This window comes from Pelodiscus sinensis, chromosome 2, assembly GCF_052426305.1.
Source record: "Pelodiscus sinensis isolate ZL-2025 chromosome 2, ASM5242630v1, whole genome shotgun sequence".
In the NCBI taxonomy this organism is placed as follows: Eukaryota; Metazoa; Chordata; order Testudines; family Trionychidae; genus Pelodiscus; species Pelodiscus sinensis.
This window is the reverse complement of record NC_143053.1, coordinates 197642485-197782309: the sequence shown is the minus strand read 5'-3', so window position 1 is coordinate 197782309 and position 139825 is coordinate 197642485. Positions and strand designations below refer to the sequence as shown.

Here is a 139825-nt window from a genome sequence, read left to right as displayed (position 1 = left end):
AATAGAACTCTTTTCCTTTGAACTGGGGAGCAACGGCCTCTATAGCTCCCATGGACAGCAAATGCCGGGCCTCTTGTTTCAATAGGGTCTCATGAGATGGGTCTCTGAAGAGGGACGGAGTTGGAGGATTTGTGAGTGGTATGGTGGTGAAGGGGATGGTGAGCTCGGATACCACGAGTTGTAATACCCAACGGTCTGATGTAATAGCCACCCATTGATCTTGAAAAGGTCGAAGTCGATGGTGAAAAAGGTAAGTGACCTGTTGTTTTGCCTTTACTGGAAGGACTTGCTGCATGCCCTCGACAGAACCATCAAACTTGCTGTTTGGAATTTTGTTGTTTGACTGTACGGGATGGTTGGGGTCGTCTGCGCTGTTGGCGTTGGCGTTGTCTTGCACATGACTGGTCTAAAGGTCGCTGTTGATGTTGTTGTTGCGCCTAAAGGGAGGTGTATACATCCCCAAAGTGTGGAGCGTTGAGCGGGAATCCTTACCCAAATGAAAGACCTTGTCTGTCTTTTCGGCAAACAATTTGTTTTTATCAAATGCGAGGTCTTCCATTTTTGTCTGAAGCTCCTTGGGGACTGATGTGGAAGTAAGCCAGGATGAATGCCTCATCACTATTGCTGTCGCAGTGGTGCGGGCCACTGTGTCTTCCACATCCAACGAAATTCGTAAACTCGCTTGCATTGTTGTGAAGCCCTCTTGCACAAAGGACTTTAAGAGGGGGCGCTTGGTTTCTGGCAGGTACTGCAGGAGCTGTGCTATCTTCTCATAGTTATCAAAGTTGTGCTTAGATAACAAGGCAGCATAATTTGCTATGCGTAAGAGCAGCGTTGCAGAGGAATATACTTTTCTACTGAATATGTCTAACTTTTTGACATCTGGTGTTGTCTTATACTGAGGTGTTTTGGCGTGCTGTTGAGCTGCGTCTACCACCAGGGAGTTTGGCGGTGGGTGATTAAACAGGGACTCCAGGTTTTTGGAAGGGACAAAATATTTTTTGTCCGCTCTCCTACAGGTTGGTGGCACTGACTCTGGTGTCTGCCAAATGACTTCTGCAGCCTCCATGATGACTTCATCAATAGAGATGGCAACTTTCACGCTCTGTCTTGGGTGAAGATTCTTTAATAACCGATACTGTTTCATTTTCACTTCTGTTATTTGGACCTCCTAGGACTGGGCCACCTGCTTGAAGAGGTCTTGGAACTGTTTGAAGTTGTCCGGCGGAAACATATCCGCTGGGAAGACAGCTTTGTCAGGAGAAGAGGATGAACAGTCAGGAATTGTGTTCTCAGTCTGCTGGTCCTCCGCTTCCAACAGTTGACCTTCTTCTGGTTCAGAGTGCTGTGTCATGGCGCCCGGACTGCATATCGGAGAGGTTGGCTGACAACTACACTGTGGCTGTGGTGGCATATGTCTTGCTGGCGGTGGATCAGAGCATGAAGATTGCTGATGCATACTCTGGTGATGGTGATAGCGTGAAGAATATGGGGAGTCATGAAGGTGGTCGTAGTACCAATCCGATGGATGAGGTGACAAATACCTGGACGATCTGCAGCTAGTATGTCACCTATCATAGCTGGCATGCAGAGAATAAGGATAGTGTGGTGACAGCCTCTGTGGCGGGGAGTAGGATTGGTGCCTGTAATAACCATTATTGAGAGAGTGTGGTCTATATGGCGAATAACGTCTGCGGTAGTACTGATGCCTCGGGCTGTGTTGCCAGTAGGTATTCTGCAGAGGCAATCGAAACATTGGAAGAGAAGGGGAAGGTCCCGATGAAAACGTTGGAGATGGGGAACTGGGAGTCCCCTATCTCAGAGTTCTCGCATCTGTTTTCACCGGTGCCGTTGCTTGTGCTGGTGCTGGCTCCGGCTCCTTCTCCAGTGCTGGTGTTTCATTCAGTAGCAGCACTTCTGTCTCTGCCTGTGCCCGGGTTATTTGCACTGTGGGAGTAGGCTGCGGTGCCGACATCAGTGCTGGGTTGCTCACAGGTGCCAGGAGAGCTCCTTTCGGTGCCGACCCTGCCTGCGAGGGTGGCCATTGCTCCAGCACCGCCTGTGGGGTTAAATGGAGTGGTGCCGGCACCTTTGAAGCGCGGGCACCATTTGTCAGCACCGAAGTTGCTTTTGGTGCCAAAAAGGACCGTTTAGATGCTGAGATCTTCTTTGGTTTTGCCCCCAACCCTTGCGCTGAGGGTTGTGGGGCAGAGCCAGAGGATCCTGGCTTATCCCCTGCGGTCCTCTCAGGGAGCAGTGATCTTGCAGGGGATATTTTCTTTCTCTTGTGTGCAGTCGGGTCGAGGAAGGAGACTTTGTTTTTGAGTCCCCCCCTTTTTAGATAAGAGAAGAACAGTTAACTGAAAGAGTGGGATAACCAGGGCTCAACAAATAGTGTAATCTACTTGCCCCTGGCGAGTAGATTACACCCCGGAAGAACTGGTGCGGAGCGATCTGCGCATGTGCAGAACCGCGCGGCTGGCAAGCGGGGCTCGCTGCTACTCGGCAAGCCCTAGGGATAACTATTTACAACGAATTATTTACAGATCCCGAGGGGACTGAAAGAATGCTGAAAGGATCAGAGCTCCGTCTGTGGCTGAGGATGGTTGAGAGGAACTGAGTGGGGAACCGGGTGCGCGCGAAGATCAAAGGGCGCAAACGGCACAAGCTGCGGATAGTGCATGCGCGACCCAGCTGAACATAGCTATGCAATGTCTCCAAACTGCAGCGCTGGGACGAGCCTGACACCATGAGTGGAGCACCCATGGGGACTACTCGATCAAGAATATTACCTTTTTAGTGTTATATATCCAGTCTGGCTGATTTATGAGAGAGTTAACCTCAAACTGGCTCTTATTTGAGGGCTAATATGTGTCTATTTTGCACCTCAGACCACTGTAATTTCTTGAAACACTTCTCTGGGACTTTTTTTTAAAAACCTGTTAAGATGTTGGGAATTGTTCAGGGGCTTGGTACACATATGAGATGCATTGTAAGTAGTTTAATGGGCAGTGTGTGCAAGTGAGATAATCAGAGGAGTATGATAAATGCGATACTTCACACGTAATGTAAGTTGTGTTAGCGATAATGAGATCAATATGATAAAATGCTATGAAATGAGGAAATTTCACCCTAATTTTATTCTAGTCAAAGCCCCAGGTTGAACACTACTTGAATCTGAAACAGTAAATTTAAGGTCTAATATAACTGAGGTACAAGCAGGGGTACGAGCAGGAGTTTTATCCCATGAGAAAGAGGTGTTTTGCTGTGATGGTACAGTTCTTTTGACGGTCATCACCAGACTATAATGTGGTATTTTTATACATAGAAAAGCTTTTTAAAGTAACTTCCATAAGTGTGTAATCTTTTTTTTTTCCTCCTCTTCTGAGACTTGTACAGTTTTAGACTGATGGTAACTAAGGTAGTTACAGGCAGTCCCCGACATACGCGGGTCAGTCCCCGACATATGCGTGTCGGATCCGCACTTACGAACAGGGCTTTTCTCGCCCCGGAGCTCACGGGCGGCGGGTCGCCATCCGTGTCCTCCGGGGCGAGAAAAGCTTCTCCCGGTCTCCCTGGTCTGCTGGGAGGGTCCAGCAAAGCCACTGGACCCCCCCCCAGCAGACCAGAGACACCTGAGCAAAGCCGCCACCTGGGCGGCTTTGCTCCTTTGCCCGGGAGCAAAGCCGCCCAGGCAGCGGGACCCCCGCCGCCTGGGCGGCTTTGCTCCTGTCCCCCTGGTCTGCTGGGGGGGTCCAGCAAAGCCGATGGACCCTCCCAGCAGACCAGGGACACCCGAGCAAAGCCGCCGCCTGGGCAGCTTTGCTCGGGTCTCCCTGGTCTGCTGGGGGGGAGGGGGCCACAGCTAGTGCGTTTCCTCCCACCCCCCCCCCAGCAGACCAGGCTTTTGTTGCGGGACGCCTCGGGTAGAGCAGCTGGGGTGCTGCCGGGTTGGTCCTGTGGGAACCTACCGGGCAGCGCCCCAGCTGTTCTGTCCCAGGCTCCAGATTCAGCAGCTGTTGAAACTGATCAGGCTGATTCCAGGAAGCTGGGGGCAGAGCAACTCTGCCTCCGGCTTCCTGTAGTCAGCCCCTGGTCAGTTTCAGTGGCAGCAGCTGAATCTGGAGCCAGTTCCGACTTACATACAAATTCAACTTAAGAACAAACCTATAGTCCCTATCTTGTACGTAACCCGGGGACTGCCTGTATTGTAGAAGAGAGATCCATATAAAAAGGGGAAAAGGCATCTGTAAAATAACGTACATAGTGGTGTAGTATAAAGGTATACACACTCACAACACTTCCTGCATAGCTCACAAGTCATAATATGCTTCATGTTTCATGAATGATGGAGTTAATTTAAATTCAGGCTGAATTAAACATTTTTTGTAGTTTTAGCTGATAACTTATTTATCACCATCACATATTCAGCATTAAAAATGTGTTTCAGAATTCAATTTTTATATTTTTATCATTTTGATTTTCTTTAAAGCACCTTTTATTCATTTAAATTTTCCATGGCTGTTGAAAACTTGGAGGGGGGTCAGACAATCATTGTTTAATGACAGGAGACATTGAGATTCAAAAAGGAAAGCGTTAACTGTTAAAACACAAATTGTCAACAACACATCAGAATATGAAAAGTGTCCTTCAGTCAAACTGAGTTCTCAAACTACATTGGTCTTACTTTACCTATCTGTAAATTTCAGTTATGGATTAATTTCTTTCACTAGTTTGTGTTAGGGATGTTAAGGACTAGTCGACTAGTTGATTTCTCCCTTGCCCACCACCACTTGCTGCCTCTATCAGATAGAGGCAGCAAAGGGGGGGGGGGGGGAGAAGAGAAGGTTCTTCAAAGCGGCAGCACCACACAGCTGAGTCTGGGATCAGGTGTGCGGGCAGCACTGCCTCTCTGAAATGCTGAGGCAGTGTTCAAAGGAGTAGCGCCGCACAGTTGATCTCTGGCTGAGGTGGCGTTCAAAGGGGCAGTGCCACACAGCTGATCTTGTACATTTCAAAGGAGGAATACGGAAGTGCCTATGAAGTAGTCAACTAAATTCCATTGACTAGTCAATCAACTGTTACTTAACATCTTTAGTATGTGTATCTGTAATGATTTCAACCTTTACTAATAAATCTGGTCCCTCGAAGCCTAATTACACACAACCTCTAAAAGATTTCTGTATTTGAAATTTAAGCTATGTGGAGTGCTGAATAGCATAAACATATCTGACAGACTAATTTGTATAGTGTGAGTTTACTGGTTACATATTCTCAAATCTCAGAAATGCAGGTATACCTTGCATGATCAGTTATTTTCTTTGCTAGTGAGTATTTCAGTGTTCAACATCAGCGTGAATACTGCAGATACTATAATGCAGGGTAGTGTGAGCATGCTGATGTCAGATGTGATAAATAACTTATTTTTTTCTTTAAAACTTTATAGTTACTTGTGGAAACAATCCATCTACCATATGTAGTTTATGTTGGTAGGAATTACCACACTGCAAGACCTTTTACATAATGGTAAACCTCTTTTTCTGGTGTGATGGCTTGTTTTCATTTAAGAATGGAATGTCACTTGAGACCTCCAACTCCTCTTCAGACAGAAAGCATGATTCCCAGATCCACAGTTAATGTTATAAACCTTGTCTGCACAGTGAAAAAGAGGCTACCAGATGTTTAATAGATATCTGGATGTTTTCCTAAGGGGATCCCAGACTGCAAAATGTAGCCTGGTTGCAAATATCTTTTAAATCTTTCAAAAATTAAATATTTGAGTAAAGGATGTATAAGGATTACTTAACATGCAGCATTAGCTAAAACATACTATTATAATTGTTTGTTTTCTCTCAGACACATAACCAAAACCACTGAATTTCTGCAAAGTACTGACTGTAGTTGTATGGTGCATCCAGTTCACTTTTTTAAACATCTTTGTGCCTGGTGTTAGTTTTCATATTGATGATAGCAAGTCATGCCCTTGTATAAATTAGTCAGACAAATGCACAACAAGACGTGACATTCTTTTTTTTAAGCTGCATACTTCAACTACTATATAATGCATTACCACCCGAAATATGTCAGTAATGTGAGCGTACACATGAATCACATATAAATAACTATTACGAGATTAAATTTAACAATAGCAAAACAACACATAATTAAGTACAGAATTAGAGTATGGATATTGTTAATAGCATACATAGCCATAAAATAAAGAGAAGGATTATAAAATACAGGACTATGTAGCACTTTAAAGACTAACAAGATGGTTTATTAGATGATGAGTTTTCGTGGGCCAGACCCACTTCCTCAGATCAAATAGTGGAAGAAAATAGTCACAACCATATATACCAAAGGATACAATTAAAAAAAATGAACACATATGAAAAGGACAAATCACATTTCAGAACAGAAGGGGGATGCGGGGGGGAGGGAGGAAGGTAAATGCCTGTGAGTTAATGATATTAGAGGTGGGGAAGGGTAGATGTCTGTGAGTTAATGGTATTAGAGGTGATAATTGGGGAAGCTATCTCGTAATGGGTAAGGTAGTTGGGGTCTTTGTTCAGCCCCCCGCGGAGAGTGTCGAATTTTAGCATGAATGCCAGTTCAGAGGATTCCCTTTCTAATACCATTAACTCACAGACATCTACCCTTCCCCACCTCTAATATCATTAACTCACAGGCATTTACCTTCCTTCCCCCCCCCCTGCATCCCCCTTCTATTCTGAACACGGCTACATTTCTATCACTATTCGAGAAGGATTATGTATCTCATTTCACCTTTCAGAGTTCACTTCCACAGTGATCCTTGCAATTATGGATAATTTATTTAGACATCGACACCCAAAATAGTTTTGCAGTGTAGACATAGCCTAAATGAGTGGAGTACACTACTCCCATCAGGAAGAGAGAGAGGGGCATATGTTATGTAAAACAAATGCTTAATCATAAATGGCAAATTAATTGTAACTGCAGCTGCAATCGTGTTGTATGGTTATCTGTTTTATGCATTCAATCTTTGCAGTAGTGTTGGAGTAGTTTTTCCATAACCATGTAGCTGAATTGGATGCTCCTTACATATAGGGTTACTTGTGATCATGACAACTGATGTATTGTCCTTTTAGAATGACATCCATTTTTGATGTTCTGGTGTATTCTTAATTACTCCAACTCACCTTTATAATGTATGGATGGTTACAATGATTAGAGAACCCATAGAAGTAAGTTCTTGAAACAGGAGTCCTGGCCTGAGCCATATCTTTCTTTTGTGTCTAATTGCAAATAAATTATTAAATACAATCTGTAAAATGTAGAGATAAAAAAAGGTTTAGAATCCATTGAAAACACAATATATCTACTTTATCCTTTACCTCCATATTAGTGCTTTAATTACATTAGAAATAAGTGAAGGTTAAACTAGTATTTAAAATAATTTTTCCTCTTTATTTTGATCATTTTTGGCAGCTTTTATTTGAAGGGTGGCTATAGAATGCTGTGGTTGAATAAAATCTTTTACTTCTGAATTTCTGAGGAAGACCTATGGAATCATAAAATCTGCCCCATAACTAGTTTCCATGAGACTTAAGTCGTGAGACACTATTGGCTAGATCCTTATTTGATGTAAACCATCATTACTTCACTGAAGTAAGTAAAACTATACAGACTTGCATTAGCTGTGGAGCTAGTCCGATAGTCCTGATAAAACACTGCATCAGGAAACCCTTGCATGCTTTGTTAGGTATGTGTTGAAGTATTTTGCTGAAACAGGGTTTCTAAGCACTGCCCATTGATGTAATGTGTACTTTGCTGTTCATGAATAACAAGATCAACTGCTTATTTCAAACAAAACGATAGTACTATACTTAAATAAAAAAATCTGCAAGAGAAGGCACTTTGCTGCATTGCCATTTGCTGGATCTAGACAGATTCTTCTGAATGAAACATAATTTGTTTCTGAAAATTGTCACCATTTTTTCCTGTGTGCACTTTGTAATACAGAATATCTAAAATTAAAAACTGTAGTTTTAAAGGACCAGGACACATTATCAAACTTTCCATCTGTCTTAATCATCAATAGTCCATGTTTTAAGTAAACTGACTTACACACCTGTGTACATTTGTGGTGGTGGGTTTAATTATCCTTTGTCTCTTATTAGTGTGGACAATAAGCTTTTCAAGGTAGGGATTCTTTTAAAAAAAATGGAATGGAAGTGCAATGGAAATAGTTCTGTTCAGCCAATTCATTTATACAAGTTCTCTGATAAAAAATGTTTGCAGACTTCTTCAAAACATTTGGTAATTGAAGCCAAAGGGCCTAGAAAATTAAATGAAAGCAACATCATTATGCTTCTCGCATTCTTTATTTTTTTATAAATATTTGTACTTTGATTATACTCTACTACTTAGAACCACATGATGAAATGTATCGGATCAAAGCTTCTGGCCATACTGTAGGAGAGCTTTGTTTAAAAGGCTGATCTTGACATTAATGGTATTCCTGTATGTTTTACAGTATTACACCACAAATTACCTCAGGACATGTTTCAATAAGCTAAAAATCTTGAAACAAGTCTTCCCATCCATTTCCTCAAACTAAATGAAACAACATTGGTGCCTGCTTTTTAAGTTGGTTTTGTTTGTTTTTATTTTTTTAAACAGTAATACCTAGCATTATAGGTAGAGCTGGGAACAGAAAAACCTACCATATTAAGAACACTAAGGCTGCAAAAGCAAGCACTCAAAGTTACGAAACACTAATATTTAGGTTGCCTGTGAAACTTAGTTAAGCTTTAAAACTTTCTGTGTATCCATTAGGGATGTTAAAAATTGTGTATTTGTGTAAATGTGTAACTGCTGAAATTTTTAGCAGTTACATGTTTACATGCAGGGGGACAGGTGGGAGCTGGTGCTCGCAGGGAGCCAGCCTTTATGCTGGCTCCCTGCAAGCACAGGCTCCTGCCTGCCTCTCTCCCTCTTCCCCTCCCATCCCCGCCTCTGATAGAGGGGCAGCAGCATGGGAGACAGGAACTTCTATATTAGCTTCACATGTGTACTGGCACTCACCTACCCTCCCTCCCCACGTCCTATGCTGCTGCCTCTGTATCAGAGGCAGCACAGCACAAGGTGGGTGGGGGCAGGCAGCACTGTGGGAGTTGGTGCTCTTGGGGAGCCAGCTTATAAACTGGCTCTCCTGAGCACTGCTTGTGCCTGTCGCCCTCCTGCGCCTACAGGCTCCTGCCTTTGACCTCCCGCAACACAAGGGGAGGGTTAGGCAGCTTCCCATGTGCACTGGCTCCCGCCTCCCCCACTTTGCTGCTTATGGGGTGTGTGTGTGTGTGTATGTGTGTGTGAGAGAGAGAGAGATGAGAGAGAGATTTAAGATTAACCGATAAACCTGGGCTTATTAGTCAGTCATATAAACGGCTACATGCTAATATCCCTAGAATCTATTATTACTGTCTAATTACATAAGCATACACTTTTTCCTTAGTATTTCTGCCTCGTTCAGTGCATTGCATAGACCCTGCTCACCAAAGGGGGAACGTTAGGTATTCTTTTTATTATCCTAATTTATGTTACACACTAAATCTTTCTTAATTTGCTGCTCATTGTCTAAACCCTGCAAAGACTGTTATTTCCATGTGGGCATTTCTGTGGAATTCATCACTGTAGTATCGGAGTGCTTCATGAACATTAACTTATTTGAACACTCTAGGAAGAGATAAAGGTATTGTTCCCATATAATTAGATGGAGAACTTAGACATATAGATTAAGGACAAATCTGGCAGATGTCCAGCAATTTTGGATGCCCATCTTGGAGATGCCTACCACATGATAGCTAGGAATACAGCACTCTATTCAAACTATGGGTTGCAACCCAGAATTAGGTTGTGGAATGTCAGGCACTGCATCTCATTGCGGCAGGGTGATCAGTGGTGGGTGGGAAGACAGACATCTTGCCAGCCCTGGCACTGCAAACAGCACTGTGTCCCAGAAGCAGCAAGCCCAGCTCCTAGGCAGAGGGACAGAAGAGCTCATAGGGCCTAGAGACTGCCTATGCCCTGAGCCCTAGCTCTGCATTCCCTTTGGCTAGAACTTGCTGCTGGCTGCTTCTGGAGTGCAGCATGGTTTGTCATTGGATGTCAGCATGGAATTGCCTGAATCTTAGATAGTCTGGCTGCATTTAAGCTCTTCTGATATTGATAAAATGGATTAAACATGAGTGGTTGTATCCAATAATTTGTTGAACTACATTCAGTATTTTTATTAAATAAAGTTTTCTTTTATATTAGCTCTCCTAAATACTCTTAGCCCTGGTCTACACTAGAGAATTATTTCAAAATAACTCCCCTTATTTCAAAATAAGCGGAGTGTCCACAATACCAAGCCCGTTATTTTGAAATAAGGGGACGGTTATTCTAAGATAACTCCTGCTTTCCATGAGGAAAAACGCCTATTTCAAAATAGCCGTTTCAAAATAGTGGTAATGGGGATGCTCGACTGCTGCTATTTCAAAATAACTACTCACCAGAGTTATTCAAAGTTATTACTCCCCAGTGTTTCCTGAGGTTCAATGTAGAGGTAGTGCATCCACATTAAGGGAGCCTGTCTCGGACTAGTTTCTAGGCTTCCCTGTAACGTGGGCATGCTATTCGAAATAGTTATTTCAGGAGTTATTTCAAAGTACATTATTTTGAAATAATTTCCTGGTATAGACATGACTTTAGTGTCCCCCATCTCAGCTGTGCACTTTTCTTCAAAGCTGCCCCTTACATTTAGTGCAGCTTTTCCTTTCCAGTGTGCCAAGTACTCTCTTCCTCTTTAAAACATACTTAGTTTATGAAGCTTTAATCTGAACAGCAATCACTGTATAGCCTACATTAAATGTCATGATATTGTCAGAAGATGGTCCTTTTCTTTACCTGCTTGTATGCATATGTACGGTCTTAAATAATGCCATAAGTAAAATGTAGACACAATATACATAGAAAAGGGGAACGTTAGTGACTGTCTAACTCAAATATCAGTCCTTGAAGACAATTCCAAGTGATACTAAAGGAGATAAGTATCTGTAATGGAAGTTTTCTTGTTGTTGTTGTTGTTGCTATATAACATCTGTTCATAATTGTATCCTGCAGTCATGAAAAAAAAGATTTAGAAGCTTTGGAACTTGTCTATTTCAGTGGAAGGCACCTCCAGGCTGGAAGAAGCTATCAAGTCTGTAAATAGGTTAATTAATTAATTTTCTATTAAAAGTTTAGAAAGAGAAATTCTCACTCTATTCCATTTTCTTGGAAGCTGATGTTAGAAATTATGCAGTAAATTAGACTTGAGCTTCAATCTCTTGATCACCAAAAATGATGGAGGTATTAGGTTCTTAATTATAGAATTGTTTTTTTTTTTAAATCATACTTTAAGATTTTTACTCCATCCTTTGGTAAATGGTTTGTTAAAAAAAAATGAGCAAACATGAGCTGCATTTAAATTTAAGATGGAGATTGTGTATCTTGTAACTGAGATGCTTCTGACTATAGAAAAGATACTTGTCACCATAGAAGAGGATGAGTTTCTTTTAAATGAAATTCTGAACCTATATATACACATTTTGAATTAAAATTCAAGTGCAACATTGGGAGCTACATATATCCAGTGGTCTGGTTTGTGCAATGAAACAACCTCAGTTCTCTCAGGGAACATCATAACTTTACATATATTGTTACCAGTTTATCAGAGCTAGCCAAACAACAGACTTAGATAGGGTGAGGAGAATTGTTTTAAATAAGGAGAATTTACTCAATTGGAAAATTTACAACTACTGCTTGAGAGAGTTTTGAAATGGTAAAAAATTGTGAAGAGAAATTTATTGTGAAACTGTCTGATCTATCCAGCTATACTTTTTGTCAATGTTGCATTTAAAATGGCAAAACAAAAATACATAAAAAATGTAAGTATTTTACGTGAATTAAGAATTATAAAATCCCTCCAATTCCAAGCTTTTCAAGTCTAAAACCTGCTGGTCAAAGCATTCAACTTGACCTCAAATAGTGGGTGCAACAGCATATAAAAAGAAAACTGGACAGTCCCTACGTAAAAGAATCAATGGACACAAATCAGATATTAGGAATGGCAACATACAAAAACCTGTAGGGGAGCACTTCAATCTCCCTGGACACACAACTGCAGATGTAAAGGTAGCCATCCTGCAGCAAAAAAACTTCAGGACCAGACTTCAAAGAGAAACTGCTGAGCTACAGTTCATCTTCAAGTTTGACACAATCAACTCAGGATTAAACAAAGACTGTGAATGGCTCACTAACTACAAAAGCAGCTTCTCCTCCCTTGGAATTCACACCTCCAGATCAGCTACTAGAAGTGGGCCTCATCTTCCCTGATTGAATCCACCTCCTCATCTCCAGCCTGATTCTGGTCTGCATATTTATACCTGCCTCTGGAAATTTCCACTACATGCATCTGACGAAGTGGGTCTTTGCCCACGAAAGCTTATGCTCCAACGCTTCAGTTATAAGGTGCCACAGAACTCCTCGCCACTTTTGCAGATTTAGACTAACACAGCTACCCCTCTGATACTAAAAAAGAAAGCTAGTTCCTTAAGGTACATCTGTATAGCAGGGCTAAAGTCAAATTTAGCTACGCAACTTCAGCTATGTCAATTGCATATCTTACATTGAAATAGCTTATATTTGGCTTTTGGTGCTGGCTACACAGCAGGAAGTTGAAGGAAGAGTGCTCTTCCTTTGACGTCTCTTACTCCTTGTTAAATGAAGGCTACCATAAGTCAGAGTAAGAAGCCTGACATTATTTTCAAATAAAGGCTTGTAATGTAGACACGCACTATGTTATTTTGGAATAACACTGCTGCGTAGACTTACCCTTAGATAGCCAGTTCCCAACCAAGATAAAGTTTTATAAAATAATGTCTACAGATTTCATGATATCTTAACATAGAAAATAATCCAGTATGTCTCACATCAAGATAAGAAATGACTGATGCCCAAAGGGAGGGGCAAGAAACATTGCAGGTGTAAACAGAATTGTATTGCTTAAATAAAGTGTTGAAGACTTGTATGATTATTAAGTGTATTTAATTGATGTGTTGTAATAATAATAACGAGCCTGATATAGCCTTGTATCTATATTAGTTGACCATGGATAAATAAATAAATAAATATACACACACACACACACACACACACACACACACACACACACACACACACACAGACTTGTTTCATTTTAAATTTCAAACGGTAAGTGAATATTCATCAGCTCAGACTGTTAGCTCGATGAATATTCATAGGAACGGTTGCTGTTTCATAAATATGTAATTAATATGTCTCACAACCAATCATTTTAAACTTATGTAAAAGAGCATCTTATACAGACCAATCACTTTAAACTAGAACCCTCATGCTTATGCATGAGCCTAACCTATAAAGGCCTGAGAAACGCCCGTTTCAAGTGTTGCGTCGGGCTAGGTCTAGGTTAGGCTAGTGCATGCATGAGAGGGTATGTGTGTGTGGTCTAGCGTCTTGTCCCGGGTCGTATGAGTGAGGTTTAAGATCATCTATGAGTCAAGCCAAGCAGAAGGCACTCTTATTTTAATTAGGTTTAGATTAGATAGTTTAGATTTTAGATAGGTTAGATCTCGTCGTCAAGTCTGTCCTTCAGGCAGTGTCGGTCACAGCATGTCGGCCGTCGTCGTGTCTGTTCGGCGGGTGCATTGCGAGTTAGTTAGGGTATTATTTTAGGATAAGTGTAGGATAGGTTAGTTTAGAGTCTAGCGTCCATCGCCGTTCCAGCTGTGCTGAAGTGCAGGAAGGGGACGAGAACCGTACTGAAGGCAGATCCATCATCAAACCCAACCAGCGCTTCGAGGGACCTCCTGGCTGCTCCTCTCCCGAGGCTTTCCACTAGCCAATGGATCGAGGTTGCCAGCACCCCAACCATCGCCTCAGGGCCGTTAGACTCTGGTAAAGTTATTAAGTGTTTGAGGGGACTGCCCCCTTGCTTGTTTGAGATATGTTACAATACAGTCTAGTTATAAACTTTATCCAAATTGTTCAGTTTTTATTTACATGCCATATCTAAGGGTAAAGAACAAAAACCAGTGATAGATACGAAGTTTGGAGTCACACCTTAATTTTCTTAATTTAATTAGGCTAATTGGTAAGTAATTAATATACACAGTCACCCCATCGGGTAACACAGGAGGTAGTGGAATAATGTTCCTTCCACGTTCTAATGAAATCCTCCTCATACTCTCTAAACCTTGTGTTTTAAGTATGAAACACAAAGTTTATATTCCTACCAAAACAAATTTTACCATGAACTATAACTCTGGATATTCTTGTTCACACAGATGTCCAATCTCTTTGAGTTTTGCTAATTATTTTATTTGAAAATATATATACTGCATCATGGCATCTCTCCTTCAGTAAAGATCTGGCAAGGGTAAGATGCCTGCACCTAGAGATGGATAATACTTAATCTTTCTGGCTACTAAACATTTTTCATTGGATATTCACAGTTGTTGTGTTTTACTCTAAATATTTCTTTTAGGTAAAAATTGCTACTTTCTAGAAATGTAAATTGCTCCTAAATCAAAGAAAAAACAGAAAGCTCTTTCTGTATCACCACTTGCAGTTTACTGTAAAACTGCTGTTGTTCATTTCGCTTAGGTATTTCTACTGGCAATGCTGGACTTTTACCTATAACAGCACAACCTTATTATCCATTAAAAACAAAGTTAGCCACTACTTCACCAATCAGTCTGCTTTCTACTATGTGAAGATATTTTTCAATATTTTTATTGCTTTCACGCCTCCGAAGCTCTCATGTTCACACTATTTAATTTTTCTTGCTAGCACTTGAATGTTTTCACATGATTCTAGTGTGCTCTTCCAAATCTTGCTTTCAGCTGCTGCCTGCATTGACTGCTGCTTATGTTGTCATGCCAACTCCCAAGCCTAGAATCTCAACTTGAGTGGATGCTTTCTTTCAAGCATGTACTTCATTTACCAAGGCACGTGAACAGAATACATGAGTGTGGGCAAATAGCTAAACCACTGTGAGTTTGCCACTTGAATTTCCAAATATCCATTTCTGTTTCAGGAGTGCTCTTTGTCATTCTTGTCCTACTCCCTGGCATTCAAGTCCATGCCTCTGAAAATACATAGATTAATAGGGGAAACATATCTACATCTTAGTGGTTTACCACTTATTTTCCTAATTTAAGCAACATTTCTAAACAATATCAAGTGACCTATTTAGAACTAACAGGAAATCCATAAAAAATAATTCTCTGTCTCTCTCAAAGACAGATCTTATTGAATTTGATTTACATTTCATGCTGAGTCATTCAGGATATCTAGATATCAGTTTTCCAAATGAAAAAATCAAGAATAGTACAGGAAATTAAAGATGTGGACTTCTAACTTTGTTTTACTAGATCACATGTAAAAATTGTGCCTTGTTCCTTTTACTACATTTAACAAAATGGTATCTGTGATGAGATGAATCACAGAAGCCCCCTTAAGGTTGTTTCCTGGTGTGCTGATCACACTACTGACAACTGCTTTCCTGCTCTCTGGGGTTCTCCCCACCACCTTATCCTGCTGGGCCTGATCCTCTGGTCTCCCCCAGACAAGGTACAGAGTTGGGGTTACTGCCCCCCTTCAGAGCAACACAGACACTGAACAAGTTCAGCTCTGGAAGGAATCCGTTTTAAAGACTTAGCATTCAGGAAACCAACCTCCAAAAGGGACCAAACTCTGAAACAAATCCATCTTATCCAGTGTAAAAAGTTTGAAACAGTGAAAATTCATAAAGGTCTGCCCACTTTATCAATGAAAGAGAGGTATGCACAGTGGTTGCTCTCCCCACCCATGGTAACAATTATTTACACTGGGTTTGATTATAAAGAAAAGTGTTTTATTAAATATAAAAAGTTGGATTTAAGTGATTGCAAATGAAAACAAGTCAGATCAAAGTTACTAAATTAAAAAGAACAAAAACCATGTAGCTAGTTCTAATCTACTAAGAAATTTGTTGCATGCAAATTCTTACCCTAAACAGCTGTTCTTATCTCAGGTAAAAGCTTCAAGTCAGAGTTGATCTTTGCTCTGGCTTAGGTCTACAGCTTTTCAGATTCCTTCAAGTATCCTTTTAGGATGGGGCAGGCGAGTTTCAAAAGCCAGCTGAAGACAAAAGCTGATTGTTCCTCATTGCTTAAATAAACTTTTCTTTGTTCAGCATTCCCCATCCCCATGGGGAAAAAGCAAGTTCAAGATGTATTCCAGTACTAGGTGGCTTGTCTTTTTTATGACCAACTACAGTTTGGGCTTACCAGTTGTTGGTTTGAGTACTGAGCCATTTGGTATCTGAGCCATTTGGTATCTGAAGTATTACTCATGAATATATACACATTTATACTTCTTATTTCTAACTACACATACAAGAGTGATACATACACAAAAGTAGGATATTCAGAGTCAGACTGTAAAATTGATGTTTACATAACCAGTTTTTCATAAAGCATCTTCAAATTATGCACATCAATATCCATAAGCCAATTTTCATAAAGCATGGGGGATGCTGTGACAGTATGTACTGTAGATTCTATGAAACAGCATCCAAGATAAATTGTATTTTGAATAGCTTTAATATAACTGACAGTCACATTCACAGGTTAGTTCCAAAATGGAATATATACCACCATTTAATAGAAAATTGGTTTAAAACTGTAAGAGGAAGAAACATGGAAATTTTATTTCAGACTGTCTTAGCTCATTGGCAGTTTCTACAGGTGAGCCAGTAGGCAGTGCTATATATGACCCTACTGATCCACCCTTCCTTCAGTTCCTTCTTGCCAGCTACACCAACAGAGGGGAAGGAGGGTGGGTATTGGAATGGACATGAACAACATGCCCTGGGAGCACAGGTCCCCAAGGTGCATCCCCCAACCGAAGTCTGACATGTATGTGACTAGCGTCATCTCAGGCTGAGAGGCACAAAGGGAGACACCCACACACATGGCTAGTGGGTCCATCTGGAGGTTATGTTGAGGGTTGGTCAGAACCAGATCCATACTATCTGAGCCTGAGCAGTAAATAGACGAGAGCCACTCCTAGAGTGGCCTCAGCCTCAAGTTGGCATATGTCACCATGTATGTGCACACTTCCATGTGAATGAAGAGGCTCAGGAAGCTCCTGACCGTGGTCATGGAAAAGCGCTACAGAGACTGGATGAGACAGACTGGAATCTTGAGTCTGGAAGGAAGGCTCTTTCTGACAGAGTCAAGAATCGCCTTTATCAACTCTATCCTTCTGGTAGGGATGAGCATGTACTTCTCCAAGTTAAGAAGGATTCCCAATCTTTGGAAAGTGCTCCTGACGAGGAAGAGGTTAGCCTTCACCTGTTCTCTGGAGTGCCCTCTCAGCAGCCGATCATCAAAGTAGAGGTAGACCTCCACATTCCTTTTGTGGAGAGAAACAGCTACCACTGCCAGGTACTTCATGAACATATGGGGGAGGAGGGAAGCACTATGAATTGACAGTGGACCTGACTTACCATGAAGCAGAGGAAGTGCTGATGTGACTGATGGATGGATGGTGATATGAAAATAGGCATCCTTCATGTCAAGTGCTGCATACCAATTCTCCAGATCCAGAGAGGAGATAAAAGAATTCATGGAAAACATGCGCAACTTCAGCTTCAATAGAAACTTGTTGAGGCCGCAAAGATCTAAGATAAGCCTGAGACCCTCTTTCACTTTTGGGATTAGGAAATAAATGTCCTTTTCTCCTGAGGAACCAGCTGTATTGCCCCCATCACCAAGAGTGATTACACCTCCTGTTAGGGAGTCTGTGAAGAGTGAGGGGAAGAGGGACAGACAGGAGGCGGGAGTAGAATTGGAGCACCACAGGACTCATTGGTAGAAGCAGGATATGTAGTTGTCATATCAGGAGAGGAGGATCTGGGGTAACGATTGGTCCACAGTCCTCAAACAACCCCATCAAAATCCCAGCTTGGAGCCGGTCTGGAATTTGCGAGGCCACTGATTCTGTCTAGACAACCAGGACAGAGTCCTTTGTCTGTTATTCCTATCTTTATGCTGTTGGTGGCCAGAGTGGCCTGCATTGCATGGCTGAAGTATGTATTTCTAATGAGTGCATCATGGCTCTGGTGTCTTTGAGGCTGTGTAGCAGAGAATCAGTCTGCTCAGGAAACAAGCCCATGCATTTCCTGAGGAGGTACAATATGCATTGTATCTCCTGAGAATGGAAACAACATCCACCTATCCTTGACTATGCCCATTGATATCAATCAATCAGCAGCATGCAAGGAGGCTTGAAGGACCCATCCACGCCATGGTCTTGCCCTCCTCCATCAGTGCCACAGAGTCTTCCCAACAGCTGAAAGGAGAGCTTTAAACATCTGTGTGGCATCACCGGCATTAAAATTGTAAGGGCTGAGGACTTCCTGCTTGTTTGCTATTCTCAGCTGAAGCCCTCTAGCTGCATATACCTTTCTTCCAAAGATGTCAAGGTGTTTGGCCTCCTTGTCTTTAGGTGCTGGCAAGCCCTGGCATTCCCACTCATTGACCGCCAAGCCTATGCACGAGCAGGCAGGGCACGTAAGTATTTCCTTTCTACCCCTTTCACCATTGGTGGAATAGAGCCTGGGATCTAACAAATGAACAGGTTATTTTTCTCCATGGTCTTTATAAAGGAGAGGGCAACCATGGAAGGCTGCTCCAGGGCCAAGATGTCCACCAGGAGATGCTCTATTTCAGCCTCCTCTAATTGGATGCCCATGTTGCAAGCCACTTGGAGGAGGTTTTGGTAGGCCCTGTGGTCGATAGGAGGAGGCCCTGACACAAATGTCCCTGATACCACCTCATCAGCCCCAGACAGCAAAGGCAAGAATAATGGAGGTCACTGTTGGGCATGGACTTGTGGCAGGAAATGCAAGCACTAAGATTGTGGCACAGGTAGTATACTAACAGTGTGCTACCACACTAACTTCCTGTTAATTGATCTCTTTTTTTCACAGACCGTAACCATCTAAACAAAACTCTCTTGAAATGCAAGGTTGGAGGAGTAGAAAATGCACACAGAAGGAGATACACAAATCACAAAACAATCAGCAGAGATTCCGTGCATCCAACAAGTAGTAGTAAATGGATACAAAAGATAGACAAACATAACCAACCATATCCTTCATAAAAAGCTATTTGCACCTTGTTTGCATCTTATTTTCCTGATATTATTTTTCATGTAATTTACACACAATTTGCTTCAGGAAAAGTATTGGTCTGGAAGGAGAGTTCTTAGATGGGCCATAATCTTAATAAAATCGAGACTATGGCTCTGAGAGCCTGCTTTGTTAATGTTGTTCAATCGTATGAATTTTAATTAGAAAAGGAAAGCTTTTTTTACATTGGCCCTGGGGCTTCTGGCTCTTAAGAGCGGAGATAACCAAGAGCCAGGGAATTCAGACTGGAAATGAACATCTGCAAATGATGTTTTGCGAAAAGACATTATCCCAAGAAGCCACACTGATGGACTAAACTTCAATTTAGGCCATACGTGATGCAGCCTCAGGGCTTATTCAGAAATCCACTCCTTTTGTGTTTTCACAAAAAGCAAGGTATAGAGCTTGCTTGTTGTTGGTCTGAAGAATATCAGCAATTCTCAGAGTGGTTGTATGAAAACTTCTCCAATCTAATTTCAAATATTGGAATTTTGGGTTAGAAACTTGGCCAGGTCTTTTCCGGCTGCACGGTGTCCACATTTCTGTATGTTCATGACCAGTACATGACACCTGCATTTGGGGAACCTGGGTGTTAGCAATAGAAGCTCCCTTGAAATGTCAAGGGATACGGGTGCCTCGACCATGGTTCCAATCCCTGCTCTGTTCTGAGGCCTGCCCACTACTTAGGATGACCATATTTCTCCATGCCCAGTATGGGACACCAAGGCGGGTGTGTGTGTGTGTGTGTGTCTGCTTCAGCCCCACAGTTGGGGAAGGGAAGAACTGTTGGCAGTCAGGGTTTCAGCACCACCAGGGTTGTGGGGGGTGGGGGCAGACACCAGTACTCCAGGCTCCAGCGGCTGAAGCTCCGAGTGCCAGCATTTTCCCCACCCTCCCTGCAGCGATGAAGTTCAGCCCTGCAGCATGCAGCGTGGGGTAGGGAGGGGAGCTACCAGTGCTCGCTTAGCCGCTGGAGCCCTGAGTGCTGGCGGTTCCCTGCCCCCTCACGGGACTGAAACCTAGAGCACTGGTGGCTTTCCCCCAGGGAAATACAGGACAATGAGCCCAATTTAAAAAAAAAAAGTCAGGATGTCAGGAAGAGGGACTAAAGGGATGACCCAGTAAAAATGGGATGTATAGTCACCCTACCCGAGGTGCTTCCTCCAAGGGCCTTGCCATGCTCCACCCTCACTCTGCCCCAGAGCCTGCTCCTGCTTTGTCCCTTTCCCCACCTATGCCTCACTGCCACCTTCCCCCAGGCCACCCCCACCCATGTCTTTTCCTTTCTTCCTCTGAGGGCTTTACCTGCATGCCACTCTCACCTCTGCCTCCTCTCCAAGGCCCAACTTGTGTCTCTGCCCCAACTACCCCAGTCTCTGAGCCCTAGTCTATGCTAGGGAATTCTTTTGAAATAACCCTCTTTATTTCAAAATAAGTGGAGAGTCCACACTTCCACACTGGTTATTTAGAAATCTGTAATCCTGCTTTCCTCAGGGAACAATGCTTATTTCAAAATTTTGAAAATTTCCTAGCATAGACATGCCCTAATAGTGAAATAACCAGATTTTTAAAATTTTCTAATCAAGGGATTAAGTTGCTAACATTTTTCCAAATTCTAAGGGTGGGGGGAAGCTTAAGTGACTTCAGAAAGTTAGATCCATGTTATTTTCTCACACCACTTTACTAATGAAAATTTTTCAGTAAGACAGACCAAGAGCAAGGAGCCTTTATATTCATTTTATTACTCTCATCCTCAATTTCATAATTTTTCCGTATGGCAAAATTTTCACTATAGTACGTTCACAACATTTCTGAAGGATTTGGCAAAGTAACATTTACACTGCATTTAAAGTTTTCTTTTAGAATCCATTTGTCTTCCATCCTTCTCCAGAGATAAATCTGTCAATCATGTCCAGTGATCGTTCAGGCTGGTCATAAGGTAAAATATGTCCTCCACCTCGAACAATTACCTTTATGGTGCAAAGAAAGAATAGGTTAATAGTAAATCTGCGCAAAAGTCAATTTGCAAGCACAAAGTAATTAAAACTGGTTTCTCTTATACAGGCAGTCCCCGGGTTACATGGATCCGACTTACATCAGATCCCTACTTACAAACAGGGTGAGGCAACCCCGCACTAGCTGCTTCCCCCCAGCAGACCAGGGAGACACGAAGCTAGCGCTGCCCCCAGCAGACCAGGGAGACGCGGAGCGGCTTTTCTCAGCTGACACCTAAGCTTGAGAATAAAGGACTGAGGGAAGTGAGGGGTGGGAGAATAAAACTGAGCTCTGGAGAAATGTTTGGCCAGAGTTTCCCCTACAAAATGCACCAGTTCCGACTTACATACAAATTCAACTTAAGAACAAACCTACAGTCCCTATCTTGTACGTAACCCGGGGACTGCCTGTATAGAGATTTTACTGTGTGTGCAGAGTCAGAAGATTGAGCAGTAATCTTTCATTCCAGTCAGTAAAATAGAAACAAATATATCCAAAGTGATCTTAGATCAGTTATAACAGGATCAAATAAGTAACAAGGCTAACTTTCACAAAGTTTATTTACAGCCACCAATCCTGGCTCTCAGTGTTCTGTGCTATTTAGTTCTGAGTTGCCCCTAAATGTCTTCTAAAAGCCCAATAAGCAGTGGAACTGTTGGTAATGCTGCTAGACAATACTGATCTCCTGTAGTGTGGTAAATTCTCTGGTTCTGCATCAGTCAGGTCCCGAGGGTGCTGTATGAGAAAGGTTTGACCTCTTGCAGTAGCATTACCATCACATTGTCTGTGATTTAGATTGACTAGTCATATATTCATCTTATTGGAAAATGCTTAAAAGAACAGCACAAGTATATTGTATGATCTAATTTTAGAATCTGAACTTTGGGTCTTAAAATAATAGGTGTAATTTTAGAGTAACTGGTTTAACAAAACAGAAATTGTTAGATTATTACCCTTCTCTTACAAAATGCTAAATGTAAACAAATGTTTGACAATGTCTTCAAGTTATTCCAAAGAAGATATTTTACTGCCGCCCACAATCCCAGTCTGGAGTACTCCAACAAAGTAGTAATCAAGCTCCAGTCTTGGCCATTATCTGACAAAATGACTTCTGTTGAGACATATAGCTGGACCAAGGACATCTAAATGAGTTATTTGTATGAGAAAATACAGCCGCCGACTTTAAAATGTGTTTGGCAGCTGTTGTCTGGACTACATCTCAACAGACTATAACAGCTAAAGGTCATAGTCTCATATATGTCCTGCCACACCCCCACTGCAGCACTAGTCTGACTAGAGTTAAAATATTTATCAGTATGTCTATTAACCCCTTCCCTTTCAAGATGATCATTTCTAGGATCATAATCATATAAATTTCTACTACTGCTTCATAAACCCAGCATTTATAGTTTGAATAAGTATGCATATTCAATTATTATTAACAGTTACAGTCAGATTCCTTTTATTCCAAAGGACCCCGGTGCACTTTAAATGCCAGTTTATCCATTAGATTGGGATCCACAACTGTATAACAGCAACCTCTTAATTGCACTTTGCTACCCTATAGATCTGCTCAACAACCTCCTCATTTGACAAAAACAAACAAAAAAAACCACACCCCACAACAAAAACACCTCCATTTGACAAGCATACCATCCTCTCCATTTGACAAAAATCCCTTTAGTGTCACACACAGGCAGAAGGTAATAAACCAAATAAAATTTTGGCCCATAAAATCCCCTTGTTTCAAGGTCAGAGTCACATGCTCTTTATAGACCACAACCGATCTTAAGATCTGTTTCACATTTCAAAGATGATTGCATCTCCAGTAGCCCAGTATCTTCTGACATCCTGCAGAAGCACAGTTCAGTCTAATGAGAGTGCAGAATAATATTGAATTAATAGGTGGAACTTCTTACAGTACCAGGATATGCCTGAGATGTATTAAAGAACCATCCAGCCCAAATCTCACTTAATTTGAAAGAGTGTCATGGCTTAAAGCTTTTGAATTTCAATGATTTACCTATAATGGTTTCTAGAGCAGTCACTATGGGCACAGGCCGTCCTCGCTATAAGTCCAAGATACTTTCCAAAAAACTTGGACTTATAGTGCAACAACTTAAAGCAGGGAATTTTCTTCCTGTGGCTCACTTCCATTTAAACAAATTGGGGGGAGTATTTCACAGGACTTATAGCGGGGAATGGAAGGACTTATAACGCATGAGTTCCTACAAACATCAACAACTTTAGTGTGGAATGGATGTATACCGGGGCGACATAGTGGGGACACCCTGTACCAATTTTTAAAATGGCCTAGTGACTTAGGCATGTAAATTATTTTTGAAAAAAGAAATAAGGGGCTTTTGTAAATTAAACCATAATATACATTAAACACAATACCTAGTAAAGACACATATGGGGCCAACAGAGAGCCCCCCCTCTACTCCTTCTGGGCTGGAGCACCTTCCCCTCCCCTACCACCTGCCCCCTCTTCAAATTAATACTACGTTTAATTGGTTAACCAATTAAACAGGATTTTACATCCCTAATCTCCATGCTAAACAATTTCTTGATCCTACCCAAGTACGGACTGCCCACTATGGGAAATTAGACATATTTTATAAGACAATGTTAACTGAACTAAACCGCAACCACCACATTCATTGCACTCTGGCTTTGGGATTACTTTAAATCCCAGGAAATGCCAACACTCTATCCCAGATAGCTCTCCATTCCCTAATCCAATTACTACCATGCCCAGAAGGTGCTAGCAGTGTCACAGACACCTGCAGTGTTGTTCCAGATTTCTGTCTTAATCAAAGAACTGCAAAATTTTGCATCACAAAACAGGAATCAAATGAGTAAACCATTACATTTCTTCTCCTCTCCCCCACCCCCCATCTCTGCTTCAAGGAGATAAATACTCTTGGGAGATATTAAGACAACAAAGTTCACAGGCTTCAATTCTCACAGACACTCTCACAAGAAACAAAAGTAATAGTAGCATACAGGGTCTCTGCTTACGTTTTCTGCAACCCAAACTTCCTTTTTTGACTTCAGTGTTGTCAGTAAGGACAGTGTGACTCTAGGATGTGACTAGACTGTCTGGATGTGGATGTTTAGGAATTCCAGAGAGGCTGCTCTCATATGCATAAAGAAAGTTACTCTTCATGTCAGGCTGGACTTGAGTTTAAATCATATTACTAGTATGCATGCAATTATTTCTGTTTGTTAGTTGTAATAATTTTTTAAATCCTCACTCAAATTGTGGTTTTATTCCTCTATCATACTCGGGTGATAGAGCACATAACTCAGTTAACAGATACCATGAATCATGACATTTTACAGTTTTATTCTCTATGTTCAAGGTGAGAACCAACACTGAGAGAGTAAGACTGAACACTTCTGAAATATGGGTCTCCACACAGCTGTTATTCTCACTAGCCTATTTTTTAAAATTGAGAAACCCATTGTTTAGTGCACTTACACATTTAGGGCAGGTTTTAATATGCTTTTTGATGTATTTGTTCTGGTTCCCAGAAAAATGTTTCAACAATTAAACTCACTGGTTTTCAAAAGGGTAGTAAGCATGTCCTGGGATTCCAGAAGTAAAAAAATCACTAGCTGAGCCTTGTCACTTAATTTGGGAAGGGGGCAGGGGAGAGAGCCATTACCAAAGTCCTCCTTCCAATCACCACTGGAAGTAATTACAGGAATCAGGAAGAGTGAAGATAGCAGAACTGTTCTGAAAGAAGCTAAAAGAAAATGAATTACCCTTTGATTTGTTTTCCAGATTTTACAAATGTCTGTAGTGACAAAATTAGTATCTGGTTATCACTGATACCGAAATAAAAATTCTGTCCTGCAGAGACTCCTGTGTCAAAATGCCCCAATTGTTTTGCTTTATTTTATCCTTTGCTCCTTTCTTTGTTGGCTAGTAGCTAGTTAACTGTAGACAAGAGGTTCTTTGTGGCTTAGTCTAGAATATCAAAATGCATGTACAATTAAACCAGTGAGGAAAGTACTGCAAAACAGATGTAGACAGCCCCAGACATAATTGGGTGGGCATCTGCAGGAAGCACCAAGCACAGAAAGCCAAATCTGTTCTTGCTTTTAGATCTCTGGCAAGCCAGCACAGTTGGCTAATGTTTGTTTTTTCAAGAAGCCTTGTGGCTTTTTGGTAAAGCTCTGCAGTGTCACGCAGACCAGCTGGATTCCTTCTGTGGATTTATTTTTCCCTGGCTGTGTTGTATTGCAGAAGCTGCATGCTCTGTATTATCAGTATATGTGACACCACCTATATTGCAGGCGGTAGATTTTACAGTTAAAGTCACAAAGAAGCTCCATGCTCCTACCCCATTCTCTGCCTACTAGATTGCAGAGGCGGGGGAATAGGGGAATGCTCGGGGCTTCTGTCCTGCAGTGGGGGTAAAGTTAGGGGCTTCTCCCCTCCAGGGAAAAGGATCTTGGGGCTTCACACACAGTACCTCCTCCTCATAGGGCAGAAGTCCAGAGAACCACCATTCTACTGCAGGTGAGAAGCTGTGTGCTCCACCTCCCATGCAAATGTCTTTTAGTTGGAGAACAGAGTGGGTGGACTTGTGGGGCTCCAGGAAATATTTCAGGAGAGTTTAAGCCCCAGTGAACCAGACAGTGTGAGAATGAGACTGATAAAAAGAGAAACTTGCACATGCACATTACATCAGGAAACGGCATCATTCTGTATTCAGACATTGTGTTGTGCAGACTTCGTGCCCGCAATCTCTCTGCATTCTGCAGAATTCAGATGGTGTTTACTATTCACAAATCACATTTGAACATTTTTAGATTTAAGTGATAACCCTACATTAATTTTGTAAATGACAATGACATCTTCAAATTGTTAAGAAATGCAAATATAAGGAACAAAACCAAAGTTTTAAACCAGAACGAGGGGAAGATTTTGATTCATTGCTAAAAGTAGCAAACAGTGTGCCCTAGTCTCAAAGCAGCATTCACTACAAAACCAGCAACTTGAAACATCACTGTGAAATAAATCACAATTTTCTGTCTAAATACTCTCTTGAATCAGAATTAAGGAAAAACAATTTAACTGCATTAAAACTACGCCTAAACAGTCAATAGGCACTACTTTCAGTGGTAGATAAGGAAGCTGATAATGACTGACGCTAGTTATTCTGTGTCATGAAATATCAAAATGCAGGACTATGTAGCACTTTAAAGACTAACAAGATGGTTTATTAGATGATGAGCTTTCGTGGGCCAGACCCACTTCCTCAGATCAAATAGTGGAAGAAAATAGTCACAACCATATATACCAAAGGATACAATTAAAAAAATGAACACGTATGAAAAGGACAAATCACATTTTAGAACAGAAGGGGAATGGGGGGGGGGAATAAGAGGATACAATTAAAAAAATGAACACGTATGAAAAGGACAAATCACATTTTAGAACAGAAGGGGAATGGGGGGGGAATAAGAGCCTCCGGAAAAGGGCGCTTTTTCCGGAGGATCGGGGCCAGTGTAGACGCTCTTTTCCGGCTTTTTTAAAAGCCGGAAAAAAGCGGCGGACATTTTTATTTAAATGCCGCGGGGGATATTTAAATCCCCCGCGGATTTCCCTACTACGATAGGTGAAATTTACATGCCCCTTCCGGAAAAGGGGCCAGTGTAGACGAGCCCATAGAGAAAAAATGGAAACAAGGACACCAAGAGTAAAAGGACAGGTGAATAAAAACAGAACTACATTTTTGATTCTGGACCAAGAGGAAAGACGATGGCTTGAGAAAGACATTTCAGCTCAGGTTCTTATGCCTGGCATCCAGCTGCTGCAAAAAACCCACACAAGTACAAATAAAATGTGTGTACAATATTTGATGACACCTATATTCTGTACTCCAAGATCCCAGCTACTGGCTAAGTGACTGGCTTTCTCCAGAGTTCCTTCTAAGTTGCATGCTTGCACAAAAAAAATTCTACCCTGCACACCTCCAAGCAGAGCTGCACAGCAGTGTGAAAGGAGGCAGGCAGCTGCTCGGGCAGCCGTGGCCGGAGGAGTTGAGTAGCAGGTGGGTGGGCAGCTGCTCTGGCCAGGACCAGGGCCAGAACTGCATTGTGGGTGGGCGGGCAGCTGCTTGGGCTGGGGCCAGGGCTGCGTAGTGGGTGGGTTTTGTCAGGGAGAAATTGAGAACTAAATAACAGTTGTAACTGTTGAAAAGCTTAAGGCTGAAAATTAAAGGGAATGAACAAACTTTTATTTGATTTTGTAAAAACTGGATTCATCTCCTTGAATGTTGTGTATTACTGGAAGTTGCTAAACATTTAGATTTATAGCTATGACAGTGAGATTTGCTCTTTTAAAGTCTCTTTCCTGCTCTGCTCCATCCAGCCCAGGCTAGGTTCGTGTGGCGGGCGGGCGGCTGCTCTGGCTGGCCGGGGCAAAGATGTCGGTTTTCAGGACCTCCTAATCATTAACACTGTCTCTAAAAGTAAACTGTCCTATCAATGTCCATCCAGTGAAAATGGCTAGTTAACAGCAGTAAATCAGGAAAAAAGGAATTACAAATAGTTTCAAAGGAAGTTTATTCAGCAATAAAAAGAGACTTAAGTCCCACCATCAACAAAAAAATCATAATAAGCAACATTTCATTAATGTGAACTGCATATATAAAGTGATACAAAACCAAAAGATTTTATAAAGATGCTAAATCTTCAAATACTTAACAAAAGAAGGAAACCTTGTCTGAATGAGTAGAAAACCACAGGCTTTGCCCTCCAAACTTTTCAGCTGGAGCTGGGGTTAATCTCTTTGAAGAAAATTGGGTCCATTTTACAGAAGCCCTACTTATTCATGCATTTCAGAATACATTTAGTAGAAAATTCATTATATGAAACATTTATTCCATGAATAAATTAGAGACTATGAAATATAGTGCAATAAAAATGTTGCTGCTAAAAAGATTTTTATGGGTGAAATAATGTGAAAATTAGTAACATTAACTATGATTCTCCTTAAACAAGAATAGTCTCCCATACAATTATTTTGACATGCTCTGGCATGCGTAATCACAGATATATTAAAATAATGCTACAGAAAAGAATCAGAATTTAGGAAGACACCAAAAAGTACTGGAATGGAACAAGGAACCATTCCTACACCAGTGACTTTAACCAGAGTTTTGCCATTGACTTCAAAGAATGCAGATTAGAACTCTAAAGTTGTGGCTTCTCTTTGCAAAATGGTTAGTAAGAGTATCTGAAAATAATTTTCTTTCTGTATCTATTGTTAGGTAAGATATTAAAGCATGACATGGCTGAGTTTAATTAAGCTAACCCTCCACATGTACCAAATATAATGGCTCAAAATATGCCAGTATGGTTGTTTAGTCATTAGATCATCTGCTAAAAATTTCTGAACTCAATATGTAAATAAAGATGTCATATTCCATTATGCTAGATGTACATAGCTATGCCTCGGTTTCCCCTCGCTACAATTGAGAGGCCACATGCATTAGTGATTGTGAGGCAGTCAGATACTGGAGTGAAGGAAGACGGGGTGAATTCCTTGGTAGACAGTCTGCATGTGTCCCAGTAAGGCTGGGGAACATTAACACAGGCCTTTTAAATCAGAGCTCTGATGCCTTTAGGAAAGAGTCTCACTTCATTCAGTTGGTGCAGTTGCTCCTTCATTTGGCTGTGGGTCTTTTTACAGGTGCTCTTCACATTGGACCTAGCCAGTCTCTTGAGTCTACTTCATGCCTCGTCCCCCATCTGCTCCCTATTTGTCCTGGGTGGGGGACAGAGACTAGCCACAGCACAATGTTAATTATTGCTTGTTTTAGTATTCTTTCTTCCATAACATATATCTAAGTTATTTGTTAGTAGCTGGTGGGTGTCATGACGGCACACATCTGAACAAGCGCACATGACCTCAATATTGGTGCACAAGACAAAACCGACTCTGCTCATTAATGGAAAATGTTAGTGGGAACTCTGGCTTTTTCTTCATATTGAATCCTGGTAGCAACCTTAAAACTCACTTCTCACCGACAGTAGTATCTTATTAATTGTCAACTGGCCACTAGAGCAAGGAAAGATTAATATTTTAGCTAAGACTCTGTAAAACATGTCACATATATATTTTAGTTTGCTTTGATTCAAACTTCGAAGTCTACAGTGTCTATTTAACTCTTTGTTCTCTCAATGCTCAAAATGCCATGGACCTTCCACACACACAGTCAGCTAAACCAAGAATGTTTTCACAGCTATAGAAAACAGTATTAAGTTTTAATTTAAGCAGTCACATCTAGACCTATACCTAATAGGAAAAGATGAAGCAATATATCCAATAACAGGACAGCGGGTATGTCTGCACTGCAAAAAAGACCCACAACAGAAAGTCTCTGAGCCTGGTTCAACTGACTCAGGCTTGCAGGGCTCATGCTGCAGGCTAAACATGCTATAGGCTAAACATAGTTGGGATTGGTCCTGCCTAGAGCAGGGGGCTGGACTTGATGACCTCCTGAGGTCTCTTCCAGCTCTATGATTCTATGATGTTCAGACTTGAGCTACGGAGACCACCCATGGTCACCAGGTTTCAGAGCCTAGGCTCCAGCCTGAGTCCAAACAACTATATTTACTCCCATAATGTAAGGTCAAGTCAATTGACCTGGCCTTTGAGACTCACTGCCGCAGAATTATTATTATTATTATTATTTTTTATTATTTTTTTGCAGGGTAAGATGTACACCATCATGCCTTGTAAGATCAAAAGCTTTGAAGAATTGAAGTGATCTGGAATGAGGAGGCCATGTCTTTGACCAGATAAGTAGATTCTCTATGTTAATAGCTCTGTCTCTCTAAAAAAAAAAAGAGTAGATTTACATAAATAAAAGAAAGGGAACAAGGGCGACAGATAGCCAAAGGTTAACTCAATAAAGGAACGCGAACACACACGCACACAGAGCTCAATGAAGTCTCATTCTATACCTACCTCCTGCCCCCCTCCGTAACAGCCCAGAGGAGTCACCATACCTCAAGGTCAATGGTATCAAAAGCAGCATCTATTCTATGGCAGTATTATTGAACATTAGCTATTGATATAAATACTATTTATATTTGACTCTTAATGCTATTTTAAGTATAAAAAAATAATAAAGTTAATTTTAGAACAAGGGAATCTGAGTCTGGCCAGTTTGACTCTTTCTCCCAGTAGAGTTCACTGCAGAAGTTGTATACTAGGAGTGGGCAAAATCCAGCCTGCTAAGTCTTTGGATCCAGCCCACAGCCCACTCCGCTGTAACCCTAAGGCAGGTTCCCTGCCCACCAGAGTCCCTGGCTGCACCATGTGCCTCTTTGCATTGGGGGATGTTAAAGCGTAGTCAACTGCTCGACTACTTGCTATCTCTGTATCTGAGGCATCAAGGGAAGGGGGAGGGAAGACAGTTGATGGTGCTGGGGAGTGCTGGCTTAAAAGCAGAGGCAGCAGGAGGTGGAGACAGGGAAGTCTGCTCCGGCAGTGGCTCCCACCTACAGGTGTCCCAGCAGGAAGTTACTCCCCCACCCCTGTGGACAGGGGCTGCTGCCACCAAGCAGCTGCTGTTCCCAGAAGCCTGGGCTGGCTGCACACAGTGGCTGCTGGACTCAGCACGAGCAAGGACCAAGTAGTCCCAGCTCACGCTGGTCCAAGACGCTGCTCCTCTGCATTTTAAATTAATAAGACTCCAGTGGCTCTTGCTACATTTAAAATGCAGAGCCACAGTGCAGGTGGCTCCTGGAGCCAGCATGGGCCGGGACTGCTCAGTCTCAGCTTGAGCTGGCTCTGGAAGCTAACCATGGTGTGGCTCTGCAGAGTGGTCCTTATCGACAAATTGTGTAGTCGATACAGATTTGTATTGCCTACACGACTAGCCAGATAACCACAATTTAACAGCCTTACTTTGCATGCTGTGCTGGGGAAGAGGGGCGAAGGAGACTTCATGCACTGCCCCTGCCCCCAACATAATAATCGCGGTTCCCAGTGGCTGGCCATTCCACAGTAGATGTGTGTGTTTGCCACGTGCATCAATACTGGAAGTTTTTTCCCTTAGCAGTATCCACAGGGGAGCACCTCTAGCAACCTCTAGAATGATGCTTCCATGGCATGTTGAAAGGGGTGCTATATGCTCTCCCCATTCTCAGGGTAAGCTGCTGGTGGATTGGGACATTTTGTTTACTTGGAGAGTCCACAGGCACAGAGACCCTCAGCTCCTAGAGCCTACAATTCACCATTCCCAGCCAATGGGACCTGTGAGAAGAGGCACATGCAGTGGAATGTGCTGGCTGCCACGGTTCACCCATGGGTCAGAAGCCACCCCCTGAAATACAGGATTGGTTTATGAAATGGTCAGACATTTGTTGCCATTTTTACCTATACATTTTGGGGGTCAACTTATACGAATGGGCCAAAAATGAATAGATACAAAATATTGTTTTATCTGAACAAAAAACGACATTGGTCAATTAGGGCCAGTCTAATCTCACTTTGTAGTAATGATAACAGAGTTTCTCAGTAATGGATTTATAAAAAAAAGTATGTTATACATTCAAGCTGGAAGAAAAGTTACTAAAAATGTGTCACGTATGTGCAAGAGCATCGATTTAAGAAGGATCAGCATCAAATATTCATAGAGATTGCACAACGCAGATATTAAATCCAGCGTCTCTGCTGTTTTCTTCATGAACAGTTGTCCCTGTGCCTGTGCAATTTAAAAATCAATCAGTCAAATCCATTTGAAGTTGAACAAAACAGTTTGTTTCAATTTCTAGCTTAATAGTTTGGAACATTTTAAAAATAAAAAAGGACATTTCCAAATGATCTTTCATTTAGCAGTGTAAATCGAAAAAAAATTGAAACAAAGCATTTTGACTTTTAGAATTCCCACCACTCTCAACAAATAACTTTTAAGCAAAGCAGACATGAATTTACAAAACATTCTACTGTTGCTGAACCCACTTTTTTTTTTTCAAAAAGAGTTTTCTCAAAAAAAAAAAAAAATTTTTTTTTCACCTAGATCTGATCAGAAGCATAATTAATTCAGTTGCTCTTCTTGGCAGGAATCAAATGCTGTCTGCAGTTTAAGAATTACCAAAATATAGCCGTTCCCACCCCCTTTTTTTTTTGGGAGAACTAACTGTCCTTGGTAATAATTATCCCAAATCTATTTAGCAGTTTCTTTCTTCCATTAAAAACTTCTATTGTTTTAGATATTTACTGATATCTGCTTTCTGCAATCCATAGCAATCCATAAAATCCTTTTAAGGATCTGAATTCAGTAACATGCTTAAGCAAAAGTTAATTGAGTACAATAGTCATAAGACTTAAGCACTTTGTTGAACAGAAGCCAAATACTTTTAAGTCATATTTCTGTTCAATTAGTAGAACTTCTTAAGTTATTCTGAACAAATATTTTTTCTTGCAAGACTTGGGTAAAACTGAGGGAACTGGCTTGGATATTATCCAAGTTCTGGCCAATGGTCGTTTAAACCGCTGAGTAAAAATTACTGGGAAATACATTAAGGACTGGTGAGGTTTTGCCTAAACAACAGAGATACAATGCTTTTGCTTATTCCCTCTCACATGGAGCAGGAAGTTGGGATGTAAATTGTCCATTTGGATGATTATGTTCCCTCAGAAATTGTTACAAACGGTTACACTAGAGCTCTTTTAATATGATAGGGCAGATCCTCTGAAATCAATGGTGCTATGCAGACTTACACTAGCTAAGGATGTGATTTCCATGGGGAATTCATTTTTTATTTCTGCACTTCAGTTTAGCAAATTTAAGCCTGTTCTTGCTTTTAAAAAAAAAAAAAAAAAGCTCAATTCAATGAACTAGAATCTGGAAGGTAATTCAGATTACATTTTCCAGGTACAGGTGTGTAATTCCCATAAACTGAATAAGGGCCTTAGCATGGGTATAGCTTCTGTGTAAGCTACTAAAATTTTAGATTTAGATTTTTAAAGCATAATTAAAATTTTATTTTTATATTTATCTACATGTAGAAACACATCAGCATATGATGAAGTTGCAACCATTCCCCATCTCTGCTGTGCATTACTTAGCAGTGTCATGGGATTCCTGCAGTCAGTCTTTAAGGGTATGTCTACACTGGCCCCCTAGTTCGAACTAGGGAGGCTAATGTAGGCATTCGAAGTTGCCTGCTATTTCGAATTAAAGCCCCTTGCACTACCTCCTTGCAGGAGGAATAACAGGTAGTTCAATTTAGGGCTTTTAATTCAAAATACCGGGTCTCTGCTGTGTGTAGATGCGGACAGTTAGTCCAGACTTGTACATTTAAAAAATGGCGTCCGGGAAGATGCAAATCAAGTGTGGGATATTTAAATCCCGGGCTTGATTTGCAACTTCAAATGCCTACATTAGCCTCCCTAGGGGGCTAGTGTAGACATACCCTAAAATACTATAAAAAGTAGACACTTAAGAGGAATACAGACTCATCAAATGCGATCAGATCCATATTCTTACTTATATCAGTTGAGTTCCAGCACCCAATATGAGTGTTAAAAGAAGTTATTTGTTCTGCCCCAATCACTACACCACAATGTGCAGATCTCACATCTTCATTGACTTAAAGCTTTGGTGTTTTGTGAACGTACATAAGTTACCTTTGAGATAATGTTCTTAGATCTTCATTCCCTCCTTTTCTTGTCCAGGAACATACTAAAAAATGCACCAGTTTAACTAGATTAACTAAATCTATTTTAAAATCTAGTTCAACTGATGCAGACACCTACATGTATACACACTGAAGCTAAATTAATATAAGCAAGGCATAAGCCAGTTTAAGTTGGTAACATCTTAAAATTGATCTCTAAAGTAGGGGATTTCACTTTTTAAAATCAATTTTAAAAAATGTTTAATTAGTTAACTGGTATTAACACACTGAGGCCTGGTCTACACTAGAACAGAAAGGTCAGCTTAAGGTACGAAACTCCAGCTATGTGAAATACCTTACCTTATGCCAAACTTTGATGGTGTTCACACAGTGGGAGGCTGACAGGAGCAAACATTCCTGTTGGCTTCCTTTGCTCCTTGTGACTGCAAGGAGTACAAACGCCAGAAGGAGCTGCCCTCAGCATTTGATTTATGGGGCTCTACTTGATCCACTAAATCTAACACCAGGAAATCAACCTCCAGAACGTGCCCTGAGAGTCTAACATACTGTAGTTGAAGATAAGAATCGAGAGCTTGCAGAAAATAAGGTTAAATTTTTGGCAAACAGAGATACATGCTTCTGCTAATACTAAAGAGAAAGTCCATCATCATTTAAGTCCATTTTTTTCCATTACCATATGCTTGTTATGTGTAAAGAGTCTACAGATCCAAGTTCCACAGAGAATGCTTTTGTTATTGCAGAACAATTCTATTTTATACTTGAGCAGTAAGAGGAGAGAATCTTTGCCAAAGTTTTAAATCACCTACATAAAATGCAAAGACCTAGATGTAAAGTTAAACACCTCTTATCACAAACACATGTGATTCTATTTTTTTTTTTACTGAATATTATGCAACGTTAGAATATCTTTTAATCCTATATGTATCTGATATTCACAGGAAAAGCAAATCATGGGTTGAAGTTTGCTAAAGGCCTTTGATTTTGGCAATAAGCTACCTTTTAAGTGTCCTTTTTTCACAACTGCAAGTGGCATATTATGGTCTACATTAAACGAGACGTTCAATACATTGGCCTTTCCAAAAAATAATTTACATCATGGAGCATGCCAGAAATACATGGGACAGGTCAGAAACCTCCACAAAAAGAGTCCAGAAAGGAGGACATAAGGTGTTCTAAGCCATAGTCTACAGAAGTATATTGTGCTGCATGCAAAGAATGTTAAATTGTGTTTCCATCAACTATTTAATTAGCTGATTAATTTCCATCAACTACTCAGTTAGCTGAGAAGGGGGGAAACTGGAATGCCGTAGTGGGGTTAGATCCCAGCCTTGCTCTTACTACATTTAAGAGGCAGCAGCACAGCATGTATAATGTAGTAAGAACCTCAAACAGTGGATGCAATAGCATATATAAAGAAAGTTGATTTCTTGGGTATGTCTACATCACAGGGCTAAAGTTGAATTAAGCTACGCAACTTCAGCTACGTCAATTGCATAGCTTAAGTGAAAATATTTATTTTGGCTTTTCATGCTGTCTACACAGCAGGATGTCGAAGGAAGAACACTCTTCCTTCGACTTCCCTTACTCCTCATGAAATGAAGGTTATAGGAGTTGAAGTAAGAAGTCCTTCAGCTCAACATTATTTCGAAATAATGGCTTGCTGTGCAGACACTATTATTTTGGAATGACGTTATTCCAAAATAATGCCGCTGTGTAGACATAGCTTTATTTTTTTACACTCCAACAATCTCAAACCTTATGTGTCTTTGCTCCATGATACTCTTCAATATATGGTCCCTCGGGTGAGATTACTAACAAAGGTACCAATTGTGACAGTATCAGGAAGAGTATAGGCTGCCAACTAGTTCTACAGGCTTGACTTTGCTTATAAATATCAGGACATTTGAGCATTTTGCCAATTTAATATTAGCCAAAGTGGACTTAGAGGCTCATATTTCATAATTATACTTCAGAACTAGCATGTGCTCATATATGGGTGAATTTCTAATTTTGAAAAGCAAAGTACAACAAAATTCAGTACAAAGAAGTGTCTGTGTTTGTCACCAACATCTAGTGTCCAATCCCTGATTCCTGTAACCTCCAATTATCTGCAAGAGGTAGCCATATTGTGGTAAAATATTATATTGTTAGTATTTGGCCAACTCATTTTTTAAATGAGAGTCATGGAGATGTCATGTTGGAAAAGCAAAAGTAACTGTAAATATGATTTTAACATGGGTGGTTTTGGAATCCGGTTCCAATTTTAGTGCTGTGATAACAGTTTTTATCATAGAAGATACTATAAAAGATCCAAATCGACGAAACCCAAGTTAGTTTTTCCAAGTGTGGTCTAAGGCACATGCCTAAACATTAAGAATGCAGACAATCCCAATGAAGTACCTTTTTGAACTAGGGTCTTAAAAGAAGTTTTTAACCTGAGAGTAGGGCCAAGAGATTATTATTTCTTACTCAAACTCTGTCTTTTCAGTCTTTTGTGTTGAATTAGCATAATCATGGAGCTCTTGCTTTCTATTGGCTTCCTAGGCAGACAATGGGTATAATTTGGGATGAACAATTTTTTAGTTCCAACAGTTTTCTATAGTACTACTCATATTCAAATAAATTAATGTAACAACATAAAATTGCTCTTAATGAAGAAAGTTACTGAAGCATTAATGACAACAAACTTCAAACAAGCATCATGCGAGTTTATTTTTTCCTTGCCTTTCAGATTTTCACTGCAGCCGTATTGCTGCCCATACACAGACTTATCCATCAAAATATTGACAATATAATGCATCCTTCTTTAGGATTAGAAAACTAAAGTAAGTAAGTAGAGTTATCTATTGATGCCTGAATACTGGTAATATAGCAGAATTTTTGGAAGTCATCTCAATCTAATCTCACACTAAGCAGCTAAACTCACTCTGATCTGTCACACATTATCTACTCATGTACTTGATGGTCATCCTTTACTACAATGATCTGCCACCAATCTTTCCATGATAATTTGCTCAAGGTTATTTCCATTTCAGTGCATTGATGTGACCAAAGTACATAAGTTTGTGCCTGTTGGTTTTTTAAACAAAGTCCACTTCTCTCCAATAATACTTCTAACATAAGCTTTATTTCCTGGCTGGAAAAGACGACTCACAAGATCTTATGCCAGCATCACATTTCAGAGGTTTTGTTTTTTTCTTGTCACTAACATCTGTTTCCTAGGGTTCACATCCAAAAGTCATTACGGAAAAAATATGCTTTTTAAAATCAGTCAAACCTTCATGCATTTTGAGATGCCATAGTTTTCCCATCGCTTTGTAAATGAGGCCATAGCAAGGCATTCCCATTTCTTTGGAGTAGCCTGTTAGATGTGTATTATCCCAGATAATTAAGTTCACCTACTACTTACATAGCTTTAACTTTTAATCGCAATGCACACTTGTATCCTGTTGCTACTGATTGTGTCAACATACATGCATTTCATTTTTGCCCTATTGAGGAACAGTTCATATTCCTTACTACCTTGTTTTTACAACCTGTTTTATTTGCTGCATAGAATTGACAGCTGCAACAGAGTTTCTCAGCAGCAGCACGATCTGAGGCTGGTAAAGAAGGATCCACCAATAGAAATTCCAGCTCCTTCCACTTTATCAAAACCTTCCTGGGCTTGTATTTTAATACGTTCTGCACACACCTAACCCCCGAAAAATCTGGGAAGAGAATGCACCCTTGTCTCTTAGGCCTGGTCTACACTAAGAGTTTAGTTTGAATTTAGCTGCACAAGGTTGAATTTCTGAATGAGTCCACACTACCAAGCCCATTCCATCAACTTTAAAGACCACTGAAGTTGATTCTGGTACTCCTGCTTTTACAAGGAATAATGCAAAATTCAACCTTGCATGGTCGAATTTACGGTAGTATAGACCCAGCATTAAGAAAGTTGATGTTCTTGGCCTCATGCACCTTTCCTGACCATCTTACATTTATTTTGGTGAAACGGCCCTTGAAATCCACCAGTGCCAGCAGCACCATTGAGAATTACCCCCTTGCAATTTATGTACTTCTTGGCACGGAGGTCAGGGCCAAGAGGGGGACGTGCCCCACCACAGTTAGGGAACCACATCGCAGCAAAGCCCTCCACTGTAGCAACCACATTTCCCAGCGTCACTACCCTCTGTAGCAGAATCATATTGATTGCTTTAGCTCTAGCCTCTCTCCAAGTTACAAACGAGTTACGGACCAAACACTTGGCTGTAACTTGAGCTGTTCGTAACTTGGACCCCACTGAGTTACACACGACCGCGCTGTTCATAAGCGCGGGTCGCGTTCGTAACTCGGGGACCGCCTTTACGACCGCTCAATGGGAGCTTTGGTCATAAGTGCGAACGGTCGTAAGTCGACCGTTCGCAACTTAGGGAGCGGCTGTACTTGTATAACAGAAGCCCCCACTATAGATTTTCCCACTCTGAATTGATTCCCAACTGACCAATAGGTATCTGGCCTTGCAAGCATCCAGAGGGCAATTGTCATGCGCTTCTCCACTGTCAAAGCGGGTCTCATTCGGGTGTCCCTGTGCTTCAGGGCAGGGGAAAGCCATTCACTAAGTTCCATGAAAGTAGCCTTGTGCATTCAGAAGTTTTTTAGCCACTGCCGATCGTCCCATACCTGCAGCACTATGCGGTCATACCAGTCTGTTCTTGTCTGACAGCATGAGAGCCAGCATTCCACTGTTTTCAGAGGATCGATTGCCAGCTGTGTTTCCAATTTATTCAAATCATAGGCTTGCCTGAACAGCATGCCGATGGCACCCTATGATTCCCCCTCATCTTCCTAGAGTGCCATGCATATGCCCCCAATGTACTCCACCATTAGGCGCACCAAGGTAGACATCAACATCATAATGCTTTCATGAATACAAGGAGGGACCCTGCTCGTGCTGCTATGGCATTTGTGCAGGTAACCAGGGCCAAAAAGGGGTGAAAAAATGGTTTATTGTTGATGTCAAGTGGGGGGAGGGGGGGAAGAGAATAGATGAGCGCAGTATGAGATGCTGATGACATGAACCCAGAACCACCCACTGCACAGTTTTGCTGTCAGAATTAGGGATGTTAGATATTGTGTAATTGAATAGTCGTGTAATTGCATGACATCTTAGTGGTTACACAACTATTCGATAGTCTCCACGAATGGGGCCAGCAGCTAGTAGACTCCTGGCCCCACTGCCGGGGAGCCCCATGCCACCTTCTGCTGCTGCATCTGCATCAGAGGCAGCATTCCAGGCAGGAACTGGTCTACAAGCTCCCTATGCAAACCTGCTGCCCTGCACTGCTGCCTCTGCTACAAAAGCAGCATCTTGGGGTGGCAGCAGCTCCTGTCCGCGGGAGTTTGAGCTCTCTGCAGACAGAGGCTGGTCCATGGCAGCAGCCCCTGTACATGGGGGATCCAAGCTTCCCACAGACAGAGGCTGCTGCCATAGACCAGCCTCTGTCTGTGGGGGCGGGATGGGGGGAGGGAGGAGGCTCACTGCTGACAGAGGCTTCTTCATGGCAGCCTTCCCTGCCACTCATCCTCTCCCTCCGCCACTCCCCCTCTGATAGAGGCAGCAGCATGGCGGGGTGGGGGAGGGAATAGGCAGCAGCATGGAGCTGGTGCTGGGGAGAAACCAGCTTTTAAACCAGCTCCTCCTGGCACTGGCTCCTGCCTGCCCTCCCTCATTGCCTCTGTAGGAAGCAGCAAGGGGGGGGGGCGGCACACAAGGGTAGCCTGCTTGAAAGCCAGCTCCCCGTGCATATCTGCTCCAGCCTGTCCCCCTCACCTTCCATGCTGCTGCTTCTCTATCAGAGGCAGCAATGTGGGAGATGTGGGGAGCAGGCGTATCTGGTGCTCATGTGGAGCCTGATTAAAGCTAGTTCCTCACAGCCACTGGCTCCTGCTCCCCTCCCCCCTTTCTGCTTCTGATACAGGTTAATCGTTTACTTGACTATGCACTAACATCCCTAGTCAGCATACACCATGATTATAACCCAGAATGAAATGTGGCATAGGCAGTGTGGGATAGCTTCCCACAGTCCATCGCTCTCAAAATTGACAGCAGTCTCCCTACAGGGGATGCACTACTTCAAACTATGTTGAATTTTTGCACATAATGGGGACATGGACCTTTGACTTTACAAAATCAGGTGGTCAGAAACTGACTTTAATAGATTTGACCTTTACCTAGTATAGGCATGGCTTCAGTCAACTGAAAACCACTGACTGTTATCCATTTCTGTTTGCACTCTGGCCTGATGCTGACAGTAGAGGTTGAACTTATTGAAAATAAGGTGCTCTACATGGAGGGTGCTATCATATGGTATCAAATATAGCAATCAATGAAACAAACAATGGGTGATTTTAATCCCCGCATTTTTCAATAAAATGACAAATATTTGTGATTCGATCAAGTATGCCTTCTTCCTCTCTAATACCAGGTGTTTGTGGTGACAGTTCTGCTTCTATCATATACTTCATTCAATCCTGAATTATGTAGAGCAGCACTTCATTTGCACTTGATATCAAGGAGATAGTATGATAATTACTGCATTCTGTTATATCCCATTTCTTTGATAAGGGCAGAAATAGTCTCTTGGTCCAGCTGTTTGGCCAATTTGCCAATTTCTAGAAATCCATAATCACCACAAATTTTCCATGTGAAATCAATACTATGGTCACTATTCACTTTTAGCAATTCTGCTGGTACTCTATATACCCCTTGGTGCATCGTCAGGCTTCATTTTCATAATAGCATATTCCACTTTCTCTTGAGGGATTCATGGTGCTGTACTTTTTTCCTTTATTATAAGTGGCTCTGAGGAGGCATGCAGATCAGCACAATAATCTCTATTTGCATTTTATATAACCTTCCGTAAGAACTCTGCCTTCATGATGTTTTATTATGCTTGGTAGCAGGGAAAACTTTTTAGTAAGATGTCTGACCACTGTGAACATCCCTTATGTATTATTACTATCTTTAGACGTCTCAGATTCCTAGGATTTTTCCTGATGCATTCACTCAGCTTCTCTAGTCTGCTTTTGAATCTACCTACTCAGTACACCTTGTATTCTCTCCTATATTCTTTAGTCTCCAAGACAAACATTCATTCTGCATTGTTTTTTGAAAGCTCGAACACCTTTTAACCATGGTACAGTCCAATTCTGAAAAGTCAGGATGTGTGCTCTTACAGCTTTAAGCATGATAATTTTCATTTTATTCCAATGTTCATTCTGGTTGTTCTCCTCTTTCACTTAGGACAACGATCAACTTGCTTAGAAAAGAAGTCATGTAGTTTTTGCTCATTTGGGACAGATGCAGTGAACCTGCTGAACATCTTATCCTTTTAAGTTTTAAATTTTAGGTTTCAAGATAATACTTGAAAACTTGACCTGCAGTCTGCTCTTAAGAAAGTGTTTATTCATTGCGCACACACTCAATCTCCAGCATCCCTCTATTATTACATAATCCATTTGGTTATTGGTCATGCCGTCAGGTGATGTCCATGTAAACAAACATCTAAGATGGTGGACATGATTTTGTTTGTAATGACCAGAAGATTAGAGCAGCAGAATTCAACTAAACATCTTTTCCTCTCATTTTGTAAATACAGACCATTGTTTCCCATTACAGCTCCAACTTTCAAGTTCAAATTTCCAATTACAAGGATGATGACTTTGTTTGGTATTTAAATGAATGTCTCTTCAAACTGAACTATGGCAGTATCAGCTGCTTTCAGAGGGGCATAAACATATATGATCTGCTTTTTAACTGGATTTATGTAAAGCTGAATTGTAATGATTCTCTCTCTGATTGTATTATATCCAAGCACATACTTTGATCTTTCCTTAGATAAGATACACATGAACCTATTTTGTCTGACTTGGATCCCGAGTACACTGAATACCAACCCATTTCCATGAAACCCGTACCATTCCATCACAGCTTTGACCCACAAAGTGGGTTTGCCCAAGAAAGCTTATGCTTCAATAAATCTGTTAGCCTATAAAGTGCCACAGGACTCCTTGTCGCTTTTGCAGATTCAGATTAACACAGTATCAGACTAACCCTCTAATACAGGCAATCCCAGGGTTACGTACAAGATAAGGACTATAGGTTTGTTCTTAAGTTGAATTTGTATGCAAGTCGGAACCGGCTCCAGATTCAGCTGCTGCTGCTGAAACTGACCAGGGGCTGACTACAGGAAGCTGGAGGCAGAATTGCTCTGCCCCCAGCTTCCTGGAATCAGCCACTGATCAGTTTCAACAGCGGCTGAATCTCGAGCCTGGGACAGAACAGCTGGGCTGCCAGGTAGGTCCCTGCAGGACCAACCCGGCAGCACCCCAGCTGCTCTACCCCAGGGTCCACAACAAAATCCTGGTCTGGTGGGGGGGGGGGGGCGCACTAGCTGCGCCCCCCCCCCAGCAGACCAGGGACACCGGGAGCAAAGCCGCAGCGGCACCCCGCCGCCACTGTGGCTTTGCTCCCGGTGTTGCTGGTCTGCTGGAGACGGTCCCCAGCAGACCAGAGGCACTGGGAGCAAAGCAGCAGCGGTGGCGGGGTGCCGCACCTCTGAGGCTTTGCTCTGGCAAAGCCTCAGAGGCGCGGGACCCCTCCACCTCCCCGGCTTTGCTCCAGGTGTCCCTGGTCTGCAGGAGACGGTCCCCAACATACCAGGGTCACCCGGAGAAGCTTTTCTCACCCCGGAGGTCGAGGTGGCGGGACCGCTGTGCTCTGGGCGGTCCCGCTGCCTGCGAGCTACGGGGTGAGAAAGCCCCGTTCGTAAGTGCGGATCTGACGTAAGTCGGATCCGCGTAACGCGGGGACTGCCTGTACTGGTTAAACTGTGGTTTAATTCTTCCATCTTTCAATGAAATTTCCTTCATCTGGGGAGTCATTACCCTCCTATGATGCTTATTTATCTAAGGCCCTTGATTCAAAGCTTAAGCTTCAGTCAGTCACAGGTGACATAGTATCCACTGCCTTTACAGCAGCAGGCTGCAATAAAATCTGCCCTGCTCTGAAGGAAATTAAATATATAGGGTAATATCCTCAGAATAGACTCTTTATACGGAGTCCATGTTTCAAGAGCTTCTTTTCCTTACCTGATAGAATTCACCAGCTTGGCGCACGTAACCAGCCACCTCTTTGTCATGGGGATGGATCTTCCATATCAACCTTTCAGCATTTTTGTAATCTTCCACTTTACTCCAGGGCACAGTAGGCAGAAAGCGTTCAGTCAGTGGAGCTGCAACTATGATATCAAGCTGCCCACTGTATAACAGAACCTGGAAAAAGACAAAGCAGTCAATATCAAAGGAAAAAAAGCAGTTAAGCAAAACTGACCTCTAAAGTATTTTAGATTGAGTACATTAAGCTCTGGCTGGCCACATGAGCCTCTGGAGTATAGTAATCTAAAATCTTCAAGACACCAAGCATGACTTTAGAGACATATTGAACACAACCAGTCCTACATTTGGTCCCTTATAGCATAATTGTGAACTACTTATAACTGCTCTCTGGGAATGGTTATCCAATCAGTTATGCACCTACTTTATAGTAGCTCCATCTAGGTTGCATTTCCCTAGTTTGTTAACGAGAAGGTAATGTGAATGCCTTACTAATGTCTACATATACCACATCTACTGCTTCCTTCTTATCCACAACACTTGTTATCCTGTTAAAAAAAAGCTATCAGGTTGGACTGAAAATTTTTTGTTGGGTTTTTTTTTTTTTTCAAATGCATGATGTCTGTTACTTATCACCTTATTATCTTCTAGGTGTTTGCAAATTATTATTAATTATTTGTGTCATTATCTTTCATGGTACAGAAGTTAAACTGATTGGTTGGTAACTTTCCAAATAGTCCTTATTTCCCTTTTTATAGATGAGCACTATATTTGTCCTTTCCCACTCTTCTGGAATTACTCTCATATTCTATAACTTTTCAAAGATAATAGCCAATGGCTCAGCTAACTCCTCAGTTGGCAACTTGAGTATTCTAGGATGGATTTCATCAGGACATGGTGACTTGAAGACATCTAACTTGTCTAACTTGTAACTTGTTCTTTGCCTACTTTAGCTTGTGACCCTACCCCATTTTCACTGGCATTCATTATGTTAGGCATCCAATTGCCACCAAGCTTCTTGGTGAAAAGTGAAACAAAGAAGTCATTAAATGCCTTTGCCATTTCTACATTTTCTGTTATTGACTAATGTATTTGTAGAATATTTTCTTGTTACCTTATCTGTTTATATTCATTCTTTGTAATTTGATCTAGTGTCCACTTTTTATAGGACTCCCTTTCAATTTTTAGATCATTCAAGATTTCCTGATCTCTTGCCATACTTCCTATCTTTCCTACACAGTGGAATGGTTTGCTTTTGTACCCTTAATAATTTCTCTTTAAAAAACTGCCACCTGTCTTCAATTGTTTTTCTTCTTTTGACTTGCTGCTATGGATCTTACCTATCAACTCTCTGAGTTTGCTGAAGTCTGCCTTCCTGAAATCCTCTCTCTTTATTTTGCTGTTCTCCCTCCTACCATTCCATAGAATCATGAACTCTATCACTTTTATCCATCCTGCCTTTCACTTTCAAATTCTTAACCAGGTCCTCCTGATTGTTAAAATCAAATCTAGAACAACCTTCCAAGTAGCATTCTCCACCTTCTGAAATAAAAGAATTGTTTCCAATACATTCCAACAAATTGTTGGATAAATTATGTCCTGCCGTTTTATTTTTCCAGCAGATTTCTGGATAGTTGAAGTCCCCCATCACCGCCAAGTCCAGTGCTTTGGATTACTTTGCTAATTGTTCAAAAAAAAAAAAAAAAGTCTCCTCCTCCTGTTCTTCCTGATTAGGTGGTTTATTGCAACCCCTTACACCATGACATCACCCTAAGCAGCTCTCATTTAACATTCTCTACAATGCTTTTACCCTACAAATAAATAAGCTCTCTCAGAAAGAGTTACATGGTAATGTGTAACTGTTGCAATTATTCTGTTATTACTCTCCAAAGAGAAGACAAGAGACAGCTGCTTAGACAGTCTGTCTTTTGTTAAGAATAAAACAGTCAAGCCAGGGAGCTGTTCAGCCAGGAGATACCCAGTTCAAAAAGGAGAGAGATACATATCTCCATCAAAGAAAGGCAATAGCCAAGGGAACTGGGAGTAGGTCCACTTCCCATACCATACAGAGGGAATTAAGGTGCAGTTGCTGTGAAATGTGGAGAGAGGTTGCAGGCTTTATCATCTTCCCACTTGCCAAAGTAAATAAAATTGATTGAATCTTCAAATTAAGAGTGAATATTATTGTAGGAACAGGGTCGGGGGGGGGGGGGGGAAGCAAGGGAAGAGTGTATTATCTGCATTTAAAAAAAAAAAAAAGTCTCCTCACTCCAGAGTAAGGTTTCTTTGCAAATTCCGTATTTAAGTAGTATTTACATTTTGTATCACTAAGGATCTAAAAGCAGTTTGGTAGCGCTCAAACTAACAAAGACTTTTCTATGTCAAGAATATGAACACATTTCCTGTGTGCTATTTATTCCCAGTTACCAAAAAATCCTGGTAAAGTTAAAAGCTTTCTCTATAAAGTTAATCCAAACTAGTTCAATAAAATAATTGCATTGTTTATATAAAGAGCTTTGCTTCAAAGACTTTGATTCCTCATGGCCACTGCAAATCTTCTGCAGCTGTTATATTCAACAGTATGGGAACAATTATATCTATGTTGTGTGCCCCAGAGTACGGGTTAGAGCACAGAACAGTATTATACAGACTAGATTATGCTTTAAAACAACGCGGGCAAATCCTCTATAAAATACTCCTTGAGGAATTTTTAACACAGAAGTTATATATAGTCTGAACTAGCATTAACTTGTCTGATTGCTTCTTACTGACAAATTTACTTCTAGGAAAGAAATACAGTTCATATAGATTTCTCTGGGTTTTCCCAACACCAAGTCTTTAGACTGACTGCAAATCATTACTTAAAATGGCATTTATCAATTATTCTTGTCATTTGACAAGAATTTACAAAAAAGAGAAGACTAATAGCTACTTTTATGAGTATTCCCTAATATAGTAATATCTGAGGCAAAACCACAGAGGAGAAAAATTAGTTAAACACAATTTCATTCCTTTAAAAAGTTACTACAATTTCTCCTTCTGCTCTTTCCTTCTATTTCTGGGAACTGGTTACCAGTGATTATTAGTCCCAGTATTTTGGGCCCTATTAAACAAATAGGTACTAGGCTAGATAGATAGATACTGAGCCACAGAAACTCCATCAGCTTCCCAATGAGAAATTCAGAAGATATTTTAATGGCTGTAGAGCTATGCCCGATCCAACACTATGACCCTGCCTTATCTTAGCCTTATGTTTTTTTCCACTAGCCATTTAGGGCATACAGTGTCTAGTGAGGATGTCAGTTTGACTCTGTAGAGAATTTTGAGAGTACATTAAAGTCCTCCACATGAAAGTCAGCTGTGAGGCAGACTGACAAGAAGTAAGCTCCTAAGTAATCATGCTTTTATTAAAGACATTCTGTCTTCCACACTTTACAGAAATAAAGTCTTATTGAAGACATGTTCAAATTGCACTGACTGATGCCAGGTACCTAATATTAAATACATCTAGGAGTTTGGCTAGCTGAAGCAAGCAAGATTTATTCCAGACTTTTGAAGTAGAAATTTACGCTGTGGCCATAAAACCAAGGAAGAAATGGATAATCAGAGGCCTGATGATCGTCTCTTTAGGGGAAGTGAAAACTGTTAGGATCCCCTCATAAAGTTTCCCCCAAAGTTATTCTATTGGTGGATGAGGTTGAGAGGAACTGTGGCATTTGTTCTTACCCCAGAAGAAAAGCCAATAGTTTGACTCCTAAAATACTGAGGACCTAGTGTAACAATGTTCAGATTTTTTCTTAAAGCACCAGCTCCTGAAATCATGAGAATCACAGCTTCAGTTCCTAACCTCATGTTTGCAAAGAAAAGCTTAAAACTCTAAAAACTCAGACACAGAAGACAAATAAAAAGAGCCAGGAGTTTATTATGCTTTAGAAAGTATCATTACTTTTAATCAACCATAATATTTTGAATGCTTGATGGTGTAAACATTGAGGATCCACAGAAGACTAGGACTATCAATTAAATCTGTATTAACTTTGTACAGAATTCCCCATAAAGTGTAGGACAGAAATTAGGGGTGGGGAGAGGGCCCTTGACAATATACATTCTTCACCTTGGGTACATTTACACTGCAAGCTTATTTTGGAAAAAGCTATTCCGGAAACAAGAGTATCCACATTACAGGGAAGGCTCCCCAAATGTGGGCACGCTATTGATTTAGAGCCCCAGGAGGCACTGAGGAGGAATAACTTAAAATGGCCCTGGTGAGGAGTTATTTCGACATCACAGCAATGGAGTATCCACACACACGCTTTTCCAAAAAAGCTTTTTCAGAAGACGTGTTATTCCTCATGGAATGAGGTTTACCAATATCGGAAACAGCCTCCATTGTTTCGATTTTCTTTCGAAATAACACAATTGCTGTGTGGTCGCCAGTACTGTTTCTCCGGAATAATGACCGTTATTCTGGAATAACGGTACAGTGTATACGCACTCCTACTTTCAATACGAAGGTGACAAAAAAACCCAGAATTTTTCAAGCTACTGAAGTTTAATCTAAGGAATTTGTTAGAGAAAAATCTGAAATGTTGAGCTAACAAGCATTCTTATAAATACTTCACTGAGTGATTTTACCTTGAAAAAAATGTCAGAATAAATTTTAAACTGTAAAATGTATCTTTCAAAAACATACAGCTTTATCTCCTTTAAAGATATGCAATGCCATTTAAAAACTTAATCACTGGAATAAATAACAGTTTGGACATCAAAATTTCAAGGCATAATTCTGGTCTCAATTATAAAGATGGTTGGCAACAGAAAAATATTAGATTCCATTTTAATTTTTAGCCTTAGGGAGGAGACAGGTAATTGGCCAACCCATAAATACAAGTTACATCTTCTTGAATACTTCTACTTAAAAAGTTATAGAAACAGCTGGAAGTGGTTTCAGGCTCACTGCTGATACAGAGAAAGCTGTGCTTTGCAAATGAGTCTTGTTTACTTTTAAAAAAGCTAGTTCAATTGCCATAGTTTGTCCCATTTACAGGCCATCATAATACTTTGCAGACACACTTGTGTTCCTTTCCCAATGATCTAGTGACCTTACTCACTAATATTTTGTGGTTTCCTGTTTGGGGAAATGATTCAACAGCAGACTAAGTTGTTTCAGGCTGCGGAATGATCCCAGCTGACTGCTATCTATCTCCATTTTGAACATGTCAATATTCACCAACCAAAATACCCCAATAAATGCCAAGTTAGTGAAACATCAGCAAGGCAGTGCCACATACTTATTAATTTGACTACTGAAGAGTCCTAATTCACAGATATCATAATATGTAGTAGTTTCTGCCTGGTGCCTTTATGTAAAGGCAATTTGGTTGTCTGCCTTTCTATAATGTTGAATTTTGTTGAATTGTATGAACAAATGTTCCAAAAATCTTTCCTTACAGAATTAAGTTAAAGCCAAACTAAATACCAACGACACAAGTTATTCCTTGAAAGTGAATTTAGAGTAACAACAAACTGCATTTAGATAAATTAATTTTTATAGCTCATATTCGGATTGATCATGAATAAATGCTAAGACAAATCCTGTGCATTTATTGTGCTTTTCAGTCACATCACGCTTTCTGTAGTTGTGCTGCAGAAGAAGCAGGTTCTCAATACGTTGGGATGTAAAATCCAGGAACCCGACTAATAGTTTATTTTTAACAAGTTGTGATGGAAAACATTATACATAGGCTACGTCTAGAATGCATCCCTCTGTCGACAGAGGGATGCAAATCAAGCACGTCAAAATTGCTAATTAAACAGGGATTTAAATATCCTGCACTTCATTAGCATAAACATGGTTGCCGCTTTTTTTCAAAACGGAGCTTTTTTGAAAAAACAGCAGTCTAGACGTGGATCTGTTGAAAATAAACTCTTTTTCGACAGATCCTATATTCCTCAAAAAATGAGGTTTCCAGGATCTGTCGAAAAAGGGTTTATTTTCAACAGATGTGTCTAGACTGCCATTTTTCTTCCGAAAAAGCTCAGTTTCAAAAACAGCAGTGGCCATGTTTATGCTAATGAAGTGCAGGATATTTAAATCCCTGCTTCATTAGCAATTTCGACGTGCCTAATCTACATCTCTCTGTCGAAAGGTGTAATCTAGATACACTAAGGCTACGTCTACACTGGGAAGGTTGGATGACAAAAGTGCTGTCGACATGCAAAGGCCGGCAAAAGTGAAATACGGTCAAACTGGTTTTTCTGCCTCCCACTGTTATCATTTCATGGCCACACTGCTAATACCCTGTCAAGAGACAGAGCAAACCTCCCTTAAGTCTTTCTTGCTTTACTATCCACTTTCTGCTGCTAGAGCATTTTGCAAGCTAGGAAGACTGGATGCAGTATCTCTTCAGAGAAGCCCGAGGCTACAAGCCCTACTTACGTTTTTCTAAAGGAAACAAAAGATCATCTTCCCAATACTCCAGCTGTTCTCTATGGGTTTGAGGAAAGAAAGCCAAAATCAGTCTAGAGAATTTAGTATAATTATGCCCAGGCTTCTGAAACCCAAAATCCAGCTGTCTCCACGTCATCTTCTGCTGAAGCCCTTTCAGGTGAGCAGTTAAGCAGTGCACTCCTATTTCTTCCCTGGACAAGAAGAAATTCAGCAATCCACATAGTTAACTCTGCTTGTGTGTTATAGGGAAATTTTCAGCATTACAGGTTACTTAATTAAACACATTTTAACATCTCTAGTGTGTTATACACCCTTCCTCACTCCATGGCTGCCTTGTCCATTTAGATTGTCAACTATTTGAGGCAGAACTGCTCTTGTGTTTGTGCAGTGCCTAGCACAAAGGACCCTGTTCTTGGTTGGCCATAATAAACGTAATCAGTCAAATCAATAAAATACAAACTAAGGTCAATTTCCCACTTATACTTGGGTGCAAAGTGATACAGAGGCATTATCTTAACTATGAAAAAGTAATATTGAGTCATACCTGCTGCAGTGTGGTTTATTTCTCTAATGCATACACCCAAAACCCCATCTTTTATTTTAAACACAAGTTGATCTAAATATTTAGGGCTCCATTCAAAATGTTCTTATTATTTGGAACAATATTGTCATACCAGACTCTCTTCAATGGAGGAAATTCTCACACAATAAATCAGAACTTCAAAATTAAGATTTTTTTAATCAATGAAATAGGCTGTGTTCTCACAGAATTCTTTTTAAAATAAACCCTACAACATTCGTATTTACTTTGGGGAAATTAAAATGTGTGCCTAACCTTTTCTAAGTAAGGTTTTTGCTAATGTACTGATACAGTTAAAATAGGATGCACAGATACACCAAGTGATATGGAGTGGGATATCATAAAAGCTTAACTGCACTAAAGAACCTGTCTCCTCTAATTGTAGCCCAATGACAGATCAACAAAGTAGAATTCTAGAACAGAGACCAGTTTAAAGGGAAATGTACAGTCTCAGTCTATTACACATCAGTCTCTCTAAAACTAATGAGTGACTTTGCCATGAACATCTTTAGCATTTTAATGTTTATACATAAAGAATGCTTTAAGCAGCAACTGTAAATGTGGTTTAAGCGACCTGGCATTGGAAACATCAGCTGAGTTTTTCTACAGGATTGTAAGCTGCTGTACTACTTTGACTCTGCGATCTAACACAAATGTCCACCCTTTCTGGGTTGGAACAAATTTCAAACAAAACACCGAGAATCTTTCTTCCCAGCTTCTTTGCTGGGTCTCAGATGACTCCTCAAGGTCTGTCTTCCTCATTCTCCAGAGAGAAACAACATTCACTGCCTCAGGGGGTTCAGTACAGTTCATTAGTTACTGCACTGGTGAAGGATGCCTGGGACAGCCTCTCCCTCCACAACAATCATTAAGCTCTCTCTGGCCTGAATTATTCCTTGGTCCTGCAGAAATCTCCCATCAGCTCTTCTGTCCTGACAGTGTAGGCAATGAAGCTCGCTCTGTCCCTCTTGGCTGTTTCTCCAGCTCCCTCCACAGAGCTCCAACCTAGGCCTCTTCTATGCAGTGTTGCCAACTCTCATGATTCCTTCAGGAGTTTGGCCGGGGGGGAGGGGGGGAGTGGGGGAGGTGCAAGAAGTACTAGCTCTCTTAAAAATTTCAGATTTACCAGGAGGAAATCTCCTCTGATTGGCTGCCTTCCCTACTGCCCTGTCTCCTTGGGGAACAGTAGGACCATCATTCTTCTCCCTTGTTATGTTAAATGGTTCTGTCTTCTTTTTGTGTGGAGTATAACAAGCAACATCTGAAATGATTTTTGACCTCTAGCACCTGATCAATTAATGCAAACTTACAACTATTTAGTGATTTCGCTACAGAAACACGCTACAGAACATTTGTATTCCTGTGTAGCTCTGCACAAGAATACAATTCCTCACCATCAATCAACAGAGAAATGGAAAAGGACTTAAACAAGGTTACAGAACAAAACAGCCAAATGAAGCTATGTTAGGTTTTCTCTAGGATTTTGGAACATGGCCTGATTTATTCCAGATGTAATCTACAAGTCATTTGTTTTGCTGATGGCTAGATATTGATACTTCATGTATGCTTCAACTATTAAATGATTAGATGTTAAAAAGGGAACTGTCATGCAAGTACTAATCACAATACTAAGGAGATCTAGGATCAGACTTCACAAAATAGTCTCTTGTTCTACACCAGTAAGAACTAAGAATGCTGTAGCTGTGGCAGTCTGATTTTGACTAGGCAAGTATTATGTAGACCAGGAAAATATTCAGAGCTCTCTGGAGACTGTGACCTTGCCCAAGATCATTTAACAACTCTGACCCTTTATTTTCCAATCTAAATGAGGTTTGCTAGAGTACTCTGAGTCTTAATTCATTAGCATTTGAGATGGAAGAATTAACAGACTAATACTATACAGCAACCATACTTGATAAATTCAGAAGACCCTGAATTTAGTCTTCTGAGTAATAAGAGAGTCAATTGAACAAGATTTTACAAGGATAAAATATGGCCTTCCTTAAAAAGATGCAAGTTTGACACAACTCACCCCCAGAAACATCTCCAGCTTATGAGACAATTTACAACAGGGTACAATTATACATTTTAAAACATTTTATAAATTATAAGAGTTTGCTACATAAAATAATCCACTGAAATAAATCCCATGTGGACAATACAAATAAAACCTTCTCCCAATACAACCACACTACAAATAATAAAACAGAAATAATTTTACCATGCCTTCATTTCAGCTGTGTAAAAAGCTAGGGATGCACTACAAAGGATTATATAGGAAGAGTGTTATAGTCGTTCAAGGCCTCATCAGGAAGAGCCGTACCACAATCATCTTGGGACAGTCAACAATTCCTAGACAGCCATTAACAACTGGCGACACCAACTTGCATGTGCAAACTGCCATATCCTATGAGAGATTAAGTCTATGGATAGTTTAAGGACAAGCTAAAATAAAAGTACAGGCAGTCCCCGGGTTACGTACAAGACAGGGACTGTAGGTTTGTTCTTAAGTTGAATCTGTATGTAAGTCGGAACTGGCGTCCAGATTCAGCCGCTGCTGAAACTGATCAGTTTCAACAGCGGCTGAATCTGGACGCCAGTTCTGACTTACATACAGATTCAACTTAAGAAGCCCAGGCATCCCCAAGTCAGCTGCTGCTGAAACTGATCAGCGGCTGATTCCAGGAAGCCTGGGGCAGGGGCTTCCTGTAGTCAGCCGCTGGTCAGTTTCAGCAGCGGCTGACTTGGGGACGCCTGGGGCAGAGCAGCTTGGGTGCTGCTGGGTTGGTCCAGTAGCGCCGCCGCTCCTCAGCGCTACTGGATCAACCCAGCAGCACCCAAGCTGCTCTGTCCCAGGCGTCCTGATTCAGCCGCTGCTGAATCTGACCAGCAGTGGCTGAATCAGGACACCTGGGGCAGAACAGCTGGGGTGCTGCCCGGTTGGTCCAGTAGCGCCCAGAGCGGCGCTACGGGACCAACTGGCAGCGCCCCAGCTGCTGTACCACAGGTGTCCGGAGCAAAGCCACGGAGCACGGGGGCAGCGGGACAGCCCAGACGCATCTGGGCTGTCAGCTGATCGCGCGCTCTGCGGCTTAGCTCTGCTTTGCTTCCCCCCCCCCCCGGTCTGCAGACCGGGGGGGGGGGGGTGCAAAGCAGAGCCAAGCCGCGGAGCGCGTGGGCAGCGGACAGCCCTGTCCGCTGCCCACGTGTTCCGCCGCTTTGCTTCCTCTCCCTGGTCTGCTGGAGACCAGGGAGAGGAACCGCCCCGTTCGTAACTGCGGATCCGACATAAGTCGGATCCGCGTAACTCAGGGACTCCCTGTACACTGTTATTTTGAGCCTGCCAGCCTCTAGCATCTAGTAGATTTTTATAATAGGCCCAAAACTCTATTGGTTTCCTGTTTGCCAAATTAGCTGACTTCTTGTTCCCATATTTTCCAACCCTTCTTGTCACTCAGAATATGGCCATGAAATAATGAGCTTTAAAAACATTCTGCCAGGTTAAAACTTAAGGGAGTCAATATAAACTACTATTGAAAGACTAGTTGTAGCTCTCTCTCTCTCTCTCTCTCGTGAACTCCTTATTCTGCTGTAAAGTTGATTTTCCAATTTTGTAGACTTAACAGAATTCAAAATGACCAACTCAACATGGCTCACCCAGTCCTCAAACTGAATCAGGTTATTTGACCACACTGGAATTATTCCAAATAAGACCCTTGCCAGAGACTTAATTCAACAAGTCTGAACTGCTTTATGCATGCTTGCTAACTGCAATATTTTTAAATCTGTGTATATAATGCATCTGATTTGAGCTCTAATTTTAGGTTAAGGTATACTTTATATAAGCACACACAGTGGTTTAAAAGATAGCTATTTGCAAGATGAGATATTCTTAACACAATTTATCCAGATTAACCTGTGGCAACATGTACTAAAAAATATGAAATAAAACACACACTAAAAATATACACTTATTCTTTTAAAGAAAATTGAGAGGTAACAGTGAAAACTAGCAGATGAAATTCAGCTAAGAAATGTACTAAATGGAAATTCGTTTAAAAGAAGTACTGGATTTTGCAGATCAAATTTGAATAATGGTTATGAGAATATTGAAAAAGCAGATAGTTCTGTAACCCGTAGGGCAAATTGCAATTCCAAGAGTCCAGACTAAATTAATTCCTAAGAAAATTTGTACAGCACATCTATGTGTCTGTTTTTCAAATCTAATGAGTTTTATATTTAAAAAATACTGTCAATGTAAAAGGAGACATGAGGGAGAGTAAGAATACTATTATATTCTTCATTCTCATTCAGATATGACAAAAAGATAACCATTTCCTTATAGGGAATGCAGATACTAAGATTTCAAGTCAGGACAAAAATGTGTGTAGTATAATTCACATCTTAAGAAGTCATCAATTCAGTAAATAAAAAAAACGGTGAAACATTCTGGTTCATATACTGTTACTGTAGCAAATAACATATGTAAATATGCTCAGTTGAATGATTCTTTGCTTTACTCTGCAATCCTTATGCATAATAAAATACTTCTACCTAAAGTCAAAGTTCGATGCTGTTCTTTTAAGCTGAGTATATTATATATCAAAGTACAGTTTTGAGTTTAGGGGTTGGCAAAAGACCTTTTTGGATTTGGAAGATTACTTTTGGGAGTCTAATGAGCTATATGGAGTGATCTCTCAAAATAAATCCCCATTTAGATAAATTTCTCGTATGGTTTTTACATATACATCTGAAACGTCTCTTCCATTGTCACAAGAGACACATATCTTGTCTGTTTCCAGTATATTTATATGGTGCCAAAACGATGATAGGTGATTTAGAAATAAATGTTTTCCTGCAAAGGACTTACAGTCAAAACAGACAACCTATGTATGGATGAGAGTGTGAGAACTACAAGAAAAAGCAAAAAGGATAAAGAGGCAAATGTTTAGCAAACTAAAATAGTGCATAATGGCCTGAAAAAAATCCAATTTCAAGTACACTTCATATTAATAATTAAGTGATAAGCATTTACCTCGTGAACTTTCAAGCTAGTGAACAAAATAAGCTGAGTGCAGTTTTCCTTTAATCAGAACAAGTTTAACATCCAAATTGTATCGGTTGGTGTAGAATAAGCAAGTAAAATAAGCACAATGAAAGCTTAAAATCCATACCCATGTGCTAATTAGGCAACAAGACATTATGAGAAATATGGGGAAGAGTGAAGAAGCAATTAGCTGTGATTTAATGAGCTGTGTAATGATAAGTGACAGGGCTATGTAACTTTAAGAGTTCATCTAGTCAGGAAATTGGGGCTGTAACCATGGTACTACTAAGCCCTACCCCCAAGGCAAATTGACCTCTGAAGTTATATTAAAAAGGTTAACAACGGTATTCAAATGCTGGCCTACAAACTTTCCAGGGCCCACACAACATGTTGACATCAAGCAGTTCCTATAGTTTCATAGCCATCTTTGCTCTGATTAGAGCAAGAACCATTTTGCACTCTAGCCTCAATATTTTTCAGTCCATTATGACCTAGTTTATTAGGTGGATGAGTTAATCTGCTTGCAAGAGAATCTTCTAAGTAGCCACCATAAATCCACAAATGGGAACTTAATATCAAGGGTTTCCAACAATCACAATCATAGCATATGACGTTTGAATGATGTGGAGGGTGCATCCACAAAGAACACCAAAACACATCATGCAAAACTGGGAAACATGAACCTTGAAAGAAAGTAGGTCTCAGCACTGGAAAAAGGATATTTGTAATGTTTACAAACTTCAAGAAAAAAGTATTCTAGTTAAAGCATGAGCCTGTAAATCAAGAGATTTGGGGGCGATAGTCTTTAATCTGTTTTGCCGCAACTTTCCATGTCATAATCTCCAAGTCAGAAGTCCAAGTAACAACCTCTCTGCCTCACTCCACACCCCATGCCACTGAAAAGAGGAGTAGTTAATGCTTATGGAGGACTATAAGATTCTTGGATGGCAGGCACTACTACATTACTACTGCTCTCAGAAATAAGCAGTTATTAGCCACAGAACCTTAATTCTTCTTTGGCATATGAATTATAAGTCTCAACTTGTGTATTCACATACAGTTTCTTTCTGCAGACCCCCTGTCTCATTCAAGACACAGACCCCCTGTCTCATTCAAACACCTCCCCCCCCAAAAAAAATAACACAGGAAAAAATTCTGTTGAAGTAAAATAAGGGGCAGGGGACCAAAATTGTTGAGAGAAAAACCCCCCAGCATGTCTCCTTTAAGAGTGAGTGCAGGGATAGAAAGAGGGGAGGGGTTAAGCACTAAGACTGAGCAATGCTTCCCCTGGGTCAGCAACCATTTTGTGCCAGCAGCCTTGCGGAACCAGGTAAGCATGAAGACTGGGGTTGGGAGGCTGGGGGTGTTGGGAGCCAGGGGTGGGGAGGCTGGGCACTGAGTGTTTGTAGGGTTGCCAGGTATCCGGCATTTTCGCCTCCTGGCCAGGGAGGAGGAGGGAGAAAATAAGAAAATACCGGACATTTTAGATGTCCGGTATTCTCTGAATTTTTTTACCGGACAGGAGGCGAAAATACCAGACTCTCTGGGTGAATACTGGATACCTGGCAACCCTAGATGGCAGTCAGATAGACCTATGCTTTATTTCGGCCATATTCTATCTGCAGTTACCACTAGGGTTACCACATGGCTGAAACAAAAATACCGAATCTCCCCTCCTCCCCCGCAAAAAAACACCGGGAAAAAAAATTGTTGAAGGAAAAAAAAGGGGGGGGGGAGGGGGGACCAAAGTTGTTGAGCAAGAAAGAAAAAAAAAAAGACTCTGAGAACCTGGATCACTGCTAGGGGTTACTAAGTAGTCATTTAAAAAAAAAAACGGACATTCTTCATCGGGGGTGGGAGGGAACGGCCAGGAAGGGAGCGGTGCTAGCCTGGAAGGGGGGGGACCTGGAAACAGCTAACTGGGGGAGAGAGGCAACGGGGCCGGCTAGGAGAGATGGGGGAGGCCAACGGGAAGCAAGGCTGGTCGTGGGAGGGAGGGGTCGGGCGGAACAGGGCTGGCTGCGAGATATCGGGGGAGGGGGCACTGGCCGGGAGGGGCGGGGCTGGACGGTAGTAAGGGGGGGGGCGGGAGGGAAGCACAGCTGGGGGGAATCAGGGGCCGCAGCGCTGGCCAGGAGGAAGGGTGGGTGGGAAGCAGAGCTGGCGGGGGCAGAGGGTGCAGGGGCACTGGCCAGGGTGATCAGGAAAAGGAACAGGCCAGCGGGAAGCAGAGCTGGGGGGGGGGGGAGGAGAGAAGGTCAGGGGCCGCGGGGTTGGCTGGGAGGAAGGGGGAGCAGGAAGCATAGCTGGCCAGCGGGGAGGGAGGATGTGTGCAGCGGCACTGGCCAGGAGGAAGGGGGGGCCAGGAGGAGGGAGGGGCGGGAAGCAGAGCTGAGGGGTGATGCAGGGGGGCTGACCGGGGAAGTGAGGGAGGGGAAGTGAGGGAGAACCAGCCGGCTGGGAAGGGGGGTGAGCAAATTGGCCACCGGGGAGCGAGCAAATTGGCCGCCGGGGAGCGGGACTGACCTGGGCACTCGCTGCCTGTCCCACGCAGGTTCCCAGCGATGCACGAGCAAGGAGGAAGCTTCTCCTCCTCCTCACACTCAACTGACTGAGGGCTCCTGGCAGCAATCATTGCCCCGCCTCTCAGCTGGGACTCCCAGCCACTCCCCCGGCCCACGCCAGGCTTCCGTCCAGTGCACAGCCGGAAAAATAAGAAAATACACATTGCACAGGTCCAGTATTTTCTGATTTTTACCAGAGTGCGCCAATACCGGACTGTCCCGTACAATACCGGACACCTGGCAACCCTAGTTACCACTAGGGTTACCAGTTAGTCATAAAAAAAAAAAAAATACTGGACACGCTTCATGGGGGGAGTGACTGGCTGGGAGGGGAGTGGTGCTGGCCGGGAGGAGGCCGGGAAACAGCTAACAGGAGGACAACGGGGCTGGCTGGGGAAGATGGGGGAGGCCGATGGGAAGCAGGGCTGGTCGGGGGGGCGGGAAAGGGGTTGAGCGGAACAGGGCTGGCCGTGGGATATCGGGGGGGAGCGGCTGGCGGGGGCAGAGCTGGCAGGGGGAGCTCAGGAGGAGGAGGAGGGGAGAACTGGCCACCAGAAGCAGGGCTGGCGGGGGGTGCAGCGGTGCTGGCCGGGGAAGATCCGGAGCAGGCACCGGCCAGCGGGAGGCAGAGCTGGGGGGGGGGGGGGGGGGGAGAAGGAGGGAGGGAGGGACTGGACGGGGAAGACCAGGAGGAGAAGTTGGGGAGAAGCAACCAACCAGCCGGCTAGGAGGGGGCGGGAGAGTGAATCAGCTAGCGGGGAGCAGGACTGACCCGGGCTGTGCAGATCCCAGGGCACTCCCGTCCTACGTGAGTCAGTCCAGCTGCGGCTCTACCAAACTCTTGACCAGCACGCGGGAGCATGGACCAGACAGCCCCTCCTCCTCCTCCTCCTCCTCCTCACAAGCAACCAGGGCTCCCAGCGCCGATAGTGCCCTGCCTCCCAGTCACTCCTCCCACCCCCACCAGGCTTCCATCCGGCGCCCAGCCTGAAAACCAGGAAATACCAGATGTTGCACATGTCCGGTATTTTCTGGATTTTTTTTTTTTAACCGAAAACCGGACTGTCCGGTAGAAAACCAGACACCAGGAAACCCTAGTTTACGAGAGGGATCAATATGAATTTATGTTGTAGTTCAATTGACCACATCTGATCTCTAAGTAGAGCAGAAGGCAGATATCATGCAAATAAAGGAAAACAGTCATGCACATGAGGTAGAATTAAGGCTATATAGCCAGCCTTAGTTTTTGCATTTCTTGGGCTTTAATTGTTTAATTTTAATTATTCCTTTTGGAACAGTAACATTCTTTCAGTATAATTTTTCATATGATATATAAAGTAATGGAAGCAGCATAGCCCTGTGGATAAAGCACCAAACTGGAATTCAGAAAAGCTATGTTCTGTTTGTGACTCTACCACTGAGCACCTGCATGAATTTGGGCATGTCACAACAGCTCTGCTTTAGTTTTCTCGTTTGCAAAAATTAGGACAACAATGCAAACCTGCTTTTGCAAATGCTTTCACATCAGTGGATGAAACTGTGGTTATGTAGAGGCAACAGTCTTTTCCTGGAGAGTGGTAAGATTATTACTACTAACTTCTGACTTTTCCATTCAGATGTCCCTCCTGTTAGTACAGAAGCTTCCCAGAGCGACATATTCACACACAAAAAAGCTAATTATATACTTTATTCCTGTTTATTTGTACAGCTTACTCAAGTGCACGTACAAGCACTGCATCCTCTGCAAAATGGCTCTATTAAGAGAATAGTGGACAACATACAAATACGACAAATGATTTCAACGTCCACCAAGTGTCCCAATCAGATAAATCAAGATGGAAAACAAAGTCCAGAGAATGAAGTGCCAGTAACCATAATATCTAATCCTTCCCAAATAACTGCTGAAACAGGCAAAATGAGAGTTTTCCAAGAGACTTCAGAACCAAAAGTAACCAGCCATAATTCTTCCACACACAAACACCAGGTTTATTTGAGTCACAGCCATTTGTGACACCATGAGACAAGAGAGCATGATTTGCCTTTTATGCAACAAAGCAACTATACTCCACTGTGTTCTGATTATTCTATCCCTGTGCCTGTATCAACAAGTAGTAACAGTGTAATCTTCAAAATCTTGCTAACAGGACTGTTCACTAAATGAATGTCACTCTAAAAAGCTTCTGTCTTATTCAGTGACAGGGATTTGAAAAACAGCATGTACAATGCATCTCTTATTTCAATTAAGAAAACAGCAGCCAACATCTTAATGCTTGAAGACTAAACATTCACACGTGAGTTCCTGAGGTCTTTCCCTGGTTTCACAAAGAACAATAGAGTCAATGTTAAAGGAAAGTACTGAAACATGTCCAAATTGCATATTTTACTTGCTGTCTGAACTTGCTGGTATAATATTTCCTTAAAAGTGACAAGATAAAACATCTTCTGGCAAAGCTTGATAGAAGTCTGTAAACATTTCAGTTAAGTTCTTAGACAGCTACAAAAGGGGGGGAAAGTTATCCAAATTAAAGCAAGTCAGCTTGATAAAATGCCACTATGCAAACAATGAGGGGAAATAGACTCAAAATCCCAAATGCATAGATAGGCATGTATACACACACACAAATCAAATGTATGTCTAATTTGCAAAAAGTGAAACTTTACTGTAGATAAGTTTACAATCTAGTTGTAATCTAGTCTGTAGATAGTTTACAATCTTACTGTAGGTAAGATTTTTTTGCTTTTGTCTTCAGTGAAAAATAGGAAACAGCAGCCAAAACCCATTTTTTGAGGAGTAACGTTAGTTTGAACCAAGGGGTTCAATTCAAACTAACGCAGCCTTTCACTTTCGAATTAGCTGGGTTCGGAAACAGCCTGGGATGAGATTATGCTAATGATGTGCGGGATATTTAAATCCCAGCTTCGCTTACTATTTCAAATGCCTACATTTGCATCCAGAATAGTGATAGAAATGTAGCTGTGATAGTCTGGTGTAGCTGAAACTGCAAGTGTAGACATACCCTCTGAGAGCTACAGCAGGTGTGTACACAACTCAACAACAAAGGAAGCAAAAAAATTCTGTTTCATTTAACGGCAAACAGCGATGAAAGCCCCAGATCCTAAGATGCCATGAAGCCGTTTTGCTTCCAGCATCACAAGTGTTGCCGGAGCTTGCCTATGCAACGCTGATTCTTGGCTGCCAGACTGCACCCTTGGCACTGCTGACAGCTGGTGCAACTTCAGAGCAGCCTTTAAATCTGATATATTAGGCCACAGAACTAAACCCAGTTCAGTACTCACCGAGGACTGAGGAACATAAAGGCCACCAGCAAGCATGCTAGGAAGCCTCATGCTTACCGGTATGTTTACTGGTTAACTATTTAACATCCTTAATCTGATTATTAATCATTACTAGTGTCATATTGTCAAAAGAAAAATGCTAATGGCTTATGGCACTCTAAGAATAGAGTGAGTGCTAGAAATAATGGTTGGGCGCATTCCTGATACAATTCCGTGTGACCAGTGGGAAAACACCAGATACAGTAAACTTCCGATAATCCGGCACCTTTAGGACCCAGGGGGTGCCAGATCATCAGATTTGCCGGACTATCGGAAGGGGGAGCTATGAGGAGTCTGGGGTGGGGGGGATGCCACCCGAGACCCCTCATAGCCCCCCATTCCGATAGTCTGGCTCTCGCCCAGGCATCTCTGATTCAGCCGCTGCTGGTCAGTTTCAGCAGTGGCCGAATCGGGGACGCCTGCAGCAGAGCAGCTGGAGTGCTGCGGGGTTGGTCTGGTAGTGCCGAGCCTTGGCGCGGAGAGACCAACCCGCAGCACCCCAGCTTCTCTGCCTCTGGTGTCCCCAAGTCAAGCCGCTGCTGATACTGATCAGCGACTGACACCAGGAAGCCCGAGGCAGAGCTGTTCTGCCCCGGGCTTCCTGGAGTCAGCCGCTGGTCAGTTTCAACAGCGGCTGAATCCAGATGCCTGGGACAGAGCAGCTGGGGCGCTGCCGGGTTGGTCTGGTAGCGCCAACCCTTGGCGCTGCAGGACCAACCTGGCAGCACCCCAGCTGCTCTGTCCCAGGTGTACCCAAGTCAGCTGCTGCTGAAACTGATCAGGGGCTGATTCCAGGAAGCCCGGGGCAGAGCAGCTCTGCCTCGGGCTTCCTGGAGTCAGCCGCTGATCAGTTTCAGCAGCGGCTGAATTGGGGACAGCTAGGGTGCTGCCGGGTTAGTCCCGCAGCCCCGAGGGGCAGCGCTACGGGACCAACCCGGCAGCACCCCAGCTGCTCTGCCCTCGCTTTTCTGATTCAGCCGCTGGTCAGTTTTAGCAGCGGCTGAATCGGGGAAGCTGGGGGCAGAGCAGCTCCCATGGTCCGGCTGCCAGAGCACTTCCGGGTTCCTGATGGTGCCAGACTATCAGGACTGCCGGACCATCAGATGCTGGACCATCGGAGTTTTACTGTATGTAGCTTTGCATCAATATGTTGCTGTACTCTGTTAAAAACCAGTTGGCCCCATTCCCATCACCACAAGTACCACATTCTTTATGTATTATTTTGCAACAACCCCTAACTTTATTTCTGAGTGCATGATTGCTCACTTTTTCGTCAATTCAGCCACATCAGACACAGTTGGTGAACACCTACCAAGACATTTGTTTATCAAAATTTTTCAGCTACAACTTGCATCAGTTCATTCCTGATATCAGGCTCTCCCGCTCTCAGGCCCTGATTGGCCTGGGGGCGGGGGAGTTCATGAAGCCTCCTTTGCTCTCCTCTCCCCCCTAGCCTGCGAGCAGTGCACGGCACTTCAAAGCTCCACGTGCTCCTGGCAGGGCAGGAGGAGGCTATGCGCACTCCCCCACTCCCAGGCCTTAACTGGCCCGAAACCTTCTCTGATTTGAAGCGCTGCATGCTGCTCGCAGGGCGGGGGCAGAAAGGGAGAAGACTTTGGATGTTCCCCCCCCACACAGGCTCTAATTGACCTGGGGGCAGGGGAGCATCAGGGCCTCCGCGGGCTGGATCCACCCACTTGGCGGGCTGGATCCGGCCCGAGAAGGCCCTTTTGCCCACCCCTGGGCTATCAGCACTATATAGACTGCAGTCTACCTGCAAAGTAATAGTAGCTCCTGAGGTTTTTCTTAGGCCCTAATATGGGCTAGTTAGCCTGGGGTAAAAGCATCAAATCCAGGTCCAAGATTTGTGTGCACACATGGTAGGTAACAGGTTAGGGGTAAGAGCCTAAATTAATCTGTATTGACGACATACTCCCAGAGTAGGAAGTTAGAAGCTTTTACTTTCTTACCCTGTAATTATCCATAATTACTGCCAACCATGGCTTTATTGTCTTCATTACATCTTCAAGCAAATGCTTCTCAACTGTAGACCCATCATGAAAGGTTAGGTTTCCCACATGGATAGCTTTCCTCACTTCTGATCGTGACAAAAATACTCCAAAATATTCCTGGTCAGCAGGCTCCTGTTACAAGGAAAAATTTGGGTGGGAAAGCTGCATTAAACAAAACAAAATTGTATGCATGCATTTCTCAGTTTACACCTCAACAGCTCTGTATCCTAGCATGCAAAGTACCACATAAAGGAAGACTGTGTTTACTGCCTCTGCAATTTCAATTTTAACTTTGAAGCACTGAAGTAATTTGACCTGGTTGCTCATATTCGTTTCAGATGAGGAAACATCTACTTTCCCCCACCCCACCCACATATCCCTCTCCCAAGGCCTAAGAAAATTTCACTTTCTTCAAGAACACAAGAGAGAGGCAAGACATTTTTCAAGACTATGAAAGTGTTATGGCTGAAACAGCAGAGATGCACTGGTATTTCGCTGCTTTACTAAAGTAAGCTATATTAAATGTTCAGAGATTGCATGCCTTTAAAAAAATGTACACTAGGGCATTTGGGGGACTGTAATACGAATGTTAACTTTGGAACTCGGCATTTAGTTCTGTTCTATAACTAGGCTTGCCAGATGCTTTCACCAAAAATCCCAAACATTGTAGGAAAAAAACCTTGGTTGACCAAACAAACAAATGGGAGACCAAACTTGTTAAGCAAAAAAACTCCCCAAAAAACAAAAACAAAACACAACTACCACCAACCCAGGAAACAAAACTTGTTGCTTTCCTTGCTTCCCCCGGCCAGCCTTCCATCCAAGAAAAACAGAAAATACCAGACATTTTACACGTCTGGTATTTTCTGGGGTTTTTTTTAAACACCGGACAGGGGCCAGAAAGAACGGACTGTCCGGGCGAAAACCGTACACCTAGCAACCCTATTAAGCTTGTACTAGTGTATACATCTTTTTATATAAAACATTTTCTTGTGTGCCACCCACAGTCCCTTCCCCCTGAAGCTGCCCTGCCTTCTCCTTTTCTCCCTCCTCCCTGCTGCTAACCCAGCAGGGATTAGCAACCTATGGCTCCAGACCAGCAGCAGCACTAAAGGTAAGCTGCTACTGCTGGTGGTGGGCTTGTGGGGTGGATAGCCAAAATTACAGTGCTCCAGCAGTAAGGGGGGCAGAGAGGCTGGCAGACAGGCCAGCTGCAGGGGGTGTCCGGATTGGGGGACACCCCGTCCCCTGAGCCGGTGCTGGCTGTACCTTTGGCAGCTGCCACATGGCAGGTGGCTGCTGAAGTTTTAAATTGCAGTCCTGTAGCCAGACAGAAACCCCCCCATCTCATCCATCTTATTTGCCTCTCTAAGGTTCCTGAAGCATACAGGGCAGAAAAGAAGCAATAAAATCAGCATAGTCTATGCTGGCTCATCTGATCCTGAGAAGCTGAAAACATAAATATGAGGAGAGAGCGATTAAGGCAATAAGCTGACCTCAAGGCTGCGAGAACTGCCTCAGCTGGCACCCATGTTGATACGATCACAGACAGCCAAGTCTTATGGGAGAGGAACCTCCCACTGAGAAAAGAATCTCCAGTACTTCCAATTTAGTCCTCTCTCTTACAAGTGTAAATTAAGTTCACAACTCCCTTGTAAGAACTGGTCTCACAAAAGACAGACCAGCACCATTTGGCATCACAGATAAGAAAAAGAAATACGTGACCCCATGGGTATAAAGATGGGTCCAGCAACACACTCACTTTGAGTGTCAATCTACCCTCTACCTGCTGGTCGGGTTAGGTGTTTCGACCTCCCGAGTTTCCATGGGGATGCCCACCTCGTATTTTCGTCTTTCCTAGGAATTGAGGGACCGGCCCTGGCCTGACACGCTCGAGTCGAGAGGCACAGAAAGGGGTAAAAATTGTACCTGGATGTGGTCCTCTGTCTTAAGTGTACACATAGACTTAGAGCTCTTTAAAGATTAAGCTGTTACTTGGTACTATTATTTCTATTTTTCTATCTTTATCTTCTTTGTAACCATTTTTAAGATCTATATTTGCTAGCAGTTAAGAAATAGAGCAATAGCCATTGCAACCATATGATTTATAAGCTTCTATAATAAACCTGTAACTGTTTAAGTTTTAACCTGACTCCTTCGGTTGCTGTAACAGAACCAAGCACAATTTAAAAGAACTTCAGCCGGTCATAATGGACAGGTATAGGAACACACCCTGCCCTGACCGTCGGCTGACAGGTCCTCCAGCCTGGGCCTTGCCCTCCTACCTCCTGGCAGCCAGGGAGAGTGTTGGGCCTGGCAAAGGGCATGGGCCCCCTACCTGTTCCTCCCTGTGGCAGAGATAAGAAGGTGAGGGGCCTGGGCCTTGACCCCCTTCCTCCCAGCAGCCAGAGGGGGAGACAATGTGGGGCCTGGGCCCGGTCTCCCCTCCCTACAGGTGGCTAGGAGGGAGAGCACAGGGCTTGACATGGCTGGGAAGGGGCGAAGCCAGGGCTTGAACAGTGTCTGTGTGTAGGGGGAGAGGGGTGAGCTGCAAGCGGCACGAGCCCTTCCCCCTCACAGCGGAGGGAGAGACCCAGGCCAACCATGACCTCTGCCTGGACCAACTTCCTGGCAGTCAGGAGTGGGGGAAGAGTCAGGGGTTGGCCTGGCTTCAGGAGGGCTCAGCAGCTGGGCGGGGAGAGAGCCCGGGCAGGCCAGGGCTGCCATGCCTCGGCCTGGCCCTCCCCAGTGGCCAGGGGGCAAAGGACTTGTGGTTACCTAACCCCAGAGACAGGGGTTGGAGAACACAGTGAGCAGGAGGCATCACCCCCTAGTTGCCTTTAAAATGTAAGGTGCTAGAATGCTTAAACTCTGTTATAGGAAATAGAGGCTATTTGCTTGAATTGAATTTAGTGTGCAGATTTAAATTCTCCCCTCCCAAGGGCTTTTATCTAAATAACTAAATCCAATACCAGTATGTAATAAAAATTCAAAGTCCAAGATGCACTGTGCTCTGAATTGGCCATTTCCATAAAGTATTTTTACATGCAAACATCTCACATTGTACCGGAAATATCATGCACAAGAGAGAATAATGGTTTTCTCAGATAGTTCCATTCAGAGCACAATTTCTTCCCACAGTCTTAAACTAATCTTCACAATTTTAGTAAGATTCCTAAGTGAGATTTCACATGTAGGTAAAGTATTTAAGTGTAAGTATGTCTCCTGTTTACCAAAGACTTGGATTATAAACCGGTAATACAAAGAATTCAGAAAGATTTTGACTTCAGGAGTAATTTCCTACTTGCTGTACTCGAACTAATATACCTGATGCATCAAGTCTGAATATCTGAAATGCCGAAACAAGCAATATTCAGCAGTGTGACCTCAAACATCAAGATGAAAACCCCTGAATTCTGCCAACTCTTGTTTATTCAAGACAGGAGCCAATGAGTCTATGACTGGAAGGTAGCCAACGTGACACCAATATTTAAAAAGGGCTCTAGAGGCGATCCTGGCAATTACAGACCGGTAAGTCTAACTTCAGTACCGGGCAAATTAGTCAAAACAATAGTAAAGAATAAAATTGTGAAGCATGTAGAAGAACATAATTTGTTGGACAAAAGTCAACATGGTTTCTGTAAAGGGATATCCTGTCTTACTAATCTATTAGAGTTCTTTGAAGGGGTTAACAAACATGCGGACAAGGGGGATCCAGTAGATATAGTATACTTGGATTTTCAGAAAGCCTTTGACAAGGTCCCTCACCAAAGGCTCTTGTGTAAATTACATGGCCATGGGATAAGAGGGAAGGTCCTTTCTTGGATTGAGAACTGGCTAAAAGACAGGAAACAAAGGGTAGGAATAAATGGTAAATTTTCAGATTGGAGAGGGGTAACTAGTGGTGTACCCCAAGGGTCAGTCCTGGGACCAATCCTGTTCAACTTATTCATAAATGATCTGGAGAAAGGGGTAAGCAGTGAGGTAGTAAAGTTTGCAGATGATACCAAACTTTTTAGGATAGTCAAGACAGAAGCAGACTGTGAGGGACTCCAAGAAGATCTCACCAAACTGAGTGATTGGGCAACAAAATGGCAAATGAAATTTAATGTGGATAAGTGTAAAGTAATGCACATCAGGAAAAATAACCCCAACTATACGTACAGTATGATGGGGGCTAATTTGGCTACGACAAATCAGGAAAGAGATCTTGGAGTTATCGTGGACAGTTCTCTGAAAACTTCCACACAGTGTGCAGCAGCGGTCAAAAAAGCAAATAGGATGCTAGGAATTATTAGGAAAGGGATAGAAAATAAGACCCAGAACATCTTACTGCCCCTGTATAAAACTATGGTACGCCCACATCTTGAATACTGTGTATAGATGTGGTCTCCTCACCTCAAAAAAGATATTTTGGCCTTGGAAAGGGTTCAGAAAAGGGCAACTAAAATGATTAGGGGTTTGGAACGGGTCCCATATGAGGAGAGGTTAAAGCGACTGGGGCTTTTCAGTTTAGAAAAGAGGACACTGAGGGGGGATATGATAGAGGTATATAAAATCATGAGTGGTGTGGAGAGGGCTGATAAAGAAAAGTTATTTATTAGTTCCCATAATAGAAGAACTAGAGGACACCAAATGAAATTAATGGGTAGCAGGTTTAAAACTAATAAAAGGAAGTTCTTCTTCACACAGCGTGTTGTCAACCTGTGGAACTCCTTGCCAGAGGAGGCGGTGAAGGCTAGGACTATAATAGAGTTTAAAGAGAAGCTGGATAAATTCATGGAGGTTAGGTCCATAAAAGGCTATTAGCCAGGGGATAAAATGGTGTCCTTGGCCTCTGTTTGTCAGAGGCTGGAGAGGGATGGCAGGAGACAAATCGCTTGATCATTGTCTTTGGTCAACCCTCTCTGGGGTACCTGGTGCTGGCCACTGTCGGTAGACAGGATACTGGGCTAGATGGACCTTTGGTCTGACCCAGTACGGCCGTTCTTATGTTCTTATGAAACTCTACAGTAAGGGGGAAAAGTCCCCCTGTATTCCCACCCTGACTCTTGAGCCTAAAAACAGAACGAGGAGGGCAGAGGTCTCAACTGATTTATTACTAGATGTTAGATGCCATACCATTCTACTTCCATTTTATATGAAAAGGAATTCAACTACCACCAGAGATCACATTTGATTACCAAACATGATCAGGACTGAATTGGTGAAATACACAGAAGCTACCTAACACTGCAAACCACATTCTACAAAAGATGGCTTACAGATGAAGTGTTTAACTTGAGTAAGGCTTTGATCAGCAAAAGTATTTAAATGCTTAATTTTCAGCATGTGAGTATTTCTTTTAAGTCATTAGAACAACTCATACTTAAGAGCTAAACATGTGAAAAGTGTAGGAGTAGACTGGTACTAGTTTACCTTTAAAACACACCATTACTACATTCAGGCAATTTCCTAACCTTGACATGCAGAATAAGAAATTTGCTTATGTTAGACAGTACATTTGTTTGGTTTTGGGGCTTTTTATTATTGCAATAGTAAGTTTACCTGGCATTGCAAAAAGTTAAAGTAGTTGCTACATCCTGTAACATTCTGAATGAAGGAAGGACCTGTTTCATCACCGTTCAATAGAGTATCAAAAACCTGGAAGGAGACACCAAGATAAGTATATGTATTTAAAGTTCAAAACATAAAATCATTGCTACTTCTCAATTAAATTTGTTCTTTATTAAGTTTAAATATGAATTCTTAATTAAGTTTAAACATGAATTCCATTCCATGTTTTATTAGAAATCTATTCAAGTTTCCGATGCCAAAGCCAAAATTATAAGAGAAAAGAATCTTTTTCAGTATATTTTAGAAATATACTTTCATGGTTCATGTTTAATCTAAATATCTTTACAGTCTACACTTGTGTCTAGGTATATTGCAAAGGGAAATCAAAGGTTATTCATTTGACAATGAAGAAAACCCATTGTTATTTATATGGGTGACATCTGAAGACCACTCAGAAATCTCTATCTGGAACAGTTGCACTCTGCCTGCTCATTTAGCATGTCAGACACTTTCCTCCACAGACTGCACTGGCTTCTAGCTTGTTTCTGGGCACAAGTCAAGGTGTTTCTTTGAAATATTAAGGTCTTTATGGCTTTACCACTTTTAACAGCTGGAATCTTCGCACCAACTGTGTTTGATTTATGCGCCCAGGGCCAGAGTGTTCCAGAAAGACCATCTGATTTAGAATTTGCCTTCTATGTTGGCCCAGCAAGTTGAGCCCCTCTACTCACTCAAGCTTGTCCTTGAATGGTAGATTGAGTAGAAAGAGTCTTTAGGTTTGAAGCTTGATAGGCTTTATTATTAATTCTGTGACATTACCACCAATTGAAAAGGCATGTCTAGAGATTGACTAGAACTTTAAATAAACTAAGATATTTTGTCTAGAAACCAGTTTAATTCCATTAGGCAGTAAAAGGAGCTTAGAAGCCTGGGAATTTTGCAATCCAGATCCTTACCAGATTATTCTTAGGCCTTGTTCTAACTCCCATTAACAGTTAATTAAAATTGCTTTAAATATTTAGCTTGAAAAAATCCTCATGGCCTTACACAAAGCTCTGTCTTAGAAGCAAATAATAAAGAGTTTATTATATGTTGAAATATTTAAGACATGCTACACATGCTTCTAAAAAAAGAGAATTTATTGAACTCTCATCGATTTAGCTTCAGAGATCACTTTGCCCAGCCCTCAGCCACTTCCATTGACCCCCTGAAGTGGAAACAGTAATGTACACAAATGTAAGGCAACATTAATATATATAGAGCAAGAACTCCAGCTTCACTCCAACAGAAAGGAATTTGAACTATTATTTGTGTAAGTCATGTTGGCATCCTTCCACTGTTTTTTAAAAATAACTGTTATGTCGTATTGACCAACTGTCATAAGCTTTGAATTCAAAATAATTTTAATATCATATTAAACAGAGGTCAACCATATCAGCTGAATTACTGTTTGCATGAAGGATACAGGATACAAGAAAAATGATTTTGACTCTGAATTTAAAATTAAAATCACTTTTGAAATCTGTGCCACTTTGTCATTTAACTTTTGTCTTTTTCCTTCTCAGAAATGTAAGTTGGAAGGAAATGTAATTTATTCTCCTAATATATTGAAAACACATTTATTATTACATCTAATATGAAACTGTCCAGTCCTTCACTTTTTCTCCCACAGTCAGTCCTTCATGCTAACTCATTTTAAAGTTCATAGTTAAAACTTTTTTCAATAATCAAAGACAGCCTCAAAGCTAAACAACATCATCTTACGTTTCTCCCAAATTACTACAATCATAATTAATGTCACTTCAGATGACAGCCAGCTGCAACAGGTTCAAATATATATGGATGAGATGTGTTTAGAAAAATCAAACATCTAAACTGAAGACACAAATACTTTTAAAGCAACTGTAGTAGCTTGTATTCCTTATATAGGCACAATATGGAATATGCAGAAATGTTTCAAACATACTAAGGCATTTTAGGAACTGACCCATTTCTTCATTTTCGCTGAGGCTAAAAGTAATGGGCCAGATACTCAGATAAACTTCATGGCCTAATAATTTTTTACTGCAAGGTTACAACAGATATCTTTAAACTGCATTTCCCTATGACAAATACATACACTGAGGTTTTGAAGAAACCTAATCCATATAAATATTTTGATTCAAGAATTTTATTTTTGTGGGGTTAAGAAACAGGTTCCAATTTTTATATTTGATATATTTTCTGGCATGAGAGGCAGTTAGTGGACATTATGCCAGTTTCCCCACACTGTTCTTCATTCATGAGATGGACATATTAAGCAAAGCTAGCAGATTCTGAATGCTGATACAGCAAATTTCCATTAGTCACAAGTTTGAAATTGGCACCTTGTTTCCAAAGATTATTCAAAATTTGAACCTCCAGTAACTAAATAATAAAATATTTCTCAGTTGAGTACCTAATCTAGGATCCTAAATTCACATTTATTCACCAAAATAGAAAAGTATTTTGCTATTTTCAGATGTGTTTAGCAATCCTTCTCACTGAAATCAAGGAAGCTGCAGGTTTTCATCTTTGATTGTCAAACCACTTCTATTTACATGCCCAAATACTGATTACAGTTCATACCTATCTTAGGTACTCATATGACCCTCAGTTTTATAGTGTCTGAGAATCCTATAAGTAATCCACTGCCAACCTACTTATCCAATCTCTGGAGAGATGTCAGATAAAGTATATGTTTTCCCTAAAAATTTAACAATTTTCTTATTTTAATTCTATTTTGCAAACATTGTGAGAAATATTATCTGTATATTGAAAGTGTCTAAAGGGACTGTGTTCACACATCATAAATATGATGCATATTCTCCCATTATAATGCTTAAACTATATAAAAGTTACCTATTTAAAAACACAGAGATTATAAAACACAGAGCAGTTACTATAATTCACTTGAACCGAGTTACTTCGCGTAGAGAAAATTTCTGTGTGCAGTAATCATCTTGGATGCCACCACATCTTGCAACCTGGGCAGCTATGAGCCACGAAGCAATATTCTTTGCAGACATGGATTAACTGCTATGAAATGCAGCCCTTATTTTTTAATATAAAGTTTACTAGCATGTTCAAGTATATGTAGCAACTCTCTACACAGCATTTTCTCTAAGTTCCATGGGGAAGTTAAACCTTCAGGCATACAAGCATTTAGTTAAAGAAACAAAACAGTTAATGAAAGACAGGACTGTATAAATATATTCTAAAGCCTCTCTGTTTTAAATGAGGCCAAAACAAATTCTACGGATATTTTTACTTCCTTTCGTTCCCTCACCCCGACCTCTACCACATTACAATGGGCACCTTCTCCAGCATCAAACTTCTGATCTTCATTATGCTTCTTTGTGACCCCTTACTTAGTTCAGATGGTTTTAATTGCTAAAGTCCAATGTGCGGGCCTCTCATACGTACTTCAAAGGCTTTTATCCACTTCTTCTGCTGGATGTAAATTACTCCCAGGTCGGTCTGCTGCTGGACATACTCCCTCTGCTTCTCATCCACCAAGCCAATTTGGTACATGAACTCTGCATAGCCACCCAGCATCTACCAGACAGGCACACAAGAATGGAAGCTGACAAGTTAGGAAGGCATATTTTACTTTTCCAATATTGCCTTTAAAAAATTCTAAATCAGTCACTGACCTCAACTGAGTAAAATTTTAATTAAAAAAAAAAAAAACAATCTAGTAACTTGACATTCTGAAACATTTGGCAAATATTAAAGGTTTAAAACCATTAGGAAGTCATTTAGGAAACTAATACCGTTTATCTAGATAGAACTGTAATAGGAGAAAAGCACTCCATTTAATTATATACAAAAAAAATAGAAAAAATATGTAAAGCCTACCATTTCAGGGTCACAGAGACCATCACCAATTGCAACTCCTTTGAAGTTGATCTTAACCTTAGCTTTAGGACTATGGGTATGGATGTAGTATCCAATAGCAGGCACATACTTCCCTGCATAAGACTGGAAAGAATGGAATGGTAAGTGATTAAATTTGAAAGACTATTGCTTTATTATATATTACAACTTGAGTATTTCTACATTGGGTAGACTGGCAATATATTATTTTGTTTTCATGTAGTTATTGAAAGGATCAATTTTTTATTCTCTAACCCACACTGATATGCAGTTATTTTTTTCTTGATGAACATACTGTTTAAATATATTCATTATCAAGAGTGATTTAAGACATCAGTGTTGGAAAGGTCACCTGAGGAGTGGGAATATTTATAATGGACAATGTACATTCAAATCCCACAGAAATCCCATCCTAAAATAGTTTGGCTAATGATTTCCTGCCTGCCACCAGTCAGGTTTAGTCTCGCATTGGACTGGGCTGGTACAGTGTGTTAGGTAACACGCTAGCACACATGTTAACACAGAAGACCGTTTAAGATAACTTAGACATCAGTATAAATTATTTCATTTTTCACATAAAGCTTGATATACAGGCACAGATGTGTCAGTCAGGAGTACATTTTTTTTTAATTAACCAAGATAATTATGCCAATAAAAAGCTTTAAGGTAGAGGTAATTATACTGGTTTAACACAATACATATGCGAGTTCATTGAAGTGGCATAAGCTACACTGGTGTAAGCATTTTCGTACAGACATAATTACAACCACACCACAAGATTTTCCTGGTCTGACTTTAAGAACAAGCTTAACTACAATTATTATATTTAAGCCAATTTGGTCAATTAGGTATAGGCCAAGTCCAGGGGTGAACTCTTGGCTCTATTCAACTAAATGGGAGTTTTGCCACCTATTTCAGAAAAGCCAGGATTTCACCTCAGACTTTTAAGACCAAACAGACAGTAAAGAAAAAGGGTGTGGGGGGAGAGAGATGAAATAAAAAAAATACGAGAAACTCTAGACAGAGAAATTTATAACTTTATAGCTTTATAATCTGAAAAGCCACACTGTCAAAGTTTGCGCCCAAACTATTTGGCATGAAACGTCACTCATATTCTTCAAGGAAAAGTTAAATGGAGCAGACATAATAGCTAGCATATTGCTTCTTCTAATCCAGAAGACCCCTAAAATACATTGTGTTTGTTTATTGAAAAGCCAGATGGATTGGTTACTGACAGATTCCTGGAGCTATAATCTATATACCATAGAGTTTGTCAACATACTTGTGTGTGCAAACAGATTTGTGCCGCCAAAAGAAAAATAACACTGTTCCGAGAAGAGTAAAAAACAAACAAACAAGCAAGCCAATCTCTGGTTTAAGTCCCCACATATTATTTACTACTGTATTATGGCAGTATTTATAGGGAATCGCAATAGAATCTCTCTAAAATGTTGTTAACGGATTTGTTTTAAATATCCCCTTTTCAATGAGATGTATGTGTGAATGACTGTATATTCACAAGCACATAGCTTGCAAGAGCCCTAAAAGCACTCTCTGACAAGACAAGGAACAGGCAGAAAGCTCCCCACCCATCTGACTGTAGTTCATTTGAAGGTTGACTTGTTATAGTGTAACATTAACAGGCGAAACCAGGGGTGGTTCAGGGAGGGGAGGAGGTGGGGCAGCGTACCGAGCATGCCCCAGCCTCCCTAGAGAACTGGAGAGGGAAGGAGGCAGGGCAGTGCATCAAGTGTGCCCCTGGCCCCCAGGAGGAGATGGGGCAGCTTCCCTGGAGCACTGGGGAGGGCAAGAGAGGCGGGGCAGTGTGCCAGGCATGCCCCAGCCTCCCCAGAGCATTGGGTAGGGGAAGAGAGGTGAGGTAGCACGCCGAGCATGCCCCAGCCTCCATGGACCATCAGGGAGGGGAAGAAAGGCGGGGCAGTGAGCCAAGTATGCCTCAGCCTCTGCGGAGCATCGAGGGGAGGAAGAGAGGTGAGGGGGCATGTGAACCCAACTTGGATCCCCCGCCTCACCGGAGCACTGGAAAAAGAGAGGAGGCTGCACAGCACAGTACCCGGGGGAAGGAGGCCTCTACAAAGTTCCAGCTCCTCCCTCCCCCCAGCCAGGAGCATGGGGAGGGCAGGTGCTGGGGTCAGCAAAACTCTGCCTCCAAAACGCTTACAGCAGGCATTCTGGGGGCGAAGTGAGGGTCTGGCTATGTTTGGCAGTTTGGGAAGGCTTTGCCTTCCTCCACCTAGGCTATCTATGGGTGGAACCAAACCTGGGACCTCTGGAGCTTAGGGCATGAGCCTCTACTGCTTGAACTAAAAGCCCACTGGTTTTTAGCCAAGGCAGAGGAAACTCATTCTCTCTCTCTCTAAGTGGTCTAAGCACCACTACATGGGACAGTAGGTGTGTGGGTTACAGTAACACAAGTTTGATTTTCTGCATCCGTTTTTCTCCCCAATGAAAATTGCTTTTCAACTTTTATCCCATTATTTCCTATACCTCTTAAGCCCACTGCTTTTTGAACTTTTTTCAAGCAAGACTAATTGAAAGATGATATATTTATTTTCTATTATGACATTATTGTGAAAAGGGCAACACAGCACTTTTGGTGAAAATAAACTGCAAAGATGTTGCGACCTGCAAACACATAGGAGGTCAGACTAGATGATCATGACAGTCCCTTCTGATCTTAAAGTCTATGAGTCTATGAGAATATGAGATTTTTAGATGTTTTTGGCAATTTTTATAAGTAGTTAAAATTATATTTTTAAAATAAAATGGCAAGTTTCCCTTAAATATCAAAAAGAATTATAGCAACCAGCAACTAACATCCTAAGGCAAGACATGACTGTTCAAAGCCACACTGGTGTCTCCAGAAATCAGCACTTAGCTTTTTTTTTTATAATGCCAGTGACTAGAACAGGCTTGGGCAAAATACGATCCGCGAGCTGCATCCAGCCTGCCAAGCCACCAGATCCAGTCCATGGAGGCAGTGGAAAGCCCCAGGCAGGCTCTTCTGCTTGCCCCGCAGCCCAGTGCGCTGGGCAGAAATGCAGCTGCAGGACTCCATTTCTGTTTTAAAACTGGAGGGGAAAGGGAAAGTTTCAGGAGCCACCCCGCCCCCAGCACAACCCCCTTGGCTGGTTTCTGACCAGAAACTGGCCAATGGAAGCTGCTTGTTGGAAAAACAGGCAGCCAAGAAGCACCACGCCCCCCTCTCCTTGGCTCAGTTATTCAGCACATGGCCAGGCAAGAAGGCAGTTCTGGCTGGCTGAGAAATGTTTTAAGCTCTGCAGGCAGGCAGGCTAGTTTTCCAGCTAATTTTCCAGACTTTCCAGGGTAAGTCTCTTGGACACACCCTGTTTCTGGCACCCCAGCCCTTTCCTGCCCCAACCCTCTGTTCACCTCCACTCAACATGCCAAAACCCTCTGTCCCCCTCTTACACCCATACACCCTCCCAGATCTGGCACCCCAATCTCCTGCCCCAGATCACAATACTCTCCTACCATAGGTCACATCCCAAACCCCTGCACTCCAGTCCCCTGCCCTAGGTCACAACCACCTGCTTCATCCCAACTCCCTCCCAGGCTCCAGGCTCCCTTCTGCACCCCACTCCCTTACCCCAAGCTCCCTTCTGCACCCAACCTCCATCCCAGACCCCGCATCTCCTCCATTAATATCATGGAAGAGTGCGGCCCTCAATCACTTTCTAAAATCTTGGAGTGGCCCCGTCAAAAATTATTGCCTACTCCTAGACTAGAATGTAGTCCAGTAACTCATCCCATAAGTACTTGTCACCAATTCATTTGGCCCCATTTTCAAAAGGTCTTCAACTTCAAAATTATATGAGGAAAAACCGAAGTACAGGTTGAACCTCTCTAGTACAACACCCTGAGGACCTCACCAATGCCAAACTACAGAAGGTCAATAGTGTCTAGCTGCTAGCAGCATTACCAAAGCTTTCCTGCTGACTGGGCTCTTAGAAGACATTTAGGGGTAAGTTAGAACTAAATAACAACACAAAATACTGAGAGCCAGACTGGTGGCTGTAAACAAACTTTTGGGGCTGTGGGAAACATAGCCACAGCCATGACAAGTGGACATCCAGATACCTAAAATCATGCCAGACCACAGATGTTGCTGGACCAGAAAGTGCTGGAGTACCGAGGTTCAACCTGTATTCATGTAAGCTGCACTTCTGTTAAGTTTAGGCATACAGCTACTCAATTTGCTCATGCAAAAAAATAAGCATGAAACACTGTTCGTGCAAGAATTTGATAGATCAGACTGCCTCGTGTTGAAAATCTGACTCAGATGACACTCCTTTCTCTCCCCACCTCATACTTTGCACTGTTTTTACCGGTTTCATATCTACTATAGAAAGACAATGCAAAATAAAAAGAGAATTTTGTGGCGGGTTTTAATTTAAAATAGACTTTGGTGCAGAATTTAAAAATTGGACCCTAGCAATAATTACAAAACTTGGCAAGCACAACCAAATTTAATACAACACAGCAATCTGTCATAGGCTCAGCTTTCTGATTCTATTTAATTACCAAGTCAAGTCATCAAAGTGGCTGAATAAAAAATTAAACAGTTTTCTGAACGAATTCAGAGTCTGTAAGTAGTTTGAAACCATGTTCTCTTTACATGATGCCTTAAGCTCTATGATTAAAGAGAATCAAGGCCCAGGCCAATCAGGAGTAATAGCGGAACAGTGCTATATTAAAGTTAATTGAGTGCTTGCTGATAAAGTCGCAAGAGTAACAGCACTGGAGACAGTCCACATGTACAATATAGACAGTGGAAGTACTGGATTTCTCATTCCTCACTTAGGAACCTCAAAGTTAACAGATAATTGCTTGCATTTAATGTACATTCAGCTTTTGGAATAGGGTCCAGGTGGTCCATAGGAATAAAAAAAAATAGAGAGTTTAATCTCCCAAATTCGGGATTTTCTGGTCCAGCAACAGCCATCGTCTGGCAAGGCCACAGATGTTGCTGGATCAAAGAGCCCCGCAGGCGGGAACAACACAAGGGCTGGACAGCCCCATCTGGGCCAGGAATCATCTGGGGAGCCCCTGGTACCAACAGGGCCAGGCAGTGACTGGGAAACCCCCGGCATCAGCGGGACTAGTTAGTGGCCATGCTGCTCCGGCCCTGGCTGAGGAGCTCTGGTAATAGCGGGGCCAGGTGGGTGGGGTGTCCTGCTCCTGCCAGGGAACACCCGGCTACAGCAGGGCTGCTAGCAGCCAGGCAGTCCCGGTCAGGAACCCTGGGAAATCCCTGGTGGCAGCGGGGCCAGGGTGAGGGGGTAGCCTCCACCAGGGAACCCTCCAGCTGAAGTACAGCTGGTGGAGGCGGGCGGCCCTGGCTGGGGAACCCACAGAATCCCTAACATTGGGGAGGAGTGGCTGGGTGGCACCAGCGGGGGATCCCCCAGTGGCAGTAGGGCTGCCGCCAGCTGAGTAGCCCCAGTCAGGAACCCCAGGGAACACCCTGCAGCAGTGGGGCTGGCAGCAGCAAAACGGTCCCCAGCAGGAACTCGGGGAGACCCTGGGGCAGCAGGGTGGGATGTCAGGCTGGCCCAGCATTAGCAGGGCCAGGGGCAGGGCAGGGAGTCCCAAGGAGAGAAGCCTGGGAGTGGGGCACCCAGCAGGGGAGCACTGACCTTCCCTGGTCCGGGACAGCTCAGGTACCAGACCATGGAGGTCCATCCTGTAGTTTATTTTGCAATGTCAGAGTAATAGGGATGTGACCTCAGCCACTGACTTACTATACAAAAGCTAATCAAGAGTCCTCAAGTGTGTAACCAGATTTCTTGAGGAAAGAAAATAGCCACTGTCAGAGACCAGGGTTAAAACTTTTATCTCTAGTGACCCACATTCAGATACCTAGAGCCATATTTGAAAACAATGTAAAACTCAATCAAATATATCCCACACAGTGCTTCCTTAGCCAGCAAAGAGAAAGGAGCAGAAGAGTCATTCTAAAGAACCTCCCTTGCAGATCTGATTTACCAGGGAGGTGCTAAAGTGAGAATGGCTGCAGAGAAACCCTACAAGAAAGAGAAAAATAAAAAGCAGCATTTCAAGACAGACTGAACACCTGCAGCCCCATCAAGCTCAAAGGGAATTTCACATGCTCAGCCATCAAGCCATGGACTGGGGCCAAAGTATGGATTCTGGTGCCTAATTTAGGCACCTAATTAAAGCAAAGCAAAGGGCTCCTAAATACAAATACCTAGCAGATGATCACAAACCATTACACAACACTATCTTGGTAGGTCATCATTAGTACTACTGATTTTGTTTAATAAGATATTGGCAATTTAGATATTGGCATATAGAGAGCACGCTTATTAAATTTGCAGATGATACCAAAGGGAGGGATTGCAACTGCTTTGGAGGATAGGGTCATAATTCAAAATGATCTGGACAAACTAGAGAAATGGTCTGAAGTAAATAGGATAAAGTTTAATAAGGACAAATGAAAGTACTCCACTTAGGAAGGAACAATCTGTGTCACACATACAGAATGGGAAGCGACTGTTTAGGAAGCAGTACTGCAAAAAGGGATCTAGGGGTTATAGTGGGGGGTATATCAAAACCAAACCAAGAGATTTTACCTGCCTTCAGCCAGATATGTTATGAAAAAATGATGCATCTGAATTATTTGGGATCAAACATTCAAGACTACCTCTTTGCTTCTTATCCTGATTAGTATCTGTATTCACACACCATCCTTCTGTCACATAGGTTGGCAATTAGAGATATCTGAATAGTGGAGAGTTATAGGAATATCAGCATGGGAGAGTCCCACATTACTATTAATCTATTCTCTTCCTACTTGAAAGTAACAACTTGGTGATTCCTATGGTTTTTATTACTTTGACCTCACATGGCTCTTATGATGGGAATGTATAATCCCCAGCCAGAGGCTGGCAGGGAAGACTAGTTGCTTGCTGTGAACATAGGGATTGGCAGAGTAAAGCTAGGGCAGCTTGTGACCCTAGCAACATACTACACAAAGATGTGTTATGGAGTTGGGACTGGCACCAAGAAGTGGGAAGGTTCTGCTGGGAAACTCACCAAGGTAAGGAGGAAAGGGTGATAGGAGTTGGTTCTCTTCCATTCTGCAAACAAGAGATGAGCCAGGCTTTTACCTTGTTATACTTTTATCTCCACTCTGGCTAAAAGATTCCTGCTTTATTTGTGTTTGAGCTTTGAGGCAGAACATATACATCTTTTCAGGTTTAAGAGTAAAAATATCAAAAATTTAGACCCTTTCCTGATTTTGTAGGCACGTCGCTGTCCCAATCACCCCTGCCTTTTTTCTTAGAGCAAACCACTCCCCTCCCTCAATTTCAGTCATTTTGAATTTTATGTGGGTGATCTTTTGCAGTAGGCTTACACTGTATTTCACCATTCCAACTGCACTGTACAGTGCTTCTGGGAATCATAGCCATAGAGAGGTAGTGATTCACAAGCATATTTAAAAATAATTCCAGAAGATTAATTAAATACAGATTAGATTGGACTCTTTTTTAAGTAGGTTTTGGTTTTGAGCTCTGTGTTATCAGACACTTCTCTCTTTAGCAACATTAAAGGAGCTGGTGCTTTCAGGAAGTCAGGGTGGAGGAAAAGACTAGAAGACAGACATATTTGTTCATTCCTAGTCATACAATTTAGGGGCATGCACTAATGAAAATTATGGTATATGTATCTTCATGGGTCATATATCAAATGGACAAGGCTTTTGAAAAAAAGCTCACAAATTTTTTATATTACTAGATAAAAATAGTTAGCCCCAAAGAAACTGCTATACACATACTCTTAGAAGCTGAACTAGCCATTCAGCTATTTTATTCTCTTCGCTTAAAACTTAAGAAATAGATAGTTATACAAATAATTAACAACAAATAAGGTTTGGTTTACATAGCTCAAGGCAAATAAACTTTGGCTCACTGAGGGTATGTCTACACTACCCCGCTAGTTCAAACCCGCTAGTAGTCATCCGCAATTGCAAATGAAGCCCAGGATTTGAATTTCCCGGGCTTCATTTGCATGAAGCCGGCCGGCGCCATTTTTAAATGCCAGCTAGTTCGAACCCCATGCCGCGCGGCTACACGCGGCACGGAGTAGCTAGTTCGGATTAGGCTTCCTAATCCGAACTAGCTGTACTCCTCATTCCACGAAGCCTAATCCGAACTAGCTACTCCGTGCCGCGTGTAGCCGCGCGGCACGGGGTTCGAACTAGCCGGCATTTAAAAATGGCGCCGGCTGGCTTCATGCAATTGAAGCCCGGGAAATTCAAATTCCGGGCTTCATTTGCAATTGCGGATGACTACATTACCCCCGCTAGTTCGAACTAGTGGGGTAGTGTAGACATACCCTGAGTGCTGCACCGGCAACTCATCACATGCTATGCCTGTTCATGCCTTCAAATACACACTATTGGTTCATACTTGCTTCTTTGTTAACAGACTGACAGAAATGTCCATTTGAGTTCCACAGCAATAAAACCTGCTGTTCTTTAGTTTTTGCCTAATTTTGAAGTTACAGTACAAGACCAAAAAAAAAAAAAAAGCCAGAGGTCACATTTGGTCTTCTGGCTACACTTTAAACAACTCAGCTAGCACATAATGGTACCAGACTGCATAGGGACTCAGGATAATACTTCCTCCTACACATTTCTCTGATAAAGTAAGTTTTTACTAATTACTCCTATCATGCAGTGCAGAGCCCAGACAGCTAAAGGGAGTGATCTCACGCTCTAGCTTTCTGGCTCATGCATTTGAATTGTTAGCTACATACCAATTACTGTTTCTGTTGGTTAGGCACAAACCAAAGGAAGCGAGCAAGTCTTTTAGCTCCCTTGTGGAGTATGTAGGGTTGAAAATTAGGAAAGTCATATTTGTATTTGTGGATTAAGTCTATAATAAAGTCCTTACAGGAAATTAAACATGGACCCCCCCCCCCCCCCCCCCCCATGTCATTTTCAAAGTTGTTTTTGCTGCATTTTAAAATTTTACATTAGATTGTCAAAAAGAATCATCTGAAATTAAAGTTCACTAGATACTTCCATTAAGATTGAAACTTATCTCAATGGAGCAATTAAAAGTTCCTGCTGCAAAAATAGGAAACTAAATTTAGAGGCTGAAAGTGCTACAAAGTTTGCCATTAAACTTCCATGGAATTAACGCAAAAATGAGTTCTAGGAAAAAGCTACAGTCAGAAAGATCAGATCTTTGTAGGATCCTAAGCTTACTATCATAAACCCAGTGTGCATCAAAACAATAAACCAAAGCTTTTCCATCCAAAAGTTAGCTACATTATGCTTTGGGAAAACAGGCTGATGACCTGTTTCCATATACTGTACTTCCAAGACAAAGACCACATTAACAGACTGCTTTTCAACACAGTGCTTGGAAAAAAAATACACATAATTAAAAAAAAGATGTACATGACTACTGTTCCCTGGATGCACACAAATGAGAGATCTACATCTTTTTATAGTTGATCTCATCCTGAAGCAATAAGAATAGAAAGTGAAGAGTGTACACACTTAAGAGTGAAATATGTCAGTATAAAAATTAAGAAACAGATATTGGTATATCTAAAGAATTACAGTATATTTCAAATATTTTGTAGTTGCTAAGAAAAAATACAAGCTTTACATGAGAAAGAGTGACTGCTCCTACTTTGCTCTACTATCCTGAGAAGAGTCAATGTTTTCTTTCCACCTTCACATCATTCTGCTCACTGGCTTCTACTCTGTTGTCACTGAGCATAGTCAGAGCAATGACGATTTATTTTTTATGCTCACAGAGAATTATTAAGACAGTTTTCTTGAAAGTAAAAAATAAAAAGGTTAACTGACTCACTTCTCCTGTAGCATAGAAGTCATTTTTCTGATAGTCTGGAAAGAGCTGGAAAAACTGGATGAGCGCACTGAAACATAAATAAAAGTATAAATCAGGATTACACAGAAATTAATCTCACTCCAATTAAGCAATATATGTTAAAGTAGATTTACTCTATATACACAGCAGAATCCCATGTAAAGTTTTATAAGATGTTTGTCAGGATTAATACTCTCCATTAGAAAACTCATATCCCTAGGGTCTATGACATTTAAAAAAAAAAAAACCCTACTTTTCCTATAATGAGTGTGTGAAATATCCTGCTCTGGACTGAGCAATCTTTTGCCCCAGTGTTCACAAATTTTCTGGAAAAAGCAGCAGAATTAAAGATCACAGGCCACAGCATTTTTAAATTGATGAGTAAAGAGCAAAAGTTTTTGAAGCAGCATATTTAGAGTTTCAAGTATCATTTGAAAAGTTTAACTAACTTTTGTTTTCCCTCAGTCTCAGTGGAACTCCTTTTTTAACAGTTTCAACTAATGAAGCTATAACAGTCCTGTAGAAGGAAACAAAGAAGTCCTTCAAAGAAGGCAGAGAGATGAAATTGCAACTACCTTTGACTTATGACCATGCTAAGAAGGGTGCTGTCTTGGCATAGTAAGTATGCTTATTAAGTTTGCAGATGATACCAAGCTGGGAGGGGTTGCGACTGCTCTCGAGGATAGGGTCATAATTCAAAATGATCTGGACAAATTGGAGAAATGGTCTGAGGTAAACAGGATGAAGTTTAATAAAGACAAATGCAAAGTGCTCCACTTAAGAAGGAAAAATCAGTTTCACACATACAGAATGGGAAGCAACTGTCTAGGAAGTAGCACTGCAGAAAGGGATCTAGGGGTTATAGTGGACCACAAGCTGAATATGAGTCAGCAGTATTATGCCGTTGCTAAAAAAGCAAACATGATTCTGGGATGCATTAACAGTAGTGTTGTGAGCAAGACATGAGAAGTCATTCTTCCGCTCTACTCTGCACTGGTTAGGCCTTAGTTGGAATATTGTGTCCAGTTCTGGGCACCGCATTTCAAGAAGGATGTGGAGAAATTGGAGAGGGTCCAGAGAAGAGCAAGAAGAATTGTTAAATGTCTAGAGAACATGACCTATGAGGGAAGACTGAAGGAACTGGGTTTGTTTAGTTTAGAAAAGAGAAGATTGAGGGGGGACATGATAGCAGTTTTCAGGTATCTAAAAGTGTGTCATAAGGAGGAGGGAGAAAACTTGTTCATCTTGGCCTCTGAGGATAGAACAAGAAGCAATGGGCTTAAACTGCAGCAAGGGAGGTTTAGGTTGGACATTAGGAAAAAGTTCCTAACTGTCAGGGTGGTCAAACACTGGAATAAATTGCCCAAGGAGGTTGTGGAATCCCCATCTCTGGAGATATTTAAGAGTAGGTTAGATAAATGTCTATCAGGGATGGTCTAGACAGTATTTGGTCCTGCCATGGGGGCAGGAGACTGGACTTGATGACCTCTCAAGGTCCCTTGCAGTCCTAGTATTCTATGATTCTTTCTGAAGCGGTGTCACAGAATAACCTACAGACACCACTGTGACAATAACTGGGCAACCAACACTTAGGAGCTGTGTCTACATTGGCACCCCTTTCCGGAAAAGGGATGCTAATGAGACACTTCAGAATAGCAAATTCCGCGGGGGATTTAAATATCCCCCGCGGCATTTGCATGAACATGGCTGCCGTTTTTTTCCGGCTCGGGGTTTTGCCGGAGAAAAGCGCCAGTCTAGACTGGATCTTGCAGAAAATAAGCCCTTTTCCGGAAGATCCCTTATTCCTACTTTCAAGGAAAAGGGCTTATTTTCCGCAAGATCCCGTCTAGACTGGCGCTTTTCTCCGGCAAAACCCCGAGCTGGAAAAAAGCGGCAGCCATGTTCATGCAAATGCCACGGGGGATATTTAAATCCCCCACGGAATTTGCAATTCCGAAGTGTCTCATTAGCATCTCTTTTCCGGAAAAGGGTGCCAATGTAGACAGCCTGAAGGTACAAGGGTCCATTACTAAGTTTATAAGATTGAAAGAATTTACCAACGCACTAGGCAACCACAAGCAGCATGGCTGGCAACCACTGGGGGCCCCAGAGCAAGGTGTGTGTGCGGAGGGGGGGGATGTGGCAGCTCCGTGCCACAGGAAGGGGCCTTAGTTAGAAGGGGTGGCGGTGAGGTGCCACAGTGCTGGGCCTCTCCCCAGCCCTCAGAGCTGTGCAGAACAGTGCTCTAGTGGTGATTCAAAGGGGTCTATGGCTCCAGCTCCTGTACTACAGCAGTGGCAGTGGCCAGAGCTCCGGTCCCCTTTGAATCGCTGGGCCACAGGGCAGCTTCTCCCTTTATTCCCCCTGTCAGCAGGTCTGAACACCGGAAAATACATTTAAAAAAATAAATAAATAAAAGGTTGAGATTTCACAGGCAGCTAAAAATCCTGACCATTTCTGCTCAGTTTCCTGTAACTAGACCCAAATTTCTTATGAAGCTTTTTAGACTTGCTTTCTTTCTCTCGCCTCTGACTTGCAGGAAAGGGGGGTGGGATGCATGAAAAATGAGAACCCTATAAAAGGGACAGCTGAAATCAGTTTTCTACACTACCCTTTGATTAGCTATTCTTCAGCTTGGAGAGCCTGAAGCTAAAAGAACTAAAAACAGCTATAAACAATGAATGCTTTGAATTAGCTTTTCTTTATATATGTTATGCAAAAGGAGATGTGTCACATGCCTTCAGTAAATAGCCACATAGAAGGTCGGCTGGCATTTGTAACAAAATCTTAGAGAAAAATCTCTAACAAAAAGCAGTTCCAAAATTTAAGACATTACTTCTTGAATTCCATATTAAAGCCAAGATGTCTGCCAGCTAAACCAGTAAACTATTTACTATGGGAGTAACACAAACAAAAAGGTAAGTCTGAACATATGGTGCTTCAGAGGAGAAGACAGACAGCAGAGGCTCCATCATGCCAGGTACTTAGCACGCTGGCCCAACTGAGCAGAGCACTTTAGCATGGAACAGCAAAGCCCTATGCTTAAGTGCTTAGCATCCTCTAGGACTGTGGTGTCCAACACACTAGCCACTAGCCACATGTGGCTATTTGGCCGGTTGAGTGTGGCTAGGTCGCTGTAGCAATAGCCACTATAACCATGTAACCATGATTCTAAGATCAAATTCTAATGTTTAGGAATACGGACATGCATCCCTCAACAGATTTTGTGATAAAGTAAATATTCTTAGTATAAAGATATTCAGTGGAGCATTCTGCCCTTCTAAAGATTCTGTTCTGCAAAAGGACCAGTGGAAGGAGAGAATTGAACTTTTACTTTGTTTTTTTCCCAAATCTCACAAACAAGCAACAAAAACCTCTCAGCAATAGGGGCAGGCCACCCATTTTGAATAAGTTATTAAGATTCTCAAGTCCTATTCCAGCAATAAACCTATGCAAACAGATCCCCATGTTCGTAAAACTTCACTGGAGTTTCCTGCTGCAGCTCTCAATGCCAGATCTCAACCTAAATCTTGATTTACCAGTACTTTGATCGCTTTAGAGATATGTACTGGCTGAGGAACCTCTGGCAAAAGTTTGCTAAGGAAGGGCTGGGAACCACGAGGAAAAGAGGCTGCCTAAAAAGAGGACGTTTCAGGTAGGAGATTTATTTGTTTTATTTTTTCAGACTGACACTTAGAAACCAGCAAGAGGAGAAAATGGCCATTAAAAAGCATTAACCGAAATCAAGGAAACATTTAACCAAAAGTGTCTATAGAAAGTACAGAGAACAAAGGAATGGAGCAAGGCATGAAGGACAGACAGACTTTCTGGAAAGCTCAAGAAATTCTGCTATGGTCCCGGTTTCCTATATCCAAACATTAAAGGTTCAGCACAAGATACAAAAGCACACTGAAGCTGGCAATTTTCCTCATTGTTTTGAGTCCCCATCTATCCCCCTCTACTAATGTCTCCTTAAATGTTTAGTATTTTAATTTTGTTCAACATACTGGTTACTGAAACAAATAACTAGGGGCACTTAAAAGTTCATTCCTGCCCTAGAGAGTTTATGGAATTCAGCAATATTCACCATATGTGCTGCAAATCTCTCTAGAACTAGAATGAACTATAAGTGTATCCACTACATATAATCCTAATGTTATGCAAAAATTCTTAGTAATAAAACAAATACAATTATTTTCCGTAAATATTAATTAAAATGTTTTTAGAAGCTGGCCAGAAGAGGTCAGCAGTGCTAGCTTTCGGGAAACAGAGATGGACAGGAATGAACATAAAGAAAGAAATGGAGTAAGGTGGCACAATTTACCTGTATAAATCTCTTCCTACATCATCTTGGTTTACTGCATATCCCGTATCATCGGTAAAACTAAAGCCAGTGCCAACCTGAAAATGAAACAAAAACTCATGAGATACGAGAACAAAATTGCTTCTAGCTCCTTAATGCTTTATATTTGGGGGAGGAGGGGCGCGGGGAGGAGGAAACTATGTGGCAAAATAATATTGAATTGAGTGAGAAACCATATACTTTACCCAAAAAATGTAATTTAGGTTAAAACTAATGATGGCATTTAAAAAGTTAAAAACTTTATTTCTGTACTCAAGACAGACTTATTCTCTGTTCTGTTTTCAGAGCAGGTCATCTCACCAAATGGTGCAAAACAAACCCTAACTTTCATCTTGGCAAATAAGAAAAAGTGGCAATATATTCTTGATCCTTTTCTAAAATTCCAAAAATACTTTTAACTATACTTTGTTAGTAATTTGTAAATCACAGTTCATACCTATCACACTGTAGCATGAAGAGTCTTCCAGTATCACATAAAGTGATGCAACTAACATTTGTCAAATTCTCCTACATGTTTAAAAAATAGATTACCACAAAAAAGTTTCAGAATGGAGCTTGAAAGTAGAATTATCAAGACAACTTTTTAAAGGTATACATTTCTCTCACCTGTCCCTTTACAACAGAGGTGGGGAACCTTTTTTGAGTTGGGTGCCACTGACCCACACACACAAAAAAAAAATCAGTCCGGAAGCCCCATACCACACTTGTGAGAAGCGAAAAAAAACCCAAAACTCTCACTGATGTGGCCCCTGACTGAGAAGGAGAAAGACACTCCCCACATTCCCCTCACGCACCAGAGCCTGGGGCTCCCAGGCTAGTAGATTCTTTGTGCTCCAGCCTCACGGTAGAGCAGCGGGGGGGCTAGAGCACCAATGCTGGGGTGGCCCTGAACCTAAGGGGACCAGATCCAGGCAAGCTGGGGATCACATCCAGCCCCAGGGCCTGAGGTTCCCCACCCCTGCTTTACAATATAAAATAGACAGTACACCTATGCATACACTTTCATATTATGTACTTACTGGATTGTCAATGTAAAGCATGGAAAATTTAGATGTCCAAGGAAACTTCCGTTTATACACTATTAACAGAAAAGGCATTCCTGTCAGTCATTACCACTTAAGTTATGTAATCAAAGGATTATGCTACAAAACGTACTAGCAAGTAGCAATATACAAATTCTCATTACTCATTCCCATCGCAGAAAAAGACAGACATGTTCCTATAGCTTATTTCAATGGTTCAGGTTGGAAACAAACATCATACTTAATATTAATATGCTGGTGAGAAAATTAAGCCAAGTACTGTATTTTGCGAATATATTCCAGGTGGGGCTAGTAGCATCACCCATTAAGCTTGTACGGCAGTTCCTCATTATAAGTCCCTATTTTCAGTTTGTGACAGGGTGTGTCAACCCCACACTGTAGCTGACAAGAGTGACCTTGGTCCAGCTGGCTGAGAAGGCTCCACCTCTACAGCCCTGCTGGGCATGTTCCCACTGGAGGCTGACTACAAAAGTTTCTGGGAGCAGCTCAGTCAGGGCTGACTGCTGAAGGGGAAGGAGGCGCTGAAGGAGCTCCTGGGGAGGAAGCGCAGCCAGACCAAACAGAAACAGCCTGGCTGAGAGGTGCTACCTGAGGAGCTGCAGAACCAGAGTGAGACGACGAGGAAGACATCTACCAGGTACCGGCGGGAAGCAGCCCAGAGCAAGGAACTGGTCCCTGAGCTCTGTGTGTTGTGGCAGGATTCCCTGCTGAGAAAGCAGTGGACCGAGCCACTGCCAACAGGGCCCTGGGTTGGGACCCAGACCTGGGTTGTCTTACCCCCTCCATAGATACCCCCTTGTGGGAGAGTTTTCCCTGCAAATGGACTTAGGCTGTTGGGCCGTATTATTCTGGATATAAGGAACTTACACATGAACTTAGCCCATTGGGCTGTACTACCCTGAGTAACAGGAACGTGCATATGGATTTGGGCCACTGGGCTGTATTACCCTGAGTATAAGGGATGCGCATAGGGACTTAGACTGTTGGGCCGTATCACCCTGAGTGGCAGAGACCTGCATATGGACTGGGGTCATTGGGCCACAATACCCTGAGAAAAATGCCAAGGGTATAGATTGAGGCTGTCTAGCCACCCTGTGACTTGGTGACGATCAAGGCACTCCATCAAAGGAAATTAGGCTTGAGGGATCTCCAAGGGTTGGTCACCCCTCACCACAGTTGCTTAGAACTTTGCCAGAATAACCATTCTGGCTGATATTTCCTTGCTCTGTCTGCCTCAGGTTGATGATAGAAAAGATAGACCAATTTTTTGAACCTATTGTTTCAGACAAAACCGATTCAGTTGTTTCCAAGGAAAGGCCTAGGGAAAATACGTTGTATTGTCCACGTTGAAAATTTCTAGCAACTTAATATTTGACCAGCTCTAGCACCGTATATTTTAGAGCAGGGGACTTGAAATCTGGCAGGAATTGGCAAGTATGTCAGGGATGTGGCTTTTGTCACCTCTGTTACAAAAATCCCACAGCTCCCAACACATGCTCAGTAGACTTTAGCAACTAAGACCTGCTCAAAGCTCTCAGCTCCTAGAGTTGACCAGACTACACATGCTACATTCCCTCAGAGCAACTAAGCATGCTCCAGCACAGGGATATGGGGTTAAGCTGGACTTTTTTTTTTTTTAATAGCTGTTCTGGGTCAAGCAGTGGAACTGAGAGCATGGAGCCTGTCTCTCCTCTGTTCTAAGTGAACTCCCTGATGATACCCAAGCAGCAAGGAGATGGCACTAGTGAAATCTCATTTTGGAGGAGGCAAAAACCAGAGCAAGAGAAGAAAAAGGCAAAGACTGGGACAAGGAGTCTGGTAAGATTGGGACAGGTGAGAGAAACTGAGGGCCAAGCACAGTCTTGCACTGGGGGTTAGGGGCAAAGGAGGAAGAAGTTGGGAGCCAGTTGGCTTAGGAATAGGAGACAGATTGTACAAGTTACTGAAGTGTGGCAGGGAGAAATAAGACAGGCTAGGCAAATAGCCTGAGACAAGAAGCCAGGAAGAGGAAGGGGCGGGGGAGACTTAGCTAAGGAGCTGGGGAGGAAGAAAGGGAGATTAGATGAGGACCCCAGGGAAGGAGACTAGAGGCATGTCTACAGTACTATATTAGATTAATTTACAGCCACTATAGTAATTACTGAGCTAGTACACTCCTCCTGTTGGTGGTGTGTGTCCTCACCAGGAGCATTTCTACCAACTGAAGAAGGGCAGTGTGGAGGGTTGAGTCCGAAGGCTAGACTCTCTGAGCAAGGAGCCTACAGACAGCAGCCTAGTTGGGGTTAGGAAAGCCAAGGGGAAGATGTGCTCTCACTAAATAACTTTCATGTCAATTTCACAGCTCCAGCATGGAGGGCAGAGGCAAAGGCAGCAGCAGAGGTGGCAGCTGGCTCCCCAGGAGTGGGGTAGGAGCCTGGGAGTAACCATGAATATTAACCAATAAGTGCAGGGCATGCTTATCAGTTAACTGTTTACACATTTATACTTCCACATCCCTAATAATAATAATAATGACATTCCAAATTTTTGAATATTAAAGTAACCTACTTTTTTTTAAGTTTCATTTGCTTTTGCCCAAGGAGGGGTGTGACGGGGTGAGGCAACCCTGCACTAAGGGTGACCCCCCAACGAGGCAGAGAGAAGCGGCGCAGCTTTTCCTGCTGCTGCCGAGGATGCGGTCAGCGGGGCAGCTAGGACGCGCCACTCAGCAGGCGGCCCTGAACACCACTGGGGGGTGACGGGGTGAGGCAACCCCGCACAGAGGGTGTGTCCCCCAGCGAGGCAGGGAGAAGTGGTGCGGCTTTTCTCGCAGCCGCCGAAGATGCGGTCGGCGGGGCAGCCGGGACGCGCCACTCGGCAGGCGGCTTAACCGACGCAGCCCCGAGCACCACGGGGGAAGTGCCCCCCGTGCTGGGAGAGACGGGGGCAACAGGAGAGGAACGCCATCCTGCCAGCCTCAGAGCGGGCGGCCCTGCAGATGCCCCTGGGCAGCCCTATTCCCCACTGATGCCGATGGCAAGGAGGATGCCGGGGGTGAGTGACGACAGCTGGGGAGGACAGGGTGGAGCCGCGGGCGAACGCAGGTGCAGGCGTTCTGGAGGGGAGGGGGCGGCACCCTCCCCAGGTATAAAAACCGCAGAGTCAGGAGGGGAAGGGGAGGCGAGGAGGAGGAGTAGGACGCCGGATGAAGGGATGAGAGGCACAAGGAAACAGCGGGACAAGCCGACTGGTGAGCGGACGAGCGAGGGCGTGAGGAAGCAGCCCAGGGCAGGTGCATACTCGAGCCCGTGGGCTGATGTGTTGAGGCTCTGTGCCCCATCAGCCAGGTTGGGGGAGAGAGGTTAGTCATCCCCGCCTTGGGGCCCTGGGATGGGGTCTGGAGAGAGGGTGGGCCCGGACCCCCCTCATCTCCTCGCTCGAGGGATCGTCTGGGCGACCAAAGGGAGGGTTGACCAGACACCATTTAATGAAGACCGGGAGTGACTGAGACAGTGAACGGGGCGGCGGGACTGCCCAGGACGGGGTGAGCCCCTGTACCCCGTAACACCTGGTGGAGAATGTGGGTACTGGCCCCCGAGTGGAAGGGGGGGGGGCGCTAGAAGAGCCGGGGTGGCTCTAGAGTAAGGATAAGGGTGGAGGTTTGTGTTTTTAAGGGGACCGCCAAATGGAGCCGGCAAAGGTGTTGGAATGGGTGATGGAGAACCAGCGTCAGCAGCAGCACCAGCTGACTCAGATCGTGCAACAGCTGGCGTTGCAGTTCCAAGAGCAACAGTGGCAGCTGGTTAGAGAGCTCACAGAACATCAACAGGTGGTGGAGGCCCAACGAGGGAGAAGGGAAGCCCCCTTGCCAGAGGAGGAAGGCGCAGCTGGCGGGGCCCAGTTGCCCATTCGATTAGCAAAGTTGGGCCCAGAGGATGACGTGGAGGCCTTCTTCGTGACGTTTGAAAGGGTGGCCACCGCAGCAAGATGGCCGGAAGAACACTTGTCAGGGCCCACCCAGATGGCGTACCGGGGGTTACCCGCGAGGGATGCGTTCCACTACTATAAAGTGAAGGAGGCCATATTAGATCAGGTAGGGATAACTCCTGAAACGTACCGGCAGCGTTTCCGGTAAGAACGATACCGATCAGGAGACTGGCCCCGTGTGGTGGCCCACCGCCAAAAGGAGTCCGGGATGCAGTGGCTGGAACCTGAACCCAAGACGGGAATGCAGGTGGCTGAGATAGTCATTTTGGAACAATTTATACAGATATTACCTGGGGAAGGACAGAGGTGGGTTCGACGGCACCACCCCTCAACCCTAGCGGAGGCTGTAACCTTGATGGAGGATTTCATGGCCGTGGAAGGGACAGAGGAGCGCGGGAAGACTCCGGGAAGTGGTCAGCCGGGCAGGACACCAGTCGTGAGTAAGGGCCCTGCCGGGCGGGGAGAGCAGAGGCAGCCAGCAGTGCCGGGGTCAGCATGGGGGCAAAGATTAGCACCCGTGTGGCGAAACCCGGTAGAGGAACCCAAGGGTGAGAGGGGGGGGCCTGCTAACGAGAAAGACAGCGGACGGAAGGTTGGGCCACCTAGTAAGCTGGTACGTTTCCAATGAGGGCAGGAGGGCCACTTCCACCGGGAGTGCCCCCTAATGGACTGTACGTTTGGGACAGTGATGACCTCAGAAGCCCAGGACTGCAAAAACCTTCCGAGTAAAGTAATGGCGAGGATAAAGGTGGGGGGGCCGCGTCGTGGAAGCACTGGTGGACTCCGGCTGTGGACAAACAATGGTGTGGGCCAACTTGGTCGAAGGGGGAGCGGCTACCGGAGGGCCCATTTGGATGCAGTGTGTCCACAGGGACATCCGCCCTTACCTGACGGCCTGGGTACGGATAGAAGACGGACGGTATACGGAGACGTGGTGGGTGGCGTTAGCCCCAAACCTGGCATACCCAGCGCTATTAGAATATGACTGGCCGGGTCTGAGCCCCCTGCTACGACAATGGGGGCAGTCAGCGACGCCACCAGAGAACAACCCCGGGGAAGAGGTACCAGAGGTGACATAGGTAGAAGAAGCCCAAGCCCCGGTTATCGGGCGAACAACGGAAGGGTCCAATCCGACTGACACCGGAGAAGACGCTCAGCCGGTTAACCTGGATGTAGACGAAGGCGACTTCATCCAGCTTCAGCGTGAGAACCCATCGCTCCAACGAGCCTGGGAACAAGCCGCAACTCCAGACGCAGGAGACGGGACTCAAGAGATCTACGTCCAAAGCCCCCGATTTGAGGTACGAGGGGACCCAGGAAAGGGAGGGACGCGAGACGGTACGCCAGTTGTTAGTCCCCACCCGGTACAGGTGGCGGGTGTTGGAGTTGGCGCATGCCCACCCATGGGCCGGGCACCTGGGGCAGGAAACGACCCAGCAGCACGTACTGCAAAGGTTCTTCTGGCCGGGGGTGTACCGGGCTGTTCGGGACTTTTGTGATTTGTGCCCCCAGTGCCAGCAGACGGCCCCAGCGGGGGTCCCGAGGGCCCCGCTTGTCCCACTCCCAGTAGTCGGGGTCCCTTTCAAGCGGGTGGCTTTCGACCTGGTAGGGCCGGTAGAAAAGTCGGGCCGGGGGCACCAATTTATATTGGTCTTAATAGACTATGCAAACCGATACCCCGAGGCAGTCCCGTTGCGGTCCACCACGGCCTCCGTGATCGCGGGAGAACTGATCTTTGCAAGGGTAGGGCCCCCTCGGGAGGTATTAACGGAACAAGGCCCGAATGTAACATCCCGGATAATGAGCGAACACTGCCGGATGTTGCGAATTAAAACACTACACACCTCCGTGTATCACCCCCAAACTGACGGCCTAGTAGAATGATTTAACAAGACGCTCAAATCTATGCTAAGGCGGTTCATACATGACGATCCCCAAGATTGGGATAAGATGTTGCCAGCCCTGTTGTTCGCCATCAGGGAAGTGCCCCAGGCTTCCTCGGGGTACTCCCCGTTTGAATTGTTGTACGGGCGGCAACCACGGGGAATATTAGACCTGTTGAAAGAAAACTGGGAGGAATAAGAGTCGAGGGCCCGGGGGACAGTCCAGTATGTGCTGCACCTCCGCGAAAGGTTGTGGGCCCTGGGGGAATTAGCAAAAAGCAATTTAGAAAAGGCCCAGGAACACCAGGAAAGCCGATACAACCAGGAGGCCCGATTGAGGGAGTTCGCACTGGGGGACCGGGTCCTGTTGCTATTACCAGACCGGGACTCTAAGTTGATGGTGAAGTGGCAAGGCCCATTCTAGATCCTAAGGAGGGTCGGGAAGGTGGACTATGAGATAAGATTACAGGGAAGAAAGAAGGACACTCAGATATATCATGTGAACCTACTAAAGAGGTGGAAACCCCAAGAAGCACTCTTTATTGATCCCCGGCCCCCCAAGTTAGACCTCAGCCTTGGTGTGAGACGGAGAAGGAGCCCTGGATAGAAGAGGAGCTGACGCCCACACAAAGGAAAAAGATGGAACAGTTGCTACAGACGTTTCCACACGTACTGACGAGCCGACCAGGTAAGACCACTCTCGCTAACCACGAGATAGACACTGAACCCGGGAAGAGTCCGTAACCCCCTCAGGCCATTACCATGGAAGTTGTGGGATCCCGAAAACAGGAGTTACAGATGATGTTACAGTGGGGGGTAGTGGAAGAGTCGCATAGTGACTGACGGAGCCCAATAGTGTTGGTTCCAAAAGCAGACAAGACACTACAGTTCTGTATAGACTTCCGTGGAGTGAATGCTATCTCATGCTTCGATGCCTACCCCATGCCTCGGGTGGACGTGTTGCTCGAACGAATTGGAGAAGCCCAATACCTCTCCATGACTGACCTCACGGAAGGCTATTGGCAAATCCCCCGGCCCCCGAAGCCAGAGAGAAGACCGCCTTCGCAACCCCCTTTGGGCTATACCAATTTGTGACTATGCCATTCGGGCTCCATGGCGCAGCTGCGACATTCCAGCGACTCATGGATCAAATACTGCGGAAGCACCAGACCTACGCTGTTGCATATATAGACGACATCGTCATCTTTAGCACAACCTGGAGTCAACATCTGAAGCATGTGAGGGCCATACTCGAGACACTGGCGGAGACCGGTTTGACAGCAAATCCAAAGAAATGCAGGTTTGGACGCCGGGAAGTGTCATACCTAGGCTATACCGTGGGGGGAGGACGTCTGAAGCCCTTAGTAGACAAGGTGAGTGCGGTGCAGGACTGTCCTTTACCGGTAACCAAGAGACAGGTACATCAGTTTCTGGAGTTAGCAGGGTACTATAAACGGTTCATAGCCGACTTTGCTACCCTAGCGGCGCCGTTGACGGACATGACACGAAATAGCCAACCCCAAAAAGTGTGCTGGACCAAGAGGGGCAGGAAAGGCGTTTGACACCATCAAATGGCGCCTCGTGTCCGCCCCCATATTGCGAAAACCAGACTTCTTGAAACCGTTTATCCTGCAAACGGATGCCTCGGAGGTGGGGTTAGGAGCAGTACTAGTGCAGGAAGTGGAAGGGGAGGAACATCCAATATTATATATGAGTCGCAAACTGTTCGACTGGGAGAAACACTATTAGACTATTGAAAAAGAGGCCCTGGCAGTCAAGTGGGCCATTGAGGCTTTACGTTATTATCTTCTAGGAGACTGGTTCCTACTAATCACAGACCACGCACCATTGAAGTGGATCCAGTCGATGAAAGAGACAAATGCACGAATAACGCGGTGGTATTTAGCTCTCCAACCGTACTGTTTCCAGGTGATACACCGCTCAGGAGTGATGCACCAGAACGCAGACTTCCTATCGTGAAGCGTGGAGGGGACAGAGGGGCAAAAGAATCCCCGGAACTCAACTTAGAGGGGGAGGTGTGTGACGGGGTAAGGCAACCCCGCACTAAGGGTGCCCCCCCCAACGAGGCAGAGAGAAGCGGCGCGGCTTTTCCTGCCGCTGCTGAGGACGCGGTCGGCGGGGCAGCTGGGACGCGCCGCTCGGCAGGCGGCTTAGCCGGCGCGGCCCCGAACACCACGGGGGGTGACAGGGTGAGGCAACCCCACACAGAGGGTGTGTCCCCCAGCGAGGCAGGGAGAAGCGGTGCGGCTTTTCTCGCCGCCGCCGAAGATGCGGTCAGCGGGGCAGCCGGGATGCGCCACTCGGCAGGCGGCTTAACTGACATAGCCCCGAGCACCACGGGGGAAGTGCCCCCGTGCTGGGAGAGACGGGGGCAACAGGAGAGGAACGCCACCCCGCCAGCCTCAGAGCGGGCGGCCCCACAGATGCCCCCGGGCAGCCCTATTCCCCACTGATGCTGGCGGCAAGGAGAATGCCAGGGGTGAGTGACGACAGCTGGGGAGGAGAGGGTGGGGCCGCGGGCGAATGCAGGTGCAGGTGTTCTGGAGGGGAGGGGGCGGCACCCTCCCCAGGTATAAAAACCGCAGAGTCAGGAGAGGAAGGGGAGGCGAGGAGGAGGAGTAGGACGCCGGATGAAGGGACTGAGAAGCACAAGGAAACAAGCCGACTGGTGAGCGAACGAGCGAGGGAGTGAGGTTAGTCATCCCCACCTTGGGGCCCTGGGATGGGGTCTGGAGAGAGGGTGGGCCCGGACCCCCCTCACCTTCTCGCTCGAGGGATCGTCTGGGTGACCAAAGGGAGGGTTGACTAGACACCGTTTAATGAAGACCTGGACACCGTTTAATGACCGAGACAGTGAACGGGGCGGCGGGACTGCCCGGGATGGGGTGAGCCCCTGTACCCCGTAACAAGGGGAATCAAGGAAGTACTGCAAAAAGGTATGCTCTTAATCCAGTCAAAACGAGTCTGATCTCGTGACATTCAAATAGATTTCTAAAGCATACAGATCTTTAGCACTCTCTGTCCCTTATCCAGCAAAATATACACTTAGCTCCACTGGCTTCCACAAGATTATGTACGTGTGCTGTTTGACCAGGGCCAATCTGAACCAGCGTTTTTGAGACTTAACCATTTTCTACTACCCCCTACCTCCCCAAAAAGTGAACACTCACTTTACTTTTGTACATTCAGGAGTTAATGCAATGCCTCACATATCATGCTGAAATCTAAGCCCATTCCTTAAAAAATAAGGGGGAGGAGTCAGTTCTATTCCCCACTCCTTTCACAAAATAACGGTTATTTTCATGATGAATGAAAAGAAAAGGCTTATTTTAGTAGCAAAGTGACCAGAAAGTCACAAATATTTTTAGAAATATTCTTAATGTTTCTTAAAGTTTTAGTTAGCTTCCTGTGTTGAAATATAATACATTCCAAAACATACACAGAACAAATAGTATCAGAAGATAAATCAAATAGTTTTCAAATTGCTCTGGGTCACAGACACAGCAATCAGAATACAGAAAAGAGAAAATAATTCCATAGCTAGAAGTTTGTTAAAGCTCTTCACTGCAAGGTATAAACCTAAGGCTAAGTCTACACTACAGATTCTGTGCTGGCAAAGCTTCTACTATAGACCCAATGTACACCAACAGAAGTAGTTTTTTTTCTGCCAGTGTTGGAATACCACCTCCCCAAATGATGTTAGTTACACTGACAAAAGCATTCTTCTATTGGCACAGCTGCATCTACACTGGAGATTTGGTTAGCAGAGCTGCTTCAGTCAGGGTTGTAGGTTTTTTTTCACACCCATGATCAGATAGCTATACCGATTTAAGTTTTAAGCACAGACCAAGCCTAAGTAACAGCAGAAAGACTCTTTAGAACACAAGATGCACTTACATGTGAAATTCTTGTCAACCACATATGGGCCATGTTCAACAAAAAGCCCAAACATTGATGTTCCTCCTGGTCCACCTTGGAGCCAAAGAAGGACCGGTGCATTCTCTGGCTGCACCTGTTTAAAGAAGAGACAAAAGAAAGGCACATCATTATATTATGGTCCAGTCTACGCTACCACGATAATGCTCAGGGCTCTCCTGCCAATATAGTTTCCGCCTCTCATGGAGGTGGAGTGATTATGCTGATTGGAGAATGCTCTCCTATCCGTATAATGAGTCTTCACAGGACATGCTACACCAGTGCAGCTGCAGCGATGCAGTGTGGTAGTGTAGATATGCCCTCTTTGAAAAAACACATTCTTTGTTACCTTAATTTACAAAAAATCATTTTTTAGCCTTTTAGAATCATAAAGGTCTGTCTACACTGCATCTAGGAGGGTGTGATTCCTAATGCATGTAAACAGATTAGCACTACTTCAGCTCATAGAATCATAGGACTGGAAGGGACCTCGAGAGGTCATCGAGTCCAGCCCCCCGCCCTCAAGGCAGGACCAAACTCCGTCTACACCATCCCTGACAGATGTCTATCTAACCTGTTCTTAAATATCTCCAGAAAGGGAGATTCCACCACCTCCTTTGGCAATTTATTCCAATATTTGACCACCCTGACAGTTAGGAATTTTTTCCTAATGTCCAATCTAAACCTCCCCTGCTGCACTTTAAGCCCATTACTCCTTGTCCTGTCCTTAGAAACCAAGAGGAACAAATTTTCTCCTTCCTCCTTGTGACACCCCTTCAGATATTTGAAAACCGCTATCATGTCCCCCCTTAATCTTCTTTTTTCCAAACTAAACAAGCCCAGTTCATGAAGCCTGGCTTCATAGGTCATGTTCTCTAGACCTTTAATCATTCTTGTTGCTCTTCTCTGGACCCTTTCCAATTTCTCCACATCTTTCTTGAAATGTGGCGCCCAGAACTGGACACAGTACTCCAGCTGAGGCCTAACTAGTGCAGAGTAGAGCGGCAGAATGACTTCACGAGTTTTGCTTACAACACACCTGTTGATACAACCTAGAATCATATTTGCTTTTTTTGCAGCAGCATCACACTGTTGACTCATATTCAACTTGTGGTCCACTATGACCCCTAGATCCCTTTCCGCCATGCTCCTTCCTAGACAGTCGCTTCCCATCTTGTATGTATGGAACTGATTGTTCCTTCCTAAGTGGAGCACTTTGCATTTCTCTTTATTAAACCTCATCCTGTTTATCTCTGACCATTTCTCTAACTTGCTAAGGTCATTTTGAATTATGTCCCTATCCTCCAAAGAAGTTGCAACCTCACCCAGTTTGGTATCATCTGCAAACTTAATAAGCGTACTCTCTATCCCAATATCTACATCATTGATGAAGATATTGAACAGGATGGGTCCCAAAACAGACCCTTGCGGAACTCCACTTGTTATCCCTTTCCAGCAGGATTTAGCACCGTTAACAACAACTCTCTGACCATGGTTATCCAGCCAATTATGCACCCACCTTATTGTGGCCCTATCTAAGTTATATTTGCCTAGTTTATCAATAAGAATATCATGAGAGACCGTATCAAATGCCTTACTAAAGTCTAGGTATATGACATCCACCACTTCTCCCTTATCCACAAGGCTCGTTATCCTATCAAAGAAAGCTATCAGATTAGTTTGGCATGACTTGTTCTTCACAAACCCATGCTGGCTATTCCCTATCACTTTATTACCCTCCAAGTGTTTGCATACGATTTCCTTAATTACCTGCTCCATTATCTTCCCTGGGACAGACGTTAAACTGACCGGTCTATAGTTTCCTGGGTTGTTGTTATTCCCCTTTTTATACATGGGCACAATATTTGCCCTTTTCCAGTCTTCTGGAATCTCCCCTGTCTTCCATGATTTTTCAAAGATCATAGCTAAAGGCTCAGATACCTCCTCTATCAGCTCCTTGAGTATCCTGGGATGCATTTCATCAGGACCTGGTGACTTGCTGACATCTAACTTTTCTAAGTGATTTTTAACTTGTTCTTTGTGTATCCTATCTTCTAAACTTACCCTCTCTCTGCTTGTATTCACTACATTAGGCACACCTCCAGACTTCTCGGTGAAGACCGAAACAAAGAAGTCATTGAGCATCTACGCCATTTCCAAGTTTCCTGTTACTGCTTCTCCCTCCTCACTGAGCAATGGGCCTACCCTGTCCTTGCTTCTAATGTATTTATAAAAGGTCTTCTTGTTTCCCTTTATGCCTGTAGCTAGTTTGATCTCATTTTGTGCCTCTGCCTTTCTAAACTTGCCCCTGCATTCCTGTGTTGCTTGCCTATATATTCATATATATTGCCTATATATTCATGCTAGCACACTGAAAATAGCTCTGAGCTGAAGTATGAATATAATAGCTCTGATGGCATCTTGGGCTAGCCAACTAAACTCACATTCAGTGTCAGGTAAGTGCTAGTGCAAGCCACCATCAATGACACACTGACCACACTAATAATTTTATTAGACTAGCTTGAACTAAGCTAGCACAAGTCTGCCTACCTAGGCTGGGAATCTCATCTCCCAGGTGCAATACTGACATACCTTGAGTGTCTTACAAATTTGTGACATTTCATTCTTGTATGTAGGATTTGTCTATGGGGGGTGCTTGCCCAAAAATAGCTACTGCTAGAGAGACAGATAGCCTCTAACAAGTAGTAAATGGGCATGCTTCAGAAATGGTGATGAGGAAGAGGCATGTTTCAAAGTCTCCCATTCCAGAGGTAAGAAATGATTGGAACTTATGTTGGGAGCAGACTGAAGAAACATATTTGATAAGTAGCCAGGATATAGTGGATTACAGAAAAACATGGTTTATAGGGGAGAGAACAGAGACTAGTTCTGATTATTAATGGATTTGTATTGCAATCCTACCTAGTGACTCCATTCGCGGATCAGGACTCCATTTTACAAACACAACAAAAAGTCAGTCCCTGTCCTAATGACCTTAAAATCCAAGTTTATAACAAAGGTGCATCTCCACTGCACCCTTATCTCAAAAGAAACTACACAACGTGAGCTATGCAAATTGCATAGCTTATTTCAAGTTAATTTCAAAATTGCTTATTTCGAAATTTGACACCGTGTAGACTGCACCAAATTTCAAAATAGAGTGCTATTCAAAAACGTCCCCTGATCCTCACGGAATGAGGTTTACAGGGACATCGGAATAGCGAGCCCATTATATTTCAAAATAATAGGCTTGCTCAAAAGACACGGAATAGCTATTTCGGATACTTCCGGTATCCCGAAATAGCTCCGCAGTGTAGACGTAGCCCAAGAGACAAAGACAAAAGGAGAACAAGATCACAACAAGAAGCACCATCAGTGGCACAGAGGAGCAGGTGATGAGAATGGATAAATTCTCATTGTTAGTTTCACTTAACTCTTTCTAGTGATTTCAGCTTATTCACACTAGCACGGTATCTGGGCTCATAGCAGGGTGGATTAAAAAAATAGAGTTTTTTAAAAAAAATTCAACAGATTTTTTATTTAAATCAGTTTTTGATTTTTTTAGTCATCAAAATACTAAGTTTCTCATTTTTAAAAGTTACAATTAAATCTCATCACAAACATGCTATAAGTTGTACCTCCCTTGTCCAGTACTCTCAGGACCTGACTGGTCCCAAACAAGGGGATTTGTCGAATGAAGGGAGGTCCCTCCAAACATAGCCTGTGCTAGGACACCAGCCAAGCCCCGCTTTTGCATGCCCCACTCCCAGGCTAGAACTGGGCAGGCAGCAACGGGGCTGCCGGGGCTCTGTAGCCGCTGCTGGCTCCCTGCTACCATCCGGCAGCAGGGGCCAGAATTCCCTACTGCATCCCCCTTCCCTTAACATGGGGCTCCTGGCTGAGTCACGACCCTTGTTCTCCACTCCTGTCCTGCAGCCCAACCTCCTTTATACCTGGTCTCTGTGGTCCAGGAACAACCATGGTCCTGCAAGACCATGGATGCTGCCAGACCAGAGTCCTGGTTAAGGGAGATACAACCTGTACATCTAGTTTCATAAAAATTAATTATTAACTGTAGTTTGTCTAACTCAGTGGTCGGCAGCCTTTTTAAACCAAAGAGTCAAACTACATCAAAATTCAAAAGACGTGGTCAACAAAGAGCCATGTAAGAATGCCTATTTGCATGACTGAAAATATACAACTTAATAGTATTGATAATTGTCATGTTGAATAGCAGCATAAATGAAACATGCTATAGACTTTATTTAATGGGACTCCTGCTGCTGCATCTTTTTGCACATTTATTTGAAATTTACATTACTAGTCAAATCCAGCTTCATGCCCACATTCAGCCTGTCTTCTGTCAATCTTATGGTAGGGGGCTGGGAATGTAGGGGCATAGGAGTCTGGGTTAGGGTATATCAGGGACTCAAGGCAGGGGATTTGGGTATATGATGGGCTCAGGGCTAGTGGGGGGAGGGGATGCAGGATTGTTAAGACGCTGCAGCCAGATGGGGGATGGGCCCCAATTAGGGACCTGTTGGCCAGGTTTCATTTTTAAATAAATAAAATATTATATCCAACATAAAAGATTTGAATGTTGTCTTTATTTATGGAAGGGTTGGCGGAACCTTTTTTGGGTCAGTGGCCACTAATTCAGAGAAAAATCAGCTGAGGACCACAAAAGTGAGAAGCAAAAAAACAACCCCTCCAAAAAATTCCAACACTCACTTGTGTGGCCCCCTAACTGAGACACCTCAGTCCCTTGGCACTCCAGCCCCATGGTGGCAGGACGGACAGGGAGGACTGAGGTTCAAGGCCTTGGGCCAGATTTACTCTTCTGGGGTTCCAGAAGAGTAAATGGATTTTAGTGGATTTTGTGGGCCCCCCTACTCTCTGGGGTGCAGCCCAAAATGAGGGGGGTTCAATGCATGGGACATAGCTGAGGGTGCAGGATCTAGGTGGGAGGTACAGTGCAGGAGCAGGATGGGGCTGCAGGGGCTCAGTGCAGGGAGAATGGAGGGTGCAGGGTCTAGGCGGCACTTATTTTTTTCCAGTGTCTGTAACAGGGTTTATTCATTGTAACTGAAGCAAGTCACTCCCACACAGCAGCCAGCCGCTGCGCCTCATTGCAGATTGAATAAGCTAGCAGCCCAAGGGCCAAGTATGGAATGAAGGCCGCAACTCGCCAGAGCACAGGGAGTCCAGCTGGCAGATTGGGTGTGGCTGGGAACTGGCCTGTTCAGTCGTACTTCTTGTACCTTTCCAGGCTGGCCAGGATCCAGCGCGCCGGCACCAGGAAGGCCAGGAAGAAGGTGCTCAGGTTGATAATGGACTCCAGAAGCCCCACAATGCTCTCCAGGGGGCGTGAGCGCATGCTGCACATAGGCAGCCCAAGTCGGGAGTGGAGCAGTACACAAAACAGTGGGGACAGGGCCCCAGCTGCAGCAGGTCCTCCCTGGTAACATGGCGACCAGGTCTGCTTTTGCACTCGGCGCAATGCTCTCAGGCTTCCAGGCATGGCTTCCCACTGCTCCATTGGCTGGATTCTGGCCAATGGAGCAGCAGGAAAAATCTCCAAGTAGCATATTTGTTGCTGCTTTGTTCCACCAGCTGGGGGAGGGGGAAGGGAAGCACAGACACGGAGCTGTTTATGGCTCCGGCTTCTTCCCCTGTCGCACAGTGAGGCTCAGGGCTTTCTCCAATCTCCCCAATCTCCTGCAGGAAGGCGGCACTGGCTCCAGTCTTGTGAATGGCACAAGGGTGGATCACCAGCACGGGCTCCCCGTTGTAACAGGAGAACTGAGGGGAGGCTGAGCTCAAGCTTGAGCCATACTTGGCTCCTAAGCGAGCCATTGGGTTGCCAACCCCTGGTCTAGCCTAACAACTAGCTCTTGCTTCTTGAAACGTCTGGGTCTTCAATTTCTGTTTCTCAGCAGACTAACATGTGCAAAGACAGATACAGGCTGGATAGGATTGCTTGTGTTTGGTGCTTACGTGGTGGTGGGCCAAGCAGGGCAGAATTAGTTAAAATATTGTCTAAAGACAGAGATAACATATAGGAAAGGACGGAGGAAGCACAGAAAGATGATGCAGGGCCTCGCTGCAAGAATGAAACATCATAAGGAAAACTACTTGTTGGGAGAAAATCATGTGGATATGTCTGAAGAACAGCAGTGCATCATCTTCAAAACTGTCTATGCCTTTTAATAGAAGTGTGATTTAACAAGTAAATTCCCAAGCTGTTTGCTATGTTGGATGTTGCTAGAAAAAGAGAGTTTAGCTAAGCTAATCCTTATGGCTGGTTTAATTAGTTAACTAGATTTAGACTCTATCATTCAAGTATACAGTATAGAAAGCTGCAGTAAGAAAAATAGAGTTAACAGTTTCCATGGAGTGTCATTTTCTTATTACATAATACGTGCCTCTTATTTTAAAACATCATGGTCACTGACCATAATGGTGATGTCATAAGTCTATTCACTATTTTACTTCAGCATAAAGGATCCCCATCCTATATTTGTTTTCAATGGGGCTTGCTCCAAAATTAAGTGCATTCTAAGCACAGTCTCTCTTCACTTTTTTGGTAACTTGGAATCAGATCTGCATCAAAATGACAGTGGGAGTGGGAAAGATGAGAGCTAGCTGAGAGGTCTTAAGGACACCATATATTTAGTGTTCTTAGGACCTGTCTGCAAGAGTTAATAAAATTTGAAAATTAAAAAAAAAAAGTAGTTAAAGGACAGCCAGCAACTCAAGAGACTGCTCCAATTGTACACGTGAAACATTTATATACCATTTAATAAAATATCAGTGCTATTTATGTTTGTATGATTTAGTTCCAATCCTAATCTACTGCTACTGCATGTGTAGTTTGATGCAGGTAATAAATATTACATACTGTTTCCAAAATTAATAAAAATCAAGTTATTTTTAAAAAAAGTACATAAAGTATACCATCTTAGATTATGTAAAATGCTATACTGAGCTGTAAAATAAAGTGTTTTAGTGATCAGATTTGCACTACTGTTTGAAGAAATGTGTGAAGTAGTATCAGTGAGATACCTGATTTAAATTAGGTGGGTTTTTTTTTGGGGGGGGGGGGGGGGAGAAAGGTGGCAATTTAAATCAATCCACGTTGGCTCATAATACTGTAGAGAAACGTTTAAGCTATTTTCACTGAGGTTTTTATTTTTTCCCCCCTTTCAAAAAAAGAGAAGGTATCATAAGATCTCCCTGTTCTGTGTTTGACAAGTTTACAGCAGACCATTTCAATTTAATGGGAACAGGATTTCTGAAAAAGTTCTCTTCATTTTAGCAGAACTCTAGATTTAGAACAATTTTTTCAAAATGCCTAAGTGCCATTTTCAAAAGTAACTTATGCCTAGGAGTCTAAGTCCCACTGACTTGAAAAGTGCCTCTTTGGAAAATGAAACAAAAGACAGAACTATGTAGCACTTTAAAGATTAACAAGATGGTTTATTAAGTGATGAGCTCTCGTGGTCCAGACCCTCAGATCAATATGTGGAAGAAAATCGGCACAACCATATATACCAAAATGATACAATAAAAAAAAGTGAACGCATGTGAAATTGACAAATCAAATTTTAGAACAGAGTGGGGGTGAGGGAGGAAGGTAAGTTTCTGTGAGGTAGTGACATAGGAGTGATAATAGGGGAAGTTTCTGTGAGGTAATGACATTAGGGGTTATAATTGGGGAAGCTATCTTTGTAATGAGTGAGATAATTAGAGTCTTTGTTTAAACCCATACATAAAGTGTCAAATTTAAGCATGAATGACAATTCTGAAGTTTCTCGTTGAAGTCTGGAGTTAAAGTCTCTTTGAAGCAATATGCATGTTTTAAAGTCATTAAGTGAATGATCAGTCTGGCTGAAATGGCAGGCAACAGCTTTCTCTCTGTGAGAGTCTTATGTCTGTTTTATGTGCATTGATTCTTTGGCGAAGTGTCTGAGACGTTTGTCCAATGTACATAGGAGACAGACACATTTGGCACATGATGGCATAAATTAAATTTCTGGATGAACAGGAATATGTGTTCTTGATCTTGTAACTGAGTTCACTTTTTTTGGATTATATCACTTTGGTATATATGGTTGTACCAATTTTCTTTCACATATTGATCTGAGGAAGTGGGTCTGGCCCACGAAAGCTCATCACCTAATAAACCATCTTGTTAGTCTTTAAAGTGCTACATAGTTCTGTCTTTTGTTTCAGCTACACCAGACTAACACGGCTGCATCTCTATCACTATTCTCTTTGGAAAATGGGTATTGAGTATTTTTGCCCTTAAGTCTACCATTTCTTATCATCAAGAAGGCCACAAGAACCTGAAAACACACTGTGAAGTGCCAAATACATTACTATCTGTTAGCAGAGTGTCTTCTGCCAACAGAAACAACATCATTTAAGTACAGCTACTGATGATATTAGTAAGTATTTATTCAATTGGATTTTTGTAGCAGCTGTTCACTGAATTCTTCTGGTGCCCCCTACAGGCCATTTTTTTAATTTGCTGAAAGCAAAAACAAAGTTTAACTCTAGAGATGGTTAAAAAACACTACATTTTTCTTTCACTCTGCAGCACTAATTTTCTAAGAACATCATGACAAGAGTATAGAAACAGTGGAGCTTTCACAACAGCACCCAGGATTAGTGGGTTTAAAGCCACTTTTCAGTTAATATTATTAGAGCACACCCTTCTTAGTTGTTTATTGTTCTTCACAGAGACAAGGTCCCTTTCCCTGAGATATTCAGAAGTTAACTCATACAAATAAGGGTTTCAAAACCATGATGCAATGACATTTATCAGCCTAATGGCCTCAACTTTATCACCATTTAAGTTCACTGTTCTGAGATTTCATTATTTGTACTGTTTTCTGACATTCCTTCAGGCAGGGTCCTATGGACGACTCATATGCCATTTTTCTTACACTACCCAGAACCATCGTTCTGTAAAATAATTTGAGTACTCGCTGGTAATTCTTTTCAAAGCTTTTTAATTCCCCATTTTTTAGTTGCCGTAAATTGTCTTCATGCTATTCCAGTCAATGCAGCATTTTAAATGTACATCATCTGAAAATCTGGCCCCTAGTTTGTATAAATGGATAGTGCCACTTAAAAAAAAATCAGTTAGTCAATGAAAAGCTGGTTTCCCTGAACACTTCGGGCTAAGACAATATCAAAACTCTCTTTAATTTCCACAGGGTCAGGATTTCACTCTATGGGTGTGTGTTAATTAGGCATCAATATATGCAGAAACTTGCTTTCACAGAGGTTACAGCTAGTTTTATTCTAGCGTCTCTTTCCCTCCCCCCCCCCCACACACACATCCTTTTGAAGAATCATAAGTTAAAAAGAAACAAAGCAAACTTTGCCAATTTAAGATTAACTGGCTTGCAATAGACCAAATATTGTTCATGTTATCAGCTGCTAATCCAAACATGAACTTCTCAGCTTTTTACAGACACATTGTATGCTACCTTTTCAGGAAAGAGGTTTCTTTCCTTGGTGGTAAGAAACCTTACAAGACTCGGATGACTGACTGTTTAGTACTGTAATTCCGAGATAACATTCTTTCCATAATTCATGTACTACCCACTCCTTCACAGTGGGATATTAGACATTTCAGCAGTATTGGCATAACTAATCCATTTATTTGCTTACTAAATACCCAAGGGGCGAGGAAAAATAGCAAGTGTTTTAAGTCTTAAGGTACATCTACACTTGCTCCCTAGTTTGAGCTAGGGATGTAAATGTAGGCGACAAATTGCTAACGAAGTGGAGATTTAAATATCCCGCACTTCATTAGCATGATCTCGCCGGCGCGTTACTCCACTCAACAGCTGATTCAAACCAGGAAGTGCACACCAGGATGCATTTGTTTGAACCAAACTCCTTGGTTTGAACTAACATTACTCCTCAAAAAATGAGGAGTAATGTTAGTTTGAACCAAGGGGTTCGATCTGAACTAATGTGGCCCGAAGAGCAATTTCACTTTCCAATCAGCTGGCGTTCGGAATAGCGTGCAGCCGAGATTAGACTAATGAAGCACGGGATATTTAAATCCCAGTTTCATTGACTATTTCAAATGCCTATATTTGCATCCCTAGTTCGAACTAGGGTGCAAGTGCAGACATACCCTTAGTGAGATCCAACAATAGGACAGGCATTACTGGCTGGCACAACAAGAAATTAAATTAAGTAAAAAGTGGGAAAATATAAGAGAAAGGGAAATGCCAAACACATAATAGTTTGCTTGATGGCTTTGAATTGAGGGATGGAAGAAAACAGGTTACATCTGAAAAAAAAAAGTTTATAAATATGTTAAGGTAAAACATTTAGATACCACTTTTCCTAACTTTAGTGAAGTCAACTATTTTGTGAATTCTTTTCTCAGTTCCTCCACATCCACCGTAGCAGAATGTTTTCCTTATTTCAATGGGAGAATTCTTTGATACCTTACCCTCTTAACAATGGTTTATGGGGACTCAAAAGATGTTCACACACACTAGCTGGCAAGCCTGTACCTTTCAGGATTATAGCTCTCTAAATAAGTTTGATTTACCGTAGTTTCCAGTGTATAAGGCGACTGGGCGTATAAGACGACCCCCTAATTTTCTAGTTAAAACATAGGTTTTATGCCTATACTCGCCGTATAAGACTACCCCCCCTTAAGAGGCCAACCGGCAGCGCCCCAGCTGCTCTGCCCCAGGGTCCACAACAAAAGCCTGGTCTGCTGGGGGAGGGGGGGGAGGGAGCACTAGCTGCGCCCCCCCCCCCCCCCCAGCAGACCAGGGACATGGGGAGCAAAGCCGCAGCGGCGCGGGACCCCGCCGTGGCTGCAGCTTTGCTCCCGGTGTCCCTGGTCTGCTGGAGACAGTCCCCAGCAGACCAGGGGCACCGGGAGCAAAGCCGCAGCAGCGGCGGGGTGCCGCGCTTCTGAGGCTTTGCTCTGGCAAAGCCTCAGAGGCGCGGCACCCCGCCACCGCTGCGGCTTTGCTCCCGGTGCCCCTGGTCTGCTGGGGACTGTCTCCAGCAGACCAGGGACACCGGGAGCAAAGCCTCTGGCGTCTGGGCTGTCCCGCTGCCGGCTTCCCCCGAGGCTTTGCAAAGCCGCGGAGGAGCTCGGGCAGCGGGGGAGCCCAGGCGCGCCTGGGCTGCCCCGCTGCCGGACCCCCTTCACAGCTTTGCTCCGCGTCTTCCTGGTCTGCAGACCAGGGAGACGCGAAGCAGTTTTTCTCGCCCTGGAGTACACGGGCGGCGGGACCGCGAGATCCTGCAGTCCGTGTCCTCCGGGGCGAGAAAAGCCCCGTTCGTACCTGCAAGTTGGGGACTGCCTGTATGTTTATACCCAGCGTATAAGACGACCCCCGATTTTTGGGGGATGTTTTTTAGTATAAAAAGTCATCTTATACGCCGGAAAATACGGTACATAAGTTCTTAAAACAGAGACCAGATGTCTGATCAGTTACTGAAAAGTCAAAACAGCTAGATATTATTTTGTGATGATCCAACTATATAAGCACAACAAGGACAGCTGGAGCAAAACAGCAAAGGTGCACAAGACTAAACATAGTCCCAGCCTCAACAATCTTCTAGTACAACAGAGCTGGAATACAATCAGTTACATTAATGCATGGAGCCTAGTGATATGACAAATACAAATTATCTAAAACTGAAGACAAAGCAGTTGTAGACACTAACTTCTTTTCAACAGTTACAAAAATGTCTGTATTAGGAAACTTTCTGAAATTAGTCAAATCCTTACAGCCGCCACCAACCATCACAGCATAATGTTCTGAGATACTGAGCACTTCTAATCTTGGTGACATCACCTTACCATAGGTCTCAAAATCCACTTCCCCCTTCAGCGAGAGATATAAATTTAAAATATTCATAGTGCAAGCTGGTACAACACACCAGCATCCTACAAGAGCAAAATATATAGAGTGATAGAGTGAGGCTAATTGATTTTAGGGGTTTTTTTTAAATTAAATATACCATATATATGTTGGAGATTGCACACAAGTGATTCATTTTCCTAACAGTTTGAAAAGTAGCAAATCTAAGGTTTAATACTGTATTTTAATACAGCTTCCCCCTACAGCCTCAAATAACTTCAGAACATTAAATGAATCCCCCCAGTAACCTAACAAATTGAAAAATACAAAGGCCAAGATTGCAAAAAGTTACACTGATTCTCCACCTTTAAAAATCAATCATGATAAACTGAGTTACAGTGACAAGATTTCTATCTTATACATGATGAAATGGGATACAATTAGAGCTTGGGATAATTCTCAGCTAAAGAACACACTGACAATAGTCCAGTCTATACCGGAGACATAAGAAGCTGAAGGTTACAAACAAGGAGGATAGTGAGATCAAGGACAAGGAAGACAAAAGCACACAGTGGGTAAAGATACAAGAGGTTAATTAGCAATAATGAAAATGAGGTCATGAGACTCCTTTCATTCTTATTGTTGCTTGTTTCTACAAAGCTGATTTAATTAGGGAAACCGCTCTAAAAGCGGCTTCCCTACATCACAGCTTGCACAAGTTTGATATACAGACTGATCTGGGATCAAATTTTAGTCTACAACTGTTTCAAGCCAACCTGCTGTGAACTACAACATTGTGGCGGGGGCGGGAGGGGTGGAGGGGCAGGTGTAAAATACAAGCAATCCTCTCAAGGTGAATGTACAGGCAGTCCCCGGGTTACGTACAAGATAGCAGGCATGTCCAAAATCCGGCCCGCGGGCCAATTGCGGCCCGTGTTCCGGTTTAATACGGCCCCACAGGTAATTTGGCAATATCTATCTTTTATGACCCCCAATGAATCCATATGTATTGAGATGAATACATTGTAAAATCTCAGTTAATGTCAGTTGGTCTAAATCAGTTATAAATATATTTGGACACAACATGTATACTTGGTGTTATGTTCCTGTTCATATTTTTTGAACTTAAAAGTTGACAGACAACCTTTATTACCAATAATATGTAATGTACTTTACAATGTTCCTGACATATATTTCAGCTTCCTGGATTTTTTTTTCATCTGGCCTTCAGATATGAAAGGCAGAGTGATTCAACACCTGTTTAGATTTGTCATCCATGTGACGAAATGAAAAGTATGCCGTTTTCAATAAACTTTGCATAAAATAGTTAATTTGCATTTAATTTTAATGGTTCAAAGAATGACAGGCAAAATGGTTGGCCCTCACACATGTTCACTTTATCAAATCTGGCCCTCTTTGAAAAAAGTTTGGACACCCCTGAGATAGGGACTGTAGGTTTGTTCTTAAGTTGAGTCTGTATGTAAGTCGGAACTGGCGTCAGCCGCTGCTGAAACTGATCAGTTTCAACCGCAGCTGAATCTGGATGCCAGTTCTGACTTACATACAGATTCAACTTAAGAAACCCAGGCGTCCCCAAGTCAGCTGCTGTGAAACTGATCAGCGGCTGATTCTAGGAAGCCTGGGGCAGAGCAACTCTGCCTCCGGCTTCCTGTAGTCAGCCGCTGGTCAGTTTCAGCAGCGGCTGACTTGGGGACGCCTGGGGCAGAGCAGCTAGGGTGCTGCTGGGTTGCTCCAGTAGCGCGGCTCCTTGGCGCTACTGGAGCAACCCAGCAGCTCTGCCCCAGGCGTCCTGATTCAGCCGCTGCTGAAACTGACCAGCAGCGGCTGAATCAGGACGCCTGGGGCAGAGCAGCTGGGGTGCTGCCGGGTTGGTCCGGAGCGGCACTGCGGGACCAACCCGGCAGCCCCCAGCTGCTCTACCCCAGGGGTAGGCAAGAAAAGCCTGGTCTGCTGGGGGGGGGCACTAGCTGCACCCCTCTCCCCCCCCCCCCCCCCCACCAGCAGACCAGGGAGACCGGGAGAAGCTTTTCTCGCCCCGGAGGACACCGGTGGCGACCCACCGCCCGTGAGCTCCGGGACGAGAAAAGCCCCATTCGTAAGTGCGGATCCGACATAAGTCGGATCCACGTAAGTCGGGGAGTGCCTGTATTGTGACTTCTGGCCAGCTTTCTATTGTAAATACACATAGCAATGCTATCAAGTCGGGGGGGGGGGGGAGGGGAAGCTGGTTTCTTTTTAAATGGCACAGGGGTATTTCATCTCATGAGTACATTTACCTCAGCAGGGAAGAACCAGAAGAAGAGATTGCTGTTGTGAGTCTTGTTCACTGTGAGATAGCCAGAGTAACTCTTCACATTTACTCCTGGCAGAGGGCCTACCAAACTTAGCTGCCTTCCTGCAGAAAGACAACAAATATCAAACAAGCATTAACGAAAAAAAAAAAGAGGGGTATTCAGGATAACATGTTGTCATTACAAGGAATAAACCCAGGGGCATGCAGATCCCTTAGGGTACATCTGCACAGCAGTGCTAAAGTCAGAATGAGCAACGCAACTTCAGCTATACAGTTGATGTAGCTGAAGTGTAAATAGCTTAATTCGGCTTTTGGTGTGATCTACACAGCAGGAAGTCGAAGGAAGAACAGTCTTCCTTAGACTTCCCTTACTCCTCATGAAATGAAGGTTACCATGAGTCAGAGTAAGATGACCTCCAGCTGAACACTATTTCAGAATAAAGGCTTGTAGTGTAGATTCATATTATGTTATTCCAAAATAATACTGCTATGTAAACTTACCCTTACTGACCAGAGAAGAGGAGAACAGGGAGGGAACACCCTTTTGCACACTCCTGTCCCATAGCATATCCCACCCTTCAAGCAGCCATACTTATTGGAGTCTACACTTTCTCCCTGGGATCTGGAACAGGAATTGCAGAAGTGCCACATCTTAATCAACCAGAAGACCTCAACTGTGAATGGGGGGGGGGGGGGGGCGAGAGGGGCAACATCCAAGAGCATTTCTGGTTCTCAAAAGCTCCACAGCTTCCATACAGAAATGCCTCCCTCTCCCTCCACGTTAAATATATTAATGGGAATCTAAAATGCAAAGCGTTGAAACTTCCCGAAGGCTGGGATCATTCAGATTCTGTGCACCAGGTCTGGAGACGGGCCTGAACTTAGAATTTGCATATACCTCTCAACTCTAAATTTACCACAAAAACACACAGACAGCAGTCAGGGCTCTATCTGAAGGGGAAGAACGCTGATCCCTTTGCTAAAGAGCAACAAATAAAACCGATACGAGAAAAGTAGTGGAGTTTCTCTGATCAATCAGGCCTTCTCTAAGATACAACTTTTCTCGTATGAAATGCAACATCTGAACCAGCTTTGTGAGCTCCTACACCCATGTAGATTGCAACATGCTTGCACCAATTTAAGTGAAGAATTTAGGGATGTTAAAATGAGACTGTGTAAAACCTCACCAATTAATGTACATCCAAATTCTTATTCTCTCTATACTTCTCAAGGCACTCCCCAGCAGAGGGCTAGAGGTAGGCCTCAAGTTTCTAAGAGCTCGCTACTTTTAAAAGACTATTTTACGTTATGTTCAGTAGAGTTTTTTTGTAGCATCACAGATTGCATAGCAAGCCCAGGTTTAGTTAACAGGCCATTATGCTGCACCATCTCCGTATTGTTCAGTGTCTTATGACATGGGTATAGCTACACAGGGCTAAAAACCCTTCAGCACAGCTCCAGCTAACTTGGGCTCAGGCTTCCTGGCTACGATTTGCTATGTAAACATTCAGGCATCTCAAGCTTTTTCCAAGTTTCCAGCCCCAAAGCCCGAGTCAGCTGCCCTTGGGGCCAAGACACAGGATTTTTTTAATCCCTGTGTAGACATATCCTATAGCTTCCAGGACTCAGTAATTGACAGCTGTTTCCCATCATTCGTGCAAATTAGTAAGGTTGTACAGAAAGTTTAGAAAGAGGTAGGTTTTCTGGACAGGTAGTTTGTAAACTTGTTCTCACCTTCCTCAATTCTCCCACTTTCAATATATGGAGTAAGGAAGAGAGGCTGTCCTGGGTCTCCGCTTGATGGTGTGGAACTCTTGATCCTTTTAAACATGCTGCGAAAAGCATTCCACTGTTTATGAGCACAACCTAGCTCAAAGGTCACACTCAGGCTCAGCAAAGTCAGCAAAATAGTCCCCTTACACATTCTGACATTTAATCCCCCTAGAAAAGAAAATGTACCACAAGTCACGGACAAAAAGGAATTTGCTGCTGCAATCACTCTGTTTTACTTAATGGTTTGTCATGTCATATAGTTTTATCCCCATCTTAACACGAGTATTAGAAATCCTCTAGGCAACCGTTATCTAATATCTAATGCAGAACAAAGCACTTTCACTTCTGTAAGATGTTCTCACTTCCACAGCAATAAAGCAGAATTGTGGAGAGCTGCTGCTGTCTTATAAGCACAATGCAGACAACTTACGCTACTGGCATTACTGAAAGGGAGCTCGAAAACTTTCACAGATATTCTCAAGAGGCAAGATCCCACATTAGGAAAAGCATCCTTAAACCAGAAAGCGGCCCAAAGTTACAAAATTCAAGTCTGGCTCTTTAGCATCTTGAACTCTGGAGTTGTTTGCCTCTGGGATATTGGCCCATATCAGAGTTAAAAAGGGATTTGTTGCATTTTAAAAGCAAGCTACTTAGAAGACTTATTTGCAGAGCTCAATATAGTTTCTCCTTCAATAGCTGTAAGTACAAAAAAAAAAAACCCTCCACAAACACAAGAAATAAAAACACCGACACAGAAAGCAGAATACTTAAACTCTTTGGTGTTGACACTATCTTTTTCTTATATGTGCATGGTGCCAAGCACAATAGGGCACCAACCCCTCATCGGGGCCTCCAGACGCTATTGTAATATAGATAAATAATTTGAATACAATAATTCCTCATTTAACACGGTAGATACGTTTCAGAAACTGATCGTGTTAAGTGAAAACGGGTTATGCGGGGTCAATTTTTCCATTGAAAATAATGGAAAAGGTGGGGGTTGTGTTTCAAGTGGTGGGGAATGGGGAAACCCAGCTGCTGGCCTGCAAGCTGGGGCGGAGGAAAGGGAGCAAGGTGTCCGGCAAGAGGGGGTCTTCAGGGAACAACGTGGCGAGCAGTGAACCCTCCACTGCTCTGAAGGGGGGGGCAGGGAAGCCCCGCGCAGCCACTGGTGACCAGCCGGCTGGGGAAACCCAGCCGCCGGCCTGCAAGCGGGGGCGGAGGAGAGGGAGCAAGGCGTCCCGCAAGAGCGGGTCGCCGGGGAACGGCACAGCAAACCCTCCACCGCTTTGCAGGGAGGCAGGGGAAGTCCCACGCAGTCGCCGGCAACCAGCTGGCTGGGTAACCGTGTTATTTCGGGGACGGTCATGTTGTTTAAAAAAAAAAAAAAAAACACATTCCCAAAAAAATTGTATCATCACAAAAACGTGTTAAGCGGGCACATGTTAAGCGAGTAATTACTGTACTTCTTTGTGGCATTTCTGACATCAGCCGTAGAAGGGACAGTAGTAATTTCTAAGTTAAAAAAAAAAAGTTTTCAATTGTCAAGTGTTTTCATAATTGTCAAGACTATACGTTGAGGACATGGTGTGGTCCAGCATATCTGGGAATTCTGAGGATGTAATCCACCAGGTTTAACTGAAGTGTCCTGGGATCACATGGACAAGACAAACAAAAGTCCAGTCCAGTCTGGGAGGGGGTCCTATATGAGAAACTGGAGCTGCTTGAAAGCCTCTCTCTGGGGAAGCTTGGAGAACACCTTGGCAGAGCCTCGGGAAAGAGCTGAAGAGAAATTGGGTCAAGCACTAAATCCTTGAGGATCTAAATAAAACAGAGCAAGCCCAATGAGGCAGGGAGGGAAGCAAAAAGCTAGTAAGCAAGCCTGGAAATACAGTAAACTGGGCAATGAACCTGCTGTCTGGAACTCTTGCATTAAGAGATGGGCCCCAGGAGCTTGGGGAAAGACTTGAGAAATCCTGATATACAGAGGATAGGGACCATTCTGAATGGTATTTGAAGACCTAGAAGGAAGATCTAGTGTTACTAAGATTTGTGGTACATTGTTATACACAAGGGGTAAACTGAGGCAGTGGTACATCTAATCTAAAAAGAGAACACAGAGACCGCAACTCTCTTACAAGCATGTAGTGTACTAGGGCCCTAGAGCAGGGGTAGCCAACCCATTCTGGGCAAAGAGCCAAGATAGCAGTGGATCCAGCACTTAGAGCACAGTTGTCAAAAAAAAAAAAACACACAAAACTCTGCCCCTTTAAGAAAACACATTTAAACGCATTTTGAGGCTTTCTGGCCACAGGAGGCTCCTGCTGTCCACCGCCATCTTTAATTCTGAATCTTTCATGGCTGCGCCGGACGGCTCCTGCCCAGGTCAGCACAGGGAGCGAGCGGGGGTGGGAGGAGAACAGGGGGGCTTACAAGCCATGAGGGTGGGCGCGGGGGGGGGGGCTTCGCAAGCCGCACCCGGGGGAGGGAGGAAGAGCCACATGTGGCTCACGAGTCTCGGGTTAGCCACGGCTGCCCTAGAGAAACAAGTTACTTCCCCACACACATAGCTACACCCCTTGGAATTAAAAGCAGTGTTAGTTCATGGAAACATCACAGAAGAAACAAAACATAAGGAAGAATGAGAACAGAATGGGAAGTGACTGTCTAGGAAGGAATATTGTGGAAATAGATTTAGGGGTCATAGTGGATGACAAGTTAAATATGAGTCAGTGTGATGCTGTTGCAAAAAAAAAAAAAAAAAAAAAAACACCAAAGATGATATTCTTTCACTCTACTCTCTGCTGATCAGGCTTCAGTTGGAGTATTGTGTCCAGTTCTGGGCACTATTTTTCAAGAAAGATGTGGAGAAATTGAAGAAGGTACATAGAAGAGCAACAAGAATGATTAAAGGGCTAGAGAACATGACCTATGAAGGAAGACTGAAAGAATTGGGTTTGTTTAGTTTGGAACGGAGAAAACTAAGAGGGGACATGATAGCAGTTTTCATGCATCTAAACGGGTGTCACAAGGAGGAGGGAGAAAAATTGTTCTCCTTGGCCTCTGAGGACAGGACAAGAAGCAATGGGCTTAAACTGCAGCAAGGGAGGTTTAGGTTGGACATTAGGAAAAAGTTCCTAACTGTCAGGGTGGTTAAACACTGGAATAAATTGCCTAGAGAGGTTGTAGAATTTTCATCTCTGGAGATATTTAAGAGCAGGTTAGATAGACATCTATCAAGGATGGTCTAGACAGTATTGGGTCCTACTGTGAGATCCTGGACTCGATGACCTCTTGAGGTCCCTTCCAGTTCTAATGTTCTATGATTCTATGAAGGGCAAACATTTCAGCCACCTGTCTCAGCTTTATTGAAAGTTAACATACATATAAAGATATAAATATTTATATAGGCTGGAGTTGGAGCCATGTTAAGAAGCAGTAGTTTAAAAGAGCAAGAGATATTGCTTCCTTACACAAGTCCTTTGTAAATATAGACAAGGTTTAAGAGAGTTGGGATGTTAGATGTCAGGTAACTGAAGAGTCGTGTAACCACACAAAATATTGTCAGTTATACAATCATTCACTAGTCCCTGATTGTCGGGGGGGTCAACAGCCAGCACACTCCAGCCCCACTCCTGTGGAGTCCCGTGCCATCCCATGCTGCTGCCTCTGTATCAGAGGTAGGAGCATGGGATGACTGGCGGGATCTGGTCCATGAGGGGAGACAGTTTAAAAACCAGCTCCCTGCGCAGACCAGCTGCCTGCTGCCCAGAGCTGCTGCCTCTAATACAGAAGTGGCAGCAGCGCAGGGTGGTAGCAGCCCCTGTCTACAGGGTTCCAAGTTCCCCGTGAACAAAGGTTGCTGCAGGTGGGGGTGCTGCCAAAAGCAGCTTCTGTCCACAGCAGCCCAGGCTGGTCACAGACAGAGGCTGGTCCAGCTCCCATAGAGCAGCCACTGTCTGCGGGGGGGCCCAGCTCAAACCTCTCACAGACAGGGGCTGCTGCTGCTTTTAAACTGACTCCCCCCAGCACTGGCTCCTGCTTCTCCCCTGACAAGATTAACTGATACACCTAGGCTGATTGGTTAATGGTGTACAGGCAGTTCCCGGGTTACGTACAAGACAGGGACTGTAGGTTTGTTCTTAAGTTGAATTTGTATGTAAGTCGGAACTGGTACATATTGTAGGGGAAACTCTAGCCAAACATTTCTCCAGAGCTCAGTTTTATTCTCCCATACCTCACTTCCCTCAGTCCTTTATTCTCAAGCTTTATTCTCAAGACCCTCCTTCCAGCCGACAGCAGGGGATGTTGGAGCTGCCCAGGGGCGTCCACGGGGCCAATGGACCCAAAGCTGGCGGGGCGGGGTGCCTCCCCCACTGTCGCTGCCTCCCGCGGCGCAGGGGGCGCTTCCCCTGCGACACTCGGGGTAGCACCGGCTTAACCGCCTGTCAGGCAGCGCATCTCAGCGGTCCCGCCACCCGCGTCCTCCCTGGTCTGCTGGGGGGGCGGGGGCAGCTAGTGCGGGGTGCCTCCCCCACTATCGCCGCCTCCGGCAGCATGGGGGGCACTTCCCCCTAGCAGACCGAGAGATGTTGAGAGATCATGCAGCAACAGAACTACTCTCTAATGCAAAAGAAGTTGGAGCAATTATTTGTCCTAATTCTAATTATTTATTTTCTTGCATTACAGAACTATGATAAATGAACCTTTACTATAACACACATCTCTGCTGTGAACAGAATGAACTCAGAATGCTTCCTCTTACCCTTCCAGTTTTAACCCGTGAGAAAAATCATGCTTATGCTTGGATTTTTGTACCTTCATCAATCAAATTTTTCTTTACTATTTAAAAAAAATCATTTAAAAACATTTTGTGTTTTAAATACATGTACTTCAATGCTCTTTGATCTTCCTACAAGTAACATACCTATAAAAGAGACCTACTAATCATAACACAAAGTCCTTAGAATTTAAGAATAACTTCAAATTTTCCCAATACAACATAAAAGTTCACAGATTCTATTGAAAATCTATTATGCAAGGAGAAAAGTATGCACAATTGGCTTAACATTAACTGCACTCCACTCTATAGGCAAGGGGTATTACAAAATGATGTACGCCGGAAGCTTTTTCAATCACAGGCAAGGTCCACTGAACACCAAATTTGAAGTGTCAAAGGGGCAACATGTCATCTCAGTTACTTCCAGTCTTTGCCATGATCTCGCTGACCTCCTATTTATAATGTAACGGTGTTTCTGAAAGAAAGCCAGATGGAGGATCTACATGTCAGGAGATTTAGTAGCTAAGCTAATGCTAGCTGGACTGTGTATTTGTTGAGTCCTTACAGGGTCTTCTTGATCAAGGCCCCGTTACAAAAAAATATACTTATTCATGCAAACACATCAAATTTATTCTGCACATGGATGGAAAAAATCAGAAGGAACATTACTGCCCGGTCATTAACCTGCGCTAGCCCTCACTTCCTATCTGCATGCAGTGTCCTTGAGATAATCCAGTGAGCAATGTGGGCAGGAGAGCAAGGGAGCAAGCAATGACGGCAGGGCCCTGGGAGAAGAGGCAGAGCAGGAATAGGCCTGGGAAGAGGCAGAGCAGAGTGTGAGGCCTCAGGGATCTGCCATCTTTCTAATTGCTGCAATCTCCTACTCTACTGGGATGCTATAAAAAAATCAATATACAAGAACTTTGCCATCTCCATACCCAACCTTTGCATTTATCTTTTAACTGGTTGCATGCATGTGGTGTGGATTTTTATCAACAACCAGCAAGCTGTTCAAGACAGATGAGTCTCAGTAAGTGCCACCTCTAGACAAGAGCATACCTCAAACAAGTAGTTGCTAGGGTCCAAACCAACTATTTAAAGATCTCTGTAAGAAACTAGGAATGTCAAAAATAAAGATGAGGTGACAGCTCACAGTGATGTTTAAGCAGCGAGCCTAATTCCAGTCCTTTATAAAAAAAGATGTTCTTTTCAAATGTAAGAAAATTAAAGCGTTCAGTAAAATTGATTATCTTTTCAGTGACAAATCCCTCCAGAAGTAAGTTGAAATACTCTGACGGAACAAATTTATTTTAGGCCAAATTCTTCAAAGCAGAGCAGTGAATTGCAAAGCAACTGCAACTTATGACCCACCCTCAAAGCCAGGACGCTAGCCCGTGGGCCACATCCAGATCCTGGCTTACTTTGATCCAGCTGGCAGCAAGGCTGCAGCAGTGCGAGTCAGCACTCGTGCTCCAGCTGCATGGCAAGTCTCCGAGCCTCTGCCCCCCAACCCGGGGCTGGCAGATGAGCACCTGCCTGCATTGACCCCAAGCTGAGTGTGAGTGAGGCTCAGCTGCTCCCAGCCCCTGCTTCAAAGCTGTCCTCACCAGTCAAAAGAAGATCACTGCAATGTAACAATGGCCACTTTTGTGGAATGTAGCAGACGGAGGGGCTCTTGGAGCCTCTTACCCCTATACCTACAAACCCCTACGGGAAGTGTGTCAGGGAGAAGTGGGGTGTTACTGCAGGAGAGTAAGAATGTCCTTCCACCGTGATCCTCTGCTGCATCTTCAGCCTCTGGAGGCCCTTGCTGCCCAAGTGAGAGCAGCCCTGTACTGAACAGCAGACGGCTCAGGAGGGTGTAAAAATGAGCTTTAAACCAGATTTGCACATGCACGCATGCACACACACTCTCCATTACCACTGCCTTGTGCAGTTGAATTATGCCCCAGGTCCTGCCCATTGATTTGGAAATTGTCTCGTTATACAGGACCCAATGGTACAGATGGTTTTAATGCTTCCAGTGTATTTTAGTGGTAATGCACAGTTCCTGTTTCCTTTTGTATTGGTATTCCTAGTTCCCATATAGCAGCCAGAATACAGCCATTCTTCCTGATCATTATTCAATGACTTATTATGGGTGGATTGTGAGCACAGTGCTTAAAAACAAAACTAAGTATTTATCTGAGCCTTTCCCAGTTCAGCAGCCTAGCACATAATGGAAGCTAGACACGAAACAGGGAGGTAGAGGTTTCCTTGAACTTTTCCACTATTTAGCAATGTGCAAGAATATCCCAGTTACATAGTTCAGTAGAAACAAGATTATTGTAAGGCCTAGAATGTGAGACAAATTTAAAAGATGGAACTGAAAGTAACGTGTTAAAGTTAAACCTTACACTTTCACTAGGAGAAACATACTTCTTACACCTTCATAAAGTCAGTCGACCACTGCCTCACATTGGAAGTTATTTCCTTTTCTGGACTCAACGAGAGAGACAATGTTATCCAATCTTGGGGAATGGAGACTGTAGTAAAAAGACAACCTTGGGGACCGGGCAGGATGCCATTTCATTCTTCAGATACTGATTCAATTTTGTACAGTGCAATACAGCCAAGCCAGTGTATCGTTGACAGCTAAACAAATTCTGCAGTGCTCTTGGAGCAGTACTCTAGAAATTGTGGTAGCTTCATAAAAAAAATTTAATTAAAAAAAACACTAGTCAAAATAATGCTCATCCTACTAGGGATGTAAGCGACTAATCGACAGCTCCCTCCAGCGGGGGAGGGGGAGATGAGGAGAAGGTGCAGGGGGGAGCCAGCTTAAAAGCCAGTTCCCCCAACTCCAGCTCTGTGGGAGGGGGAAGAGGCACAGCGTTCCACCTTCAAAATATACAAGAGTCCTATCGACTATTCAATTAGTTAATTAATCAAAATTTAACATCCCTACCCCTTTGGAGATTTGGGCACTTAGAAAAGTGACCCATGGGATTTTCAAAGGCATTTGCAGAACAATCTAGCAATCCTTAGGGCAGGGCTGGTTTTTTGTTCTGTGTTTACACAGTGCTTAACAGTAAGCCTATGACTGGAGCACCAAGTCAACATGAAATACAAATATATGATATTACATATTACAGGCAGTCCCCGACTTACACGGATCCGACTTATGTCGGATCCGCAGTTACGAACGGGGCTCCCCCGGAGGACACGGACTGCGGGACCTCGCAGTCCTGCCGCCCGTGTACTCCGGGGCTTTCTCCGCGTCTCCCTGGTCTGCAGACCAGGAAGACGCGGAGCAAAGCCACGGGGGGGCTCGGGCAGCGATGTGATGTAATGTAACGTTATGTGATGTGATGTAATATTAAGCGTGTCCGGTATTTTTGTAGAAACCATCTGGCAACCCTATTAATAATATTTAAATTAAGTACAAAATATTAATAAGTGCATGCTTGTTGCCAAGTTTTTAAGAAGGGCAAATCACTAAACTGGTGGAGATCACTTACTAGGCACCTGGAACCAGAATTTGTCTTTGTACTAAACAAGTTTTTGACAGCAGGAGCCTCTTCTGCAGCTACAGAAAACATTTTCTTCATTTCAGCTTATTCAACTAATTAGTTCATTCAAAGATGAGACACAACTGGAAGTTGAAAAAGCAGGAAAGCTGGATTTGCTTTTCCTAGCTATGATAAAAAGCTAGGTGAGAGAAGGTAAGAGGGATACTGGTTCTAGTGAATTGGTTCAATTCACTAACTATAGATCATACTTTACTTATTTTAGTAAATCAGTTTTAGAAATAATACATGTTTTGATAAGTAAAAAGTTTATGTATGCAGCATACTTAAGATAAAAAATTTGAATTCTATTTGGTCATTTTTGATAGACTTTGAATTTGTATGCGGATAAAGTGTACACAAATTACAAGTTTAAAAAAAATCTAAGAAAATCATGAGCCATTTTCTAATAGAATAAATGTAAAAGAATCTGAATAAATATATATTAATCTCCATAAGTGCTTAAATAATTGTGTAAAATAGCATGTCCTGATGGTTTTCAATAAGAAGCCATAAATGTAAAAGAATAAAATCATGTCACCAAAATAGGAAATGAAGTGAATGAAGACAGAGGAGGAGAGGAAGAGATAACAAGATTAAGGGAGAAAAAACAGAAGGAAAAGAGCTGCCATCCTTCATCTTGCAGCATGGAGTTGCTGCTTCCAGAGAAGCCATATGGCATGGAAGCAGCAAGAAAGCCAGTTTTCCCATGATCAAAGTCCATTCTTTTTTATCACTTTGTGATTTAAAAAAGTGAATTAAATTTACTTCTCAAGTAAGGACCAAGATTTTGCCCCTCTAACAATCCATAATACTGCTGCTGCCTTACTACATGTGCAGTCCCACAGACTGATTGCAAGGAGCTATTTGCAGAGCAAAGCTATTTGCAGAGCACTATGACAGAACGGCAGAATCTAATCCTAGGAATTTTAACATTTTTCCCCCAGCAGTGGATCTATGACTCTACCTACTATTCCAATTCCACAAACTACACTGATTTTATAGTTTAGGGAGGTAATAGTGTAGTCAATTAACTAACATATAGGTTAATGTTATAGACTACACACATCCTCCCCCCTCCCCGCCAGTACTTTTTTAGCAGGCTGGCCAGCAGCCTGGTTCAGTCCTTACTTGTGTCAGGTCCAGGACCTAGCCTCACTACAGCTCTGAATTTAAAGTGTATTACTAGGCAGACAGGCAGGCAGCCCAATTCAGTTCTGGCTCATACTGTAACTGCATCAGAGGCAGCAGTGCAGGGCAACAGGCAGCCGGTCCGCAAGAGGAGCTGGTTTTTAAACTGGCTCCCCTTGTGGACCAGCTCCTGCCTGGCACCCCACACTGCTGCCTCTGATACACAGGCAACAGCACAGAGTGGCAGGGGACTCCTTGGAAGTGGGGTCGGAGAGCACTGGCTGTCGACCCTGCCTCCAGGGACTATAGAATAGTCGAGTAACTGATAAGAATTCAAGAGGTTACTCGACTATTCAATTAACCGATATTTAACAACCCTATTATAGCTTCAAGGGGTAGCCAAGTTAGTCTGTACAGGATAAACTTAAAAAACAACAAAAGGTCTAGTAGCACTTTATAAACTAACAATACATGTAGATGGAATCATGAGCTTTTGTGGGTACAGCCCACTTCTTCAAACCCTGGTCAGCTGAATCTCAGCAATGGTGGCACTACATCAGCATTTTGGAAGGACCAATTAATTGACTGCCAGCAGTGCCTTTCAATTCCTTTGCTGTGGCCTTCCTTGAAGTGCTGGTGCCTTCCTTGAAATGCTATTGCCTGCTTTGGAACCCTTGCTGGAAACAAAGCCTGGGGAAGCCGGCAGTGGAGCAGCCCAGGCACGCCTGGGCTGCCCCGCTGCCTGAGCTCCCCCCCCCCCGCAGCTTTGCAAAGCCTCGGGGGAAGCCGGCAGCGGGACAGCCCAGGCGCCCCATGGCTGTCCCGCTGCTGGCGTCCTCAGAGGCTTTGCTCCCCGTCTCCCTGGTCTGCTGGTCTCCAGCAGACCAGGGAGACTGGGAGCAAAGCCGCAGAGGACCCAGGCGGCGGGACCGCGGTGCGTCTCGGTCCGCCGCCCGCGTCTTCCTGGTCTGCTGGGGTGGGGGGGCGCAACTAGTACGCCTCCCCCCCAGCAGACTAGGCTTTTCTCCGGACGCCTGTGGCAGAGCAGCTGGGGCGCTGCCGGTTGGTCCCGCAGCGCTGCTCTGGGCGCTACTGGACCAACCCGGCAGCACCCCAGCTGCTCTGCCCCAGGCGTCCTGATTCAGCCGCTGCTGGTCACTTTCAGCAGCGGCTGAATCAGGACACCTGGGGCAGAGCAGATGGGGTGCTGCTGGGTTGGTCCAGTAGCGCCGAGGAGCGGCGCTACTGGAGCAACCCAGCAGCACCCCAGCTGCTCTGCCCCAGGCGTCCCCAAGTCAGCTGCTGCTGAAACTGACCAGCGCTGACTACAGGAAGCCCGAGGCAGAGTTGCTCTGCCCCAGGCTTCTTGGAATCAGCTGCTGATCAGTTTCAGCAGCAGCTGACTTGGGGACGCTTGGGGTTCTTAAATTGATTCTGTATGTAAGTCGGAACTGGCGGTCAGTTTCAGCAGCGGCTGAATCTGGATGCCAGTTCCGACTTACATACAGATTCAACTTAAGAACAAACCTACAGACCCTATCTTGTACGTAACCCGGGGACTGCCTGTATAGGTCTCTTCTAGATGACAGAAGTTCTACACCATTAAGTCTAAAGCTAAGTTTGACACACATTAAGTGCTAAAAGGGTGCATGGGGCATTGTTGTGTATAGGTGAGTTATATCAAACAAGTAATAGAGTCCATATTCCACTTCTTAAAATCATAAGGTGTTCTGCTTATTATTGTATGCATAATTAACTTGCCATTCTTTGTATCTACAGAGTGGAATAGGTGGATCTTCTGTGAGGAAGTAGAAAATGAGAATTTGGCACATGAGGATGTTCCAGTTGTACAGCATAAATGTGAAAGGAGCCTCATGAAGTTAAGAGTGGGCAACGGGGAAAAAAAGTAAGGGAGAGGTCAGGAGAGAATTTGGGTAAGTTGTTAACATCACGACATGTGGCAAAAGGGTAATGCAGAGATGAAGTATTTGGAATTAAAGAGGAGTGTCTTGAAGGCATATGGCATAGAACTGGGATGACTGTGAATATATTTTACTTTGATTCACTTCAACGGCAGAATTCTTGCAAGAAATTGATTTACAGACCTTCAGACCGTCCATGCCACAATAGTTTGATGTAATAGCCTTTGATTTACCATACAAATAGATATTCATTATTTAATCTGCTAGTAAAAAAAACAACTTCTCAGAAGGGATACTGCACAATGAAAAATGGAAAAACATGTTCCACTGGCATCAATTTATGCTCACCACTTTAATGCTGTTCTATTCATTTACAAGCAGAGTTCTAAATTACAGAGTTCAGTTTATAAAATGAAATTGGAATATAATTCAACCCACAACTCTGACGTTTTATAGCACTTCAAAGCAATCTCAAAGTTACTTCTCAGAGGCAAACAAGTATTCAAATTCCCATCATGCACATTCACTGGGGCAAACAATGCTACTAATCATTTAAGGGAAGGATGATTTTGTGGCACATGACTAAGAGACAGCAGCAGTATGGGCTATATACACAACTGAATCCCATACTTTCTGGATGACAACAGGTAATTCATTTACTCCATAGTTCTCTTTCCCAATCTGTAAAGATAAATTATCTGTGTCGTGTTAAAGCTGAATGTTTAATTCACAGTGACAACCATTGCAAACAAACCAGGTCTTAACCCAAATTATGAACCAGAGATCTTCAAAGATTAGAAGATCCATGGAATAAACACAGTTGGTCAGATATTCAGTAAGGAAAATTTTTCACACTTATTTAGAGATCAAAACTAACTTTAACTATCCCCCACTCCCCTAGTACCAGTGCTTTTAAAACAGTCACTATGTTTCTCAACTTCCTAAAAACCTGTTTTTATACAGAAAGCTAACTCCAACAGAAGGGATGGCTTCTGGTGAATTAGGAAACAAACAAAAAATTTTGCAAGACAGTTTTCCTAACAAAAAAGCATCCATATATGACACACTGGGAAAAGGATGCAATAGACAGAAAAGATACACTAGAAGAAAGGGAATTCATCTGTAAAAGTGGGCCTGCATCATCAGTCAGTAGCACTTTAAAAAGAAAAATTCTTTAAGATAATGTTTCAACGGTGCCTCACACAAGACAGGTTAAAAAATGAAAATAAACTGAATGTGAAAAAGTGTTGAAGAAATTGTGGTGAAAAAGGAGATTTTATGTACCTATGACTAGACATGTCCTCCAAAATAAAATACAGTAAAACTCCAGTGGTCTGGCATCCAGTGGTCCGGCACCATCTGGAACCCGGAAGTGCTCCAGGCAGCCGGACAATTGGAGCTGCTCTGCCCCCAGCTTCCCCGATTCAGCCGCTGCTGAAACTGACCAACGGCTTACTCGGGGAAGCCGGGGGCAGAGCAGCTGGGGTGCTGCCAGGTTGGTCCCGTAGCGTCGCCCCTCGGCACTGTGGAACCAACCCAGCAGCACCCCAGCTGCTCTGCCCCGGGCTTCCCGGAGTCAGCTGCTTGTCAGTTTCAGCAGCGGCTGACTTGGGGACGCCTGGGGCAGAGCAGCTCTGGTGCTGCTGGGCTGGTCCCTCAGCGCCGAGGGGCGCATCCCCCAACTCCACCCCAGACTCCTCATAGCCCCCCCTTCCTATAGTCCATCATATTTGATAATCCGGCACCTAAAGGTGCCGGATTATCGGAAGTTTACTGTATTGGGATTTAATCTATAAGCAATAGTACATATCATTCATTAGTCATTTCTTACCAAATGACTTTAGTAATCCTCCCAGGGCTTCTTAGTGGAAATGATCACAAATGAGGAAATGAAGAATCAATCTCTCATCTGGTATCTGCCTGATTATTGGTTCAAAAATATGAGAGATTGTGGTTACAGAAAAATTAACACACCAATTACATACCACTGAAACAGAGGACAGCTAGATACATAGAAATCTGGTTACCTTTTATTCAGTACTCAGGTATTCATCTGCCCCCCCAAAAAAACCCAAACCAGCATGCATCTCCAATGTTTACTATTAACATCTGACAGACATAATGGCATGTTAAGTATTTATGTATGTATGTATGTATGTATATATAGAGATGCCACTCAACTTAATAAAACATGAAGGTGTTGGAAATGACAAAGATTTTGTAATAAGCTTGCTTTGTAAACCTGAAACACCTTGTTAAATCTAGTGCTTCTGTGTAACTTCTCTTTAAACAAAAGAGAACAATTGTAATGATTATTTTGTTTTGATATTTACATGGCAAGGCTATGTAAATTTGTTAAAACTTCCTACATAAACAGTTAAAGAAAAGCTAAATATTTGCAATGCATTGAGACTCTCTGGTGTTTACTAGTCCTTTCTAGTTACCTCAGAATTATGTAATGCACTAAAACAGTTACAATAAGAAAACATATGAAAAGTGCATATTTCCAATAAATACTAAAAGCAAACAAAAGAGTTTAAAGAACTACAGGTGTCACTTAATTTGAAAGCCTTTCACTTTGAGATTTAGTGTATTAAATAGACACATTATGTTGCTTTTTACTTATAGGCAAGCTAGGAAAGTGTTACTACACTACCACTAATACAAGCAGACAGCGAAAATGCCATGTTTCAGTGTATGCTTGAGAACTTGATTATGCTTGATGGTCAATCTAACCCCTGTACAAGTCTCAAATGTACAATAAAAAAACATCACTGACTTTTGGAGCCCAGAGTTAAAAAACAAACAAACAAAATTGGAGTTGGTTATAAATTAAGTACATTTGGTGGACACAAATGATACTCTAGATTATAATACATTCGCCTTCTTGCATTTCAGTTTAAGTCCTCTCTTGCAAAATATTCCTACACACAGTCCTTTGCTTTGTCAAACAGCTTTAACATGACAGTGCACATGCACCTAAAGAGCAGCGAAACTATATTTGCAAAATATAATTATTTTAAGCCATTATAAGTTCTGTACAATACTTTAGAATGGCTTAGCATTCCATTTTGCTTGGCAAAGACTCATGACCCCTTCAGCAAATAATAAAATCAATCGCTCTTACTAGCAACTATCAAAACACACATGGAGCCAAAATATTTTGTTGAATAAGTTACTCAGTCACAGCACCCAAAAATCATTAATAGACAGAACCACAGAGATTCTTATCTGCAGCTGCACAATTCATAAAAAGCATTTAAAATAATCAGTTATATATTGCAACATTTTGTGGCTACTCTTGGTTTATGGGCTCAGCATATAAACAGCTTATCCAAAACAACAATGAAGGATATCAAAAATAAATTCTTACCTGTTAATCTGATTACCCCAATTCTTGCTTTACAAGTCCCAACAAGCAGGAATTTCTTCACAGTATTCACAGCAATTGGGTGGAGCTACTTGTTAATCACAGCATTCAAAACTTTTCTTCATAGGGCAGCAGTCCTTTCAAAGAAACTGGTTAAGCAATAACCAGATAAGGTGCTTGCTCAGCTCCACAGAGAATGCTAGCTGCACATACCCATAGAATGGCAATGGAAGGAACCAGCAATCCAGTAGGTTCAGAAGCTTCTCAGATGCTCTCTTTCTCAAGGAGTGAATTCTTCTAGATCAGATGTGTCTCTTATCTCCTGAATAGGAAAATGTTAATAAACCACTCATTTTATGTTTTTTTAAAATGGCTAGATAGATTCCTTTTCAGATAGTTGCATGACTTTTTTATACCATATTCTGAATTTTCCTCTTTAAAAAAAACATTTGGGCACAACATTGGTAGTAAAACTTCTCAAGAAGAATGACAGTGCCAAATCAGCCAGAAATGTTGTCACAATGCTTTATGTCACCTTTTCTTTGTAGAAAATTAGGTCTCTAGTCACTTGTCTCAGCAGATATAGGACTTCAAAACGATACAGGACTTTGATCACAATTGGCTACACAAACAACAGGTAGAGATGAATGGGAATTGAATACAAGTCCCGAAAATTACTCTAATACAATAGCCAATCATACAGAAATTTGCAATTAGGTTCCATTATCTACTATATATTTGAGAGTTTGCCTGTCTAGGTGTGTATGTGTCTGTCTATATGTTCAAGAACTCCTCCTAAACAGTGAGAGCTAGAACCATCAAACTTGGTATGTAGTTTCCTCTTATCAGAACTTAAACCAGAGATGGGCGATAAAACAGCAGCAGTTTTCCAGGATTAGCCCCTGGTGGGTCATCGCCACATTATTTACCTGCGCCTCCACAGGTACCAGCGATTGCAGCACCCTTTCGCCACGGATCACTGTTTCCAGCCAACAGAAGCTGTGGGAAGCAGCACAGACTGGGACATTGACTCCTGGAGCTCCCATTGGCTAGGAACGGCGATCCACAGCCAATAGGAGCTGCACTCGCTTGTACCTGTGGAGGCGCAGGTAAAGAGAGCAGTGGCAGCCCAACAGCGGCTAATCCTGGTGGACTGGATCCAGCCTGCGAGCTGATATTTGCTCACCCCATCTTAAACCAAGATTAGGGTTTGGTTGTGCCAGGAAAATGGGATGTGCCCCGAATCAAATTGCTTCTCATAAAACCATACAGAAAAGAGACAGAATTACCAGGCAGGTGAAAGGGACTAAATAGGGGCACACATGCCCCCCCCCCCCCCCGCCAGGAGTGTCCAAGCCTCGAGCCTCCCACCCCTCATGTGCCCTTTAGGGAGAATGCGGGGGGAAGGGGACTCCACCTCCAGATTTGTTCAGGGATGTTGCTGGCCATTTCTTTTCATCAGGGAGACAGAAGGAAGTACGCAGCTTTCAGCATGCCTCACTGGCTGGGGGGCTCAGGGGGCAGACGAACCTGGACCTGCACCTCTCCCCTGGCTCCATGGCTGCTGCAGCTCCAGAAGACACAGAGGTACTTCTCTCCTTGTCCCAACCTGCTGCAGTGAGAGGGCTGGAGTAGTCCTCTCTCTCCCCAGGGCAGCCTGCATACTGAACCCCTCCATCCCCATCCCCACCTCAGAGAAATGATTTAAATGAAGCTTATGCATTTCATTTTATTTTCCAAAGAATAAAAATGGATTGAGTTAAGGACTTGAGTAACACAGGGTAAATCTTCAAGTAAGATTTATATTTAGATATACATCCCTATGACTATGAAAATTGGTTTGGCCTCAGAGTTACATTTACTCTGCAAGCTAAATATGCAGGACACTTGTTATTTTAAATGGAAACATGTTAAGAATTTAAATTCATTTCTTTAAATGAAGATCAATAATAAAAATGTTATCACAATTTCTTTCTGTTCCTCTAGCACCAAAATTGCTTATTACCCATTCAAACTTTCCACAGTTATATTTCTTTCAACTCAAGCATAGGTCATCTATGGAGGTTATGACTAGTGTTGGGCAAAATTTCTCAGCCAAAACTTCTTACTGTAAAATGCATTCAGATCAACTGGAACATTTCAGAAATTGATGTCAATTTTGACAAATTATTTGAAAGAAAAGAAAAAACATTAGGAAACTTCTAAGTGGGGGTTCATTTTGACAACCATTTTTGGGGCTAGATTCACAACCCCAAGGAGAAGGTGATTGTAGTGGTGCCGCACCACTCAACCCCTTTTACTTAGGAAGGGCACTCAGTCACCCGGGATGTGGAAGACCCAGAACTGAATCGCCCTCTGGAGTGAGGACTGGAATCCAGGTTTTGCTCTTTCCCATCTCAGGTGAGTGTCCTTATCACTGGGCTATAGGGAAGTGGTGGGCAACCTGCAGCCCCCCCCCCCCCCCCATCTGCTGTTTGTGGCTATTCAAGCTCTGTGAGGGAGGGGAAGGAGTAAGGACAGAGTGCAAGTCAGCAGATTTATGGCACTCTAAGCGCTGGGAGGGAGAGAGAGGAGCAGGAAGTGTGGGATCAAATGCACAAGAGATATGAGGAGAGGGGCAGAAAGGAGTGAATGGGCCGCAAGTGGAACCCCAGGTTGCCCACCACTGGATTTCAATCATGCAGCCCACTGAGACAAAGGAGGGCCACCCACTAGTCTTGGTTGCCCATTGCATCTATAAGGTTTTTGGGAGTGGGATTCTCAGGCTCACCAGTTAAAGTTCATTGGGGAATGGAAAAGAATGAGAGAGAATGCCTTTATAGCCTGTTGGTTAGGGGACTTCCAGTCCCTAGTCCAATCAGTATTTACAAAGGTGGAACAGATTCAAGAGAAGAGACGGACCCATGGCCTACAGATTAGTGATTACAGCACTCACCTGAAAGAGGAGAAACCAGGGCCCAAGTCCCTGCTTGTGGGCAGGGATTCACACCTGGTCTTCCCACATCCCAAATGGCATCACTACCTTGGTTTTGTGAATGAAGCATTTTGCTTTTATTTAAAAAACAGTTATAAATAGCCAAAAATTAAAAAGACATTTCATTTGTGAAGCAAAATGTTTTGTTAAAAAACAAACAACAATCCCAAAACATTCAGTTCAGATCATCAACCTGAAAGAGAAACTTTTGGAAATGCAAACAAACCAGTCAGTTATTTGCACCTCTAGTTATATGACTAAACAATTAGACATTCTAATGCATTTAATGCTAGTGTTAAGATGCTATTTAAGGAGTAATTTGCCCCCTGGTGGTTGGTCAGTATTTCTTATTCACTATTTAGAATTACACTTTCATGCCTGTGAAATCACTATTTTTTGTTCTGCAACATCTTTCACCTGCCCCTCAAACATCAATTTACTTGTTTTCTAATTAGTTGCTTCAGTTCAGTCACCCAAAGTTTTGGGGGAGTATATTAAACTTTGGCTCAGTTTACACACAAATTGCACTGATACCTCAACTGATTTCTAAATGGATTTAGGTAAAATTCAGTAAGGTCTGGGGAGCCCTAAAGTTGCCAGCAGCCCAATAGCCGGGGAAGGCTTCCTCTGGTGGGCACAGACAAGACTCTCAAGATCTAAGCAAGTGGTAGTTCTGTCAGGTAACCCCAAAAAATGTTGCAGTTAGAGACTGAGAAAAACATCTGATGGTTTAAAAGAGTCTTTAGATGTTGAGGCTGTCTCCCCACTAGGGATGTTAAAATGTGTTTATTTTTGTAAACGTGTCATTGCTGAAATTTTAATCGGTGACACATTTACGTACGGGGTGGAGCAAGCAGGAGCCATTGTTCACAGGAATCCAGCTGTATCACAGGCAGCAGTACAGGGACAGGCAGCTCTGCAGGAGACAGTGCTCGGGGCCAGCTCCCCACTCCATCTCTCCCTCCCCCACCCCCTCTGATACAGAGGCAGTGGCAGGGGGGCTACACGTAACTGTCAGGGTTAACCAATAAGCCTAGGTTCATTAGTTAACCATGTAACACGTTCACATCTCTACCCCCACTGTGCTCTCTTCCTATCTGTGAGCTTCTAATACAATGACTCTCTTCCCTCACCTGTCACCGTATGGGGTGCTTTCTGAACAGCTAAGCTCTCTGCCCCATAAAGACACACTGGTCCTTTTTTAGCTTGGATGAGCTAATGAGAATCCCCTAACAGCATGAATAGTAACTTATTCTGCATCTTCACACAGGATTTAGGCTAGATCTTGGAGTAGCTGAACAGAGGAGCTTACACAGCCTTCTAGGAACCCCCAGTCTATTATGACAAGTATATGATGCCCTACCTGAACACAAAGGACATCTACTTCAGGCCTGTCCTGGTGCCCCAGATAGCTCTGTAAGAAGTTACATTTTGTCCCCAACTAAGCTGCTGAAATATACAGAAGACTGCCAAATTGCCCGTTTGCCTCAGCAACCACCTAACATCAGGCCAGCCCCAGGTTGTCACCCTACTCAAAAAGTAATGGGTCCAGCTGCCCTGGGGGGAAAAAAACAGAAATGTGTGCGTTTAAGTAAGTAAATCTATGTGTTTAGTGATTATTGATCGTATCTCACTATCAAACTGAAAGTGATTTGCCCAAGGGCACACCAGGCAGCTGTGACAGGGTCAAAAATAGATCGCCTTAGCCTGGCAATATGAATTTAATAACAAGGTCATCTTTCCACCCATGTCACCCTAAGAAACTCATAAAAAAAACCAAGCTTCCATACAAACTGCCTCATGAGTGGACTTTACAAAAATTAGACAAGCCACTTACAATGCTCACTTCACTTCCCTACGGAAGAAAAAGAACAATTAACTATCCATGCCACAGAGTACTACAACTCTGGTATCCTCAACTAACCTAATAACATTGTCAAACTATCCAACCACACTCAGCAGTAAAGTCTGTCCCATCTCGGGGACTCTCCTTCTGTCCCATCACCCCCTCACATGATTCAGTTCTGCAGTGACCTTGAAGCCTATTTTTGCCACCTCCGTCTGAAAGAATATTTCCAGCACTGAACATCACACTGACCCTCAGGATTCCCCCCACCAATCCCACAAGAGGAAGACCTCTTTGTGGACCCCTTCTGATGGTTGTAATGAGAGTCTGGATTTCTACATTGATTGCTTCCACACATGTGTAGAGACTGATATTGTGAGCAAACAACATCATGTAACACAATCTCAGCCATGTAGAACACAACACAACCTCAAAACCAACTCTAACATTATAATCAAAGAAGTTGACAAAGGGGAGCACTGTAGTCATCATGAACAGAACAGATTATGAACAGGAGACTGCCAGACAACTCACCAACACCACATTCTACTGACCTCTTCCCTCTAATCATACTGAGGAACACCAAAAGAAACTACACTATTAGCTCATGAAACTCCCTGCTACAACTTGAGACCAAATCTATACAAACCCCCAACTTCCCCCTCCAAATCCTTGACCAGGAGTATTTTATCCGCTACCCAAGATCTGTAAACCTGGAAATCCCTGATGCCCCATCATCTCAGGCATCCGCACACTTACAGCAGGATTATTTGGTTATGTTGACTCTTTCCTCAGACCTTATGCTCTTTACACCAATGTTCTACATGAGGTAAAGCCGTCAGGAACACTATCCTCAATGATGCCACAGCTCATCTAGTGGCTTAGTTATGTGACCTTGTCCTCACCCACAACTATTTCCAATTTGGGGACAATTTATATCTTCAAGTCAACAGCACTGCTATGGGCACCCACGTGGCCCCACAATATGCCAACATTTTTATTGCTGACCTCAAACATTTCCTCGGCTCTTAGTTCCATAGCACCCTTCCTCTACTTACGCTACATTGATGACATCTTCCTCATATGGGCCCACGGGAAGGAGACTCTGTTCAAATCCCTGTGGAATGCTTCAAATTTCCACCCCACCATCAACCTTACCCTAGACCAGTCCACACAGGAGATCCACTTCCTTGACACTGAAGTACCATTACATGGTGGCCACATTAACACCACCCTATACCGGAAACCTACTGATCGCTATGCTTACCTATATGCCTCTAGCTTCCATCCAAAACACATCACATGGTCAATTGTTTACAGGCATGCCCTAAGATACAACCAGATTTGTTCCAGTCCCACAGACAGAGACAAACACCTACAAGATCTTTATCAAGCCTCTTAAAACTGAAATACCCACTTGGGGAAGTGAAGAAACAGATTGAGGGAGATGAGTACCCAGGCATCTGCTTCTTCAAGACAGCCCTAACGAAGACAATAACAGAACATCACTGGTCATCATCTACAGCCCCCAAAGTAAACCCCTCCCGTGCATCACTGACAATCTACAACCTATCCTGGAAAATGACCCCTCACTCTCACAGGTTTTGGGGAACAGGCCAATCCTCACCTAAAGACAATCCCCTACTCTGAAGCAAATTCTTTCCAGAATCCACACATCACACCTCAGACACACTCACCCAGGAACCTACCTCTGCAATGAACCCCAATGCCAACTCTGTCTACATATCTATACAGTGACACCATCACGGGACCTAACCACATAAAACACAACATCAGAGGCTCATACAACTGCACATCCTCTCATGTGATATATGCCACCAAGTGCCAGCAGTGCCCCTCCGCCATGTATTTGGCCAAACTGGACAGTCTCTACAACAAAGGATAAATAGAGATAAGTCAGCTATCAGAAATGGTAACACATATAAACCTGTAGGGGAACATTTTAATTTGCCTGGGCACTCATCAATGGATTTAAAAGTAGCCATTCTTCTACAAAGGAATTTCACAAGCCAACTACAGAGAGAGTGTGAAGAATTGACCTTCACATGCAAATTTGACACTGTTTCCCAGGGCCTGAACAAAGACATTAACTGGACGACCTATTATAAAAATCAGCCTTCCTTACATTTAACTCTTCGTTGACATCAAAAGTTAAGTATGAGACGCTTCCAGCCCACTCAGCCTTATTAGCACTGCCACTACTATTGACAGGTACATTTTTTCCCTCTCCCTTCTGTTTCTGTTGTAAATTCTGATAATCCCTCTTTTTTCTCCACTCAAGTCCATCTGAAGTGGGTTTTGTCCCTGAAAGCTCATGACACTATATATATATCTGTTAGTCTCGAAGGTGCCACAGGACTATTCATTGTTTTTAAATGACTAACACGGCTACCTCTCTAATACTTATGTCACCATAAGGTTATGTGCACACTACACCCCACTTTAACAGCATGTAGACTATGCATAGCCCCTCGCAGTAGTGAAAAGCAGTCTGCACTCATCCTGCTGTGTGGCACTACACACAGATTACTGAAAGCATGGGGACGGGGGGGGGGGGGGGGAGGAGGGGGGGGCTTCAGTAGCAACCTTTTCCCTGCCAGATTGCTCCCTCAGGGCCAGAGCTTTTCCCTGCAACAGGAAAAGCCTCCAGTAGCTAGCAGAGTCTTTGCTGGCTGCTTCCCCACATCCAGTACCTTTCCTCGCTTCCTTCCAGAGAGCAAAGCTTCAGTAGCAGCAAGGCAGTGGGACACTGCACTGCTAAAGACAGCAGCGTAGCTAGGAACAGGAAGGGAAGAAGGGACAGGAAGATATGTATTTGGGTACATGTCCACAAGGGCCAGGCATTTCTCTACAGGCCTAGGTAGTGGCTCACTCTCTATACTGCTCCTTAAACACAATGGGGGGGGAGGGGAGTGAAGCAAGCCCGTACACAGGAGAGGTGCGAATGGTGCGAAAGCACCTCCCAAAGTAGGGATGTTAAATTTTGATTAATCTGCTAATCAAGCAGTCAAAGGAATTTCCATCAACTACTTGATTAGTCGATAAGGGGGGTGCTCACTATCCCACTGCGCCCCTCCTGAAATGTACAGGAGCCACCTGTGGTTCTTGTATATTTCAAAGGGAGAAAGGCAACTGGTTTGGCTGCCTCTCTGCCTTTGAATTGTACAAGAGCCGCTGCAGCTCTTGTACATTTCAAAAGGAGAGGAGCAGCAGTGGGACAGGCATGAGCAGGACTGTTTCAATCCCTGCTCCTGCTATTTCCTCACTGCCCCCTCCCAAGACAGTGCAGGGGGGGGGGAGGAAGGCTTTTAAACTGGCTTCCCCCCAGCACTGGCTCATGCTCTCCCCCCCTTGCTGCCTCTCTCTAATAAGAGGCAGCAAGGTAGGGGGGAAGCAACCAGTTGAGTCATACTAGACTACCTGATAAGCACTTGCTTATCCGGTAGTTGACCAGTTGCTTACATCCCTACCCCATAGTCCCCCAAAGTAAGCATGCTCCGGCTGGCCAGGGAAAGGCAGGAGCTGCGCACTGAGCCTCCCTGCCCCATGCTCTGTCTGGCCAGGGGAAGGCTGGGGCTGATTTCCCACTTACTTGGGGGACCATGGGGAGTGCATTCACACCCTTGCAGTCCACATTTACCACAAAAAAAAAGCATCCCTCCCCCCCACAGAAATTCCTGTATCCGGCCCTCGTGGCACAGCCCAGAACATCCTCCACACGCCACCCAAAGAAACCAAAGCCAGAAGTGCAGATGTAGCCTAAAGCTCGCTCCATTAGTGGACAAACTCATTTCCTGCCTCACGTTGTCCTGGCCCCTGGAAATCCCTCTAGTGGCAGCGCCGCCTGCCCTGCGCCTTCGCCTTCCTTCCCTGCCCATCCCTCTCTGCAAACCCGCTCTCCTGCACTCCCCTCCTATGGCAGCACCGCCATCCTTCCTCTTCCCCTTCTGCAGCCCCCCGCAGCGCTCCAGCCCCGGCACGGGCCCTGCAGAGCCCTCGGGAGACTCCCCTCCACCCGTGACGCGCAAGAAGGGTGCAAGCTCCGCTGCCGCTACCCCTTCCCCCGCGCGCAGAGCCACCGCGCTCCCATCCCGCAGCACTCACCAGTACCCGGGGGGAGGGGAGGGGGGGTAGATAAACCCCTGTCACATCTCGCGCATCTCGAGGACAGTCTCCGCCAATCACAGCCGGAACAACACCCTGTGGGCGGGACAAGGGCAGCAGCCGCCCCGCCAGCAGCGCCCCCTTTAAACAGCTGACTCCAACCTACCCCCGCGTCCTTGCAGGTTGAATCTAGCACGGACGCAGCACCCAATAGTCGCAATCACCAACTTTGCAATGAAACGGTGTATTTGCACCCCCCCCCCCATTGGAGCCGGGGCTGTAATTCAGCTGAATGCTGTGGGCGATGGTATTGGGGAATATGAGCTATTCTGCCCGGGGCTATTTATTTATGTTTTGCTACAACGTGGGAAAATGGAGGCCGGTTTGTTTTCAGCCTGGGCTTGGAAAAGTTATTCCCCAGTTTCTTCGTGCGTTGTTTTGCTAGGGGGCAGTCACGTCTCCTTTTTACTTCAAGGAATCTCATTGGAAGTAACTGTACAGCTGGTACGGTTTCACATATTTGAATTTTAAAAGAGCCATTAAAATCGTTGTAACCAAATTTTATGCTCACCATGAGACCAATTTTATTGAAAACGGCGGGGAGGGGGGAATTAAATTCGAGTTTACTTAACACTTAAATCTGCTCACCTTTTTTATTTCCCTCAGCTTGAAATATGAAAAAGAGTTTTCTCAGTTTCACTCTAGAGACTCGCTTTTGCTTACAGTGGCATACAAGCAAACTGGAGCTCTCAGCAGTTGAATGCTAACTCTTCTGAAATAAAAATTAAATATTTTATAGCATTTCACTTGAAGAAATGTAAGCTGCTTGCCAGGTGGCTAATGGAAGCCAAAAGACCACAATCTGTAGCTTTGGGATACCTCTTGGCAAATAACCACCTCAGCACCACCCACCTATTACCCAGAAACCTGAAAACTAAACACTCCCTTCCTGAGTACTCTTTAACAGGCAGAACTCGCCCCCCCCCCCCACACACACACACCCCACACACAAACTCAAGCACTACAAGACTTGAGGCTCACACAAGGAAATCTTTATTAGGTGAAGGGAACATAGTCACAAGCTTGGGAAAACACAGCAACAGAATATATATGCAAATAAAGAGTAAAATTAACACCTCCCTTCCTTAGTAACTTTGGCAGCAATCTATCTAACTCCCTTCCCTCCTACTAGTGAGAATGTGTCCTTGACAACCACACTTTACCCATTCAACAAACCTCACTCATAGTTGGGATCAGTGAGTGCCAGCAAAAAGTTTCTTTTTATAGGTCTGTCTCCATCCAAGAAACTGCTTGTCTGGCACCAACAACTGGCCCTGTTTAGTGATTCTGCTTTTTTAAGATGCTTTGTTAAGATGTCTAGTGGAAAGATAAAGCTTACCACTGCTGCAAATAGAGCTTTTGGAGGGTGAGTCTGAAAACTGTGGAAATCATTCCATGGGAACTAAGCATTATCACAGAACTCACCACTTTTGGTACAGATTTTCTTCTGCTGTGGCTTCACAAAAATAGGATAGAGTATCTGCTTCAAATGCCCAAATGTCCTCGGAAGTGTGGAGTAAGGCTTGACTTGATATGACAAACATCAAGCACTTTGCTTAACTCGTTCCTGAGGGATGCTTAGATGCTAAGGGGCAGGCAATATGATAAGAGCCCAAATTCAACACAATGTAAAAGATCATATCACATAGAAAAAGGAGGAAAATAAATGTACAGCTAATTTGAGATTCTGATCAGAACTGTCCTGATTACCCCATGTTACTATGTCTTATAGATTTACTGTCTACATTACAGCTCCACCGGCAATTACAAAACACACATGAGGCTTGTTATTTAGAAGGGAGTGACGAAAGTTATTCTCCCACGTGTATTTACTTTCCATCTTAGCACTGCAGCCACATGTGTTCAAACACAAACTCTTTTTCAGCATCTATTGTATTTTAAGACAGAGTATTTCAGGGTCACAGAACAAAATTAAATGGGAAAGGAACAGGGGAATGTTTAACAGCCACAACCCTTACTGTGGCTGAGATTTGTTTAGCTGTTGCTTGAAGGATACGTTTGGCAAGAATGGAAAGTTCAATGCTACTGATAGACATAAGAACCACACTTTTGTAAAACGTTTCCCTATCCCAATTCACTTACGGGATTTTCACTGCAGCTTCTTGAAAGTGTTGTTACATGTCAATAATAGCGCCTGTTTCACTGTGTGAGGAACACTGCTCTAAGGCATACTGAAAATAGACCACCTAAAAATTGCTGCAGTCTAGAGAGCATTACAATTACGGTGGGATAAATGCTTTGGCGAAAAGCAAGGTTGATAGTTTACATCTTGTTTTAAAACATTATTATGCTACTCAAAACAAAACAAAAAAACCTGGGAACAACAACAACTTGTTGCTCTGATTGAGAGTTTTGGTTGATGTAAGCTTCCTGTGATTGGACTGGATGGTTCTTGAGCATCCTGGACAACAACTAGGCTACATTTCTAAATCCACATT

The 139825-nt window shown here is 43.4% G+C and overlaps 1 protein-coding gene and 1 long non-coding RNA gene across 2 annotated transcripts; one reads left to right on the top strand and one right to left on the bottom strand.

The window, feature by feature from the left end:
* Positions 1 to 21003: 21003 nt before the first annotated feature.
* CPVL (carboxypeptidase vitellogenic like) lies at positions 21004 to 137440 on the bottom strand. Its single transcript, XM_075922149.2, has 14 exons — positions 137307 to 137440; positions 128365 to 128683; positions 113572 to 113778; positions 111821 to 111939; positions 97645 to 97759; positions 87854 to 87912; positions 86796 to 86872; positions 82454 to 82520; positions 72540 to 72662; positions 72105 to 72236; positions 68652 to 68747; positions 63063 to 63236; positions 43091 to 43273; positions 21004 to 21252 (listed from the first exon to the last, which is right to left on the bottom strand). Exons 3-14 carry the CDS (start codon positions 113759 to 113761, stop codon positions 21142 to 21144), a joined length of 1446 nt encoding a protein of 481 aa, XP_075778264.1. The 5' UTR covers positions 113762 to 113778; positions 128365 to 128683; positions 137307 to 137440; the 3' UTR covers positions 21004 to 21141.
* On the top strand, positions 85743 to 90836 carry LOC142827310 (uncharacterized). The gene is made up of 3 exons (XR_016348949.1): positions 85743 to 86126; positions 88226 to 88514; positions 89521 to 90836. It is a non-coding gene; the product is annotated as an uncharacterized LOC142827310 (long non-coding RNA).
* Positions 137441 to 139825: the final 2385 nt, after the last annotated feature.

Bases quoted from the DNA above. Each gene is read 5' to 3' on its own strand.
- CPVL (XM_075922149.2), bottom strand. From the start codon at position 113,761: ATGTGTAAGGGGACTATTTTGCTGACTTTGCTGAGCCTGAGTGTGACC. The intron at 72,237-72,539 runs GTAGGCTTTACA...CCTGTCTGGTAG, and splicing joins GTCTCTGTGACCCTGAAATG to ATGCTGGGTGGCTATGCAGA. The intron at 63,237-68,651 runs GTAAACTTACTA...TCCTTGTAACAG, and splicing joins TTAACTTTTTGCAATGCCAG to GAGCCTGCTGACCAGGAATA.